Below are 139,071 nucleotides of genomic sequence, written 5' to 3'. Positions count from 1 at the left end.
TTTGGATTTGCTCCAAAATAATTCAATTGGGAGGGGGGAATGGTTGGGAGTATAAACAAAACAAGATTGTGCATAAGTTGACCATGGCTGAAGTTGGGTGATGGATACGTGGGGCCTCGTTTCTCTCTACCTTTGTATATATCTGAATTTTTCCATTTAAAAAATGTTTTAAAAGTGTGAGAGAATATCATTTACATACAACATATGACAGGAAAAGGCTCACGGATACTGCTCTTCCTCATGATTGACAATTAAGCCTTTCTATTGCAAGAAGTGCCTCTCCTTTGCAGACGCTTGTTTCTCTGGGGACCCCCAATGACATTATTAATGCAAAGATTCCCCCCTGGCTAGAGACTGGCTGCAACCAACTTAAGAAAGAAATGAAGGCAAGGTAGAAACATGTATCTTCCTTGTGTGCCTGTAGACTGTATTTTAGTGTATACACACTGAATGACTACCTTTGTTAATTAACCGGTTTTTAAATTATTAAAACAAAATCAAGTTCATGACAAAAAATCCAAATAGCATAGAAGATAGGGAAAAGGTGAAAAGTAAAAGTCTTTCTCTCAACACCCAATCTCACTCCCAGAGGTGTGGAACCACCTAACTACACATTCTTGAACGTCCTTTTAGAAATATTCAATGCATAGTCAAGTGTGTGCATGTGTGTGCGTGTGGGTGTGTGTATGTGCATGCATGCGTATGTGTTTGGAAGAGTTATTTTTAAGGACTATTTGATTAAGGACAAGAATAATCTGGCTTTTGGTTAATTTTATTATAAAAAATTATTAGTGAGTGTATAATACGTCTTTATTTTGCAGCAACACTTTAATACTCACAGAGCTGTATATTCATACAACTTAATCATGGCCCTCTTGTCACAAATGATTTTCTGTATCATTCTAATATAGTTATTTATATTTTTATTGATCATTTGAAAATGTAGCTGAATTTTTCACCCTAATATAAAACAAGATACATTAAAATGAAAACAAATTAATGGCTTATTTATCATTGTTTCTTTAAATCCTTCAAGTTGAAAATGTTTAGATGGATTTTCCTTTGGGGCTATTATGGCGCTGACTCTCATCAACAAAGTTATACAAAATTTGAGTGCATGAAAAGAACAAGACTGTTTATTCTTAAGTCATCTCCCTGAATTAGGAGTAAAAATGGTTATGTTAGAGATATATGCAACAAATTTTTCAAAATATATTAAAATTGTGAGTAGTTTTTTAATACGACCGCTCTGTAATTTTTAAACTTTAGTTCTTAAAAGTTGTAAGGTTTGCAACAATAAGCAAAAATGTTTAATTCTTTTTTTTTTTAAGTATATTAAGACTCAATTTTTATTTTTTAAAAAAATTTATTTATTTATTTATGGCTGTGTTGGGTCTTCGTTTCTGTGCGAGGGCTTTCTCTAGTTGTGGCAAGCGGGGGCTACTCTTCATCGCAGTGCGCGGGCCTCTCACTATCGCGGCCTCTCTTGTTGCAGAGCACAGGCTCCAGACGCACAGGCTCAGTAATTGTGGCTCACGGGCCCAGCTGCTCTGCGGCATGCGGGATCTTCCCAGACCAGGGCTCGAACCCGTGTCCCCTGCATTAGCAGGCAGATTCTCAACCACTGTGCCACCAGGGAAGCCCCAAAAATGTTTAATTCTTTAAAAATTTTTAATCCACTAATTTTCCACACAACTATGTAATTATTGCACTTCAGATGTCTCTCAATTGAACTTTGCCTTCAGATTCTTTTTTTCCTATTAACTCTTTTAAATATTTCAAGATTCACCTCATGCTTGAGTTACCCATTACAGTACTATTTTTTAATATTGCCCCTATTGGCATGTGCTCATTTTGTTTGTGCTCTTCATATAATTACACATTTTTCAAATTATTGAAAAAGAAAGAGTAACTCTTACTTTGGTTACTTTCAGGGCTGGCTTCATGGATGTGTGACCTGGGCAGTCACACAGCCCCACATTCAGAAGGGCCTCATACTTGGTTTAATATGCTACTGTCACTGTGTTGAAATTCATAATAATTTTATCTTTGAACTTGTGTTTTGTAAGTGAAGTCCAAAGGCACAACATAGCGCAGCATAAGCAGATATGCACAATATATGTGTGTCCATAGTTCCTTGCCAGCCCATTTGCATGTAGCATTCCTGGTGCTGCATGAGCATAGAATTCCAGTGGACTCAGCATGGGAGTTCAGCAGGACTCAAAGCAAGTACAAGGTAAGCATTTTATGGAAGACATTGGCTTCTGTGGGGTGTTGGTAGAATGTGCATGTATCGAGAAGTGAAATAAAAAAACAGTTGAGGTCGTTTTTTGCAGCATTTCCAGTGTTCTAGTAAGAACAAAATACATATGCAGGTAACAGCTACAAAATACAAATTGTGTAATTTCGCTGATCCTGCATGCAAGTTAAATGTTCTCATATTTATATTTAAAACTGGAATTCCAAGATAAAAAGATGAATGGTAAAACTCATGCCAGTAATTTAAACTGTCTAATTCTTCTTTACTTAGAGCAAAACTAAGTAATAATAAAAAGCAATGTGACAAGTCAAGAGAGAGGCAGTGGAAGAAAGGAAAAAGCTTTATATTTTAGTAACTTTAATGGCACTTTTTTCCTGACTTTTGAACAAAGGGCCCCAACGTTTTCGTTTTGCCCTGAGCCTCACAAACTCTGTAACCGGTCCTACTTGCATGTTCTTTGTCTTCCTGGGGAATCCTCCTGCAGGAAGCATCTGTCTTCCATTCTGAAGTCATTAGTTCACTCTCACAGCTGAGGTTTGGCTGGAGAAAGAACGTCTTTATTTTGGCAAATGGGCAGAACTGGCAAACAGAAGTAGCAAAAGGAATAATCGTGTATCCTGACATGTAGTATGGAAAAATGCTTAAACTCTTATAGATTAGGTTTTCTTTGCTTCATTGTGGTTTACAGCTGTGGATTTTTCACACTGAAGAGCAGTTGTCAAATAAATATTTTTCCTTCATCACTTCTTTACAAAACTCAAGACTTCCCAGGGCCGTCTTGCTGTGAATTTTCTTCTCTCTTAGAAGTACTAAAAACAACCCAAGACTAACCAAGAGCTGTGTTGTTAATTTTTATTCTGTGCTTTTCTGTCAATGTCTCTGATGAACCATCTTCAGACTATTTCAACAAATGTTTATGGAGAGCTAGCTTTGTGAGAGCCACTGTGCTAGGCTCTTGGGATACCAAGTGAAATAGAAAGATCCCTAGCCTCAAGAGATTTTGATCTGAAAGTCCTCCAGAGGGAACAAATGAGGCCAAATGTGATGGTAAGTGATCTGGTGGTTCCTAGGGAACATTCTTTTGGGTTTTTTCCCCACACACAAACTAGTGAACTCTATTTTTCAGGGTACATGAATCATTCCCTCATAACAAATTAAGCACATTAAGTTAACTTGGAGTACACTGGGTAAATATATTATTGCTTCAGGAAATGGCAAGAAGGGACTGAAATTGACTCATTTGGGAGGAAAATGCTACTTTGAAAATAACTGGTATCCTTTGGAGTTGAGATTTCAGTTTCTCTGATTTGAAAATCTAAGTACAGAAATGCTGCCCATGAGAACATGACCCAAATAAAGCTCTGCAAGTCCCAAATCTGTGATTCAGAGGTACTCCTCTGACAATGATCAAAATCATTCCTCACGTTGTGACAGGCTGCTGTTACACTTCTGGTGTGCCTTCATCCGAAAATCTCTGAGGTCTTTGTTTTCAACAGTCACTCACTCTTCTTCATTCTCAGCACCTACATTAAGAGTTATAACTTGTCATGTGCTTCTACAGTTATAACTGTCATGTGCTCTTGAGAGTTGTGCTGTAGTTCTATTATAAAAATGTTCCAGAAAATGATTTCACATCTATTTTAAATTATTTGCTTAATGTTAGAAGGCAGAAATTCTTTGGGAGTTGTTTTCATAGAATGCTCATGGATCCTTTTACCCCCAACAGTCCCCAGTTACATCATATTTATCTATTCCCCAACATCTTTCCTTCTTCCTTGCAATAGTACTGATTTTTAGCTAGGCATGTGGCCACCTGGTAAAAGACATTTCCCAGCTTCCCTAGCAGCTAGGTATGGCCATATGACTAAGTTATATCTAATGTGATAAAGTAATATATATATATATATGTGATAGCCTTCTTTCCTGTTGGCTGGAATGCAAATGTGACAGCTGGAGCTTTAGCAGCCACTTTGGGCCAGGAAATGGAACACTAAAGACAGTAAAGCCAAAAGACAGGGGAGCCTGAATCCCTGATGACTTCAAGGACTGCCTACAGAAGTAGAAATCTAGAAATCGAGAAATATTTTTACATGGAGAGAAATAAAGCTCCACTTAGGTAAAGCCACTATTATTTTGGGTTCCTGTTACTTGCTACAAGGTCTAATCCTAACTGATACATTTTCTTATAGATTCCTGGCTTATTCCATCTTAGGTGAATTCAGTCTTAATACTTATACTTTTTTCTCTACCTTGAAAATCATTGCTCCTTCTCCTAGAGATTCCTTGAGAAAAGTTATGTTTTTCACAGTTCCGGTTAATTCATCCTAGTTATAAAAAGGATTTAAACAGCAGAATAGCTGAAAATATTAAAGTAATAGCTGAAAATACCAGTTATTGGCTTTCTGCCATATTCTAATTCTGCTAAAGCATGCTATATTCTAATTCTATCTAAAGCATTCATCCCTAAGCCCACCTCTAGGTTGGTTTCTGATCCAATCCATCCCACCAGTTTCCACAATTCAACATTTAATTAGCAAAAAAAAAAAAAATTTTTTTTTAAGAAACAGGGCATCTGGGTTCCACCTCAAGCCTGGGACAAGTCTGATGGAAGCATCATTTCCCTTCCAATGTGGAGGTTGGGAGAACATTTCCTGTGGTAGCCATTGAAGTTGTTACTGGAATGGGGAAGTTAGGAGATGCCAAAGTTGTAAGCCAGAAGACAACTGGAGCACTTCCAGTCAGAAGGACAAGGTAAGAACTAGATGGATAAATGAACTATATGGAGAAATGAGTTATAGTCACCTGTGGAGAAAGTCTCAGTGGGATCAGGGAGCACCAGATTGGGTCTAGAAGAGTAGTTTAGGATTTAGTCTAGCAGCAGAGTTAACAGCAGAGGAGCCTTTTACCTAGTTCCCTGCAGACAGTAATAGAAGAAGTTCCAATGGCCTCAAAATTACAAATAAGCCTAACCCAGAAGACCAGAATGGGCATTCTTCCAAAGAAGACATACAGATGGCCAGCAGGCACATGAAAAAATGCTCAATATCACTATTCACCAGAGAAATGCAAATCAAAACTATGAGACATCACCTCACACCTGTCAGAATAGCTATCATCTAAAAGACCACAAATAACGAATGTTGACCAGAATGTGGGGAAAAGGGAACCCTCATACACTGTTGATGGGAATGTAAATTGGTGTAGCAACTGTGAAAAACAGTATGAAGTTTCCTCAAAAAACTAAAAATAGAACTGTTATTTGATCCAGCAATTCCACTCCTGGGTATATATCCAAAGAAAACAAAAACACTAATTCAAAAAGATACATGCACCCCAATGTTCATAACAGCATTATTTACAATAGCCAAGATATGTAAGGAACCTAAATGTCCATCAGCAGATAAATGGATAAAGAAGATACGGCATATATGTGTGTGTGTGTGTATACAATGGAATACTATTCAGTTGTAAAAAAAGAATGAAATTTTGCCATTTGCAACAGCACAGATGGATCTTGAAGGCATTTTGCTAAGTGAAATAAGTCAGACAGAGAAAGACAAATACCATGTGATCTCACTTACACGCGAAATCTAAAAAAAAAAGAAAAAACCAAGCTCATAGAAAAGAGATCAGACTTGTGAGGGGAAATTGAAGGAAAGTGGTCAAAAGGTACAAACTTCCAGTTATAAGATAAATAAGTACTAGGGATGTAATGTACACGATGACTATAGCAAACACTGCTGTATGATAGGCAGGGAAGATAAGACAGTAAATGCTAAGAGTTCTCATCACAAGGAGAAAATTTTTTTTCCATTATTCTTTTCTTCTTTCTTTTCTTTTTATTGTGTCTATATGAGAAGATGGATGTTAGCTGAACCTATTCACAATATATGTAAATCAAACCGTTATACAGTGTTATACAGTGTTATACAGTGTTATATGTCAATTATTTCTCAATAAAACTATAAATAAATACATCATACATAATAAAGCCTAAGATCATGAACAAATTACTACAGATATAAGATGGACATGCTGGCAGGTTAAGGTAACAATCTTAAATAAAAATCATAACTGGTTAAGATGAATGAAAATTAAGGTACATAAGTGGGTAACTTCATAAAAATAAAATTTTGAGGAAATTTATGAATGTAATTATAACTATAATTGATTTAACTCTTGAATTTGCATTTAATTTAAGTCTTTAATTTGATCTAGATGGAAGGGCTGGTATTAATACTAAATGATAGTGACCAATATAAGGGCTACTGTCCATTTAAAACCACTCAGTTTAAAAAGAACCTCGCAAAGAACCATTTCCATCATGCAAATCCTGATGCATTTAACAAATTCATCTTAATTAAAAGTCTTAAAATATCAAGAATGTTGGAAATTAAATTAATAATTGAAACTAACCATTCCCAAACAATCTTAGAATATATTAGTTGGAATAACTGGGCTTTAGTTCCTAAAAGAGCAATAATAAAATACATCAAGCAGTGGCAATAAATATCCAGAATTTAGCAAGAAAACCAAAGTAAGAGATAGTGGCTGAACTCCAGTGAGCCTCAGATAGACTCTCCTTTCCCATTCCCTACAATTTGGAGAACAGCTTCTTATCCCTGAGAGATGAAACTGGTTTAGCTACAGAGCTTTCTGTTCTTTCCTCTTTTTTCTTTTCCTTACTGTAAAATAGTTCTTCCCAGTGCGGTGGGCAGACTCATCGGTGAGGGAGCATCTGTACCTCCAGGAAGAAGGCTTAGAATGGGGGAGCTGGCCAGGTCTAGCAGACACTCGAAGCGAGCTAGTCTGCTTTGACCGCTGTCCCGGAGTGTAGAGAGAGGGCTGAGCAAGCATCAGTTTGCAATCTGATTTCCTTCTTTGCCTGGAGGCCAGATCTGATGCCTTTGACACCAAAGAATACACAGAGTAACAAACTTTGAACTATTAACAGGAAATGTATAAAACAAAGTATTTACTGAATGTCACTATGTACTTGGTATTTGATGGATACAAAACAGTAGGTATGAATTCTGCCTCCTGCTTACGATAAAGTTGGCAGAACAAGGAACAAGCATGTGTAATTATCTTTCCATGTATCTGTATCTTCCACTAGACTATAAATTCTAGGACAGCAGAGATTATATTCATCATATTCACAGTTGCCCATTATAGCCCAGTCCCTGCCCACTCAATAAATAATTGAATAAATAAATGAACATACACCATTGAAGTAACAACAAAAGGTAGCCTCTACACAGTCAGGTACCAAAGTGAGGGGTAGAAAATTAAAGCCTGAAGCAGTTAGAGAAGCGAAGATAGCTAAATGACAGTCAAGGGGTTTGGAGGTAAGGTTAGAATTGGGCTTTCCCATTTCGTACAGAATAGAAGAAGCTCTCCCCGTTGGCTAGAGCCTGGCAGCCTATCAAATGTATAAAACATTGCCAAGAGAGGGCATAAAGCAGCAACTCCAACGTCAAAGCTGCTGTCCCCATATGGGACAACAGTGGTCTTGTGGTAGGGCTTCCCAGGACAATCTCTTCTCTGGAGTCTAGAGACCTCCAAACAAATGACTTTATTTGGTCACTAAACTGTTCCTTAAAGTATCCAAAGCCTGAAAGCCTTAGATATAAAGCTGGATTATAATACTGTAATTTAGGGATTCCCTGACAGTCCAGTGGTTAGGACTCCACGCTTCCACTGCAGGGGGCATGGGTTCAATCCCTGGTGAGAGAAATAAGATCCTGCATGCTGCACAGTGCGGCCAAAAAATCACTGTAATTTAGGTGCCAATGATAGTTCTGAAATGTAAGGATTTGGCTGCCTTTTAGCTCTATGACTTTTAAGAATCAGTAGATGCCTGGGCTGCCCAGCCCCAGATTGCCTGGCCACTCTACACAAAAGGCTATACCCAGGGGAGGGGCCTCGTGGCCAACTCTCCAGGCCAGCCCAGGTCTCTCTTCTTGTCCTGGTGAGACCCCATCAATGCAAATGTCATATCCCCTTTGACTGGAAGAGGAAGGATCCAGCTTTCTGGAGGACTCATAGCTATTGGAATAACTCCACTCACATTCTTCTCCCATCAGCATGGGCCAAACCCAGTCTGGAGTGGTAAGCATCTAGATCCCCCTTAGGCTAGGTCACCTCCTCTTTCTTCCCCAAAAGTTCTGGTTAGCAGCAATAAAGCTTGTGTATCAGTTGGAGTCTCAGCAGAAAACTGATAATATGGGGACTGTTTGAGGAGATTTTGGTAAAAGGACTATTTACAAGGTATGATCAGCGTATAAGGAATGAACAAGGAACAATACGGTAGTGCACTGGGGCTGTTTTCACCCTGGACTAACAAGAGTGTAGAGAAGTTACCGGAACCTGAAGACTGAGGGGTTGTGCCCAGAGGGCTGCCAGACAGAAGCCAGGACACAGCCAGCCTGACCCAAGCCCGCAGGGAGGAGACCAGAAGGATAATACTCTCCTCCCTCCAGTCTCCTTGGCCAAAACCAGCAGAAAGTTGGAGGGCAAAAGAGCCCTATAGAACCTAGGGGCAGGACAGGAATAAAGAGAATGGACTTGAGGACACGGGGAGGGGGAAGGGTAAGCTGGGATGAAGTGAGAGAGTAGCATGGACATATATACACTATCAAATGTAAAATAGATAGCTAGTGGGAAGCAGCCGCATAGCACAGGGAGAGGAGCTGGTGCTTTGTGTCCACCTAGAGGGGTGGGATAGGGAGGGTGGGAGGGAGGGAGATGCAAGAGGGAGGGGATATAGGGATATATGTATGCATATAGCTGATTCACTTTGTTATACAGCAGAAACTAACACACCATTGTAAAGCAATTATACTCCAATAAAGATGTTTAAAAAAAAAAAAAGAGAGCCCTTTAGTGCAACTTCTGCCCCCCAATTCTGATGCAGGGAGCAAGGTGGAGAAGGGTAGGCAGGGATCTCAGAGGACAAATGTCAGCTCTGCTGCTCAGCTGTGCTCTGTCTATTCTCCATGAGTCTGTGTCTGTGTAAAGACCCACTTATTCCAAGTAAAAAGGACCTCCTTCTAAAATCAGTCCTTAATCAGTGAGCCACAAGCAAATGGAATCGTGGGATTAGGAACCTAAATTCTAATCAGCCGATGAATGGCTGTGTGATGCTGGGAATAGTAAGCTTTCCTGTATTTAGGCTTAGGCACTCTTCACTGTTTCATGAGTATATTGCGAGGATATTTGCAGGACTTGATTGTACATTGATTCCCTTTTTCTCTACAATTGCTTTCCTTAATGGATTAATAACTAGGAGCTTCCCTGGTTCTCTCTCTATTCATTTTTTCAAAATCAATCTATTTCCCTCTCTCTCTGTCTCTCTCTTTCATTGTTTTATATTCTTTTCCACTGCACTTCATCTGATATTGAAATCTGCCTTGTGGTGTGCTGTGAATACTGCTGTGGTTTAATTCCATGTTCTGTAAAAAGGTGATCCTTCAAGTCTAACAAGAATCACCCCAATGGCACCTTATATAATCCTGATACTATCACAACTTGTTCAAAATGCAAATATTGTTTAAAATATCCTTACAATATGGCGGTAAAATGCCAGAAGTTACAGTATTCAAAGAATAATTGATTCTATATGATTGTGAATATGATGATAATAATGATAAATAATAGATTTACATACTACATATGTTTACATATTATTAAATAAATAATGGGTGTTTACTATGTGCCAGGCACCATACTATGTACTTTATATATATAATTTCAGACAGATTATTATTAGGTATTATTAGGTGCCATTATTACCACCACTTTGGAGAAGAGGAAAATGAGATTTAGTGAGGTTAGATAACTTCCCCAATGTTGTAAAATATTACTCAAGACTCAAATCTAGGTTTGTCTAACTCTATAATCCATGCGCTTGACACTACAACATTATTGAATTTCAAAGCAGGCAGGTGATTCAAACCCTCTAACCCCGTAATCACACCTACAATAAATTCCTAATCCAGAAGGAAGATAATACCAATTGGAGATAGATAGTAGTGATGGTTGCACAACAATGTAAATGTACTAATGCCACTAAACTGTACGCTTAAAAATTGTTAAAATGGTAAATTTTATGTTATGTATATTCTACCACAACAAAAATATTAAAGAATTCAACAAGAAAAAAGAAAGCAGTATTTCAAACAAAAAAAATAGTGATTTTTAAAATATGTTTCTTTAAATCTTGTGCTATGAAATTAAAGTTAAATATTATAAATATATATTACCTATTTTGTTTGCATGTATAAAATTGTATATTCAATTTTAGCTGATAACTTTTAAATTATCTTCTTATTGGGGAGATGGAATTTTTCTTGTTTGATATTGCCATATATTTGCGTGTGGCAATTTTCAACCCAAAATCAGTAGCCATCTAAATTAATATTTAATGAAGAGAAAAACAAAGATAGCTTTGGACATGAAGTGACTCCGAAATTTTGCCATCCACTGACCACTGAGGATTATCTGAGGAGTTACTACAACAAATGGAGAACTATACCAAGGAAGAGAATGGCATGGGAAAAACCAAAGTGGTGAAAGAAAAAAAGAAGACAACACCAGATACACAAGACGATAATTGCTGTTACTTTCAATTGCAAATTGAAATAACAAAATAGGAAGTAACCAACATGCCCAAAGAGAATGAGGAAATCAGGTAAGTTATTGTACTTCCACTTACGAGACTATTATGCAGCCATTAAAAGTTGTAAGTACAAAGATTTTTTATAGCAATATGGAAATACTTTGAATCTTTTGACTTGGGAAAGATCCTTTATATCACATTTTTTAAACGGTCAGAGGAAGAATGAGAAGACAATAGAGAAAAACCAAGCCCAGTCTGGTGATTTGCCTCAGTTACATAGGATTCTGCTGTAAAAACTTCACATATTTCACAGAATAACTTATACCCTTCCATTTGCGAGGCACTGGGTAAAGACACAAGCAGGCAGAAATGAGGGGAGGGAGGAAGAAGAGGAAATAAAGATGACTCCCTACCCCCAAATTATCAGAAAGAGACAGAAAAAGATGCATCAATTATGGAATGATAGTAAGTATCTAATTATGCGCCAGCTGCCAATCAAAGCCATTCTCTACAAAATTGCCCATCTTGGATTGCCAGTAAGAGTCAGGGTCTTCACACCTAGAACAGGAACTTGTAATGTAAGCTTTTAGGAAAGGGGAGACATCTAGCTCTCTCAGTCCAGTTCAGATTAGAATGATACATATTTAAACTGTTTCCTCCAGACACCTGTAAGAAAGTAATTGTTTATTCCAGTTTACCGTTTGAAACAGGCGGTGAACCCCCAGAGGACTCAGAACTTTATTTTAGCTGCGACTGTCACTAGTCTGGGAACTCCTCCAGCTCGACAAGGCTCACTCGGAGTGTGTGATTCAAACGTTGTTACTCCCAAGGCTCCAACCAAATGACAAATGTCTTCATCTGAGAAGGGTTTTTATTCTACTCTTCTGAAAAAGGGAAATGTATTGCCTTTTTTGTTGTTGCTTGTTTTTATTTGTTTTGGGAGGAGGTTTTATTCAACCCATGGCAGGCAAAGGTCTGTGTCCTAATCCCCGGAAACTGTGGATATATGTTCCAGAGCAAAGAAGAATTCAGGTTACAGATGGAGTTAAGGTTGCTAGTCAGCTGACCTTAAAATAAAAAGATTATCCTGGGTTATCCAGTATTCACAAGGGTCTTTAAAAGTGGAAGCAGGAAGCAGAAGAAGAATCAATGTTGAGTGATGTGATATGACAAAAAGACTCACCCTGCTATTGCTTGCTTTGAGGATTCTGAACCAAGGAATACAGAGCTTCTGGAGCCTGGATGGGCCAGGAAACAGGTTCTCCCCTAAGGCCCCTAGAAAGGAATATAGCATTGCCAACACCTTGACTTTAGGCCAGTGAGACCCACATCAGATTTCTGACCTCCAGAATTGTAAGATAATCCATCTGGATTGGTTTAAACCACTAAGTTTGTGCTACTCTGCTAAGGCAGTTACAGAAAACTAATACCAGCCACAAGCCAAACAACAAATTGCTAAAGGGTACCTTTTTCAGTCTCATTTAGATGGAATGGTTGTTTTACTAGGAAGGATTGCACAGAGATATAAGGATTCTTTGGGTCCTGGCTTATAGGACTACTGTGTAGGCAGTCTAAGCCTGCTGTCGTAATCATTAGAAGTGGTGGCAGAAACAGCAGTCTTAAATTTCTCATTGATTTTTCACACTCAGTTGTGATAGTAACTTTCATCCACCGCAGAAATTGATTCCAGTTAGTGAAGAAATTGGAAAATATAGGCATGTTTATTTCAAGGGAAATGAATGGAAAAATAAAGACATTTAACTTCTCCTGATACTCTGAGAGCATAAAGCCTGTTTTCAGCTTTAAGTCTAAGAATTCAGAGACATTTTGACCAAGGCCAAAAAAAAAAAAGTGCTTTACTGTCCATCTAAATCAGAGGGGCCTGGCTTTTTAAACCTTGTCCTTCATGTGGGTAAGTGAGATGAAACTCATTAATCTATTCTAGAAAGGTAAAGGGCCAAGTCCATCCTCCAGAGATGAGAACACGTGACTCTAAACAGTTCAGCCATTTTAAAGCTAAGGCTATGTTGTGATGAACTGGTAAGTGCAAAGAGATGGACTCCTCTTACTTGAAAATTCCATGGGATTTTCTTTCCTTTTTCACCCCCCTTCAGGAGTCTGTGAATGGAGCTTGAGCGATGAACAGGGATGTTAAGAGGTAGATACTCTTCCGAGGATGCACTTGCTGAGCTTCCATTTACACTTCGGGGAATTATGTGGGAGAATATATCCCTAATACTCTATGTTTAATTTTTTTTTCAATTAACAGTTATGTTTAGTCAATCCCCAGCAGGATTGTTGGTGAGATTGCTGGCTTCCTAATGCAAGTTTCTTTTCAGTTAGCTGAGCTAATGTTGATGACCTGTTTTCACTTGGTGATGCACTGTTAGATATATCCACTGTCTACCTAAATGCATTTGAGAATTAAATCTCTTCTGGGAAGGTTTTCTCATTCAACCTAGGGATTAGAAATTATATTGACCCAAGGAGCAAGATGTGCTATATTTAGTCTGGGACCAGTGCCAAGCATGCACAGCCAGACCAAGAAATTAGGGGTCCCCAACATCATTTTTACTCCAGTAACTTATAAAACATCAAGGTTAGCAGTTAAGCTACATCGTTTGAAAGTTATAATTCCCAGGTTTCAAATTATTTTAATTTATTTTGTTTGGAGCCTTGTTTTCAGATCAGTGATATTCAGTGCTTGAAGGGAAAGGAAGGGACTAGAAGGGGAAAGAATTGGCTTTTAGCAAGGACCAACCTATATTTCTATTCCCATTCTGCAATGAGGAAAGCAATCTATGAGGAGGTTAGTTAAGTAAATTACAGAAAGGCACGATCCAACTGGTAGCAGGATTAGTATTCCAGCTCATACCTTCCTGACTCCAGAACCCATGCCCTTTTCTTGTTACTATTCATCCTGCCTTTGTACGAGGGAAAAGGAGTGTGTAGGTTTCATTTCAGTTGGAGAACTGAGACCATTCTAATAATGGAATGAGTTCAGGCTTCTGACTCAAGCTTCCATTCCTTTTTTAGACAATCATTTTCCTCCTCTTCTGCCTTTCCTTCCTAATAAAAGCACAAAAGAAATTAAACATTAAAACTCCAAGAGGAAAAAAATCTCTAAGAGGGCACAGATTGTCATTTATCTTTGTATCTCTAGTGCCTTGTACATTACCTGGCCCAGATTAGGTGCTCGTCACTGGCTTGTCTTAGGAAAGAATGAATTAATAAACCAATGAAGATCATTCTATTTATAATGCCTATTGGAACTGCTGTTTCACTTTCAAATGTAGAAAAGCATTTTGTTATTATTTTAAGCCAGCTGTTTTGATTATGTTAAATATTCCAAATTTATGAAGTGTGTTACTAAAGACTGATTCTGGACATGGAACTATTTTTCTCTCTCACTATACACAGACACACATATGCATATATATTTAGTACTATATTTTTATTGTGCTTCCTAAAATGACTTGAAACAGTTTATATTCAGAGGTGTAAGCACTCTGAGCTCCCAAGTAACATTCTCTGAAAGGGTCTTTTTAAATTTCATTAATTAAAAATTAGCTCTCTAAAAATGAGAGCATTCATAAGTCTCTCTAAAATGTAGGTATCTCTTGGGCAGGATTTATAAATCGTCCACCTATAATGTAAAACAGTTTCAAAAACTTGGGTAGATGTGGATGATGAACCATTAACAAGGAATTAAGAAAAAAACCAGTAGTTCATATTTAAAATCTGGCTGCATTTGAAGCAGTGGTTATAGCTATATCTATGCAAACCCAGACAGCAGTCAAACTTTCCAAAAGTAATATGTAATGATTCTCTGAGAATTATTCTCAAAATGTACACCTAATGTTTCCCACATTATACTTTTCTTTAGAATAAAGTATGGCATCTTAAGTGTCTTTCCAGCAAAAAGCAAATACATTTTGGAATTTTTCTTACATAGCATTCCATGAAATGCTTTATTTCCAAGTAAAAAAAATCCTATTTGTAATTAATTAAACGTAAGTTTTGCTTCAGGAAAAAACATTTCCAGAACTTGAAATAAAGTGGGACATTTTCTATGAAAGACTTTAGTTCATATCCTTAAGAAGAGATTTTTTTTTCGTAATACCACCTTTGCAGGATGTTTTGGTATAATGAAATTGTCAATACACGTATAGGTCATACATGAGGTGTGTTTGGATTGATTATGTGTTCTAATAGCCTGAAATCTAAATGAGAGATTTTCTAATAAGAAGGTAATAGGACTATAGAGATCCTTGTATAGCATAAAAATACATGGGGAGGAGTGTTAAAATGTGAATGAGACTAATTGATCATCTTACTGGAGAAACGCTTATCTCAAGATGAAAAATGGCCACATTGTTGTTTGACATTTGGATTGTCGATGGCTTGACCAGAAGAAACCTTAGTCAGACACTCCAGAGACATGAGCAGTTCAAGAGAGCAGGTGCCTGGCAAAGGTCACCGATAGAATAATAGGGTTTTTTCTTCACAATCTTAAGAAAGTTATCTGATGCTGCTTATAGCTCAGTGAAAGGGGAATAAGATGATGGCCAAAAGTCATGCTTTTATTAAAAATAATACCATTCATATAACAACCAGTATGAAAACTCCAAAATTTCTTCATAATAGAATCCCTAAATAGCATACCGAGATATGATATTCTATTCTTTGCTCATCTGATGTACATCAAAAGCAAAATATTGAACCTTTTTTTCAGAAAACATAAGCTAAGAAAATATCCAAGTTGCATCACTAGTTATCTAGCTTGAAAATCATCCAAGTGAATAGAATTCTCAAGATAAGTTTAGACTCCATATTTGTTTTTAAATTTCCATAATAAAAAGAGGCTTTAGGTAAGCTTAAAAGTACTTTTAAAAAGAAATAAAAACAGGGCTTCCCTGGTGGCACAGTGGTTAAGAATCTGTCTGCCAATGCAGGGGACATGGGTTCGAGCCCTGGTCCGGGAAGATCCCACATGCTGCGGAGCAGCTAAGCCTGTGCACCACAACTACTGAGTCCGCGTGCCTAGGGCCCATGAGTCACAACTACTGAGCCTGCGCTCTAGAGCCTGTGAGCCACAACTACTGAGCCCACGTGCCACAGCTACTGAAGCCCGCACACCTAGACCCTGTGCTCCACAACAATAGAAGACACCACAATGAGAAGCCTGCGCACCGCAACAAAGAGTAACCCCCACTCGTTGCAACTAGAGAAAGCCTGCGTGCAGCAACAAAGACCCAACACAGCCAAAAATAAATAAATAAATAATAAAATTTTTTAAAAAAAAGAGAAATGAAAACAAAGATCCAAGAGGCCTCTCTACTCTGGAGTTAAGATTTTCAGGTAGAAGGGTTGGTGGATCTTCTTAGTCATTCCATGCCCCTCTGCTAATTTCAGCATTTTCTGTCCCCTAAAGCTGCTCACGTTAAAAGCTTTAATTTTTTTAAATTGTTTGGGATTTTAATAGCCACATTAGCAAATACCACACAACCGAGTTATTTAACAACGTGTTGGTAACAATGCTAAGGCTACTGGTGGACATGAGGCACTTCTAAACTTTGGACTCCTCACTCTTCAACAGGGAACAGATTTCACAAAACTGCAAATTTTAACCAAAGTAGTGCCACCCTGAGGGAGATACAAAAGCTAGCACCATGTTTGGGAAAGTTAAAATTTCCTCACTACCTCCCGCACCCCAGAATTTTTGCACAGTGGACTTCAAGTTAAAATACACAGTATGGGCAGACTTGAAAGCAAACAAAACGTCAAAACAATGCAATATGAATATATATGAATAATATGAGTCATACTATATATAAATGCAATATGAATAATATGAAGCCTGAAATGTGTGTGACAGTTCCATTCCCTTTTACCTTGATAAGAGTTGGCTGTACCTGAGCTTCAGCCATCCTACCTCGACCCTCCTCCCACACAACAAATGTACACTCCATCCTTGCCTGTCTTGGTCACTCTAGTAACAAAGGGCTCTCTCTAAGCATTATTGCTCCAATTCATGCTAACCCCATGGACTGTTCTGAAAATTATCTGATGGTGCTTGTGAGTAACTAAACTAGCCACTGACCTTTTTTCTGCCCATAGCCATGTGAAACAAATTTTGAGTTTTTTAGGTATGAACAGTCTGTCTCATCTTTTTAACTAATGGCGTTATTTATCCATAGGCTCTGACAAGTACAGCACAGTTTGGGTAGAATCAAAGGTTGACCTAATAACCAAATCACTGTGAGATTAAAATTCTCACTAGCACTGCATCCATGGTGCCTAGGCCACCCCCACATAGCTCGAAGAGTATGGAAGAAGCTCAGAAACTACATCTTACCTGTCCTCTTCAATCAGGAATCCACACTTTGAAGTCCCAGAGGAAAATATACAAATCTCTGAAATACCCGTTTCCAGGTGGCTACCAGTTCCATGAATTCAGTAAAATTAGCTTTTTGCCAACACTATTTTTGCAAAATTCTCTGCAGATCAAGGTATCACTTGCAGCCAAAGATTGCCCAAACCTCACAGCTTCTTATGACCTATACACGGGAGATAGCTCCAGGATCCTCTGTGCTCCAGAAACAGCCCTGAGTCTGGAGCTCCAACTACCTTTGGAAAGCTGACAGATTACTTGCAACCAAAGTGTCATGAAGGACCAAGCTGAATTGTCATCTACAGAAAGATGGTAGCATCCAGTCTTCTATCTGATTTTGAGGGTGGGTTGCAGCCTAATCAAACCGTTCAAGTACTTGAAGAGTTTTATCACTGTCACCTCTGAATCATAAACCTTAAGCTAAGAATGGTGAACAAGGACTCCCAGAAGACACCCTGTCCACCACCATGGACTTTGTCATTAACCACTGTGATGTTTTCCACTACTCCTTAGGAAGACGTCCATGTAAGTAATTCCAAAACTCTCTTTCTCTTTCTCTTGTCCCCTACTTTTTAAGGATGATAATAGTCACATTATTTAATATTGAAGTCCTCTGAAACATTTTGTTTCAGATTATCGTGCAGCAGAGTCTGGTGAAAATTCTGAATCTACCATTTCCTAGGTGTGTGATCCTGGGAGAATTATTTACCCTCTCCTGGCTTGTTTTTTTCAAAATGGAGCTAATAATACCTGCCTCACTGGGTACGTTTTAAGGATTATAAAGTAACTAGAATGTCATATGCACATAAGAGATGTTAGATTCTTTTTAACAAAAATTCAAATTTATTTACATAGAAACTTGTAAATGGATGTGTTTTTCTTTTGTCAGTAATGTCTTTAGTGTTAAATTATCTAAAAAAGGGGAAAAACCAAGCTTGTTTAAAATTTGCACATTAAGGACTGACTTTGAATGTTTATATACATACAATATTATACATTCTGTTTCTATTGTTTAGTTAACTTTATATTTTAAATAAAATTTCATATAATTCCAGTCTTTATAATATTCGTTTTCTGCATGCAAAATTTCCATAGAGGGATGTATGATAATTATTTAATTCTATTATTGGATATATAGTTTATTTCCAGTTCTTCAATATTATCATCAATAATGTTGTATGGGAGAGGAAACTTTGTGCACAAGAGCTTTCTCTCATTTGTTAATTTTTCATTTCTTAGGATACAGTTCTAGAAATGGTATTACTGGATCAAAGAGTATGAACACATTTTTATGGTTTTGATCTGTTTTGTTAATTTTAAGTACAGGATAAGAAGAAAGTACTGTGAGGCGGGGTTATCAGAGGTCTGAATATGGAGAACTGAAAGATGGGAAAAGGAATATTTCAGGAAGAAAAAATGCCTGAAAAAATAAACAGAAGCAAGTAAAATCTTAATATGACTAAAAGAGAAAAGGAAATTAACCTGACTGAAGTGAAGGTTTTTTGGCAGTAATGGAAAACCAGGCTGGATGAGTTAAGCAAATTCTCATTAGAGGTGGCCCTTGAGAGTGAGGTAAACTAGTTAAGCTTGGTGCAGTTTGCCTAGAGGCCAGGGGAGCAGCACAATGGAGAGAGAGAGAGAGAGAGAGGACACAGGAGTCATGGCAAATAGCTAGAATCAAAGCTTCCCATGCAGTGTCAAATGAGAAGAACATGGAAAGTGAATCCAAACACTTGAAGAGAAAAATGAGACAAGGGACTTAGACATTAGTGTAAGACAATGAAGAAAAGTGTACTTTCCAAGCGTTCTCATCTGGCTGACTGGAAGTGAAGAGAAGTAGGTGTCACCACAGGGACAGCAGTCAGGTAACTGGGAGAGGGAACCTCCAGTTCTGGGGAGTAAATTGGGCAGAGGGTATTGATTCTGAGTTGAGAGTAGGATATTCAGGTGGAAAAGTCAAGTATAGGCAGCCCTTACATGCTTCAGGACTTCAGTGGCTTAAGTAGGGTACACAGAAAACTAGGAGTTCAAGTGCAGTAGATGACATCCTACCAGGAGACGGAGGAGGGACTGTAGAGCTTCTGAGGTGGTCAGATGAGCCAAGGCCTTGGATCAAGGCAGCAGAAATCCTGACTTATCAGCATGTGGCTTCCCAGGACCGCGCCGTGAACATCAGAATTTTATCAGAAATCCTATCCCATTCTCTGGTTCCATGATCAAATGCATGGTAAAACACCATTGTGGTGAAACATCAGGACAAACAATAAAATAAAATGTAGAATTATTTCATTTAAGGTAGGTGCAAAACTGGCAATGCTATTATAGGCTCAATCCATTTTATTTGGGGGCCAATAACATTGTTCGTGAATTATTAATTTTTACTTTAGAAAGTACCTGTGTACTTTCTAAAGTAAAAATTTAGACTCCTCTAAAATACATGGTAGAGACCCTGAAACTCAGAAAATCTCTGAAGAGCCACAGGAATAGCTTTCAAGAAACTACACAATAGTGAAAATGTGGCAGGCCTCACACCTGACAAAGCCTACAGATGAGCTCCAACACACAGTCAGAATTCCGGATTCCTCTTTTAACTACAGAAAATTCCACACGAAGAATCTAATAATCCCCTGGGTCATCCAGAACCACTGAACACATACCCCATATTCTAAATATAACCCTTGGCGTTTCTCCTTGGAGGAATACTAATCACATGTGTGGGCCATATGTTGCATCTAATATCTCCCCAATCAGCAAGGAATTTCCTTGGATTTTTCACAGGATCCCTGAGGAACAAGAAATAGACAGCAGGCGAATCCAGTTCAAAGTAATCATCTTCGATGGAATTAAATATAATTGTATATGTAATGGTACCAGGATCTGCTGGAAAAATTTGGGTATATTAAGTATACCTGAACTTGTGTGTTTTATCTATTGATATTTTTAATTATCAGTTTTAAATTTATGGGGGAAATCTTCCCTTAAAATATTTTATAATTCAAGAATCATAAATAAGATTGTTGGTGTAAGGCCATGGTTAGTCACCTCCAAAAAATGCTCAGACTATCTGTGAGGTGAGCGAGGAAAGCGCCAGAATAACTCACAACGAGTGGGACTGCTTGTGGCTGCTGCGCCCACCCTCTCCCCACCCCCCCCCACCGGCTCCTGCCCCCCACCAGTCCCTGGAAGATCTATCTGCTGAGCATTCTCAGACTGCAGAGGAGGAAGGCTCTGGAAAATTGCTGGTGGGGAGTCACCCTAAAGCCCTGTATCAGAATCAAACCAGGAGGCTGTTAGATACATCCACCTCCCAAGAGTTCTGAGCCACGGGTCTCGGGCCTTCTGAGTGTAGAAGATGCTCTGGCCCAAGGTCTCCTGCTTTCTCAAGGTCAGTGGAGCTAAGGTGAATGAGCAGAGAAGGGAGCGAGAGGGAGAGTGAGAACATGAGGAAGCGTTCTCTTACCCCTTTCCAGGGGTTGTTTTGATTCCTTTAAATTGATAGAAGTTCACAGAATTATATATTTTTTCTTTTCCGTAACTCCAGTAAATATGTTCGTTGCAATTAAATAACATTTTGCAGTCCATTACCCTGTAATGGATGTAGCCTTTGGGCATTTTTGAAAACTAAAATTAAAAGAAAAATGAGGAAGTAAATGTGTTGATTAATGCATCTATGAGAATCTTTGTACTATCTTTTAAACACACTAATGAATTTTTTAAAGCAAAATGATAACATGAAAATAAGTATATTATGTATTGGTAATGATAAACCTGTTCTTCAAAACAACCACCAGGGAATTAATATTGCCAAACCCCTTCTAGGGATGGAGACAGTAAGACATGAAGAGACTGACTTGATGTCACACACATTAGACTGGCAGAAGCAACAGCAGCTATCTCAAACTGCTGTCCAGCCAGGTGACAGTGAGTACCAGGACATTTGTCAAAAGCTTCAAAGTTCTCACTGCTTTGCTTCAAAGAGGAATCATTTTATCGGTATTTTTCAGTGGTGACAGTGCTTCTGAGGTCTGTCACCTCCTCAGGGGCTATGCCTTCGTGATTCAAGCTGCCTCTCGGGCCCTCTGGTAGGGCGGAGAAAGGTGGATGAGGCTTGCTTTCCTGTCTTCCTGCCTTCCCCCTCGGGGCCAATTTAAGGCCTCCCCCCAGACGCCACACCACCTCCATGTTTCTCCTATTCCTGGGTTAATTCACGACTGGGATTGGAGCTGAAGATGGGCGTGGTAGCCAGCCTCTGAGATCCTCACCTCCTGGTCTTCGTACCTTGCTGTCCCCTCCCACCCCGAGTGGAGTTGTGTGACTGACAGAACATTCTGAAGTGATAGTGTGTCAGTTCAGAGGCTTGTTCAGAAAGACCTTGGCTTCTTGGACCGCTTGGGGGTTTTTTTGGGTTTTTTTAATTTTTATTTATTTATTTATGGCTGTGTTGGGTCTTCGTTTCTGTGCGAGGGCTTTCTCTAGTTGTGGCAAGCGGGGGCCACTCTTCATCGCGGTGCGCGGGCCTCTCACTATCGCGGCCTCTCTTGTTGCGGAGCACAGGCTCCAGAGGCGCAGGCTCAGTAATTGTGGCTCACGGGCCCAGCTGCTCCGCGGCATGTGGGATCTTCCCAGACCAGGGCTCGAACCCGTGTCCCCTGCATTGGCAGGTGGATTCTTAACCACTGTGCCACGAGGGAGGCCCAGACTTCTTGTTTTGGAGGGAGCCAGTAGCCATGTCAGGAGGCCACACAAGCAGCCCCACAGAGAGGCCCACATGAGAGGACCGAGTTGCCAGCCACGTGAGCGAGCCGGGTTGGGACTGAATCCTCAGACTCAGTCAGGCCCTCAGGCTGATGCAGCCCAGCTGACGTCTGGCCATAACCTGGTGAGAGACCCTGAGCCAGAGCCGTCCGGCCACACCACTCCAGAATTCCTGACCGCCAGAAACTGGGGGGTCTAATGAATGATTATTGTTGTTTTAAGCCACTAAGTCTGGGAGTGATTTGTTACACCACAATGGATAACTAATGCAGGAGGTTAATATATAACCCCTCTTGAGGGGCATTTATACTTTAACCAGAATCACTTAAAAAAAAAAAATGCCGAAATAACAGGTAGGGGTGTGTGTGTGTGTGTGTGTGTGTGAGTGTGTACGCGCGTGCACGCGCGTAAAGGAGTCTCACTGGCAGTCAGCCTCTGCGTCACCAGGCTCCCCCCCTCTGCCTTCTTTCTATCGTGGGAAAATAAAATGCAGTGCTTTGGGCAGTAGGTCACCTTCTCCCTCAGACTTGGACAGAAACATTCTTGATTATGACCTGCTATTCTCCCTCTCCTGGCTTTAAGAAACCCAGAGATGTAAAAACAGTAAATCACTACGCTGTACACCTGAAACTAATATAACACTGTAAATCAACTATATTTCAATTGAAAAAAAAAAAAGAAACCCAGAGAGCTAATGGGCACAAAAAGCTTCCTATTACTGTAGCTTCAATCCTGGCTCTACACTGAGCCGTCAGGGCAATACCTCTGGGCCTCAGTCTTTTCCAAGAGTAAAGTGAAGGATGGCTAACATAGATGTAGTGCTTACTATATATCAAAAACCATTCTTAAATACTCTTTAATAGATTGTCTTTATTTAATCCTTACAGCAGTCTTATGAGGTAGATACCATTTGTTCATTTCCCCACAAGGCAACTTGTGGGGAAAGCACAGAAGAGGTCAAATGACGTGCCCAAGGTCATACAGTAAGGCATGAAACCAAAATTCAAACTCAGGCCCTCTAATTTCCAAGCCCATATTCTGGAACTGGACTAGGCAATCACTAATGCTCTTGCCAGCCCAAACAGTTAGGATTCTGTGCCGTGAGGGGCTCCTCCTCCACCCTACCTCGTGGCACCTAAAGCACCTCCACCTTTTGGTGTGTGCCGGGGCCATGCAGCCATCCTGGGTGCTCATCTGCACGGGAGGTTTGGGAGAGCCCCACACCTGCCCTGGCCACATGAGTCTCACCTTCTCCTCCATCAGCTTGCCGCTCTCCTGACATTTCCATTTCCACATTGTCTCCAGGATTCATTAGGGTCTATTAAAAATACTCCTGGTTAAAGTGTAAATATTTAACCTGGGAAATGCACACCAACCTGTTGTTACCCTCCTTGACCTATTAGCAGAGAACAGAGCCCAAAGGGAATAGGAGACTGACCAGATACATTTGAATCTGGGGTGAGTCCAAGGAAGATCTGAAAATGTAGCGTCTCCAGGTGTTGGAAGGCCTCCTGAGCAGTGGAGGAGCACCTAGTAGGTGAGTAGAGAGTACCCCCTACACACACACACACCCCACTCACACCCCAGACACACATAGAGAGAAAAGTTTGGCTTCAATTATCCAGAAGTTTGCAATCAGAAAACCCAGAAATAGGCTTTTTAAATTTAAGCATATACATAATGGATGTCATTTTGAAAAATACAACTTTATCTTTAAGTGACTTGTAATGGAGGTGAGGCACAGCAAACTCATTTGTTTTGAAAACTCTATGCTAATTTAAATAAGCCAGACACAAATGGACAGATATTATGTTTCACTTATGTGAGGTGCCTAGAATAGGCAAATTCACAGAGACAGAAAGTAGGGTAGAGGTTACCAGGGGCTGAGGGGAAGAGTAATGGGGAGTTAGTTAGTTTTTAATGGGTACAGAGTTTCAATTTGGGAAGATGAAAACGTTCTGGTGATGGATGGGGTGATGATTGCACAACAGTATGAATGTACTTCACACCACTGAATTGTACATTTAAAAATGGGTAAAATGGTTACTTTTAATTTATGTATATTACCATGATAAAAAAAATTGTTTTAGTCATTTCTGTTTCTAGAGCTCTAAGGTCTGTATCTGGTCTTATCGCTCCTCTTTTACATCAGTCACGAACGCCTTCCCATTTTTCCTCCAAAGTGCCTGTTTTATGTTTTTGTCTTCTTTGCCTCAAGCCTTCAACATCTCTCATCAAGGATATGGAAATGAACCCTGAAATGGCCTGGCTGACTTCCATCTCTTCCCATCTAATCCATCTTACAACACTGCTTTCCATGTCAACTCAGAGCTCACTACTCTCAGTGTCTCGTTCTTGCCTCTAGAAGCAGCTTAAAATGTATTAAAGTCTTCTCTCTCACACAGAGGGAAACCCAGTATATGTAGTGGTAGATACATGTCCTTTTTTTTTTAATTCAAATTTAACTGGGCATCCCATCTTTTTTGTTTGTTTGTTTGTGTATTTATTTATTTATTTACTTATTTATTTTTGGCTGCATTGGGTCTTCGTTGCTGCGCACGGGCTTTCTCTAGTTGCGGCGAGCGGAAGCTTCTCTTCCTTGCGGTGCACGGGCTTCTCATTGCGGTGGCTTCTCTTGTTGCAGAGCATGGGCTCTAGGTGCGTGGGCTTCAGTAGTTGTGGCACATGGGCTCCGTATTTGTGGCTCACGGGCTCTAGAGCGCAGGCTCTGTAGTTGCGGCGCATGGCCTTAGTTGCCCCGCGGCATGTGGGATCTTCCCGGACCAGGGATCGAACCCGTGTCCCCTGCATTGGCAGGCAGATTCTTAACCACTGCGCCATCAGGGAAGTCCCAAGATACATGTTCTTAATGTGCATTATTTCACTTATTTTGATTGCAGAAGGGCGCGTTGATCTTTTGGGTACAGTTTAAAAAACAATAAAAGAGACCACTCATGTAACCAGGTTAGGACAGAACATTGTCAGTGAGTGCTTTAGAGCTGACTTAATCCAGGACTGACTGGAAGGTGTGGGTAGACCCACAGGGGAGTTACGACGGAAGGAGCCTCAGAAAAAGAAGATACAAAGACACACTTGTCTTACTTTATCATTCTAACCCAAGCATGGGAGGAAGCACCTTCTAAAAGGATCAGAGTGGAGCACATGGACAACTCTTTAAAAAAAAAAAAAAATCTCTTCAGTAATTATGGTACATAAAATCAGCATAACACCAAACATAGCAAAAATGGGTGTGGTAGAGAATCCAGAGTTAGGAAGATGAGCATATTACAGCTCCTGCCCTAGAGGAGAGAGACGTGGATGCAGATCATTGCAATAACCAGCAATCCGAATACAATAAAGATGTGTATGAAGTACAGAGTGGAGCACAGAAGGGTGTGGAAACAGAAGGAATTAAAATTAATCAAACTATGAAACCAAGCAAGAAGCAATTGGTAGTGAGAGCTTTGTTATCATTTAGTCCAAAATTCCCACTTTGAGCTGAGAAAGTTCTTCGGAACCAAAAGAGACGAAGGAAAAAACCCCACTCTTCTTCTCCATTGCCAGAGTCTGTGAAGCAACTCCCAGCAAGCTCCCAGTGGAAGTTGTAGGATCCCCTTCTCCAGAGATCTCATGATCCACTCTGCAGCCTTATGTATTCAATGGGCTGCCAAAATTATTAAAGCAACTGGATGCATGCCCAACTGCCACTTCATTTTGTGCTGTGTAGACACCGTCCGCAGCATGTGAAGCTCCCCTAAAGCACTTAATGTTATTTTTGGACTCGTCTGATCTCCCTTACTCCTGAGTTTATAAGTTCCTTGAGGGCAGTGCATCACACACGGTTCTGAGAGACAAATATTGCACCCATTCAAGCCAGTTTAAACAGAAAACAAAAAAGATTAATTTTAGTTATCTCCTGGAGGGCCAGGGAACTAGGCTTGGAGGTGGCTCTACAGGTGGCTGAGAACACCCTGAAAGTAAGTCAGGCTCAGGCCCCAGAGCCGGCATCACCACCGTGGCCACGAGAATCAACCGTTCCTTTCCCCTAAGGAAAAGTGAAGGGCTGTTAGGGGAAGGAAGAGTGGATACTGGGCAACCCAGAACAACCAAACAACAGCAGCCATTGTAGAGCAGATGCTCCACAGAATTTTCACAATTTCAGGCAAATGGAGATATCCAATACAGTTAGAAAAAAATAGGCATCTATTTTAAGTTTTCTCACGCATACTTAGAGGTACCAAGTTGCTAATGAAATAAGCCAACTTCGAAATAAAACAGTGAAAGGACTCGCATTTTCTCATCATGGTTATCTAATTCCTAACTACCCTCTTAGAGGCTTAACTAGACTTGTTCTTTTGTGTGTTTATCTCACAGACCACTATGAAATTTTGTCTTTCTGCAACAGAAATGCAAGAAAGAAATTAAAGAATATTTTGGTGTTGCTCTCCAGGAAAATGCAAAGCTCATTAAAAATGTGCATTCATAGGGACTTCCCTGGTGGCGCAGTGGTTAAGAATCCACCTGCCAGTGCAGGGGACACAGGTTCGAGCCCTGGTCTGGGAAGATCCCACATGCCGCGGAGCAACTAAGTCCGTGTGGAGCAACTAAGCCCGTGCTCTAGAGCCCACAAGCCACAACTACTAAGCCTGAGTGCTGCAACTACTGAAGCCCGCACGCCTAGAGCACGTGCTCCACAACAAGAGAAGCCACCGCAATGAGAAGCCCGTGCACCGCAAAGAAGAGCAGCCCTCGCTCTCTGCAACTAGAGAAAGTCCGCACGCAGCAACGAAGACCCAACGCAGCCAAAAAAAAAAGAATATGCATTCTTATAGAAAGTTTGTTTGTATCTTTATAAACTTGCTTTTAAAATAAAAGGCAGCATTTCTTTAGTTTTGCTTTATAAGTACGGAAAAAATGATACTTTGAAGTGTAGTTTTCCATATTTCTTGGTTCTCCATTTTCCTTAGGCTAAAGGTATTCTTATTCTTTTGCTAGTCATGAATTCTGCTTTTATCAGCACAATTCAGAGCTGGTTTCCAACTGGTAGGATGAAAATTGAACATATGTGACACCCAAGTACTGAATTCCCTATTGAAGAAATGAATGATAGACCTTATCTATCATTTATTTGACTCGTGTGTACACCCATGTATATTACAGACATTTTTATTTAATTATTCAGGAATTGGCACATGAGATGCATTATCTAATTCCTCTGGGGTCTTCCACCGGCAAAAACAAATGCAAAGAATGTGGCTACCAAATGCATTTTTCCCTTTTTCATATATTTTAAAGTAACGACTTTATTATCTCTACATTTAATGATTCATTATTTGAAAATTTTAAGCAATATACAAATGTACTACAGAGAAAACAAATCAACAAAATTCTACTATGTAGAAATAATCATCATTAATATTAACATCTCTCTATATACATAGATGTGAGGAATGATAGACGAACACATAGAGAGATAGTTTGGTACACAGAAATAATTTTATAAAACTGGCTACATACCATGAATATTATTTTTGAAATAAAAATATTAAATTTAACAAAAGAGAGAAACAGATAAAACTAACAGTTAGATAACTGTTTCTTCTTCACTAAGAGAGTAGCCTCTAATAGAGCCTTCTGACATTAAGGGAAGAAAATATTTAAAAGTTTGGATTTTTTAGTAACCCAAATGTGTTTTTGAATTTTATTAAAGTGTCCCTAATACCACATAACCTTAATTGAGAAAGCTTTAAGTTAATTCTATCTCTCCTGAGTTCAAATGATAATTATGTTGTATAACTAAAATTGAAAGAGGACAGAATTGGAAAATATGAAACTGTTACTTACGAATAAGCCGGGGCTAGCTTGCCTTTGTCCTTGTGATGCACACTGAGTTAGGGACAGGTATAAAACAATACATTTATTATCTTTGATCATTCAGAATGAAGATTATTCAGTTCATTGGTATAATAAAATATGTAACTTACAATAGCCTGTGTTTATATGGGATGAGTTAAGAAACCTGTAACATTTTCTTATAAAATATATACATTTTTAAAATCGAGGGGTAAGGCAAAAATCACAAACCTTCGGTAACAGTGGACTTAGTTCTTGGATAGCGTAAACATGTGACAAATTCCAAAGCATCTTCAGAGGTACAAACACAGCTGCTTTTGAAGTTTGCAAAGGAACCATATGCTGCTAGAAAAATAGATTATTCTGGTTGCATGTGGGATTTTATTTGCAGTCAAAACAGAAGAATAAATTGGGCTTTTTGTCAGGTTAACTGAAGAAAATGTAAATTGCTTTTAAAGTCAATTGAAGATTTTAGGGACAAATAGTATTCTATCTTCATCTGAATGAGAAATATTATAGTTTAATTTGTCCTTTGGAGCTCATTTTATTTATTTACATTGAATCTATCTTTTCTACAATTCTTTCATAAGCTGATAATTTCTTTCTTGCCCCCTATAGTGAAGCCAACACAATTCATGAATTTGAAATGTAGCTCAGGTTTCAAATGGAAGAGAAGATATAAACATTTATATATGGTAGAGTAATAACTCATACAAGCAATTGAATACTAACACTATTTTGACAATTAGGTCCTAGGCATTTAGGAAAAATAAAATACTTTCTATTTATATAGGACTTTATATAAGACCTCAAAGTGTCCTTTCACAGCAAGTTGTTTTGTTTTGTTTTGTTGTTGTTGTTTTAGGTGAAGAGCAGGCTTTCTTAAACCCACAATGGAAATAGTTATAGGTTTATGCACAGTTGAGAAATTCACAATTCCCCACTGGCAGAGTAGGTAAAGAGAGGAATTTCTTCTTTCTGCAGCAACAAAGTAAAAAATGTGGTTGATCCTATTTTAACTTTGAAGTCAACAGAACACAGCAACCAGAGTGTCTATTTTTAAGGATGATCCATTCAACACAGGGAGGTGTCCCAATGTAGGAAAGTCATGTAAATCAGCACTTGGTTCTAATTTATGACACCTGACCCTTAAAATACAATGCATGTCAATTCACATGTCCTTTGGATAGAGAAAAATTGAGCAGAAGTGTGATGGATTTAAGTTTTCTGTGTCGCCTGGAATGATCCAGTAAATTGAAAGCAGTGTTTAATGGTCTAATGCCCCTATTGTTTTTTTATTTCCCCCAGGCTTCTTCTAAGGTCCTGGGCTCTTACTTAATTCAGAGTACTCAGCCATTGCTCTCATCAGGTATCCATTAACTGCCACTTTACCTTAGTCTGTTATCATGTACCACCAAATTTTGCTAATTTTATCAATAACCCTAGGACTTATTCTCTCCAAACTGATTCTCTGCAATTCTTGTTTTCTTCTCAATATCTCTTCAATTCTGGTTGTTAATATTCTGTGCCTGGCACCCAGGAGTTCAATAAATATTCGTTGTATATCTAAATTATTTCTCTCCCTTAGCCTGCATCTTTTCGTTCTGGCTGCCTATTACAACTCTCATAATCCATTCTGTATTAGTAATTAGTGATTGTTTATTAAGCATCAGACATTGTGCTAAGCAGTCTGCATGTATTATCCCTGTTCATCACCAAAAGTCAATGAAGTAAGGATGTTATCATTCCCATTCTTTTTTTTTTTTTTCATTTTGTTCATTGTTCCTTTTACTGTGCAGAAGCTTTTTATTTTATTTATTCTTATTTTATTTTTATGGTTACTTTGGGGCTTTTTTAGGCCGTGCTGCGCGGCATTCGCGATCTTAGTTCCCCCACCAGGGATCGAACGCGTGCCCCCTACAGTGGAAGCCTGGAGTTTTAACCACTGGACTTCCAGGGAAGTCCCGTTATTATTGCCATTCTTAAGGGAGGAATGTAGAAACTAAGCGTTACTGAGTCATCTGTCCCAGCATTTGCTCCCAAGCCTATCTGCCTCCACTCTTGTAACCACTACATTTAATTGTTTCCAGACCTTTCTTAATAAACTCCACACTAGACCTTGTTTGGTTTCAACAATCCTCCTCTAAAGGTTCTGTTCCCATAAGGTCCTCAAGTGACTGTAGCAAGTAATTAACGCAATATATTAGAAAGCCTCAAACAACAACCAAAGTGCATTATAAATTATAGTCTGAAAGGATAAAAGGGATCATTTTAGACAACATTCACACTCTTTGTTAGTTTACAATGTATTCAATCAAAAGAATGTGTCTCGAGGCACAATGAAAGAAGTCTATAGTTCTCCCTCCTTCACCTGCTAGCCTGCTATTGGTATTTTATCCTGTGGTCAAGAATAGCTTGTCTTCTACAGTAAATAATAAAATATAAAGAGTACTTAGCAAATAAGTGGTTATAGTGTTCTTCACCTGGTAGAAGAGGCACTTAACAAGTAGCACTGTACACTTCATCTACTAAAACTGCATTCAACTTTCAGCAAATAGTATAGAGAGAGAACTAATGAGGGAGGGGGAAGAGGGAGACAGTGGCAGGGAGGAAGAGGGAGAAGGAAAGAGAAAGTGAACAAGAGAGAGGTCTCATAAAATGCAGGAGATTGTAAGTGCTGAACAAGTAATACAAACAATAAATGCTACAGAAGCTCAGAGGAGCTCACTTTAAACTTGGATGATGCAAAAAGATTTTACAGAGGTGATAGGATTTGAGCTGTGCCGTAAAGGATGACGTAGGATAGGCAAAGAGAAGGTGGGAGAAAATTACAAGAGAGGAATATCACGAGAAGTGGTTCAGAGGCAGAAAAGCATAAATTGCCTTGGGGAAAGAATGAACAGATCACACTACCTGGGGTTAAGTTTTTATGTCAGGCAATGGTATGAGATTAACATGGATGAATACAGATGTAAGGGGACTTGAGTCTCAGGCTAAAGACATTTGAGTTTCTCCCACTGACAACAAACCAGGAGCTACCAAGAATTTAAAAGTGGAACAACAGGATGGTCCAGTGGGTAAGACTCCATGCTTCCAATCCAGGGGGCCCGAGTTTGACCCCTGGTCAGGGAAGTAGATCCCGTACGCATGCCACAACTAAGAGTCCGCATGCCGCAACTGAGACCCAGTGCAGCCTAAATAAATAAATAAATATTTTTAAAAAACAACAGTGGAGGGCTTCCCTGGTGGCGCAGTGGTTGAGAATCTGCCTGCCAATGCAGGGGACACGGGTTCGAGCCCTGGTCTGGGAAGATCCCACATGCCACGGAGTGACTGGGCCCGTGAGCCGCAACTACTGAGCCTGCGCGGCTGGAGCCTGTGCTCCGCAACAAGAGAGGCCGCGACAGTGAGAGGCCCACGCACTGCGATGAAGAGTGGCCCCCGCTCGCCGCAACTAGAGAAAGCCCTCGCACAGAAGCAAAGACACAACACAGCCAAAAATAAATAAATAAATTTATAAATTTTTAAAAAAGGGGGGGAAATAATTACTTAACCTTAGCCAAAAGGATGTTCTCCTTAAAAAACAAAAAAACAAAAAAAAACAGTGGAACAACATGGTGAAGAAGTGGCTTTAAAATGGATTGGCCAAGGAGACTGAAGGCAAGGAGACAAGGAAGGCATCCATTGCACAGATGAATGAAGGATGATGGAGCCCATGAAGGAAAAATAGGCAGAACTTGGTGACTAATGGAAAGCAGGAATGAGTTGGTTATACATATCTCTTGTCTTCAACAGAACAAAGCATTTACTTTGGAGTCCCACATATCTTCAAAGAAGACAAATTCAAAATTACTTCTTTATTCTGAAAGCTTGAAATACGGACTTAAGAACAAGGAGATTGAGAATCTGAATGTAAAGCACTGACACCCATTTGAAGTTTCTTAGTAGACCCTAATTTATCTGTTCAGAGCAAAGTGGTAACTTCAGGGGAGGGGGCTATCACCATTGTTCATTGTTAACTTTTTTGTGCATCAAGACCCATGAGAAACATTACCCAGTTCACACATACCACACACACATTCTAAAGCTCCATAGGTTAACTTATCAAAGACTCAGATATTACTTCAATAAGCGCCTCTTGTTGATGCTAATCTTACAGAGCTACATTATAGTTAAATAAACTTTTCAGTAATAACCAGCAGAGTAAAGGATTATGGAAGGATACTAAGATGATGAGGAAATGTAATGATCATCCAGACCAACCCCCTTCGTTTTATAGGAGAAACCGAGACCAGGGAAGTTATTTTCCCATTTAATCTGAAAATACAACTACTGCTAAAATCCAGGTCCCCTCCCTTAAGAACAGTGTTCTTATTTTCCCAGCCCTTTTCCTCAGCCTCAGTGATGCCACCCTTCCAGGAAATGCTTAGAAGTCAGCAGTGCAGCTGTGTCATCTTTAGCTCTACAATTCTCTTCTCTTTGTATCATTGAGAAGGAAACACACCAGAAAAGGACCTCCAGGATGAGACACAGCTCCCACTCCAAGGCAGTGAAGTAATTCATCCAGCCGGCAGTCCAGAAGAACAGAGTGGGGTTGAGATGCTCAGAGAGCAGAACAGAACCCCAGTCCGCCATTGTTCACATTACCTACTATTTGATACACTTGAAGAGGAGCAAACAGTAATTCTGGCTCCAAGATGTCGGAGAAAAGCAATTATTGATATCATCTTACAGGTAATGGCTGGGTAGTGGGAATAGAGCAACCATTTCAGGAAGGGACAGAGATGAACCCAGAGAAACTTAAACTTCACTAACTTGAGCCCTACCAGGTCTAGGGAGGTGCCCTAGCAATTTTGTATTTATGATTTTCAGGTTTGTTTTTTTTTTTCTTAAAGAGTTTCCCTCAAATTGTAGTTTAGGCTGCACAAAACCCCTAAGAATGGGATGTGCTAAATAGTCTAGAGCCCTCTAGAAATGCCTCAAAGATGTCAGTGACCTGCCTTATTAGCTATTACCAGTCCAAATGACCACTCTTTGGCTGTTCTTCATAGTTATTAAATATACCAATAAGACTATTAGAAATAGAAGACATAGTGTTTAAAACTTTACAATCTAAATAATAGACCTTACTTTCATACCAATATTTAGGATTTCTTTCCATTTGGCTTGAATTAGTTAAACAGTTTCTATTGAAATTATATCTCTGCATAACAAGTATAACTTCAGAAGCAATTACAAGTGAAATGTTAAATAGAACTATTTTGTGTATTTGTTGCATGTTCATGCCCCGGAAATATGCTATAGAATTCAAAGCCATGAAAACCTTGATTTCTATTTAGATGGAGATTTATCATTATTTGTGAGATATGTCCAGTATGGTTTCACTTTAAAACCACAATAAAGTTTTTTTTTAAATATTTATTTATTTATTTATTTATTTATTTATGGCTGTGTTGGGTCCTCGTTTCTGTGCGAGGGCTTTCTCTAGTTGTGGCAAGCGGGGGCCACTCTTCATCGCGGTGCGCGGGCCTCTCACTATCGTGGCCTCTCTTGTTGCGGAGCACAGGCTCCAGATGCGCAGGCTCAGTAATTGTGGCTCACGGGCCTAGTTGCTCCGTGGCATGTGGGATCCTCCCAGACCAGGGCTCGAACCCGTGTCCCCTGCATTGGCAGGCGGATTCTCAACCACTGCGCCACCAGGGAAGCCCCACAATAAAGTTTTAACAATGGGTATTTTTCTCGTTGAGAGGTCTGTGGTCAAACTGAACATCTCTTAGAACCTGATTAGGTCCTGATGTTTTCAAATTCAATATTCAGCAAATACAGAGCATTTGTTTGGCCGTAAGAAATAATTAAGAACTTCGGAGTTAATGCAACTCTCCGGAGCCTGCTCCTCTTTGCTGATGACATGATAATCAGACATAACCTCTTCCGGTCTTGGGCCTCACATTATATAAGATTGAGGCAGAATAAATCACATATAATTAATCTTTTGAGGATCTAGGTGACATTGCTTTTGGTTTTTACATCAGCAAGTCCTTTGTTTGCCAGTAGTCAGGAACAGTAATGAAAATTTTTTATGTTATTAAATGCTTTATTTCTTCTTCCTCACTCCCAGCTATCCTGAATCCAGAAAAATAGACACATGGTCATTCTGTGAAGACAAAGGAACATTGAATAGTTAATTATATAACAGATAGAGCTGTCCACTGTGTATTCATTCTTGTAGAGAGTTGCTAGAGGGTAAATTAGCATATTTAGTTCGAAATCTTGTAAAATAGAAATGGGATGGATTGTTTTAGCAATTTCACAATTTGTGTAGTAACCATCATACTTCATCGAAGATCTGACTCAAAATAACACAAGGCTCTGAATAATGGGAAGGGGAATGTTCTACAAACATCCACATGGGACAGGTTATCTCCAATGATGAGATATATTTAATAATGTCAAAAATCCACTTTACCTGTATAAATACAGTATCACTGTAATCCTAGGGGCTGCATTTGCTTTCTCAGAACTGAACTCTTTCTTCCAATGATAGGCCTAAAATAAAATTGGCAGAAGTCATTGAGTTGTTTCTGTAACATTTTCATTGCTGGAAGGGACCTCCAGAGGTCACCTAGTTCGTCCCAATCTCCAGCCAGGACTCTCCCTAATACTGAATATAGCTGTAGAGCGATCTGCATTAAGAAAGCTTTTAAAGATCCCTGGGGTTGGTCAAAAAATAGCTAATATTGGTCTGATTCATAGAACAGCATTATACATATGACAAAATAGCCACCTTCATCAGGGAAGACATCCATCAGGGCTAAGTGCTAGTAGTAGCTTCAAAAGGAAAAGCTTTATTTTCTCAGAGAAAAGGGTGGTAGATTAAGGAAATGACCAAGCGTGTTGGTATTTTTTTGTTTAGGTGTACTTTTGAATGCTTATCAAAAAAGAAACATTGTCTTGTCAAAGACCACTGCAGGGTAAGCCCAGAGATAGCTGTGAGCAAGCAGATCACAACTCTTTAACAAGTCCTTTCAAATGGCTACAGAGCTCAGAGGGGGAGCTGTTGTCTCAAACAAGATCCGATTAGCATCAAGTTAGTGAAGGGCAGATGGTGAAACATAAGAATAATATTGACAGACCTGCTTTTTAAATGGTATCTTTCCCCCTAATCAGCTGAGTTTGTTAGAGCTGATAATTTTATTTCTTCAAACCCATTCAACTGTGGGTGCAATGGACAGGAGTTTAAGTGTAATTTCAATCTCCTAAAACAATCACGACTGTTTTATAGGTAAAGTATTCCTCCACAATTATTAAACTTCTGAATTATTGGGTTGAAGTACTACACTAGAATCTAGAAATTCTGCTAACAGGAGAGCTGAAGCTCTTAGCTGGATTATTTTGGGCCTTTAAGCCTTTCAGTTGAACTATACAGAGAATTTAAAGATAGAGCTATAGTTATCTATAAAGTGAGGGAAATGACCTGCCCTCTCCCCCAACAATTGTCCCAAGTATCCACATGATTTTGCGTATTAACACCACAGTTTTTCAAATCATATTTGTGTAAGGTTACATAAAAGCCTGCTCAACCACAGGTGCCTTCAGGGATGGGAACTAGGGGGCTGGATGGAAATAAGAAGTGTTTTATTTATCACATACCTTCTTGCCAACTTTCAAATTTTCTGCCTGTACTTCTTCCAAAGAATTCATTTGAAAATATATCATTTTTTTAAAAACAGAAAGGCACCCCTGTGCTCTTACAAGGCTAGACACTCAGTTCGGGTTACAGGAAGTGGAAAGCTGCGACTACTGGCCTCTCCCATCCTCCTTTGTAATTCTTGACTTTGGAAATGGGAATTCAGACATTGAGATTTTTTGATGTGCATCTGCCTTTCTCAGAACACTAACCAACTAACAAAGTCTTCAAGTTGTCTTTCCTCTTCCTTTTGTGAGAGCAAGAGAGAAAAGGACAAGGAGATCTCTCTGCAGTGTCTCCTTGGCTATACAACATTCCCACAGTGGACATCTAAACTTAAGGTGCAGTCTACATATTCACCATAAAACTAGGGCACTTACGGAAATACTTCCATAATTACTTGGATATTGGGCAGAGTAGGTTTTTTTCTCCCTTAAACGGCTCAGATAATCGTCCCTAACTAGTTCACATACACAGCCTTTAAGAAGTGTTGTTTTTTAAAGTTATCAGCCTAACAAATTCCCATAGCTGAATCAAGAAATTCCAAACAGAAGAAACTGAATCAGCTTTAAGGAAAGATAATCAAAACATAAGAGTGTAAGGAAAAGCAGAAGGTAGCACATTCTGTTATTTTTATTACAAAAAAAAAGTTCAAACCCTTTACATGCTATGACATTAAATGTCATATATGAGTTCACTGCAAGCAAACCTCTTTAAAAATATACATACTGTATATATTTACATTCAAGTTTGAGTAACTGGTGTCAAGGTATAGTTCAGGATCTTTACCCACCCTGTGGATTTGTTCAGCTACAAACTAAACAGCGATTGTATCTTCACTCAGGCACATGGAGAGGTAGAAACTGCTTTTTAAAGAAAACAAACAAAACCTGTAGTGCAAACGTGAAGATCATTGCTGAAGCAGCTTATACATCAAGGAGGCCCTAACTATAACTAGCTTTGGTCATCTCTAGAAGCTGAATACATGTAGTCTTGTCTTTTAAATTAAAACCAGATAAAACTTTGGGTAGATGCTCTTCTGAGCACATCAAGGTGTTGGTAGAGCTCAGCAAGGAATACTCTGCCACTCTGCACCGAGAATTGCACATGACTAAGTTAGGCGACATAGCAGCAGGGCTGGGCGGGCAGCTGGGCTCCTTTTCCCTGATAAGACACAATTAATACACAGATCAGTGGCTTTAGAGACTTCAAATTAACATCTGTACACCCACCGCTCCGAACTCAGAAGCCACCAAGATACTTCCTCTCCCAAGTGAAACCTCTATTATTTCTGCCCTGCCCACCTCCATCCCAAACTGAGCTAATAAGTCCAGATAAGGGTGGGGTGGCCTATAAGTTCTACAGGCCACGGTTCCTCAGCCTCGTGACTAAACCTCATGAAGGTTCTTGGGCCTGAGAAGGGCTCCCCAGGTTCTTGCCAGAGTTGGTGGGGCTCGTTCCTGAGAGGGGAAGTTGGAGGGAAGTCAGGGTGGTGGCCAAGGGCAGAAGCCCTTCTCGTTCCCTTTTCTTCTGTTTCATCCTGCGGTTCTGGAACCAGATTTTGACTTGGGTGTCATTCAGCTGCAGTGAGTTGGCTATCTCGATTCGTCGGGCCCGAGTTAAGTACTTATTGAAATGAAACTCCTTCTCTAGTTCTGTTAGTTGCTTAGTGCTGAAATTCGTGCGGATCGCGCTGGACGAGTTGGCGGCTCCATACTTGGCGAATTTGCCTGCAACGTAAAGACAGGGAATCAGCGGGGCGAGAGGAGGCGGAGACGAGGCTCCGGAGAGCTTTGGGTCCACATTAGAATCAAAGTCACTGAGCGGCCCTCTTGGGTCTCCGAACACAGTTGTGCCAGGAGAAAAGCTTCACCGAGTGCTCCTTCCCGCAATTTTCTCAATGCCTGGCACTCGGGGCACGCTCAATGGAATTCGCCTGCTTTAATGATGCCTCGGACCGCGTTTCCCCCATAAAACCCAAACCGCCGTCCAGAGCGACAGCTACAGCACGCCCCCGGCGCAATTCCGCGAGGCAGGCTCCGTCCCCAACCCCAGTGGCGTCCGTCCGTCCAAGGCCCAAGCACTTACTTTTCTTCGGGGCGTTCCTCTTCACTTTCATCCACTCGAACGTGCTGAAGGCGGCGGGGAGGCCGGACGAAGGGGACGCAGGCTTGGGGTAGAGGCCGGGGGAGGGGGACGCGGTCTGGAAGGCCCCGGAGTGGCCGTCGGCCGGCTCTTTGAGACTCGCCGGGAAGGGGGCGGGCTCGCCGAAGGCCGCGTAGTCCACCTGGCTGCTGAGGAGGAAGGAGCCGCCGCCCGAGAAGACGGCCGAGGTGGCGTAGTGGACGTGCGCCCCGCCGTCGTCGGCCGGCCGCCCGAGCGTGCACGGGAAGTCGTACGGGGGCCCGGGCCCCGGGAGACCGTAGTCCGCGCCCCCAGCCGCGGCAGGTGCCGTGCCCGGCTCGTAGGTCCCCTCCAGGGGGCACGGCGCGTACGCGGGCGCGGCCGGGGGCGGCGCGGGAGGCTGCTCCGGAGCGGCCGGGGGCGAGGGCGCCGCTCGGGCCGCGGCCAGGGGCAGGCAGCTCACGAAGGCGCCGTCGCCTCTGCCTATGGGGAAGGCGGGCTGCAGGACCACTGGCCGAGCGTCGGCGCGGCAGAACTTGGGCGCGAAGCTCAGCACGTCGCCGCCGCCCCTGCCGCTGCCGCACGACACGTAGTCCAGGTAGGAACTCATGGTTCCGGTCCACCCCACCTGAGCTCGCAGGACCGCCGCGGTCGGCGCCGCTCCGCCTTCCCTCTCTAGCCGAGCTGCCCTCGCCGAGCCATGGCAAGCCAGGCGGGGGTAAATAGAGGCCTAATATAGGGGCGGGGTGGCCACGTGGCGCCGGCCGGCCAATGGGCGCCGTCCCAGCACGGCCTGGGTCCCGACTGGCGCGCCGCTCCACGCGCCTGCCCCGCCGCCAACTTTGCCAACCGGCAGGTGGCCTCCGCCCAGCGCCCTACCCCGGCCCGGCGGAGAGGCGCCCTGTCCTGGGGCTACCTGGGGAAGGGCGGGGCGAGAGCGCGGGACGCCTGCTTCCCGGACAGGTATTGGACCAGGTGGGGGCAGAAAGGCAGGACTGGCCGCTCGGGTAAGGACGAGAGGATGGAGAGGGTGAGAGCTCGGTCTTCTGCATCGTGGGTGGCTAGTCTCTCGGGTGTGAAGGGTGGGCGCCGCGGTGTGGAAGGTGTTAAAAGGCCCTCGGGGGCCGCTCCAAGCCTCCTCCAGGGAAGGTAAAGTTATTCCTCTTCCCTTTTTCTCTGAGCCCTTAAGCGCTTTCAGTGTTCTCGGCACTCCTCCTAATCTCTCTCCTAAACCTGGAGTAGACGTTTAATTTTCCCTCTTTTCCCTCTCCCCCCGACTCTAGGGACTAAATTTTACGCTGTAGGTGCTGTGTAGCTGGGGCGGCACAAACTCTTCACTTTTAAGCTAGATTTTTCATGTTACTTCGCAGCTTCTTCGATTGCTTCCATTTGTGGCGGCATGATAAGGGCGAGTATTGGAGTCCAGGGGTTTGATTTGGACAGAAGAAAGTTTCTGCCTTGTGGGACGTTTAGCAGATTCCCCCACCTCTGACTAGGTTGTAAAATAAAGAATCTGCCCTTGGAGTGGAACGCTCGTTGTGCTGCTCTCTGGGAGGTTGGCACACGCACCGTTGCTGCGCACGGTTTCTCTGAGGCGCTTTGGCTCCAGGGCGCAAAGGCTTCCCAGGGACCGGTCAGATCTCAGAGGTCTGGAGAGCGTTGTACCTCGAAGCAATTAAAGCTTCTGTTCTATCAGATAAGTGCTGCGTCGTCTCTTGCGAGTGAAATCTGAGGTCTCACAATGTTAATGGGCTCACGTCTTTCCCTTGATAATATGGTTTTGTTTACTGAGTGTAGAGAGACGGGAAATAAAAGTGCAATTGGCACGGGAAATGAAAAGTAGAAGGGTTACAAAGACAAGCTTTACATTGATAAACCTTCTAACTTCCTTGAACATTTTTTTAAATGTTTCCCTCTTTTGGGCTCTAGGACAAATAACAAATTAAATAAATAAATGTTATTTACACACAGCGGTAATGAAAGAGGGTGGTTTCCTAAAACTCTGTGTGAATAAAGAGTCTACTTTTGGCTTATTTGAGTGCCCTTGAAGACTTGATCTATTACAGCCTCTGAGTTATGGTGACCGAGGTTTTATTATTGTTTTACTGATCCACTTGTCATGAAAGAGCGATTGAGCCCTTGCCTAAAATTCCACTCTGTGGAAGTCTGGAAAATAGGAGCTTTTACAGTCCAGGGAGCCAGTTCCTTACAGGGATGTGAACTTGTGAATAAACAGAGCCACACCAGAAGTGTTACCAGTGTTGAGGCTGAAGTTGAGCCAGGATGGGGGAGGGTTGAGCCTGGAGGAGAGGGGGTAGGTAGAGGGTAGACACCTAGGAATGAGCACAAAGCTAAGGAGGTCTAGGATTCCTGCACTGCTGAAGTTCTTGGATTTAATTGGGAAATAAAATCCTGGGCTGGAAAATAGCCCTTCAAACTTGATATTGCTACTTCAGTTATCTCCTGTAGCCAGTCACACAACAAAGGTCCTAAATAGTTTTTATTTTTAATAGTTTTTAAAAAGAGAAAAAGGCTCTTCTCTAGCACCTTGGTTGGGAAATGATATAGCTCTTCAGAGCTAGCTCAGGCGTCAAATATAGATGCATTTCTTCACTGTCCTCCTTCTGTGCCCTTAATGCAAAAGTATCAGCAGGTCAGATGCTGCTGAGTTCACAATGCCCCCTCATCCCCCGACTGGCTAGACTTTAATTTTTACCAGTTTTACCAGTTTTTCTCTCATAATATCTCAGCTCTCACACTCTTGTCTCAAAACTATAAGACCCACTCTCAAATGGTACTCATCTGATCACAGCTCCTAGGTCCAGAGGCCCCAAGGGGTCAAGAAGGAAGGGTGGCCTTGTAAACGTGTCTCCGGAGAAAGACACCAGCTGGCTGCAACCCAGATGTAGGACAGGAAACCCAGCCTGATTGTTTGGCAAATCTGACCAAAACCTAGCAAATTAAGGGCCTTTTCTCTAAGGTTTCAGGAAAAACAGGCAGCTAGGTGCCTTGGCAACCTTCATTGCAACAAAGACCAGGTTTTTAATGCTAAGCATTTGGAACAAAGGTTGGGTCCTTCATGTCACAGTTGAGCATTGACTTTGGTGCACCCGTGAGCTGTACACACTATTTCCCCAAAGAGAAATTTTGGAGATTGAGCTTTTGCTGAGAGAAGACAATGTCCTGAAAGGGACATCTAAAATTAATAATCTAAAAATTAGATTATTAAAATTGTGCTATTTTAACAACTGTGGGTGAGGGAGGGTGGGTGGGGTGTTCAGTATGTGTTCAGACCCAGTAACAGTTCCCTGATAACTGCAGGCAGAGAGCTACATTCTGTTCCTCCTTCTCTCTACTCCCTTTCATCTCCCAGCCTTTGGCATATGCTACACCTTGGGGCTCAGAGTGGCCATCTCCACTCCTGGGCTGGTTCTTGACTTGCTCAGGATGAAAGTCAAGACTCTGATCATCTCAGACTCAGATTTAATAAACATTTGCCAAGGACCTACTGTGTAAGAACTTTTTTGTTAGGGGAAGTTTAGGCTGGGAAAAAAGATATTCTCAAACCAAAGGAACAAGGGATTCATTTCTGGCACATGTTAGCTATACTATAAATCTACTCTAGGAAAATCTGAATCTATAATTTTCGAAGGAGATGTTGGAAGATATTATTGGGGCAATTGTGTGTATAAAGATACAAATATAGGATATTTTTGGTAACTTTAAAGTTTGTCTCCTAGAAGTTCACAGAGTATGGAAGAAATGTCTTACTGATTTTATTGCTTGTTCAAGTCATGGATTCTTGAGGGTCACTTACCCTGCTGCGTCTTGGTGCTGTGAGTTCTCAGCAGGAGGGGACAGCCTAGGGGCCTGATTGCCAGGTTGTGTTTGATGTAGGAATGCTTTGAAATCTGTCCCATCGTACTCACCACAGCAGTCACCCCCTAACCACCCCCCAGGACTACCTTTCTCTCCCACTCAAACAACAGTCTTCTTTTCTGCAGACAGAAGTGATGGAGGGTGGCAGTCTGGTCTTCTGTGTGTTTACAGTTGTTCCTAAGAAGCCTCTTACAATCCCTCTCCACAAGCCCCACTGTGTTATCCCTTGGAGATGCTTGAGCACATGCAAGCTCTTGGCTCCACAGCCCCAAAGGACAGAAAGACTCTTGCTTGTTGGGATAAAAAGGAGGGTTCTTTTCTCTTAAGCAAGATTTGCAGCTCTCTGCAGCATCCTTCTATCCTAAGGTAGAGGTAGGGATGAACGGGATCCTAAAGACAGGAATTCAAAACCTGTCCGAAGTCTGATAACGTGACCCTCCCTGAAGAAAACAGTTTAGTCTGCTGTGCCTTTCCCTAGAGTTTTGTGAAAGACTTGTGGGTCAAGCCCGTGCCTGGCACACAGGAGGCATTCAAGAAACATTTGTTGGCGTATGGACACCAAGAGGGGAAAGCCGGGGGGGGCGGGAGTGGGGGAGCGGCGGAGGGGGATGAATTGGGAGACTGGGATTGACATGTATACACTAATATGTATAAAATAGATAACTAATAAGAACCTGCTGTATAAAATAAATAAATAAATTTCAAATCAAAGGGAAAAAAAAAAGAAACGTTTGTTAGGCAGAAATAAAAATGGACAGAATGGTGTGTCTTCACCATGACCAATATTGGCTAAAGGATATCCTTAGATTATTGGCTCCCGGCACCACTCCTGGTGGGTAGGAATCACCAGAGAAGCTTGTTTAAATGTGCAGGTTCCTCAGCCTCCCCTGCATCCCCACTGAGCTTCTAATCTAATAGGTCTGACTCAGGAGTTTTTCTTTTTAATAAGCCTGTTGGGTGATTCTAAAGCAGTGTTCTTCAGAACCACACTTTGAAAATTTCTGCTTTAGGAGCAGGGGTGGGGGTGGGGGGCAGTGTGGGGAGAGAGGGGTGATTCTTGACCAGCAAGGTGAGAGTTCATGGCTAAATGGAGCAGGATTATACCTGAAAAGTGTCCAGAAGTCTGTTGGGTAGTAGGGGCAGAGAGGTCAATGTCAAGGTCAAACTTAAGTCTAGCTGGACTGAAGTTCCAGAAAATATCCTTAAAAGGTAGTCAGTAGGAATGTCTCAAGTTTTGCTGACAAAATAGTGCTTTGAAGAGACCCAGCTTACTTCTTGCCACTTCCCTAACTTGGCTTTGAGAATGCCAGTGGGGTAGGAAGTGAAAGAAAGGGATTTGTCTCTCCCAATCCCTTCAGAGAAAGCTGAGTGGTTCTGAGGCAATGGGAAGAAGGAAGGAGTAGGAATGGGAGTCTCAAGAGAGAGGAACCAACTCTCATTTCCTTCCATGTCTCCCAGATTGCCTGGAATGAGCATTTGAGCCCTCAGGATCCAGAGGGGCCAACCGTCCCTTGGCCTGAGATGTAACTCTTACTCTGGCTAGAGATTGACCTTTAACAGCATAAGATGTCAATGCTAGAAGACCCCTTAGAGGTAAGCGCCATCAAACCCCTCATTTTAGTGGGGAAGTTACTTTATTTACTCAGACTTAAAAGGCAAAGCCATCCTGCAAAAGATGAGGGAACGAACTTGGGTCTCCTGAATCCCCACAGTGTGCAAAGAGGGCGGAGTCAGGCAGCCTGTCCTGTGCACAGTGGTGGCCTCCATGCTGAACAACAGAGCAGTGTTCAAGGACACCACACAGCCAGTGGGGCTGACTGGGAGGCCTGCAGCCCTCCCTTTGCCATTTGTTTGCTAAACCTGTGCCCCAGACTTCTGAGGCCCCACCCTGAGCTGCTCCTGGGAGAAAGGGCAGAATTGAGCCGGGGTCCTCACACCCTCCACCAAGCAAAGGTAAAGGATCCCCTCATTTCCTGTTCAGCTTGATCAGCACCAGGGCCCTGGAGACAGAACAAGAGGTGTCCCTAGATTAATGTAGCTGGATAGGCAAGTACAAATAAGGACATGTGTGAACACACATAGGTACACCCAGGTCAATTATGCTGATCTTTTTTTTTTTTTTGCTCCTTTATCTTTATAATGGGTATTAAGTTTAAATTTACATGGTTCAAGATTCAAAGGGTACAAAAGGGTATGCAGTGAAAGCCTTTCTCCCACCCCTGTCCCCAGCCACCTAGTTCCCCTTCACATGGACAACAATTTTAAGAGTTTCTTCACCACTTTTATGAGTATATCTTTCCAGAAATACTTTATATCTTTACAATTATAGACATATTTGGTTATAGATACATCTCCCCACATTTTTCCATAAATGATAACATATTACAAGACTCTTCTGCACCATGCTTTTCCCATTATATATTGAAGATCATTTCATACAGAACTTTCTACTTTATTTTTACAATTTTATGCTGTTCTACTGTATGCATCTACCACAATTTATTTAGCCAGTCCCTTATTAATGGGTATTTATTTATTTTCATTTTGGTATTAGAAACACATGTTCAAATTTTTGCCTATTAGAAAAATTCCTAGACATGAAATTACTTAGTCTAATGTATGTGCACTGGCAATTTTGATATATATTGCTAAAGTGATCTCTTTAGAAGTGAATCAATCTATACTTCTACCAGCAACATATGAGAATTCATGTTTCCTCACACCTTTGACAAGTCAGTGGGATTTTAAAGTTTTTTTTTATTTTTGCCAATCTGATCAGTGAAAAATAATACCTTTTACTTACCCTTATAGCATCTCCAAAAATGTCATTCTTCCTTATCGTATTTGATCCTATTATAATTTTATTTTACAAATGCTAATACTGACACAGAAAAAAGATAAACAATTTACTGTAGTCACATCCAATGTAAATGGCCAAGGTCAGATGTTCAGCACTCTTTCCTATACTACACTGTGCCACAAGGAAGCCTAAGGAGGTTCAAAGAGAATGGGTGGCTTCAAGCATTCCCTGAAAGACACATGTTATAAAAAAAGCACAGAAGCTTTCAGACATCTGCTAAGAGGCCTCTCCTTTAGTGGTCTGATACCAAGACCACATTTCTGCATGTTCCCCTGGAGAGTACCTTCTGGAAGCTGAGGGACTCTGATTAGCAATCTGATCTGACCTAGCCCTAAGCATTAGTTTGGATTCAATATCTGGGAAGCAGTAGGGTGTTGTTTTTAATTTCCCTGAGACTTAGATTTCTCACTGGCCACCCAGGATCTAAGTATTGATCATCATGGTGTGGGTAAGAGGACGTTTTCCCTAGGTTTTAGCATTATATAGGACACTCACTTGGACCTGGTAAAGATAATACCTAAGTGTGGGAGTGCACACACACATGCACACACACACACACTGCTCTAATGGTAAACTTACGAGGTAGATATCTTTATTGACTGTTTCATTGATGATGAAACTGAAGGCCAGAAAGATTCAGTGAATTTCTTAGGGTCACACAGTGTATCAGGTAGCAAAGCAGAAACAAATGTACAGAGACCTAAACCTGAACTCATTCATTTCCCCCACGGAGTCTTCTCTCCCCCTCCACTGTTCATTTTGGTGGATGACCTGACTACTCCCTCAGGCCATCAAAATCGAAACCTAGGAATTAATATCCACAACTCTTTCACTGATCCGATTGATCACCAAGTCCTGTGAATTCTTCCTCCTAAATGCTCTCCTCTTCATCTGTATTAAGTTTCTTCCTCTCTAGGCTTGTTGATGGCAGCAGCCTCCTCCTTTGTTCTTCTTGCTATCTCTCCTTTGTCCCCTCAGACACAGTACCCCCAAGAGTCAGCTTTCCAAATATAGATAATAGGTAACCACGTGTCCCAGCTTAAAACCTTCAGTGGCTCTCCCTTGCCTACACATTAAGTCCAGATGCCTTTCCATGGCCCTTACACAACCTCTCTGTCCAGCCAGATGCCCCACTCCAGCTCCTCTCCTTGTTCCACGTCCACACCTTGCTCTTTCTTCCCTCCCTGCTTTTGTATGTGCTGCTCTCTCCACCTGGTATGTCCCTCCTTCCTGGGCCTAAAAAAATTCCTGTATTTCAGGGACCCAAATTCACCTCTTCTGAGAAGCCTTTTTTGACACTACGATACTGTTAGTGGCTTCTTTATTCCAGGAACATTTTGGCCACACCTATGTTACAGCATCTGTCACACTGTTTTAGGATTAATTCTTTTTCTCCCCCCAGTAGATCGAAGGGTATACACATCAATTTTGTATCCTAGAGCCCAGCACAGTGCACGTAGGAGCTGTTCAGTAGCTATTGGTGAAGGGAGAGAGGACTCTGAACCAAGGACAAGAGGTCCAGTATTTTAATTGCTTGAGAAGTTCAGGACCCTGTGCAAGGCTTAATGCTTCAGTTTATATCTTTCTGAGGAAAATGGCAGTAGACCATTTCTCCAGAGCAAGTTTTTTCCACCCAAGAGGATGGTGAGAGAGAAGAGGGCTGAGGGGAGGGGGAGAAATCTGGGACTTTCTGTCCTTCAGGGGCTCTTTCCTATGGGCTGAGGCAACACATTAACTTGAGAAACTTCTCATCTGTTGTCACTTAGAACAAAGGTTAAAGAGAGGGTAGCCCAGAACTCTCTTAGAATTTATTACAGAGAGGACAACAGGTACCGCTCAAGAGGGGGTACAAGGCCCGGGCTACCCGCTCATCCAGGCCTTCCTGCTGCGAACAGCTGTAAGACTTGAAGCCTGCCCCCGCCCCCGCCCCCGCCCCCACCGCTTGTAGTCTCCTCCTTTACAGTGTTTCGAAAATCAACCCAAAAGAGCCAAAGTAGAAATACTCCAATCCTTCCCTCACACCATAAAAGAGAGAAGAGGCATATCATGTGGTCAGTGTTCTAAGTGTATTTTTATGGTTATTTTAAATGGCATTCAAGTTTAGTTCCAAGTTCAATAGGGGTCTCATCCTGCATCCTCCCACACAAATAGTCCTGCAGGTGAATGAGAGAAAGAAACTAGTTCAGCGTCTCCCCTGAATTCTGATCCCTCGGGACATCTTGTATAAAACTCTTAAATAAAAGTGTATGCAAGAACCTTCCGACCCATTGAGATTTTTCTTGTCCTGCCCTCAGAGATGGATTTGTCCCTTTCTGGGAGGACAGCAGCGTTGAAGGGGGTCAGTGGGGTGGGCGGGAGGTGCGTGGGGGGCGGGGCGGGGCGGCGTTGGGGCCAGGCAGGTGGGGGGCCTGGGGGGCCCTGCGTGCTCCGCGGGCTGGGCTGGCGGGTGGCCGCGCGGCCGCGGTGCGAGGAGGGGACCGGCCGGCGCTGCCCTCGGGCCTTGCGCGGCAGAGCGCGAGGCGGCAGGTCGCGCCCTCCGTTAGCGCTCAGCCTGCGTCTCCTCCACTTGCGGTTTCTGGTCGGATCCCAGCTGGCCCGGACTTGCTCCGAAGTAGGAGGGACCGCTGTCGAGCGAAAAGTGCACACCAGTGATTGATGAACTCTTAATAGGACTAACCTCTCCCGCCCCCACCCTAGACACACACGCAGAGCAGGCCTTCACCCCCGCCCCTCCCCCGGCCTCCCCGCGGACCAGGGGGACGCGGTCGCCAGCCGGTTGGGTGATTAACTCACCGTTTGTCTCTTGGAAAGTGTTCCAGGTGGATCAGGAACACCCACCCGCCCGCCGCTCCGCGCCGCGCCGCCTCCGGGAGACCGGATCGAGCGTCACATGGCGCGCGGGCCGAGCCGGCCTTTGTGCAGCGCGGCCGCCCCGCCGCCCCGGGGAGGCGGCGGCTATTGTTTCCCGCGGGGGTGGGAGGTGCTCGGACTCGGGGTCCACGCCAGCCCCCTACCCAGTGTGTCCCCAGGTTCGAGGATGGGTGGGGGCCTCCTTTGTGTGTTTTCTGCCGGCGGCGGAGATGGCATCGTTGCTGCCCCAAGAGGTTAGGAGACGCGGGTGAGGGAGGTCAGTCCTGGCTCTGCCACTGCCTGGAGCTCAGCCCAACCGACCCAGTTTCCCGCTCCCTCGGCCCTTGGACCCTTGTGGAGGTTGGGAGGGATGTGGTATTTGTAAGGCAGCGCTCTGAACAATAGAGCCATCAAAAGACCTTCTTCCTGTCTCCTCATAAGTCAGGGACACTCTTCTCCCCTCCTTCAAAAAGGCCCTGGTCCAACAAGTCCTCCTGGCCCGGTTTTAGCCCCACTTCCCCAGCAAAAACACTGCATTTTTATCGGGGTTCTCCATGCATCCTCATTTAAATTAAGATCTCCTCCTTGGACTCTTACTAATGTTAAAATCCTATTCTAATGGTTTTCCAGTTATTCTTCTTCCATGAAAATGACCCAGACTGGATATAGGAACCAGTCAAGATATTTTGCCACAAGACCTGGGACAAGAAGACTTCCATTATATCTCCCACCATGCTGATCTCCTGGGGACCCTTCACCTGTTTCTGCTACTGCAAATGACTGGACATGCATTTATTTACCTTGGTTCTTCCTGCATGTGTGGAAACCTTTTGTTCACTGTGCTTCAGGCTGGACCGGGCCTGAAAGTGGGTCTTTGAATTGTCTTTGTACTTTCCTAACTTGCCAAGGTGAGTATGAGACCTGAGCGAAGTGTTTAGGCATGGGCTTTGGGCCAGGTATAAAAATCCATTGGGCACCAAGTTTGGGCCCCGAAAATAAGGGCATTTGTAGCTGGAGTACAATACAAGGGAGCAATGATAACTAAGATTTCCTCCTCTGTGATGATCCTCTCCACCACCAGTATCACCAGTGCAGTAAGTGCAGAGAATTCATCTACCCTATCTTTTTTCTCTCCATCCAGGCCTTCTGCAAGAAGAGGTCTAAGTGAGCCAGTCGTCAGAGGTGATGAGGGTGCGGCTGGCAACTCAGTCTCAGCTCCCTGTGCCCAAAGTGTCTAGGGATAGGTCCGCTCACCCAGGCCATAGCTAAGCCCCTCTCTGGGAAGTTGCAGTGCCCTGAAGTAATCAGGCTATAGGCCTGTGGGGACTGGAGACTTCTGTCTCTCTTTTTATTTAATATAAACTTCTGTTCATCGTATTCTTTTCTTACAGTTCTGAAAGAAGGAACAGAGTAAGGCCAAGAGTTGCCAGATGAAGAGGACCTTCCTGGATCTAACTGGGATTAACCCATTCTTGACTTCAGGAGGAAGTTTCAACTAATTCTCAGGATAAAGTCAAAACAGGCCTGTGACTGTCCCTTGAATATTCATGGTGTAAACAAGCTTCTGGCTCCCCCAGGTCAAGCAGAGAAACACTTTTTATTAGAATGTTGGGTTTCTTCTTTGTTATTCAAACATACACCCACACACATCCTCTTCACCCTCCCTAATGAAAAACCTCAACAGATGGGGAGCCTAGGCTCCCAAGCCTGCTGGCTGAGAAGATCACTTCACTCAGGGTCAGTTGGCTGGTACAGAATGGGGGGAGGGAGAAGGGACGAGTAGCTAGTATAGTTAATCACTATTTTTTAATACTCCTTACAGATAGAAATTCAAAAATTCCTTTTCAGCAAGGTTAGCAGCCTCCGGGGCCTGGGAAACTAATTTGGCTGATGTGTCTCTGATAGGGACTAGGCTTGGGTTGCTCCAAGGGGAAAGCACTTGCTCTATATTCTCTCCCCCTCTTATCTGAACGCCTGTACAAAGAAATGGTACAAATGGATGGTTAACTTAATGATTCCATCAGAGGCGGATTCTTCTCTGTCAGGTCGCTGGGTAAGGCTGAGGTCTGAAAGCCAGGAGGTAGAATGTGTAGTCGCCCTTTCTTGCCACCTTTCCAGGGGCCAGGACTACTCTTCAGGCCTTTCCTCGGCCACTTCCCCACCCCCCTGGCTAGCGCAGTTGGGTCTTCTGACTCCACTCCATGCTGGGTCCTGAGTTTCTCCTCGTAGCCAGGGCAGGCTCTCCCTCGGCCGAAATCTTTTCCCACCCCACCTCCCATTTTGCAGCTGGCCATTCCAGCTACCTCACCTCAGCGCTGCTTTAATTCACGTTTGACTGTCTCGACGGAACAACCAGGGGCTCCCGAATGACCGCCACCCCCCATCCGTGGGCCTGGGCTTGAGGCCCCGAGCCCTTTCTTCAGGTCCCAGGAGATTCCCCCACAAACTCCCTGATCCCACCTCCCTCAAAGCGGTCTGTGTAGGAAAAAGGCAGAGCTGGCCACGGCCACAGCCAGAGAGCCATTTCCTCCCCTTGCGCAGGCGAGGTAAAGCCTCCTCGAGCCCAAAGCCCGGAGAGAGGCCGGCCCCTCACCACCTGCCGGTGTCGGCCCCCGCGCCGCCTTTGTGCGGCCTCCCCGCCGCGGGGCCCGTGGGAAGCCGCGCGCACAATGGCGCCGCCGCTCCCGGAAGACCCGCTGCTCCGGGCGCCCTGGACCCAGCGCCCGGTAGCGAGGGGCCAGCAGCCTCGAGGCCGTGGTGAGCTCCCCACGGCCCCCCGCGCGCCGCTCCCGGGAAGAAGCCTCGGTCTGGGATGGCGGTTTCCTTCCGCTGCAAATTTCCCTCTTCCCGCTGCAGTCCTCTCCGGGAGAAGGAGAGGCCTGGACCCGGAGCGCCAGGCCGGGCCCAGGGCTCCCCTCCCCCACTCTTCTTTCTCTGCTGTTCCGAGACCCGGGAGGGAGGAGGCGGGCGCCTTCGCCGATAGAGCAGCTATTGTGACCTTCCCTCGCAGAGCGGGAAGCCAGCCGGGTGTGTACCGCCGGCGGTGGCGGGGGAGGAGGCGACTGTGTGCAAACTTCGGGGTGCGGAGGGGGTGGCACTGGGAAATAAAGGTTTGCAACCTCGGGCATTGGAGCCCTTCAGAGGGCGTTTGGTTGTGTTTAGACTCCGGTGCTTCCTAACACTAATTGCAGGCTCAAAAGCAGCAGAATTTATGGCGAAGGCCAAGGCGGCTTGTTTATAATTTATGAAGTTTTAAATGGCCGTGCGCGGGCCCCCGCTCTCGCCCTGGCCGGCGGCCGCGCGGGAAGCGCCCTCCCCAGACTCGCCGCCGCCCGCACTCGCGCCGGGAGCCACCGAGTGTGGCCATCCCATGACGCTCACGCCAGTGGCAGGAACGGATCCATCCGAGCCGCCCTCAGAAGCCTCGGGAACCTTTCTCCAGAGGTGAGAGAGGACCGCAGGTTTGTCCCAAGAGAACTCCCACCCCTCTAGCGAGGGGTGCTTCGGGGCGGCTGCGGCTGCCTGGAGAGGGAGCGCTTCTTTGAGCCCGAGTGTGAGAGGAGGCTGATGTCAGCCGGGCTACACAGCGTTTAAAATCTAATCCATGAAACGCTAAGCCGCAGATGACACTTGGGGCCTAGCAGACACCCGCAGACTCAGCAGATATTCCTGCGGTAACACACCGCGCTGGAAAACGCCTGGAGCCATGATGCATTATGTATTTTTATTATTATTTATGGTGGGAAGAGGAGATGAGGGAAAACCGGGCTGAATCTAAACAGCCTGACAATTCATCTGTTTAATATTTAGCCAGTTAAGAAGGGTTGTTGTAATCCCTGCAAGGCAGCAAGCTCTTCTTTGATTTCCCTAATAGCTTTAAAAAATTTCTTACAAGACAATTAGAAATTCTGCCTATGGATGCAAATTTCACAGAAAAACAATTTTAAGCCTTGAAAGTGGGTAAAATATCCCTTCGGTTGAAGTCATTTATTCTGTTGATACACTTCTACAACATGTATACTTTAAACCTGCTCGGATGAAGTGAAATTTAGCATAAAGGATAATCCCCTCCCACACCCAATCTAACATGCCATTTTAAAAACAGCACAGAGGAACAAGGAAACTAAATATTATTTTCAGCCATCACTATTTAGCGAAACACAAACATCCAAATAGAAACGATTGTTGTTCCACCAGAAGATTAGAAGTTAAATTATTTCCACACAATAGGAATTTCACCTCGTGTCACCGGCGATGTAGTAGGAGTTGTATTATTTGTCAAACCAAATAGAGATGCGTGGGCCCACTTTGCTGAAATACAAAAGAACTGAACCTTATCTGAAGGCGCTCTCTGAGTGCCTCCTTCTAGAGAAGCGGGTGTAAGTAGTGCGCCCCAGCTAAAGCCACACTAATATTTACAAAATGGTTATACATCCTCGAAGACATTTTGCCCATTTTGTACAAAGAAGCAGGAGTAAACAAAGTGTTTATACTTGTTATGTTCCATTAATAAAACTTTTATTACTTTACATCACAGGGAACGTTTGTCTTCTTGAGAAATGAACCACTGACTTCTATAAGGAAAAAATCGTGACAGAATTTCCTAGAGAAAAAGCTTAGGTGCATGGCTTCAAATGATTATTTCTTTTTCTGCATCTTGGCTTTTTCATAGCTCAGTTCTTCTTCTGACTTCTCCTGTGTCTTTTCTTTGATTGTCAGTTTTCTTTCAAAGTTTATTTTTTACTACTTAGCGCAGAAAAGTGAGCTCTGGCCTCCCCAATGTAAGTGCAATCTAAAGTGGATTTGTGTCTAGAAAGAGGGCGATAGAAACAGCAAAACAGGCAGCAGTGAAACACCCTACCCAGATCATCCCACACAGAACATTTCTAGGTTTGCATCCTCAAATATTGCCCCCCCCACACAACACAACCTAAAGTCAATAACTGGAAGGTAATCAAGTATCCCCAGAACCAATTTGTGTACTGGATTCCAAATAAGTGGAAAAAATATTTCAAAGGGTCAGCCTATTCGGGGGCCTTCCCGGGATTGTGCCCAAAATAAAGGTAGAGTAATCTACTTGCAAGTGTGCGTGATTAACACAGATACACTTCAGACTGAGAAAATTTTTTATTCTAAATATTTGTTCAAATAGTACCAGACAATTTGAAATCAATAAACTGTGTCGAGTGGCGAGGGCTGTGGCTATTGGGAAAAGAATAACGGGTGTCGTGCTACGCCATGGGGCCGCCTGACTCTACCCGTGAAGGACAATTTGCGGTCTTAATCCTTTACATCAACTACACACACCAGCCACGGTTACAACTGTTCAAAACTACTCTCTCAACTAGTTCAGACCAAGGGGACTAAAGAGGTGAAACGTGGCCCCCGCGGCCTGGGAGCGCGTTCCTAAGCTCGGCTGGAGAATTCTACAGATATACACATAAATACATTAAGACGAGGATAAATAATCAGGAAAACGATATGACTCGCTTCAAATAATAAATACAGATCGTTGAGTCCGATGCAATCCTTACGGGACGGGAAGAAGCATATAAATTAAGGTCTCCGCAACTAAACTAGACGCGGGCCATGCCCGTACTCTCTGGGTTCTGGACCCTCTGCAGGGCGCGCCGCCGATGGATCTCAGACTTACCTTAGGACACCATTACCAGATTAGAGTCCCTCGGTCCGCAGTTATGTGGCACTGTCAGGCTTACAGAGGAGAATCCTTGCGGCTGATGTATGGCGAGTCACCCAAAGCAGGGCGAGCCTGGAGAGGAGGCCCAGACGCCTGCGCCTCGGCCGCTGTTGGCCCGAGACCGGAAGGCAGCGACCGGGCCAGAGCGAGGGAGGGGGCCACCGAGCTGCCCCGCGGGCCCCACCCGCCACCCCCGCCACCCAAGCAAAAGAGGTAATCGCGCCGCGAGTTCGGGCCGGTGGCCGCCGCTACAGATGCGTCAGTTTGGGGGCCTCGGGCAGGCGTCCCTGAGACGAGTGGTGGGCCGAGAGATCTGTGTAGGTGGGATGAGGGTCACACGGTCCGTGGTGGTGATTGCCGGGAATCTGCGCGGCGCAACTGTAGTCCACGCTGGCTGAAGATGGGTGCGAGAGGTGGCCCAGGTTGAAGACGGGCCCGGATGCGGGCGCCATGGAGTCGACGAAGTTGCCGCCCACGTACACCGGGCTGCCCTGCAGGTTGGCGCTGGCGAAGCCGCCGCCGTTGCTCGCCATGGAGTGGGGCTCGAATTCGGGCGCCGCGTAGCGCTTCTGCTGCGGCAGGCAGCTGCTGAGCGGCGCCGTGTAGGCAGCCAGGCCGTACATGTTGGGCTGAGATTTGGCGAAGGCGGGCGGCGAAGGCGCGTCGTAGGCCAAGCCGGGCACTGGTGGCAGCTGGCCCGAGTAGGCCACGTGGGCCGCGGCGCCGCCGAGCGGCGGGCTGCGCTCCGGGGACTGACCGGCCGGCGAGTGCAGGATACCCTTGGCCTTCTGGTCCTTCTTGTACTTCATGCGCCGGTTCTGGAACCAGATCTTGATCTGCCGCTCGGTGAGGTTCAGCAGGTTGGCCATCTCCACGCGGCGTGGCCGGCACAAGTAGCGGTTGAAGTGGAATTCCTTCTCCAGCTCCACCAGCTGTGCACTTGTGTACGCCGTGCGCACCCGCTTGGACGCTGGGCCCGGTGGGCTCTTGTCCTCGCAGCTCTCTCCTGGGCAAGGAGGGAGAGAGAGGGGACGCTGAGCGGGAGAGGTGGGGACACCCTGGGCTGGAGAGAGGCGCTTCCCAGGCTCCTTCCTTTTCCTCCCCCCCTCCCCCCACCTTAATCACGGCTGGAGCGAGGGAGGGGCGTTTGAGAGGTGAGATTCCAAGAGATTCCAAGAACTCAAAGGCCCCAGGCCTACCTATCAGTGGCACCTGAAACTCCCATCTGCCTTCTGAAGTCCAACTCATTCTGCCCACCCCCTCCCCTTCAGCCTAGCCCATCATCTCGTCCCAAAGGCTGAAGAGTTTAATGAGAGACTAGTAGCAGCTGGTAAGGCCTTCCCCCCTGTCAAAGAAGGGCCAGACTCTTTGAACAGTCCTTCCAGCCTCTGCAGCTGGGAAGGGGGTTGGGGGGTGCGGTTGGAGGCAGCCCCAAACTGCCTTGCTCAGAGTCTGGCTCCTGGGCAAAGCACCCCAAGCACCGAATGAGGGTGGAGATCCTGGCACCTCACTCCAGCTCAGCTGCACCCATGAGCTCAGTACCCAAATGCAGGGAGGTGGCAAACCATAAAAATACAGCCCCAGAGTTTTAGAGGATCCAAGACCAGGCTGGGCATATTTTGAGTATTGCAATGCTAGGAGCAGCAGCCTCAGCACTGGTTTCCACCACCCCTGCCACCTCTCAGCAGCTTGTCCACTCCCTCCCTGGGAAGACAAATGGATTTCTCCTGGGAGGGAGGGCCTGGGTGTGCAGCTGAGAAGGAGGGGCAGAAGGAGAAGGAGCTTAAAGACTTGAAGACACTTTCCCCCTAGGAGCAGCAGCCCCAGAGAGCAGCAGGCAAACCAGAGAGCTGATAACAAGCTAACTACATCCCAGGCCTCAAGCTAGCCCTGGATCTGGGAGCAAGTTCATCTACCTGAACATAAAGTACATCAGAGAACACAAGGCCAGAAAAGTTCAGGAACCAAACAGGCTGAGCACAGAGAGGCAGAAGGCCTCAGAGCTCCTGGCCCTACCTGTCTTCTTCCACACCCCCTAAATGGACCTACGGGAAATATTCTCAACTCCAGGGTCTCCTTTTCCAGGGAGAAAAACCCAAGGCTGCTCCTGTTTCAGAGTACATCCTCTTCCCTTAGGATATGTTCCTCCACATTAGGGATTTAATGGGATGGGGAGAACTGAGCTGGGGTGGGCTAAGTAGAGTCCCATGGTTATTCTTTGCAGACCCTGGTTAGATTCCGGTGTGTCATTTGGGGTTTTTTTGTTTGTTTTTTGTTGTTTTTGTTTTTTTTGTTTGGGCGGGGGCGGGGGGTGTTGGCCAGGCCTCACAGCTTGCGGGATCTTAGTTCCCCAACCAGGGATTGAACCTGTGCCCTCAGCAGTGAAAGTGAGGAGTCCTAACCACTGAACTGCCAGAGAATTCCCCAGGCGTGCCATTTTGTAGTTTTGTTATCTTGGGCAGGTGACTTATCATCTCTAACAGTTTCCTGATGGGTGTTTTATCATCTACCTACCTCAAAGGGTTCTTTGGAAAATTAAATTAGACAATGTTTGTAAAGCACTTAACATGGTTCTTAACACAGCATTCCATAGACTTTAGTTCTTATTAATTTAAGCGAGTGGGAATCATGTGATATGGGCTACATAACCACCTGGATTTGGGGATCATAGTATCTGTCTTCAAGTTTTGAAGAGCTGTTGGCTGGAAGAAGGAGTTGAGTTATGACCAGCAGCCCAGGAGAGCAGATATTAGGGCAGTATAAGGAAGAGCTGTCTATGAGTAACTATGAGACACGTCCAGCAGTGATGCCAGCAGCCTGCAATGGACGTGAGCACCCTGTCACTGTAAGGATATGACCACAATCAGAGACACTAAAAAGAAAGAACAGGGAGTTCCCTGGTGGTATAGTGGTTAGGATTCGGCACTTTCACTGCCGTGGCCTGGGTTCAATCCCTGCAATCCCTGGTCAGGAAACTGAGATCCCTCAAACTGCACAGCCAAAAAAAAAACGTTTTTTCTGCATGAGGAGTTTACACATACAGCCTCCAAAGTTGCACTTCCAGCCCTGAGCCTCTTAATTCCTAGGTGAGCTAGTTTCTTGGAGTCAGTCTGGGGGACTTAGCCCAGGCATGAGCCCCCTCAGAGAGCTACCTGCAGTGGCACAGCTGTTCTTCTGCTTGGAGTTCTGTCGGGACTCTTTCATCCAGGGAAAGATCTGCTTGCTGATGGTGGCTGAGGAACCAGAAGCAGTGGGCCCGCCCTTGGCCTTCTTGGCAGGTACTCCACCTCCAGGGTTGGTGGGCGAGGATGGGGGCAGGGCTGGTGGTGGAGGAGGGGGTGGTGGTGGCTGCTGCTCTGAATTCAGACCAGGAGGCTGGCTGCCACCCCCCCCTCCCTGACTGTTCCCAGTGCCAGGTCTCATGCAGCTTCCATTGAGTTCAGCCCCCTTGTGGGCTGGGGCTCGCAGAGGTGCAGAGCTCTGGATGGAGCAGGCAGAGCCCGGGTAATCAGTGTCCAGGGAGTTGGCAGCAGCAGGGGGTGGATAAGGCTGATGGGGGGCACTATAGCCATAAGTGTCAGCAGCTTTGCTGTAGCCATAGCCTCCGAAGAGTCCTGGGCTTTCATAGTAAGCAGCCTTCTGCATCGTGTACTCAGGAAGCTCCGGGGCCTGCTGACCCTGCTCAAATAACATTGACCACCACTGTCTCCTTCACCACCACCTCCAGTGTCTGCCAAATCCTGAGAGAGCTGGGGCAGCTCCAGGCTCCAGACAACCTGCAAAGAAGAAAAACGAGAGGCCCCAGAGGGACTGTCATTGGCAAGACCAGTCAGTATAGAAGGACTAGCCCAGGCTCTCTGCTTCCCACCAACTTAATAGTAGGAGGACCTGAGATTTTATAAAGTTCAACTTATTTGAACCCTTGGAAAAATCAGAAGGAATTTCTCATAAACACAAAAAAAGAGTTTCCTTTATCCAAGGGAAGGGGCTTTTTTTTTTTTCCAGATACAATTTTCTTTCTCCAAGGTTGTCAATTTAGCCTTTGAAACTACATAGAAGAGCATTTATGGCCTGATGCATTTTAATGACTGATTCTCCCACTAGACTTTGAGCTTTTTGCAGGAAGGGACTGTGTCTTATTCACCTGTGTATTCCTAACATCCAGCCCAGTGCACCACATGTAGTAAGTGCAGTAAATGCTTGTTGAATGAGTGAATGAATGAATGGATCAGTCAATCATTAGGTCATCCCAGGGTTTTGATGGGCAAAAGAAAGTCCTATAACACTCAGAAAAGCCAGAGCTCTCAAAAAAAGTATCTCCCCCACCTGGTTTCAAAATCACAGCATCTTTCACGGAGACGCAGATAGTCCACTCTCCGGTGACTGGGTGAGAATTGGCCGGTTAGCTCATGGGTCAGCACTGTGAAATCTACTAGGAGATAAAAGCCAAGAAGAGGACTTAAAGACTCCCAGACTTATTTTGAGGCTAGAAAAGTTTCTTCTCTTTGGTCTACATTTTTCTAGATGCTTAACTTTGTCCTCCACTACTTTTAAATGGATACCACTGGAAATGAGTGAAGAGATTTAGAATTTGAAATGCATGGAGCATGGGCGAATGAAAAATGCTTTACGTTATAACTCTATCATTTTAATCCTGCATCCATTGTATAGATACTACTATTGACCTCTGCTCCGGATCATCCATTCCACCCCACCTCCCACCCAATCTACAACCAATGAGAGAACCTCTCGTGGCATGATGAATGGACCCAGAATTAGAAGAAGAAAAAAAAAAACTAAGAAAAATTCTACCGCTTTTGTGTCCTCTGACTCTTGATGGGGGGCTTACCTTCTCACCCACCCCCCTCTTCTCCTGAAAGCCCCTACTGAGTTAAAGTATAACTAATACCATTCAACCACTTTCCTCTGCTTGATAAAGAAAACTCACAGGTCAGCTCCCAGGTCTGAATTCTTGATCTCATCTTTCAGGCAGCTTTCCTTCCCCCAAACTCCCTGGTTTCCATCAGGGACATCATGATGGACCACATTATCTAGACAACTTATGTAGCCTAATGGATTTGACCACTAGTACTAAAACCACTCCTCCATTTACTCATTTCCCCTACACTTTCACCAAACAGCCTAACTCAATTTTTAAAATTCTTCATATTAGCCTTTATTTGGTAGTATAGTTGCTCACTTTGTTTTCAAATAAAAGTGAATATGCCATTAATCTTGATAAGAGAAAGACCCTTCTCAATGGAATAACAGAATACTAGGATGTAATGTTTTAGGAATAGTTTCTATTGTTGTTCTTAAACTTATGTAATTAGGATATCTACCAAACAAAGCTGGTCTTAATCTTTCTTTCATTCATCTTCTGTATCATTCTCTGACTATTAAAGTTACTGAATATTAAATGGACAGCTACATCCTCATCCTGTGACTAATATTTGTATGTATTTGCCCACAGGCCAAAGGACTACATGTACTCCGAGTTTGGTTAAATCTCTGGACTTTTCTGGGATCCTGCTTCCAGTCTTAAACCTTGGGCCCTCTGGATGTCAAAATGGTCACATTTGACACTCAGACCACCAGAACTCGCTGCTGCTTCTGTCACTCCATTTACAGCAGTGCAAGCAAAACATCACCCCTCTTGCCTCCCAGGATGACCAAGTTTATCTTGATAGATAGACCAGTCACATTAAAATAGCTTCTTTAGGAACTGACCAAGTCTTTGAAACAGATAGCTTTACATATATATTTGTTCCTATGGCATATTCCTAGACAAAGCTCTGTGCATGTACCTCAAAGGTGCAAATACTGGGCAGCTCCATGAATAAGCACAGAGTCTGTTCTCCCACTTCTGTTTTCATTGTCTTAAGGCATTTCAAGGGTCACTCAGTGATGATCCACCACCCAAATGTCCATCTTCCCAGAGGCAAGGGCAGTAGCGCTCTCCTCACTGAAAAGGGCTTTGCAGCCTCTCCCACACCCCAAAATGTAGAGCCCCAAAGAAGTCACCTTTCCCAAAACAGAACCTGAGGATATTGTTACAAAACTGGTTTTTAAAAAAAAAAGCTTATTTCTTTCCAGAAATCGCTACTCCTTGTGAACTCTGCTTGAACCTAAGAAGCAGGAACGGGTCATAAATCACTTGGACAATGGTCAACTGTTCAGTGGCTCATCTTTTCGATCCCCCCCCCCACCTTTTAAGGCTTTCTTTTCTCGCCCTTTGGTACCTCTGCTCATTTGGGCCCCCGGACCCAAATGCCTTGGGGTGAAGACTGACTCGCGTAGGGGGAGGGGCGGTTTTCGAAGTCCTCAGCCGCCCTTTCCTCTCCTCCTCCCCTCTGCGTCCCAATCCTGCTCCCACCCTACAACCAGCCCCCCCCCACGGCCCCCGGCTCCCCAGCCCCCCAACCCCCCGGCCCGGAACACCGGCCGAGGCAGCCTCCCCAGAACCCCGCCGGCGCCATCCCCGGCTCCTCCTGGGGAAGGGGCACCAAACAGGGTTTGGCTGGTTCTTTCTCGTGGTCCCGGGAAGTTGCCCAGCTCAGCTCCGAGGCCCAACCGCAGGCCGGGAATGCAAGGCCAAATGGTCCCCAGCCGGAAGGAAGGCGGCCTCGGAGCGACCACCGCCCGTTCCCCGGGCCGTGGTGGCCCGCCGCGCCTCCGAATCAGCCGAACCTTGATGCTTGCTCACTGCACTTAATTCTGCCCGGGATCAATACCTAAATATGATACCGAATAAATAAAAGGCGCTCAGAGCGGCCGGGGGACGGAGTTATTAAGCAGCTGGAGCTCTCACGGTGCATATCAATGCACCTGTCATTGTGGTTTGTAGCAAAATTTATGACTACGAGCACGGCTGCAGTAAACGCTTCAGTAAAGAATGAAAAGAAAAACACTTCCCAAGGCCCGGCACTTTTCAGAAGTGGAAAACAAGCTCCGCGTAGGAGGAAGCGCAGCAAAAGAATTCCCTGCTCCGCACTTTTCCCGGTCCCGCGCCCGGCGAGCCGGGGGATTATATAAAGTGGCCGGTACCGGCCTCTCGGAGCAGCTCTGCTCGGCGGCCGGACGCGGGACGGGACGCGCGTAGCCTGGCCGGGGGCCGAAGACCTGCCGCCCTCCGCGGCCTCGAGAGGCCGGGAGGCTCGCCGGACGCGCGGAAGCCGGCCCCGCGCTGTTCGCCCGCCGCCCGCGGTGGCGGCGGAAAGGCCGAGGGGACTGGGGAGAGAGACGGCTGCAGTCGTTGGGCTGTGACTAGCGCCGCGATCGTCGTAAATCCCGGACTGGTAGAGTTAGTCCGTGCGACTTGAAAGAGAAGGGGGAAGCGTTGGAGTGCCGGTTGCTTCTGTTCCTCTCAGTTTTTTCTAAGGTTCGAGCTGGCCTCGGTTCCTCTCTCTGTTTTGCCTAAATCAGGGCCTTGGAAACCCGCAGATCTCTTTCTGGCGGACACCAATATTGCTGGGCATCCCCATTAATTCACTGGAACCTAGCAACGATTCTTCCCTCCCTGTGGGCTTTACTACCTCGGGATTTCATTTCGAAACTACTACTTTTCGGGTTTGCTCAGAATGGGATGTATTTACCGCAGAGCTGGGGCAGCTTTCTGCCCACGTTCTCCCGATCTCTCAGCCAGAGCTCTTCTGCCCTATGGGAAGCCCTGGACGCGCCTTCTAAATCACTCTTATTTAGCCCAGATAACTTAATACGTAATACGCCCTGCATTTAAGGCACTGGGCTCACCCCATTAAAGCGCCATAAATTTGAAGGCCGATGATCGGTTATCATGTAACCGGCGGCAGTTCACACTGAGGTGATCCACTTCAAAGCCGCCCTTTGTTTTATGTCTTGATGTATGAATCCTGAGATGGCTACCTTGAGTTGCAGGACAAATAGAAATGTAGTGGAAATTATTTTTAAAAATCACACCACTCACCACAATGTGTGTGTGTGTGTGTGAGAGAGAGAGAGAGGTTTTTTGAATTTTGTTTCTAACTCTTTGAAGGCTCTTCGGGTTCCTTTTGATAGTCTATTCTGTTGAGGTGATCTGGAACAAAATGGAAAACTCTCAGTGGCAGCCAGTTCTTTCTTACAAGCACATGCAGAGACGCGTTACTCCCTTTAAGGGTGTCATAATCAATGTCACTATTTTACATGGTGTCCGCAGCCACTCCAGGCACCTTCTTACTGGCAGAAAAGGAGACTCAGTTGGCTCCTGGGGAGCAGGTGGCTTTTAACACCAAAATCCTTGACTGGGTGGGAGAAGGGGGAGGCAGGACAGTAGGGAAGGGCCAGAGCCTCCGCAGGGGGCGAGCCAAGTGGGTCAGAGGCACAGGGAAGCCATTTCCTCTCCTCCTACTCCAAACAAGCCCTAAATGCCCCAGGTTCCCCAGTCCCCCAGGCCAAGCCCACCCCTCTTAGGAGCAAAAGGGAGGGACTGTGCAGGATTGGGATGGGAGGGAGGCTACAGCACAGGGCACCAGAAAAGGAGGGTGGATATGTAGATGGGCCTGGGTGGGTCCTAGTCAAGGCTCCCGCAGGCAGCCACAGTGAAGAGGGAGCTGGGTGTTATTTCTTGGTTTGTACATTATATCTCCGATGATTTCCCTCAGTTTATTTTATTCCAGTAGGTACCCACCACATTCCTGCCCTGGGCTGCCCACAACCCAGCCCAGTCGAGTTTGGGCTGCAAACTGCCTAAGAAGCAAACATCCCTTCCACCTCACCCCAAAACAGACCAAGCTGCCCACCACTGCCTGTGCTCAGCAGGTGCCCGCCCCGGTCAGGTGAAAGGAGAGACGCAATCCCTCCTCTTACATCTGCCCTGTGCCAATTAGTCGACTCAGTAGTTTGCAAACACCAAACTGCGCCCGGGAAAGCCCCACACAAAGCGTTCAGGGCCCTTCTAAAGACCAGAGCGCGCAGCCATAAGCCTTTGAGGTGACCTTTGGCTCAGGCGGCAATAACTCACCCCTTAATGAACACCCAACGGAAGCGCCTCGGAGAGATCCCGTACCGGTAGGGCTCCTAACATCGCGCCCCGGCTTCAGCTCCCCAGCCAGCCCCAGACCCAGGGGCCCCACTCCACTGAGCCTGCCCGGAGGGCTGCTCGGTGGAAGCACGATGCACCCAGGCCCTCGGACCGGATCAGCGGGTCCCGAAGCCACTTTATATGATACATTCACGTGAGCGGACGTCAACTTTCGCTGCTTGGTTATTTATTTATTTATTTATTTGGAAAAAAAGCGTTCTTTAAAATTAGGAGCTTCCCCTCAGAAGAAGGGCTAAATTGGGAGGCCACCCGGTGCCGTGAATCCCCCGTGGCTGAGGCTAGATTTTTTTTTCCCAGCCGTGGAGAAGCAGGGTAAGTTTGCCCCCCGGGGGTTCTGGGGTGCTCGGTGCACTCTGGACGCAGGAGGCTTGGGAAGGGGAAAGTAAAGAGGACCCCAAGGTGGCCAAAGTTGGGCTACCCAGAGCCCCCACCATTTTCTCCCGCGCTCTTTCCCCAGCCCACCCAGCACCCAGCACCCAGCAGGGTCCCAACCAACTTCAGCCTTCTGCTTGCCCAGAATCGCAGGCTTTATCCGTCTGGCTCTGGGCCACCAGCCTCAAGTACCCTTTCCACAGCCAGGAACTGGGCGAGCGAGCGGGAGGGCGCCCCGTCTGAGAGCTGTCAAGGAAGAGCTGGTCCCCAGCAGACCTGGCCCTAGACCCCATCCCCCACCGGGAAAAGTCTTTTGAATAGGGAGCCTTGGTGCGGATTATTGAAATTTTCGGGGAAGTTATAAGTGAGTGCTCCATGGGGCCAAATGAAATGCTGCTTGCAGTAATTGGATTCAGCTGACTAAGTTGGCAGGCGCGCAGCTCCAAGGCAGGGAGAGAAGAAAAATGTCCAGCGACTTTAAGTTCTGATGGAGCCAAGCGCTGGCGACTGACAAAACAACTTTACTGCTCTCCTTTGATGGCAACACCCCTGGAAGTCGGTCCCTCTCCGGCTGGGGCCCGTCCCAACCTAGGCTAAGGGAGTGCGCCTTGCTTTCTGGGCCCCTTCCCCACAGAGGCCCAGTCTGGCCTTGCCCCGCGGCGTTCCCAGGAGCATGGGGCCACTCACTCCAACTCATGGAGCGGCTTTCTCAGGCTTTGGCCCCGGGGAAAGACCCAGGATGAACTGTCCTGTCCTCCCACATCCAGGAGCCACAGGACACAATAAACAAAAGGATGGGATGCAGGAACCAAAATATGATTTAGTTTTCATTTTGGGTTCTTTGAGGCGAAGGACCCAGAAGCCCTAAACCTTTTCTCTGCCACTATCTCAGTCAAAAACCAGATTAGTGAGGGGGAGGAGCCTCCGAAACTCTTTTGGGTAGTTTGGGGGTTCTACTGAATTTGGGGGAGAAGCTCGAATAGCACTTTAACCTCGCAAGAAAAAAATATTAAGCCAACAGCAAGAGATAAAGGCATACGTATGTGGAGCTAGCTCCCAGAACAATGCAGGGAGCTGGCTGGCCACAGAGTTTATTTTAAATACGTATAAATCAACCTGCCTGCACCCAGCCAGGCGGCTCAAGACACGGAATTAATATGATGCTCCATCTTACTTTGGCAGTGACAGTGTAAAAAAAAGTTTCTTTTTATTCATTTCATTTTCAACCCGTTCTCATAACTGTATATTTACCCCCAAAATACCTCATCCAGCCCCCAGCCTCCTCACCGACCCTCTCCTCAAACTGCCACCTCCCCCCACAATGCCACCGGCCACCCTCCCAGCCTGGCAAGGTAGTGTGTCCTTCTAACCTTTGGGTAGGTGGGGAGCATCCCCACAAAGCGCACCTCCTTACGATTAATCACCATCCTGGATGTATATGTAGAAGTGTATTTAGGTCTACGAGTGCTGCCTCACCAATTGGCAATCATGAAAATCACAGATTACAGAAAATAAATCGTATTTAGCATCCCACTCAGGGCAGCAAGCAGCCCCGTGCCCAAAGATTTCATTTTGTCATGCAATTGCTTACCTGGATCCCAATTTATCATAAACCTGGTGTCCTCGGCCTCAGAGTGGGCGCCAGTGGGGGGCAGAGCTAGCCTTCCCCCTTTGTCTGCAGACAACACTGTCCCAACCCTGGTCTTGCGCGCTCGAAGACGCGGCCATATACCCGAGCACACGGAATTCCCGGTAGAACGGAACCAGGCTGAGGTTCAGCTACCAATAAACGCAGGAAGAACGAGTTCGTAGTCCCCGCGCCGGCTTTGCCTGCGCTGCACGACCGTCGGTCCACCCGCCCGCCTGTCCGCTCCCAGGCCCAGAGCGGCTGCCACCCGCGCCCCCACCCACTCCTGGGTTCCTGCCCAGTCCTCCCAGGCCCCCCAGAGCTCGGGGTTTGTTTTCCTTTCGGAATGTGGCCCTTTCTGGATTTGAAGAGAGCCCCGGAAACCCCCTCATAGTCGGCAAATACAGACGCTGCCTTCAAATGCGAGCATATTTGTTCACGTGACCCCGAGGGAAGATTGTACTGATTGAGGCTGAAACTTTCACGCCATCCAGCCCCGGAGCGCAGCCAGGCCTGGGGGCTGGGAGGAGGGGCAGGAGACGTGGGATCTCTCGGTCCCTTCCCTTGGGCAGACAAGGGTGGGTATGGGGCGGAAGGAAAGCCCCCATCCCGCGGCTCGGGAGTGACCTAGCTCCAGCCTGGCCGCCGGCAGTGGGATGCGAGCGCTGAGAGTCTATTCCCCCACGACCTCTGACCCTGGCCCAGCCTTCCATCAGGCTGGTCCGGGGATTGGAAATTTTAGAGGCTGCCTCTCTTACGGGCGTCTCCGGAGGCAGCTGTGGAGTATCAGAGGCCCAGGGTTCGCCTAGCTCCCCGGCCGCGCCCGGTACTCCGCATCCTCAAGCACCCGGGCAAGGCGCAGCCTAGTCGGAAGCGCCGCTCTTCCCCTCCCCGGGGAGGCAATTACGTTGTGGCACAGCGCAGGCTCCGGCCCTAAGGTGAGAGGCTCCAGCTCACAGACCAGGCTGGTCACCCCGAGGAACACCCCTCTTCACCACCACCACAGTCTGGGGCCTTGGCTCATTCCGCGGATGCGGCCGATGAGCCTACACTTCCAGAGCCAGAAAAGGCGCAGAAGCACGGGCCGAGACCCGGAGCGTTCTCCCCTCTCTGCGTCTGGCGAACTCCACCCAGGTTCTGCGCGGCCTGGAGCCGCCGAGGCGCGGAGTCGCTGTTTGCCGCGACCTGTGCGCCTCCAGATCCAGGCAGGGCCCACGGATCCTGCAGGCCCAGCGACCGCCAGGCCGCGGCTTCCCGCTTCCTGCGGCGCCTCCAAGAACGCGAGGGGGGCTGCGAATCAGTCCTGGCTGGGCTTATCTGGGAGAAGAGGGAGCTTCTATTTTAGAAATATTAAATCAGGATAGGTTTCCAGCACTCTCCGAGTGGTCGGGTGGAATTTACGGTAACAATTCTGCATGCGGGAAGAAGAGTTAAAAGCTCCCAGCCAGGGCGAGCAGCCAGCCTCCAGCTCCCGGCTTGCGGTGAGCCCCACGGCACTACCCCAGCCCAGCCCGCACCCCGGAATCCCGCACCATCTGGGGGTGCCCATTCCATCCCCGAAGTCTCGCTTTTATAGCCAGCTCTGCTTCTTAGCGGCATCGGGCACGGAGCAGATGCTCTGTCGCCACTTGCAAGGTCTCGGACAGGCGAAGACGAATGTGCCCGGCAGCCGCGGAAGAGCCAGGGAGAAGGGGGTAAGATCCTCCGCATTCCCACTCCAGAAGCACGGGAAACTCCCGGAGAACTGGTCACAGGCTCGAGCCCCCAGACCTGTCAACGAGCCCCTCCTTTGTTCACCCGGCCGGGCCTGGCTGGAGGCCCACTCGGGGCGCCTCTTGGAGTCGGACCGTGGGTGCCCCCAGTCCACCCTCACCCGGAGGACCCCGCCCCCTAGCCTCCCGCCAGGGGCCGAGCAGCCGGCCCGCAGTAAGTGTTAATCTCCAGCCAAAGAGGGGGGCCGCTTTGCGGGAATTTGTCTCCAGGAAAGGATCTGAGCCTTCTTCAATCGGAGCATATGTTCATAGAGCAATAAACCGGAAAGATTTACAGTCCTCGCCCGGCCCCCAACAGCCTCGCACCCTTTCAGGAATTACTTACGATGATTTATCACACCAACCCGGGCAATTGTCACACTGATAAAATAGCCCGGGCCGGTGCCCGCCAAGCCCGGGCCTTGGGAGGCTGTTGGCTGCCGGGCTGGCGGCGGGGCTGAGGAGGTTTTTTGTGGGTTCCTCTCTGGGCCTACCAAGGGATGTTGGGGTGGGTGGGTGGGTTGGTTGGGTGGGTGGGGTTCGGGGGTGGGAGGGCAGCCAATTTTCATTGAGAAAAAAACGCAAGCAGCTCAGAGAAAGCGCCCAGAATCTGCGCCAGAGTCACTTGCAAAGCACATAAACATTTGTCATCTTTGAATAATTGAATTAATGTGTTATTGTTTGAATGTATAATTCACAACGGAGGAAACTTTGTCTCTGTCCTGACGGGGAAATATACACACACCAAAAAAGAAATCAAAACACACAATCCCAAAACAACCACCACACGCAGACAGCCCCCAGCTCGCCGATGTCATCCTCAAAGCCAACTAGAGGGAAGGAGGCAAAAAAAGGAGGCCCTCCTCCCCGGCATCAGGGCCGGAGTTGCGAGCTGGAGGAGAATGCCCGCTGCTGCCCCCAGCACAGATCTCTGGCAAGCTGGGGGTGGGGTAAGGTGGGGTGGGAGCGGAGTGGTCCGTGGGACCTCGCAGCTCCTTGGAGTGCAGGAGAAAAAAGGCTGAAACTGGAGCCAGCGGGAGAGAGAGCTCCTGCCTCTCACCCTGGCCTCTTCCCCCCCAACCCCGTTTCCCTTCCCCCGAGGCTTCTTCCCCTCACCCCAGGGTCTCCCATGCCTCGGGCGGCGGGGACTTCTCCCTGCCTTTATTTTAGATCTCCCCAAATTAAAGATACAAAAATCGAGGGGAAGAGGGGCAAACTCCTTGCTGGGGTGAAAGAAGCAGCAGAGCGTGGGTGCGTGGGTGGGTAGTGGGAGAAGCAACTCGGAAATCATTATCTGTTGGTTGAAACCTGCCTGGGGTAAAATTTCAACTCGATTTTATAGCCTTCCATTATGACGCAAAGAAAAATTTACGACCCTCGCTTGAAAAGAGGGCCGAGGCCTTTTCTCACCGGTTTAAGAATAGGCAGCAGATGCCGTGACAGCGACCATTGTTCCCGGTAGACACAGGCGACCGGGCAACCTCGGCCCGCGTGCGCCAGGCGCGTCCCCCAGCCCGGCAGGTTTTTACTACTCCTGTCGCCTCTGATCAGCCCGCGCGCACCCTCGCCCCTCGCCCCCCGCACACCCTCACACACCCTCTCTCTCTCTCTCACACACACACACACACACTCGGCGGCTCTCAGTAATTTTTCATAAGTGCAAAGCTTTGCTGAACCAAAGGTCACCATCCAAGCCACTAACAACTTCTCGCCGGCGCACGGTTCCAAATCAGGAAGCAAAGGGAACTATTTGTCAGTGGCCTGACAGCTAAGTTCATTAAGGATTTAAATCAGAATAAATAAAAGTCGCGAAAATATTTACCTGCCGGCCGCGCTCCCGCGCCCGCCGCCTGGGGCCGAGGGTGGAGGGCTGGGGGCGCCACACGGCCCCCCTCGGCGGGTGATATTCTTGGGATCCCTGCACTTTCCAAGTCGGAGAGAGCCCTTTGCGTGGCAGATTAATGACGACTCCGTGTTTCTTAAGGGACGTGCTGAATTAATTATTTCACCAATCACGTGGTCGGGACTTGTAGAAATCTATTCTTATCATCTTCCTCGCACTTTGAAAATTCTCCGGGTTATGAAAGGCCCTCCCCCGGCTGGCGGCGAGCCCCGGCCGCCCAGCCCGGCGCGGGGGGCAGGGAGGGCTCCCCAACATGGCGGGCGCGCGGGAAGCGCAGTCTGCCGAGGGTCCCGATTTACTGTACTGTATTCCGGCGGGCTCGGCTGTGCACTCGCTTCCTCCTCATCCCTGCCCGCGATTCAATACACACAACCGTCCTGATGTATTGGTGGGCACAGGAGGAGCCATTAACCAGAAGACGGGCAGAGGACAATCATAAAATGTGTCTGAATATTTAAACTTCTGTCTGCGCACTTATAAATACACATGCCCACGCGTCTGAGGCGAGCCCTTCCATATATTAAGGACACATGTCTGATTTTATGCATTCTGCTCATTTCCTGTCGCGAGTAAGGCCCCCTCCCATCTATTTTGGGACTCCTGTCTTGGCCCCCTCTTCAAGGCGAGGCCAAGACGTGAAAAGCCCTCGTGAAAAAAACAGCGCACGCCACTTTTTATAGTGGGGAGTGTTTATTGTGGTCTGGAGGGCGGAGGGGGCGCTCGGGGGAGGAGGGGCAGGTGCTGGAGGCCCCAGTGGGGCTGAACAGCACAGGAGAAGTAGAAGGAGCCCAAGATTGGAGGCCAGAGGGGTGAGATCCGAGCAGCCACCCGCCAGCCCCAGGTTGGCCCAGAACCCAGCACCAGACACGCCCTCAGAATTGGGGGTCCAGGAGATCTCTCTCACCCACCATGTCACAAAGAGAGACCGAGGGGGCCTGGGGCTGATCCCGGCTATGCAGAGAGCCAAACTGGAGCCTCCTTTTAGCCCGGGAAGTTACTTATTTTCCTTTTAAAAAATAATGTCCACCCCCCTGCAGCCTGAATCCAGCCTTAGGCTTCCCAATTCTCACAAAATATGATGGCCAAATTGGGAGTGTGTAGGTATGGGGGAGGGGGGAAATGGTAGAACTGCTAAGCCTTACACAGTTTAACCTTCACACATCAGGCACATTACAGAAAATAATAAATTGTTTATATTGGATGTTAGCTTTTAGAAGACCTAATGAAGAATGCTTCTGTGGAGGCACCAAACAGGAGGGAGATTTCGCTACACCTTTTATTATTTCAAATATAGATCAATGAATTACATCAAAACTACAGGCGACAATCAGTATAAATAATACTTTAATCAGTGGCAGCAGAACATTGGTCAATTCTATTAAAAAAGCATCTTGTGTGAACAGACACCATGGGGCTGACAATGTCATCTCCCAACAAAAGGCTGCAATGGACAAAGTGAAATGGGAGTCTGAGGAGCAATGTCCTCACCAAACACTTCACTCCCTCCCAGTCACAACCCCAACATACCACTGAAAAAACTCAAAACAAACACTTCTGGCTCATATTTGGGGGAACAAACTGGAAACAAATACAAGCAAATGGGCACTGAGGCTTTCTACATCTAGGTTTCTCCAGGGTACGTTCCCAGATGGAAACTCATTTCCTTCCCTGCCCTAGGTGACTGGGGGGCCCTGCTTCTTCCCTGCCCCACTCCTGTGGGCCCAAATGGACGCTGTGGTCCGACTGGGACCTCAGGGTTGAGGGCCGCCCTCTGGGCCATCCAGGCTCCATTAACATTTCAAAAGACAATCCCTAGAAGAGGAGAAAGAGAAGTGAGACTTATAAACAAACAAGTTGTTTCTCTGATTAAGTTACTTTCCAAAGTAGTGGGGCTATTTTTAAGAAGGACCTTGGGTTTTCTTCATCAAAACATGCCTCTTGGCTTTCCTCTGGGGCAGGGGTGAAGGCAGTTAAGTAGTTTGGCATTTGGTCTGAAGCTGGGGTGAGTAACCTGAACTTCTGGGAAGGGGGAAATCTATGTAATAATCTTTGCAATACGTACGTAGTTGGATGTTGTGAAAATATATATTACCCCCTCCCAAGGAGAAGGTTCAATGTATTCACAGATTCGGGTTTTAGGAAAGAATCTGAGCAACTTTCCAACTTGCCTAAGGATAGCGGCCCTTTTCAAATCCTACATCCAAAGACTGCTCTCCATGTTCGAGGGGGAAAAAAAGAAGAGAAGGGTAGTTAGAGTCCAAAAGGTTAAGGGTTTAGAGGTCAGTCCTCCTGGCTGAAATACAGCTAATCGAATAGAAAATTTGTCCTCTGGATGAACCTGATTCTGTAATTTAGCCGAACTTCAGTAAAATACCTTTTCAGCTTCTCAACGTGAGGGCATCAGAAAAAAGACGTCTTGACAATGTATGAACTCTGTGCTTTTTGTCATAGAAACAATGATGCGAATAATGCAGGAATATCCATCTTTAATATCCCGACGTGGCGATATTCAAGTATTGCCATGTGCAAGTCTGAGAGCCAGGCTCACCCCAAGGAGGAACAAAGAGCTGTCCCTGGGGTCTAATACAAAAGAGCAAGGCTTGGAAGACACTTTAGAGAAGTGGAATTTCAGCCTAGGGACTCCAGTGAATACCTGCCCTCAGCTCTCAGGAGACACAGAACCAAAGAACATGCCTGTAGAGGAAGTCTTTTTTCCCCCCCTACACTTAAATATATTTTTTAAAGTACCTCTGAAAGCTTCTAAAGTGTTCTCAAGCACTGAAAAAATAGCCCCAATTCTGAATCTCCCTTTCAAGCTCACCCCCTCTCCCTCCTCACTTTTGTGACTTTTCGGTAGCTACAACCAGGGGTTTCTTTTTGGAGCCCGAGGCTTTGCGGTTTAAATTTCTGAAGCCTTGTTTCATTTGAGTCTATGAACTCTGGCCATTACCTTTGACTCTTTCCCTTATCCTTAAGGGTCAACATTTTAGAAAAGTGAGCTTTGAACCCTTCCCAGGCAAGGCATAAGAAAAATGACTAAAGAGCATCTCTCCTGTTGTTTGAGAGTGATTGTTTTTAAACCACTATTCTCAAGGCAAGGGAGAGGAGAGGGCCTGAAAACTTTCATACTTTCACAAATTCTGCTCGTAATTAATGGGTTGAGGAAAACTTCCATAGATTTGTTTTTTTAAAAAATTAAAACTTAGGGAAAAAACCCTAAGACCAACTTTTGTGGACTTCTAGATTCAATTCATTTTTCTTTCATTTTTTTACAGCAAGACTTCTTCACCTTCCCACTTTCTCTCCAATGCACATTCCCTCTCCCATATAGGCCATACACCAATGCCTATAAAATACTGCTATATGGGCTATTTGGGGACATTTGGAATCCAGTTGGAACAGAAAATTCAGTCATTATCTAATGACCCAGAACACAGAGGTTTTGTTTTCTTTCCCCAGAAGGAAAATGTTGGACCATTTGTTTCTTTCTTTTTTCCCTTTCCTTTAATCACCCAGAACTGGTTGTAAGCACAGTGCTGAAATAAGCACATGTGGAAATATATTTTCAGGAACTCAACTTTGAGTGGATCCTTTGCTTCCCTCTAGAAGGGTTAAGGGCCCCCTACACACATTTCCGGGGAGTGAGGAGGGGGTGGAGTTCAAAATGCCGGTTACAGCCAGAAGTCAGTCCACGCATCTCTTGATTCTGCTCCCTGAAACCCAGCCCCTTTCACCATGGTAAGTTATTTGGCAATAAAATGTCAGTTATTTCTGCAGCCCAATTCCCCAACAAATAAATATTTAAGCAAATATAATCTAAACATAAAACAACCCATTTGCACTTCCTTCTTAGACTCATTTCTTTGGGTATTGGGCCACTGGGAGCAAAAAAAAATTTTTTTCACACTGGAAATTATACAGACAACCCAGAAAGTTCAGAAATCCTGGCCCAACCCTCCTGCTTCCACTGAAAGCACCTAGCGCAAGGGTGGCCAACCTTCTGCCTCAACACGCCCACATTATGAAACCACAAAGATCCCTGGAGGGGCGGAGTGGGGGGGAGGATGTCCAAATTCACACTGGGATAAAGCATCCAACCTTCATTTGCAAATTCAAAATCCAACAGCGGAGATTTTCAGGAGTTTAATGACTCGCCAAGGTTTTATGTTCTCAGTAGCTCCTGCCATTTGATAATATACTTAGAGAGAGAATCCCGCCCCCCCGACCCCCATCCCCGCTCCAGGGAGGGGGCTACCCTCGGGCAGGGTGCTAACCTAGTCCGAGGGCGGCCTGCCTGTCCCAGGTCCACCCTACAGTACCTTAGAGCCCAGGGAAGTGACAGCAGGCCCGGCCTGCCCCCGCAGCTTCGGCTCAGCCGGGAGCTCAGGGAGGGATGGGCCCAGGGCCCCCACTTCTATAAGGTCGTCAGGTCCGTGTGGTGGTCCTTGGCCAGCGGTTGCAAATGCTGGCCAGGGGCAGCTGAGGAGGAGCAAGAGGAGGAGGAGGATGAAGACGAGGACGACGAGGACCTGCCTTTCGTGTTGGGCAGCTTGTGATCTTTTTTCCACTTCATCCTCCGGTTCTGGAACCAGATCTTGATCTGGCGCTCGGAAAGACACAGGGTGTGAGCGATTTCAATCCGACGGCGCCGCGTCAGATACCTGTTAAAATGAAATTCCTTTTCCAGTTCTAGGACTTGCTGCCGGGTGTAGGCCGTCCGGGACCTCTTGGGCTCCCCGCCGGTGTAGTTGGGGTTCACTGCGAGACAAACAGACCGCACAGTCAGGTCAGCGCCCGGCCTCGGGTTAGGCCACTGCCGCTCACTTCCTGGCGCGCCCCGCGGCCCGGGCCCTCCCCGCGCGCTCCTGGCCCACTCCCTGCCGCCCGCCCTCCCAGGCGCACACGCTCACTCCCACCCACGCCCTCGAACCCACCTGCTCCCCCGGGCTCTCGGGGGGGATCCCCAAACGTGCCCCCATCTCCCCAGCCCACCGCCAGCTCCAGAATTCCCAGGCATTTTGGAAGTCCCCTCTTCCACCGCGTTCCCTCCGCTCTGAAAATGGAGTCCTCCCCCACCCCACCCCCATCTCCACCCCCTTTTGCGCCCAGAGCCAAGCAGCCAGCCACATGGTCCCGGCCTGCTCCCTCGGCTATAAAAATTTATGGAGAGAGTAATTGCGGCGCCCATTGAAGCCACACACGCCCCCACCCACTCGCACCCCCTCACGGGGCCCAGGCCGCCGGGCTGGGGTGGAGACTGAGAGGTCCTGGGCCCGTCCGTGCCTTACCGGAATTCACGTGCACCTTCTTCATCCACGGGTAGACCACGGCCGGCTGCTTGAGGGCCGTCCCAGGGGGCGGCTGCTTGGGGCCGCCCGGCTGGCTGCAGGCCCGGGCGCCGGGCAGGGGCGGAGGCGCGGGGCACGGCTCTCCTGGGGCACCGTAGTGGCCGCTGGGGCCGCCGGGTTCTTGCCCGTGACCCCGCGTGGGCAGTGCCGAGCCGGGCCCGGGGCCGCCGCCTCCAAAGGTCTGCTCACCGAAGTCGGGCCGTGGGTAGAGCCCCGGGGGCTGGAAGTCGGCCCCCTGCGCGCCGCCGCCGTAGTAGTCTGCGCCCTGCTCGCCTAGGTAGCCACCCTGCAAATATTCCTCGCACGGAGGAAACTTGGGGTCCACATACTTGGAGTTCACCATATACGAACTCATGGCCATTAATTTCAGAAGGTAGAAAATACTAATTTTTCTCGTGTTGTCTTTTTTTCTCCTTCCATAGGGCCCTCCTACTTGCTGTCAACTGAATAAAGTTGGCGGCCATGTGACCAGGCCAGCCAATAGCGAGGGAGTGAGTTTATCACCGGGTTGGTGAGCATCTCATAATTTTCACAAATTTAACTAAATAACATACGTGTAATCAAGTGACTTGCCGTGGCACATTTGAGGGCCCCCGCCAGATGTTAAAGTAGTTCTAATCCCAGCACCCTCATTCCCCACAGGTAACCCCAGCTTTTGTCTGCCACTGACTTTGCTAACCTCCAGTGCCCTCGCCACTCACCCCGCCTGAAATCAGCCCCCCAAAATGGGCACGGTTCAAGGGGGAATGAATCCTCATATCTGTCGGGGCGCATGGCATCAAAAAGTGGGTGGAAGAGGTGGCTTCTGAGTTGGGCAGAGAACCCCAGGCAGGCAGGACTCCCGCCCGCCCAGCCTGCGGGAGCGGGGACTCTGCCATACAAAGGCCGAATCCCGGCTTTGTCTTCATCAGGGTCACCCAAAAGTTACTACAATCTGGCTGGCCTGAATCAAATTAGGCAATGAGTAACTGCCAAGCTTTCTTCGAGGCCGGGGTGTTTCCAGCCAAATCTTGGCCTTGCTGGTATGGCAAGAAGCCCCCGTGATGCTCTAGCCAGGGCAGCTGAAGGGTAGCCAAGGAAGGTGGTGAGGGCACCCCCAGCTCACCCAAATGCACCCCAAAGGACCCTAAACTCCTCCTTCCCAGCTCACCTTCTTCTCACATGGCAGTAACGGCCAATGAGCCCCTTCGCTGGGCACCCTCCAACTTTATGCCCCTGGAGGGCAGGCCTGGGGCTGGGGCGACCTGGACTTCCACCTTGCTCCCCAGTGCCCCCAAACCTAACCCTTTGGCCCTGCATTCAGGCAACCAATTAGGGGTTTACACAGGGGGCCCTGTTTAAAGGTGAGGAGCTTCTCGAGGAAAAGGCTGCTCTATGTCACCAGGCTCAGACGATCTTCCTGGAGTCCAAGGTAGTAAAACAGAAAGAGGCGACTGACCCGCCGGCTGCCTCTGGCCTCCACTTCTAATTCTGGCTATTGCGGAGAAATGTGAAGTTTTTGCATCGACCATATATTCCCCTAGAATCGAATCTGTGACTATGTGGATACCACACAAATTCGGTTCTACAGGGTATATATAGACAACGTTACTACCTCCGGGTTCCACCCAGAGCGAGTACCCAGACCGTTGCCAGCCCCCGCCTCTTCCTCGGAGCCGCCACCAGCCCAGCGCAGCCACCCTGCCTTTCAGAGGTGGTTCAGGTAGCCTGAAGCGCTTGGTGGCAATTTGCAGCAACGAGTGCCCCATCCTTGTACCAGGGCCGGGGTTACCAAGCAGCCAGGGAGTCAGGACAGTCTTCTTGAGAAAGAAAGAAAAGAAGAAAAATAATCCATCCCAGAAATGGCGGCTTTATTACCCCCTCTCCGGATCCACATAACCCCCACTCCCTTAGCAAGTGGTATTTTCCAGAAAGGAGCAAATGCCCTCAATGGCAGAAGAAAAAGAGGCAAGAGGGAATATCCTCTGCTCATTCTTCTGCCCACTGTCAGGGCAAGCCAGGTTGGCTGACAAAGCTAGTTCTCCAAGAAGTCGCGCATTTACCTTCCAGGGCCCTGAGCCCGGCTGGCCTCTCCGTCCGGCTGCTGCTGCAGACCCCGAGGCAGGCGCTGCTTGCAGGCACCGAGCTGCCCTGGGCTGGGGCCAGCGCACTAATGGTGAAGGGCAGGGCAAGGGGTCATTCGAAATCATTTACAAACATATCACAAAGTTTCATTATTTTTGCTTTGCCGACAGCAGCACACAAGAGTACAAAAGTTCACGAGTAGTGCCCGCCCCAGCGCAGTCCAGGGCTCACCCCTCAGTTCAGGGCACCAAGAGCACTCAGGGCCCGGATGGATTTCAGGGGCAGAGGGATGCCCGGGCTCGGGTGGGGCTTTTGGATCCCTGACTGTAGGCTAGAGGTGTTTAAATTTTTTTTGATTGTTTTGATTTTATCCTCATGATTCAAAAATTATTTTCAAGCCTCAACCTGGGCCTGGTGCGGTGGAGCCCCCCTCTGCCTGGCAAAGTTGGCTGGCTTCTCCTACTCTGCACTGTGCACGCTCCCCGCACACTCCCCCACCGCCATCCTCTGGTTCCAGTGCTTTGGCTATTTTGTAGGGATATCCTGGGTGCCAATTCTAACAAGAGCTCTGAGGCTGCCCCACACCCAGCTCCCTTGTCCCAGGGGGGCTCCCCCCAACTTCCTCTAATGCCAAGAGCTCCCACACACCTGCCTTCCTGGGGACCTTGGGCCTAGGCTTTATCCAGACAAATTGGGGGAGCCTGCTGGGACGGGTGGGGAGCCGGGTGAGGGTACACATTTTCATATTTGTTAGACGCTGTGACCTGCATTTCACCTTATTGCTCAACTTGTTCAGACAGGTCAAAGCCAATGAGTTATTGATGAACAAAAGCGTTAAATATTCACCTCCCGCTCAACTGCCCATACAAATGCTTTTGATGTCTCCGGCTTTTTGTGCTGTGTTCAGCTACAGGGTGCTGATCGTGGGTTTGCAGGCAAGGAGCATCCACAGAGATAAGCACCCAGAGCCAGGGCAGCCTCAGGAAGAGGGCAAGACCAGGAGTTCCTGGGGACACCGGATTTTCCAGCCTGGAGCCCTGAGCCCTGTTTCACTTGAGACAGCCTGATTCCTACAGGTGAACTATGTACTGGGCGGAATCTCCACTCCTGGGGGGGTGGACACAGCCCCCCAGGGAGTCGATTAGGCTGCCCAGCCTGGAGGGCAGAAACCTGGCCCAGAGCCAAGCCTTAGCTTCCCGGACCCTAGAGAGAGGATGTCTCACCAGGGAGGGAGGGTCCCTGGTTCCTAACATCTTCGCACATTCCATCTCCTATGAAAATAAAATCATCTCCGTTTTGCATGAGGGAGGGGCCACTGGTCTTTCCTTGATTCTCTCCCCACTACCATCATCTTAATGAGAGAGCCTTCCTGGAGATTTCACAGGCTTCCTCAGAAATGTACCTGTCTTCGGCGGCATATGCAACTCAGAAAGATCCAAACTTCCAAGCCCAAGACCCCAAGAATCTCTGCCCCGCCCCCGCACCCCTCACCCGGCCACGTCTGCCTGCAACGCTAGCGGCTCTGGCACAGAAATCCTCAAATTGCAGTTACAGAGAAGCAGAGGTGAACTAGAAGGGCCGTATCCCTCCCTCCTCGCTCGGCCGGAGTTCCCCAACCCAGGGCCCAAACCGCCGCGGCTGGGGCTGGGGCCTAGGGAGGGGGGAGGAGGGACTTCCACGTAAAACTCAGAATTCGCAGCCCTTCCCGGAACCCGGCCAACCCCACACACCCGCAGCCACAGAGGGTTGCGGTTTTTTGTTTGTTTGTTTGTTTTCTTTCTTCTTTTTATAAAAAACTAGAGAAGGTTGGGCCAGGCTGGACCGGGTTGAGCTGGGCTGGGCGGCAAAGGGGGATCGCGTTGCTTGGGTGTTCAGCAGGTTGATTCGAGCAGAAAGCGATTCTCGCTGCGACTTGTTAATAGGGCGGGCTGCTAATTAGCTGCAAGCTCTTCACAGACGCGTTCGCTGCGGCGGAGCTGCACCTGTGCGAGCTGGGGAGGCCTGGGAAGGCCGGGAAGGTCCAGGGAGGCCCAAGGAGACAAGGGCCTCAGCCCAAGAGGCCGCAGCCCGTTCCCTTACTTAGGTGACTGTAAACCAGGCCCCAGAAAATCTTTCCAGGAGTCCAACTTAGATCCTCCACCTCCAACTCGAGCTCCCCTCTCACAGCCAGGCCTGGGGAGGCAGGGCTGCTCTTCCACCCGCCCACTCCCCTGGCGCGGCCCTTCGCCCCTACCACCCCAGTTATCAATACCGCCCCTTCGCGATTCGGAAGAAACGGGAAGGTACTTACAGCGGCGGTTTCTCACGGTCCCGAACCTGTTGCAATGAAAACGGGGGTCACTTAAATTCCACAGGGTAATAAAGATAGATGATACACAGAAAAATGACAAGGCCCAGACACCCCGCCAATACCCAGACCTCCCTCCTGCTTCGGGTGCCCGCCCCCAGGAACTGCGCCAAGTTCTCCGCGCGCGGAGCGGGAGACTGCAGTGCTCAAGGGCAGACCCACGAGGTAGGAGAGTATGGCCCCCATCACCTCCCTCACTCTATGCACCCCTTGAGCAAAACCTTACTTTTTGCTTGGCCCGACTCAGGCTGTCTGTAACAGGGTTTCCCCGGTGGGAAAATGGGAAGCGAGGAGAAAACGGGCCTTTGTGTGTTTTCTTCTGCACAATCGGCGGGGTGGGCGCAGGTCCACTGGGGAGGGGGTTAGCCGCTGCATCTGTCCCCCGCCCCAGCTCCCCGTCTGTCTCGCGCTAGGAGCAATTCAGACCCCTTTTCCAATTTCAGATTGGTTTCAAATTCCCCAGCCCCAACCAGCGCTCCCCTAAAACTGTCTTTTCCTTCCCAAAGAAGGACCAGGCAAGGCTGGGTCTTGCCTTCCTACTTCTGCTCTAATTCAAAACAAAGAGCAATTTCCAAGGGAAATGAGGACCCAAATGATAACCAAGGAAGAGGAAAACCGATGGGTTTAAAGGTAAATGGCAATGCTTTAGACTGTTATCCAGCTCTATGGATATGACATCATTTCCTCAGCATTTTTGCTGGAGGACCCACAAAGCAATCTTACAAAGCAGTGATCCTCACAGGGGCTGGTGTCCAGCTTTAAGTTTTCAGTCTCCTCTAGTTTTATTCTGGGATGGCAGTCTTCTCTGAGAAATCACAAAGGGAGAGCCATCTCCATCCTTATCCTTTCTCTCTGTCCACCTAGACTACCCGTTTTATTCCACTTCAGAAGCAGATGCCCCATTATGAGGAGGAGAGAGACAGAAAGTACCTCTTGTGAGGTGGGAGCCCTCAATTCCTAACTTTCTATGTCTAGGAGGGAGAGGAGAAAACCAGGATTCCCATTCTATTTCTTGATTTAGGTTTAAGCTAAAATTAAAATTAACTTCCAGGGGACTTCTCCCCACACCAGGTGGAAAAGATGGGGCAGAGAAATCCCCCACCCCTGGAGTTGTCCTGGAAAAAGTAATAAGTGACTTACTGGTTTTCTCTCCTAGTGGGCAGGGGAGCTGGGAGCAGACCTGTCTCCTGAGCCGGGCGCTAGCTGGAGCCTCTCACTTTTCTATTGCTGCTTCAGGAACCAAGCATCTGCACTTGTATGCTCTTAACCTAATTTATGGTGGGAATTATATTTTGGCTTGTCAACTCTCAAGCCATAAAACAAAGTTTATTGGGATCACGTGTTCGTAAATAGCCACTCAGGTTCCACCTCTGGCAGAACCATAAATAACCTTCCGCTTTAAACTTTTATTCACTAAATAAAGGTTCACTGCAACCTGTTCCCTCACATTTAAATAGTTCCAAATATCTAGGATGCAAGGGGGGAGTCATATTCATATCAATACCCCAGGCTTTTCAAATAGCATCTTTTCAGGGATGTCTATTGAGACTGGGAGATAGTGCTATTTGGAAAAGGCTGGTTGATGGGCATGTCTTATGATTCTTTGGCTGCATCCGCTGTGAGTACCATCAACTCCTTTATTTCAATCATTTTTTAGCTTTGGATGTGGTAAATAAAGAGGAAAGCCAAAGGCCGCTTCTTACTTGCTTACACCAGAAGTTATTTGAGATTTTGTTTTAGCTTCAATAAGTAAAGGGTGGTTGGGGAGACGCTGGGTGGGCTTGGGGGTGGGGGGGTAGCTGGAGTTAACACTTGGCTCTGTATTGTTGCGAATGAGCTCAGCAAAAGTTGAAGGTAGCCACATGCCTAGAGGTTTCTATAATTTGCTTAGATCTGGAAGGGAAGCCTTTGCAAGTGACCAAACTGCTTAAAACAGCAAGACTTGGGGTTTGGTAAAGTGAGAAAGTGGAGAATAGCCCCATCGGCATCTTTGGCGACTGAAGCTCTAAAGAAGGTTATAAAACAATAAAACAGCCCTGGTGTGAAGGGGACAGGGTGTGAGGAAGTACGTGAGGCTCTCAAGGAACCCAAATCCAGGAAGTCAGATGTCCCCAGTCCCATAGTGTCCCAACCACAGGGCTTGGGGGTCCAAATCTGGGTGGGATCCTCTCTCCCCGCCCCCTTACCCTTCCACCACCACCAGAGGGAGAGCCTAAGAGAGGGGGAGGCAGCGGGCTCTCCTGCTGCGAAAGTCAAGAGAAGGAGCTTGGGCCCGAGTGCTGATCCATGGAGTAGAATGTGCCACTCTATGCCTGGGGTAGGTGGGGGTGGGGAAGACGCCCCCAGCTCCCACCAAGGGGAGTGAGTGAAAAGAGAATTGACACCCAACATCCTTCCATAGCCTGCCAGAGTTGCTACCAAACAGTGTGAAAACGTATGATTTTGACTATTCCGATTAAAAGAATGGGTGTTCTGTGTAGCTTTGTAGAGCACATATACATATATGATTTCTAAATCAAATTCAGTGGTAAAAGTTCTCATCAGCAAACCCATCAAGCCCACGAAAGAGACTCCTTTCCACAAAAATCTCTTTGCATCCTAATTTCCACCCATTCTCCGTGCATTTCTAAAGCCATTTCTTGATTTCACTTTCACTGGCTAGAAGGCAGGGGGCTATTAGATGTATGGCATCTATTTCTTCCCTCCCCCCCCCCATTAGCCACTTAGGAGTACCTTTCTCTTTTACAGTTGGTAGAATCTGTTTTTAAAATATGAGTAAAGATCAATCCTTTAAAAAAGTGTTTTCTGACTCTATTAGCACTAAGTGAGCAGCTTCAAAACAAGCCTCTGTTAATCCACTGTAAAAAATAACAAAAGTTTGAGGGGTTGGGAAAAGCCTTCTTTATTTTTCCTTAAGTTAATAAAAGAGAATGAATCAAAGGACCTATGACATTCTAGGCAATTGTTATGAGCTTTTTATGGGGGAGGGGCCATGTAAAGAGAAAACCAGGCTGAGGAGATGGTGTTTGAAACAATGTTTGACACCTACTCAGGGCTCAGTAGATATTTTTTGAATGAATGGTGATAAAGAATGGTAACTGGGACTTGCCTGCAGTATTCACTATGGCTTTCATAAGAAGAATAAAATTATATAGCCTACTCTGTACATTTAGATAATAACAGCAAAGTAACTAGCTATGGTAGGGGAAAAGGAGAAAAGAAAGGAAGACACTGAGGCAGACAACTTCAATTACTTTCTAGTCTTAGGACAGCCAGGCGACATGATTAAAGGAGAGAGTGTCTACCTTCCTCCAATCTTCCTTGGCCCCTGCCCTCAATGCTGGGCTTCTGTAGATGAATGACAGAGTGCAGATGGGGAAGAGCAAACTCTGTCTAGTAAGAAGGCTAAGCACCAGGGAGAACAGCAGACTACTTTGGGCCAATTTGTTGGGGTTTTTCCAAGGACTTTCAATGGTGGTGGTAACAGTCCTGAAGAAGAGGTCGGGGAGAAGAGGTGGGGTGGGGGCCTTCTTAAAAACCTATAAGGAATTTGGTTTCTGGGTAAATTGAGACTCTGGACACTGTCCTTCCCCACTGGGCTGGAAAAAGCCAGTCCTGGGAATTCCTGCTCAGACACCTTCCATGAGCTAGGGTTCCCTGAAGGAACTCAGATGCCAGAGCTGCTCCCAGGAAGGAGGAGAGACTGAAGGGGCCCCAAGAGGCATCAGCTGCACTCCAAATGTATTGAGGTCCACTCTCTGCCCACCCTAAGGGCCCTTGCTATGTGGCCCAGGAAAGAATATCCTGACCTTGATTTTCACGAGGCCTCTTGCCCAGAAGTGGTACTGAACTCTTCCCTTAAACTGTCTGCACAACCAGGATAGGTGGGGATGGGACTTTGGATGAACCCCCTAGGCTGGGGGCAGATAAAGAAAGACTGCCAGGCCTGGCACTTAGGGACACAGGCTGGCGGTAGAGCCAGAAAAGGGCTGAACAGGGAGTCCCAAGCAGGAGAGAAATATAAATCCATATTCCTGGCATTATATCCCATCACTGAAAGAGGACCACTTCTCCTGCTACTCCCACCCCTCCCCCCTAAATGGAGTCTGCTCATTGGAGCTCTGCCTTGGTGTCCTCTGGGAAGGAGAGGTGACCCCAGAGGGAACGACTCTAACATTGAGATGTGGCATCCAAAAGAACAGCCTCTGCAAAGGTAATTTATTTTAGATAGACTGGTCAGGAAAGCTCCTCGGGGGAGGTGTACTACAGCAGGGATTGAATGAAGTGAGAAAAGGTCTGAGGGAAGAGTGGCCCATGCAAAAGGAACAACGAGTCGACATCCTGAGCAGAACATACCCTGTAGGTCAAGTAATAGGCAAGCATGGCTCTTCGTAGAAGAAAGTTCAAGGATGTCATCAGAGGACGCATGAAATAAGGGCTGGTAGAGTGGGCACAGAGTTTAGATTTTATCCCAAGTATGATAAGAAGTCACCAGAGGGCTTCAGGAAAAAATAACATGATCTGGTTTTTTGGTTTTTCATTGTTGTTGTTTTAAATCTCTCTTAATGGAGAAAATTGTGTGAGTGAAGGTAGGTGATGGGGGAAAGGGGCTGTTTATGATTCGGTGAATGTGAAATGAAAAAACTGTGTCTGCTATTTGACTAATCCAAAAGGAGACCACAATGAAAACAACATTAAACATAAGCAATTTAAGGTAAAAATAAAACTACCTTTATTTTAGATTGCAACTGAACATTGCAAATCCTTTGAATACAATATTATTTTAACTCAAAAACACCTACTCCTAGAGTATTATGTATTTCAAATAAAATGACAGAATTTTTAAACTTCAAAAAAAAACAAAAAACAAAAAAAAAACAAAAGAACAGCCTCTGGGGCAGGCTCTCTGATGGCAGGGCCAGAGGTTGGAAAAGGCTCCAGCAGTCCCAAGAAAAGCAGGATCTGGGGGGTCACCTAAGTCCTTTGAGAACCAAGAATAGAGGTTAGATGGCACAGGAGATGGGGGTGGCTGGGTGGCTACAGCACTGCCCGGTTTCATGGGCCAAACTCTGCCCGACATGGTTGATAGCAGAAGAGACTAGGTGGGTTTGGACAGAAAATCTGACCCAGGTGGACTCCTGGTTAAGCCAAGAGAAGCAGCTTGACCAAGGGCTGCGGAGGCCCTCTTAGGAAAAGTCTATATTCAGAAGTCATGGAGGCCAGGGCTAAGGCATAGAACCTGGTTGCGGGGTGTGTGTGTGTGTGTGTGTGTGTGTGCGTGCGCGCATATGTGTGGGTTATAGCCTGAAATAGTATACATATAATTCTTTTTAAAAGATATAAATCTAAAAAATGGGAAGGGCTGATGGAGATTTGGGGGGCATAGGCCTCTTTAAGACACACCTTGACATCACTGTGGCCCAAGTTTGGAGCTGTGGCTCAGCCACGGTCCTGGAGCCCAGATCTTGGAACACAGGCAGATTAAGGGGGAGTCGGGCACTCCTTGCCTCCTTTGCTGTTGCTCACTGGCCTTTTACTTTCCCACCATGTCCCAGCTTTCAAGAGACTGAAAAGAGGGTACTTGCCCTGGGGCTGTAAAAGAGGATGCTTGGCCTAGTGGGTGCGACTGATGGGTGGTGGTGGAGAAGGTGACTCCAGAAGGTGGAAAGTAGGGCCTGCTCTGTGGTAAGGCCTGAGCCTTCTGTAGGAGTCACAGATGTGCCTGTGTGGGTGTGAAGCCTCCCCTACCTGACACCTGCCCACTGAGGAGCTAGGGGCACTTTCCTCCTAGGTTTGGCCCTGAAGTCTACCTGTAGGCAGGGGCCAGACACTGAGACCCAAGGGAGCGGGGCCTATGAGGCCCACTACAGCAAAAGGAAAAGTCCCAGATCCATGTTCTCCTGTGACCAAACCTCGTCCTGTCTTCTCTGTACAATTCAAGGATTAGGTGAGTGAACCAGTCTCTTTCAGCTCTAAAAGTCTAGGCCTGATTACTGAACAGAAAAAGGATACTGATGATAAGGAACTCCTATTGAATGCTTGTTATTCAATATGTGGTCGAAACAGGTATTGAATGTTTGGCTTGTGCCAAAAAAAAACTGTTTTAAGTGCTTAATCAGTGAGTTAATGTATATAAAGTAGTTAGAGTAGTGCTGGGCATATAGTAGTGCTACATAAGTAAAAATCCTCATAACAACATTTGAAGGTACTCTTATTATCCCCACTTTCTAAATGAGGAAACAAGCCCAGAGAGTTTGCCCTACTTGCCTAAAGTCACACAGCAGGTAAGTGATAAGTATGTGAAAGAAGGCAGGTCTGTACCCAGAACCTAGTCGCCTCTTTGAAAAAATCTCCAAGTTAGCAAGGGACCAATGTCTCCTTCCCTATATGGGAGCAACTAGTCAGCTTATGGGGTAGTGACATTAGAAAACCTAATTAAGGAGGGAGCCCCCAAACCTAGGGGAATGGCTATTGCTGAATGGTAGAGAGAACTTGGCCTCTGGAGACCAAAGAACCATAGAAGAAGCAGGAGAGACCCTTGACCAGTACTCAAACATAAGCGTACATCCTAACTGCCATGGTGGAGAGTGTTTACAAACTGCAGGTTCTGGACATTCTGATTCAGTAAGTATGGCATGAAACACAGGAACCTGCATTATAAACAAGAGGTTTGAATGCAGGCCTTCATTAAGAATCACTGCCCTAAAGTAGGGAAAAGAGGGAGGCAAAAGACTGTGCTGCCAGGAGGCAACGAGGGACAGTGGGGTTGGATCCTAGCCAGTCGTTGAAGTTGGGTGTCACAGCTCATGCAATATGCCATGGAGCCCACCAAAGGCCTGAAATGGGCGCAATAGGGAAAGAAGAGTGTATGGGTGGTGTGGAAAAGGGGAGACAAGAGCATCTGCGTTGTTCTCAAGCCGCACAGTCAGTGGGATTCACCCTGGATCTCAGAGCCTCGAGGGAGGCCCGAGGGAGTCCCAGGACGCAGGCCTTGTTCTAGGTGAGCCAGGGCGAGGCCTGTCAGCTTGAGGGAGGAGGGGCTGAACGCTCGGCTTTTCAAGGCTGCCGGTTCTAGGTACCAGGAATTACGGGAAAGGAAAGTGGCAAGAACAGCAGCCCAAATTAGGGTGCTGGTTGGGATTGGGCGCAGCTTGCCCCACCACCGGACCCTAACTCTTCCTGCTCTTAGGAGCCCAGCGCGCGAAATCGCGCCCCCTCCGGGAAGGCAGAGGAACTGAGGTGGCCCGCCACCCCCGAACCTGCCTTCTGGCTCCCGGGACTCTGGGCTGCCTCTGCTCGGGAAGCCGCCCCTGGGTGTAGGCGCAGCACAGCCAACTCTCCTCGCAGGCGCAAAACACTTGGCGGAGGCGGGGGCGGGGGCGGAGGGGCGGGGTCACGTGTCCTCTCCTCCCCAAGCCCGCTGGCGCCCGGGACCTCTCCCGCGCCTCCGTAGCCCACAGGACGCTTGTCCTACAGCGCCTCCTCCTGGACAAGGCCCCAGACAGCAGAGCAGGGGGACTGCGCCAGCCCCGGAAACCCGAGGCCCGGGCTTCTTCGCGCGGGCGGAGGTCTTCCCGCGCCAGAGGCTGCGAGCTGGTCCTCCGGTCCCGTGGGGCGGTCAGAAGGAGTTGAGAGGGCTCTGAGGCCGCCTCCCTCCGCAGCACTGACAACAAGCTCGCGGCCCAGGAGCGTGCATCCTCCATTAATTAGGCGAGCCCAGGCGGAAAAGCCCTCCAGTTCGTCCGTTTATTTATTTATTGTTTGACCGCTCTCTGCTGAGCCAGTGGTCCCCACAGAGCCCTCGAACGTGCTGTGCTGGCGTAACAAGATCTGGGAATGGTCCGGCTGAAGGATTGGCCTGAAGTTTGGCGGTTTGAACAGGCGCCAAGAGGAAAGGCCTTTTCCCAAAGCAGAAGCACCAGGCTGAAGAAAATCTATACACTTACCCAAGGATCAGATATATATACACACACACACACATATATTATATCTTCTTTTAAGGTGTTAAAAAATGTATGTGTGTGTGCTTATTTTAACACCTTGAAAGAAGATTTGGTTTCCTTTTGGCCACTAGCTCGCATTTGCAGACTGTTTCTAAAGTACAGATTTAAATTGGGGTGGGGTGGTGAGTCAAGATGATTGAAAATAACGTAGTCAAGGGCAAGATGTTTGACTATATTTAGAATGAAGGCTGGAATAAAGGAAAGATGAGTGGCGAATCCTGAGGGAGGAGTTGGAGAGATCGGGTTATATCTTCCTGCTCTGAGTCCACTCGCCCCCTCCCCCCTTCCGTGCTTTGCTGGTTGGATCCCCAGGCTGGGCTATTTCATTGCACATGCGCCGGACGCTAGGCAAGCGGGCAAGGCAGGCGCTTCGGGGCACTGAGCTGTGCGGTAGCTGTGCGCAGTGCTGGGCGGTGTGAGGCACCGCGCACTGCTTCTGCGCCTACCTGCAGAAGCGCTTGGACGCCCCATCTTAGAGAGGCAGGAAGCATACTTTTTCAGGAAAACCTGTGTTAAAAACCTCAAACGTCCTTTCTGATCTGCAAGCCCTGTTGCGCCAAACCAACAAAATCGCCATGTTGCCGGTGAACCCTCTCAAGGTTTTTGTTTGGATCAGCAGTTTCACATCTAGTGCACGCCTTCTCCCAAGTCGTTAATCAAGGCGGGGTGGGGGGAAACCACCTTACGTTCAGCGAGCACAACTTCTCCCTCAGTCTGCACAACTATTAAGTCTAAGGGACCAGTTCCTGGAAAGAGGGTATCTATTCACACCAATTCCGGAAAAGTGGCCCTAAATCGTACTTAAATCGGAATTCCGAGTTCTTGGTGGCTTCTCCCCAGCTTCCGGTGCCCCCGCGTGCCCTGCCCGGCGGCCGCACTGCGGCAAGGCCGTAAATACCTCTAACAGCTGCCTGCCAGTCCAGAGTGAAATACTGTCTTTGTTCCTTCCCCTGCTTCTCGAGCTCGGAAAACAGAATTCTGGCGAAATATATTTATTTGGAGGAGCATCTGACAGGAAAATACGTTTGGTTTTCAGCCCTGGTGCTTGACCACATTTATAACAACGAGCATTTTTCTGGTCCTCCCGGAGAGCGCAAGCCCAGCTCACTGCCTGACCTTAGACACTAAGGCCCGGACGTGCCACCGGCTCCCTGATCTACAAAGGGATAGAGGTTCGGCCCAAGAACGCTAACAGTTACTCCCCCACTTGTGAGGTCCTAGGGTCCAAGTGTTTTTTTTAAATTTCGTTTAATTTTTTAAAAATTGGGTTAACCGGGACAGTGGGGGCATTTCTGGCAGTGGCAAAAGCGTTAACTAGTCTCCTCTTGGACTAAATGGCCTGCGTTCAAATGTGATTTGCAGATTATTTATTCCCTTAGATGCAATTGACCACTTAAGCTCTTAATGCTACTACGGGACTTACAAAGAGCCCCCTAGTTCTCCATACATGCCCATGACGTCACCCTCTGCTGCGTAATCGGACCTGCAGCCCGCCCAGGTTCTCAGTCACTTGGGCGCGCTCAGCCATCGAACCCAGGGAAAGGCGACTGAAGCTCTGAACACAAGGGCTTGGCCATCATGGCCACAACTCATCCCCACCCCCACCGAGCTTTCAGGCAACCTAGGTGCTCCTTAGGCTCTGGAGTTGCCAGAGGAGGGCCTTGTGAGCCCCTGACCAGGGCCCTGCTTTTCAGTAGGTAATGCTCTAAACCAATATGAAAGAATGATCTCAGTAGTACCGTAATAGAGAAATATTTACAAAATACAGACGTTCCAGATTTAAAAATCACTCAGAGTTTCTAATTTGTTAGTGATCATAGTGATCCACGACAATTCTGCTAGACGTCAACTGGCCACTAATCGTGGCCCTCCATTTTGAAACTCTCATGATTCCGTCGTTAATTACTAAAAATACCTTTCTACAAAGATGTCATTTATTGTTCAGAAATGCTTTTACGGCCAACACGGTTACACTGGAATATTTGGGAGAACATTAAAATGTTAGGGTTTTCCTCTGGGTGCTTGAAAAAACGATACTCCGCCGCGCGCAGGTCAACCTCATGCGCAATGCGGCAGATTGTCCCAAAGGTTTTAATATTTCACAACGTGTCCACGAGAGAATAGGCAATAGGATTTGAGAACTGCATCCTCAAGTGCCGTTCAAAATCCGTGGGAGAAAATAGCATTTTTTTCTGCAAATAATTTTCTTTCGACTCATAGATATTTTGGTCCAGTAATTTTGAAGTAGAGTTGGAAATGTTGCTATATAATATTCATTCGTAGGCAACACACACACACACACACCACGACAGTACACTTAGAGAGCAAAATATCTACTCTTTTCCCACTCCAGCAAATAAGAAACACACGCGATGTCTGAACTTAGACATGCTTCGAATTTCTGAAATGTCTCTTGGTTTTTCCCCAAGACCTGCACCAGATTTTGTGATTCTACTACCTCTCAAAACATGCATCCATTTTGTGGCATAGAATAATCCAAATTCACTTGACAGATTATTAGATGTGTGAGGAACCTTTCTTGAATTGTTACAAAAATTATCTAAGAACTAGAGAAGCAGTTAACATTTAAAATTCCATCTCATATACAAGGCCCAATAAACCATAAACCCTAGAAATTAGCATCACTCATCAAAGCCTAGATTAACAAACCAAGCACATCCTGGATACACAGAATCCACCCCACCCCCAAGCTCCAACCCTCAAAACACACCTGTTAGCCTCCCAGGTACCTCTGACCACAGACAAACCGCAAAACACTGCTCTGTGCTACAGAGTGCCTTTAGTGACCCCCAGCAAAGCTGACACATCCAGGAACCATCTGCACACTCTTCCCAGGGTGGGGATCGAGGGGCTCTCCATCTATGCCGCTATCCACCTCCCATAATCTCCAGAGGAAATAGGGCTTCCCTTCGACTTCTGAGCTCAGCCGGACCCCACCCGGGGCCCCAGGGGACGCCCGCTCCGAGATGGAGTGATCTGGGGCAGGGGGGCGCAGACAGCCACTCCCAGGTCCCGGGGAAGGGGAGGGGGTCGGGCAGGGATCTCCGAGCTGCCCAAACGGGTGGGCGCCTCGAGCTTCTCGGTGGCAGCGCTGGGGGCGCGGGGAGGGGACGGCTCTTACCGGAGGTGCCGAGTTGGAGGCGGCGGTCGGCCGGGGCGGCTGCTGTAATCCACTAGGCGCTGCCGGGCTACGCGCGCTCTGCGCGGCAGGGACCCGCTCATGTTAGAGAAGGAGCCGCGTCGGAACCGCGCGGCTCGGTCACCCAGAGCAGGCCGGCTGCTCCCGGCGGGCGGTGTCGGCGCCGGCCGGGGCCTCGGCGCCCCGGATTCCTTCCGGGCTCTCCCGCCCGCCGGGTTCCCCACCGGCTCCGGGGGCGGCAGCGGCGCGGCCGGGGCGAAGGGGCGGCGGGGCCAAGTTGGGCGCCGGGCGGGAGCCGAGACCGCCGCGGACCCCGCAATCCCGCAGCCGGCGACTGGAGCCCACCTCTGCGGAGACAAAGGTTAGAAAAAGAGGGGGTGAGGCTCTAGGAAGGCAGAATGCGGGGGGAAATTCGCCTGGGAAATCAGGAAAAAGGCCGTGAAGGCGAGCGGAGCCTGCACATGACCAGCCGCAGCCAATGACGACCGCAAATAGGTCATAAAAAGGTCTATTACCAAGTTGTAAATTTTCTTCAAACAAAAAGGAATTTACTGCAATTCCTTGCGGATTTTGCACATACAGCTCGCAAGCGCCATGTTTTTTCCTCTCTTTCTCTCTCCTCTTCCCTCTTCTCTGTTTTTCTCCTCTTCTTCCTCCCCCTCCTCCTCCTCCTCCTCTTCCTTCCTCCCTCCCTCCCTCCTCTCCTCTTTCTTCCTCTATGTCCCTCTCCACTGCTCTCTCTGCCTTTCTTGCCTTCACGATTCCTTTTTCTAGGTATTCTTTTCCTTTTATTTTTTCTTTTGGTGGTTTGGCTTGAAACTTCTCATTGGGCGCTGTGCTACAGGGAGAATGAGTGCGGTGTACTGCCCCCCGCGCTCGCCTGGGGAGGTGATCCTGGCAGCCACCCCTCCAACTCTCCCCTCACTTGGCATCCCCTCCCCTTACCTCACCAAAAGGCCGCTCTGAAAGAGCAGACAAGCACTTTCGGTTTTTGCCCCTCTCATCTCCAGGCAAGCCAGCCCGTCTGACCTTGCGCAGAAAACGTGGGCTCTGCAGGCCAAGAAAATGTGCTCTCCCCCCACCAACCCTCTCCTACATAAGTTGGGGTCCCTCCCATTTCTTCCAGTTTCTGCGGTAGGAGAATTGCCAACCAGCTCAAAGGCTGGAAATGGTTTTATGTACTTGTCAACTTCTCCACAATAATAGTTTGAACTCCCAATGCCTATCCTTTTCCTCAGCAGAAACATCCTCCTGAACAGTCCTGGGTTAGAGGAGAGGCAATCTTTTTGGATTCCCTCTGAAACCCCTTGTTTAAGTCTCCCCTAAGTGCAATTCTCATTCCTATGGAATTAATTGTAGCCCCTCTTCCCTTGCCCCCCAAATGTTTGTCCACTGAAATGCCTGGTCAATGCAACATTGAAGAGGAGAGGGGCTCCATTTGTTTAGGAAAACAGCAACTCCCCAGTTTCAGGCTTGAAAAAAATATAGTCCTTCTTCTTCAAAGGCAGGAGTCACATTCCCTTTGCACTTCTCATGGAAGCTGCCCCAATGAACCCCAGCTGAAAGTAAATGTCCTTGGCAGGCTCCCCTCATCATTAATGCATGGGCATGGCCATCAGGCTTTAGAACCTGCCTGTTAAGAGGTAACCTCTCACCCCCCATCCTTTCAAGGACACTGTCTTTGGATTTCTAGTAATACGTTTATAAATATTTGCATTGGATGTCTATTTGAAAGTTCTCTATTAACATCCTCACACCCGGTAAGTACCTAAGTAGACATGGACTTAAGCAGGAAGCACGCAGCACCCTCTGGAGCAGGCCATTTGTATCCCTTGAAAAAGCTCCGATGACCTTGGATGTTTTTGATTAAAGTACTTCTGTTGCCACGTGTCAGCAAAAGTCATATTCTTTCTAGAAAAAGTCAGTGGGCTCCAGCTTTGCTGGAGGTGACCATAGCAGCAGCCAGGGTCCATTAAAATGTTCTCTCTCTTCCCCTGTTCACCACCAGATGCTCGAGGATTCAGCAAACACTGGGGAAGCAGAGGACAGAGGTTTGGTCGTGAAATAGCAACACCTTCTGCACTGAAGAATAATTAAACAATATTTTTAATTATACAGGAAAATCAAGCACGTTGTTGGACCCTCCCAAGCTAGAGCACTTTACACTGGTCTGTACGTGTGGAACTGAACAGAGCTTGTTCAATTCTGAAATATTCTGAGAAATTACTTCAATTGTCAATTTTCCTCTACCCAGATAAAGGCAGAGCTTTATGACCCTCCTTTTCAGCTGGGGGAAGGAGGGCTGGGAAAAGACTCTGCATTTTTGAAAAAGCAGCCATATTTGCACTTCTCCCCCCTGTGCAGCCTGTAAGCCATGTGCTGGGCTTTGTGGAATCTCACAAAATGGGAGCCCCTGAACTGACTTTTCTCTAGGAACCATTGAGACCCACACCCTCTTTTGTGTGTTTCTGGTCCACGCAAACAGAGAACCTAAATCACTTCGGACTCTTGGTTTTTTCATCCAGTGTTAACATTGGAGGGTCCGATTTTTCTGTAAATGGTTTACAAACCTCTCTAAGCAGACTCTCTAAGCAGTCCAGAGCACCAGAGTGTTGGCTGTTTGCAAAGGGTTCTCTGAAGGTTTATGCAAATTGCTGCAGCAAAAATGTTGGTTTGCTTATTGCCGCAAACCCTCGGATGTTTACAGATTTGAGCCAATTAGAAGGGCATCTCCTGCACTCGTCATTGTGAGTTGTCTGCATGAAACACTGTGATGGGGGTTTCTAGCCACTGTAAGAAAGAAGGTGGTGAATGTGTGTGATTTGTAATTCCACAGGCTCTTTATTTGGAGACAAATCTATGCTTTTCCTAGCTATAAAAGGAAGCATATATAGCTACATTTATTACCAACACTTTCTACACCTGAGTAATCTACGTATATGTACAAATACACCAAATATATACCAAAAATACCAAATTTGTAAATGTACAAATACTCTCAAATGTACTAATTATTGCAACAGCCTTTTTCTGTACATGAGCTACGAGTTTACCATGGGTTAGGGGGCTGATGGGGCCAGAAGGTACAACACTTTCAGAGTAGCACAAAATGGAGAGGAAATAAGAACATTTTTACCTCCCTTCCTTCACTGATTTCCACATATATCCATGCACCAGGTCCCACACCATAGAGAGAGTCTTGCCCAAATCAATGGCTCTAAAAATGATTTTGGGGGAGCACTGTTGTGTAGGAGAGACCGAATTTTGCTAATAGAGGAGTCCCTTAAATGGAGGGCAGCTGGAGCTCAGCTAGCACCAGTCTCTAGCCAGCTTACTCCCACCCTCTCCCCAGCCAGGCTGTTCCCTAGGCATGCTTTCAGGCACTTGGTATACTTGCTCTAAACCAGTCAACAGCAGAGTCTCAGGCAACACACAGAGCAAAATGTTTCCAAATGCAGCACGCACGTTTGCAGCTGTCTCCTCTCGTGCACCACCCTTGATTTAAAATTGTCTCTCCTGGCTCAGGTCAGCGAATGCCACAGCCATGGCCTCTTCCCTGGATAGAAAGCCAGGTGGTGCTTCGCCTCTTGCTGAACCAGTGCCAACATCTCCCTAGTCCTTGAAACAGCAGGCAAACAGCTCACCAACGCCTGAGGGGGTGATACAGGCCTAAAACTACAGGATTCCAGTTTCTTACCTGTGCAATAAAAGCCACTCTAGAAATTAAAATGTACCTCTTTAAAAATATACAGGCATCTAGAAAAAGAAGAGAATTCTTCAATGCCTACCTGATAAAGGTGCTTTCCCTTTTTGGGGGGAGAAATGTTAGTTTACTTGAATTTCTCTTCTTCCCTCCCACCCCTCTTCCCCCTCCTCTTCCCTCATAAAATGGCAGCTGTAGGAGCAGCCTCAAATAGATAATGGGTATCTTGTTAATAACAGATCCCAAACCCCAGCATCAGCGCCAGCTCAGTGGAATAAGCTGTGGTGTAACCTGGATTCTGGGTTGTTCCCCACTGGACCTATGACTCCAGTCCTTTGCGAAGTTCAAAGCTTTCCAAGTAACTTATCAAGGTTATTTAGAGCAAGATGAAGCTGGGATAGCCTAGCCAGCCCTCTCTGGAATGAAAGAGAGGCCCCCCTCCTTGTACCGATTTATTTATTTTTACAGCAAGGGTGCACATAACTCCCCCCCTTTTAAAAAATCCAATAGACGCTTTAGCAGGATGTTGCCTTCACATGAGCCCAGGCAATTGTTCCTGACTCAGGAAAAGGGTTATTGACGGCGCTCAAAGACACTACCTCTAGAAAAAGATTCATTCTTTTATTAAGGAGCTAGCTATGTTCTGCAGCGGTTGTTTACACTCGGATTTTTCTGCATTTGCTCTCAAGGATTGTTTCAAATAGGTAAGGCCAACCTGGAGAACAGTAGAGGACGTACCAACCGACATCTGAGACGTGCACAGCAAGTTGGCTCACAAATGGGCGTGCAAACAGAGCGAAGGGAATACAAATAAATACGGCACCTCCTCAAAAAAACGGAATCACAGCGGCGGCCACAGCACAGAGACCTAGCAATTTCAGGCAATACCAAGCACAGTTCAAAACGAAAGCAAGTTCAGAAACGAGAGGCGTTCCACAAGGCGACTTGCCAAAGTAAAAAGTATATGAGTGAAAATGTTATAATTGGCTTTTCAAGTATTCATTCACTCTAGATGATTAAATTGCCATAATTTGTATAAACTATAGAAAAATTATTAAATGTCAACTTTGACATTGTCCTGAAACTTCTGTCACTGGCCCAACATTTTCCCCAAGTTTAAGGAAGCTTCAGAGCCAGGACTACACATTACACTCTTCAGCTAACATGTGCTTTTTGAATATTTGGCCCAGACTTTTTCCCAGAGATATTACATTTACAAAATACTCAAAGAAACCTTTTAGGAGTAAACAAAAGGCACCCGAACCATTCATTATAAAAGTAGAAAGAAAAAATATAAATAATACATTTTAATCAAATAATATAAAGTAAATATTCTGCGGGCATAATTTTTTTTAAAAAATTAATAGACTTCTTTTAATTTACTCACCATAAAGAAAAGATTTAAAATGTTCAAGTGCACTTGATTAATAAAGCATTTTATATTCAATTATTTAGTGCTAATCATTAGGAAGTTTACGTTGTTGAGGCAAAATCACCAGCTCAGCCATTAAAAACTACCATTATAAAAATATAGCTACAAGGTCAGTATCAAATTACTCTTACATAGGACAGCTCAAGGGCTGTTTCTATACGACACTAGAAACTTTTTTTTTAAACACCCAAATCCCTCTCAAAGCGCAGAAACCTCAAGAGCAGTGACATGAAGGTAGCTTGAAATACAAGTAAAGTCCTTTCCAACAAAGAAAATAGGTGGTGTTCACCAGCATATGCTGATCATTAGTTTCAATAATCTGCGGTAAAATTTTTAAGGTGGAAGTTAATTTGTCGGGCCTTCGGCTCGGTCTTCCTCCAGCTCTTGGGCTTCCTTTTTGGTTTCCCCATCCTTCACCTCCTGTCGGGAAACCGGGAATTTGTCCTTGTTGTTCTCCTTTTTCCATTTCATTCTCCTGTTCTGGAACCAGATTTTTACCTGTCTCTCGGTGAGGGCTAAGGCGTGGGAAACCTCGATTCTTCTCTTCCTGGTCAGATAAGGGTTAAAAAGGAATTCCTTTTCCAGCTCTAGGGTTTGGAATCGACTGTAGGTTTGTCTTCCTCTTCGTCTACCAGGAGCTGCTGATTAAAACAAACAGAAAAAAAAAAAGGAAAAGAAATGTTTTAAAAATGTAATGGTGCATCTGCAGGTTGCTGAAGGTTTATGGAACGGGTCTAAAGGGTGAAATATACACAACTCTCCTTACGTCTGATATACATATAGGATGGGCAGTCAAGAGGGGCAGAGAAAACGTCTTTGCAATTATTCTGTCCCCATCATCTTTACATGGTTTCCACTTAAAAAAAAAAGTTTACCTTACTTTATAAGAGTCACTGTAAGCTACACAAAAAGGAAAAGGAGAGGGAGAGGAAAAGGGAGTTTTAAAGCTAGAACGTGAGATGAAAGCAGATTTCTCCCCCTCTCCCCGCTTTAAAAAAAAAAAAAAAAAGCATCCCAACCTTGTGGTCTCATCCAGGGAAACATTTGAGAAGGAGACGAGCTCTGATTTAAGTGGTCTGGGTCCTCGCCAATATTACCACTGGACGATTTACAGTCAGGATATTGTACCAGCTCGGCCTCTTGCTGGGTCGTAAAAATCGGCTGTCTCTGTAAGTTATCGTATCCGTAAAACTTCGCGGGCTCCCGGTGACAGGCAATCCCGCCGCAGGGGGGAGGCGGCGGCGGCGGAGGGGGGGCGGCCTGGTAGGCTGCGGCCGGGCTGCCCCCTCCGGGGTGGAAGTATTCCTGGCCGGGACCGGGGCCGCCCCCACCACCGCAAGCCGGCCCGGCAGGCGGCGGCGACGGGTGCGGGTGCGGGTGCGCGTGCGCCTGCGGGGGCGCGTGCGGGAAGCCGGCGGCGCTGTTGCCATAGAGCTGCAAGGCGGCGGCGGCGGCGGCGTGGCGGCCGCCGACCTCGGGCGCGAAGTGACAGTCGTAGTAAGTGGGATTGATGGCCTCGCCCGCCGCCTTGTACTTGGAGTACAGCGGGTTCACGAAGTACGAGCTCATCGGGGCGGCGGCGGCCAGGGGCCGAGGAAGGGCGGCCCCGGGCGGGCGGGCGGCGCGGAGCAGGCAGGGAACGCGCCTCAGCACGACCGCACTGCCGCGGGGGCCTCTGGGGCGGCTGCTGGCGCCGCTGGGGCCGCCGGGCTACGTTGCTGCTGCCGCCCGCCCGCCCTCGCGTCGCCTCTGAGGCCGGGTAGCCGCGGGCACTCGGCTACTGGGCGCTCATTCTCCGCTCTCGCGCCCGCCGCCTCTACCTCGCGCCGCCTCCCTGGCGGGTCGCGGGGCCTCACCCAGCCCCCGCGTTCCACCGCCCGCCCGGCCTCTCCCGGCGCGCGCCGGCTCGGCCTCAATAAAATCGCCGACGCCCCGGGTGACCTGCCCCGCTGCCTCCACTGTTTCCTCTCAGGCACCAGGCGGCCCTGAGCGCACCGGACAAGAAAAAAAGTACGCCCGGCCCACGGGGACACTCTTTGGCTTCGGTTTACAAACCCCCGCTCTGGAGGGAAAAGGAAAAAAACACCCTCTGCCCGCCGCCACCTCTCACCTCGCCCCCGCCCGCAGCCCCCTCCCACCGCTCTCGCCGCCGCTGCCGAGGCTGCCACCCCGGTGCGCCCCAGCGAGGCATTTTCGCACCAAACCACTGCGCAGAGAGGGAGCGAGATGAACGCGAGATAACCGCGCGGAGGGATCCGCGCGGAGGCGACACTGCGCACACGATGGACGCCTCACAGTGGCTGGGAGATGCCTCCGCCGGCCTTAAAGGGGGCCCATAAAGCCGCACTGCCAAGGGCTCGCCGTGCCCCCGGGGCCGAGGGAAAGCGGGCCACGGCTGGCGGGGCGGGGGCGCAGCAGAGCCTTACACTTGGCGGGGAGGGAGGCAGGGAGGCCACTCCCAGGAGGCTGTGGAGCAAATGACTCCCTCCCCGGGCCCCTGGAGCAGCCCCTCAGAGGCTGGCTGTGGCTTTTGCGCCTTTGGACACGCGGGCGCAGCCCAGGGAACGAGGGCAAGCCGTGTAGAAGATCCGGACCGAACATTTGCGTTAGGTCCTATCCAAGTAATTTGATTAAAGGCCACAAGGGTGACCCCAATACCTTGCATTATCAAAGCGAATCTAAGCCCTTCTTTTCCAGCCGAGCGGGCCTTGTGGAAATGAGATGTACATTTACCCTTGAAGCACTGCACGCCTGGCTGAGGCTCCCAGGTTAATTGATATTTAATGGAAATCATGCCCATGAATATAGTTTCCATCATTTCACCCTCGATAGACGTCAGTACCAGGCGCAGGGGGGAGGCTGAAGAATGTGGCGGGGCGGGGGGGGGAACATTAGCATTGCTGAGGGAGTAAATAGAAAAGCGGACAGAAATGTTCCAAGGCGGGAAGGGAGGACTCACGCTGGGGTGGGTGGTATTTCCTCGGGCAAGACGCGCGACTCCCGGGTCTCAGCCCCTGCGCGGAGCGGACCAGGGCAGGCGGTGGCCCCGGGCGGAGCACGGGGGACCGACGCCCGCGAGTCCCCCCAAGGAGCCTCCGGGCCGGCGTTCGGATCGCGCCGGTTCCAAGCAGCTGCAGGCGGCGCGCGTCTTCTAACGATTCTAGTTCATCCAACAAGCCGGTGAAGTTACCGCCGAGAGCGGGTGCCGGGCTCAGCTTTAAAAGTTACCGATTTTTCCAAAAGAAAAAAAAAGAGAAGGCTCGTTCTAGCTTATGAGCGATGAGGAAGAGGAACGTCCCGTGTCATGAGGGGAAATCGAGTGTGAATCGGCAAAATATTCCTGATTTTAGAAACTCGCTTTGAAGCCGCTTGGCGTTACACCACCGTTCGCCTTCTCTTCCCCACATCTCCCACTCCCCCCTCCCGTTTTCATGTCCAATAAATGTAATAGGTCTCTACATTTGAGTGCGTTTTCCTTTGCCTATTCTGCCTTTTTCGTGGGTTCTTTGGGTGACCCTTTTCCTTGGGATGATCCATTGTTGTTGAGGACGCCAGGCCCACCGGCCTTGGGAACCGACCTCAAAAACACTCCCGAGCCCACCGAGGAAGCTCCAGCTAAAGCTAAAACACACCTCCCCGGCTTTTCACGCCAAATGCGAACGTCTAAAACCCCCAGACGGCTCCCAAAGGTGCAGCAGGCGAGTGATTTCAACTACCCCCCCATCCTTGTGGGTTGGCCCAGCTTGTGAGTGAGCTCCTGAGGTCAGTCCGAGTGGACTGAGTATCATGTTTTGCAAATGGAGAAAATAAGGTCGAGATGGAAAGGCATAACAAGATAAAGTTTAAGACTCAATTGTTTCTACAGAGAATAGCTGAAAATGGTTAAGGTAAACGGATTTCTAATGAATCTCCAAATGATAAAGGCATGCTTTGTTTAACTTTTAAATTAGCAGGGAGTGCAAGGAGGCTTTTGTTGTCGGCGTGGTGACGGGTAAGGGTTTTTTGTTGTTGTTTTCTGCCAGTTATCGCCAGGTAAAGTTTCCTTTAAATCCGAAGGCGAACGAACTGATTCTGACAGTTAACGATTTGTACTCCAATCTTGCAAATACCCAGTTAAAAGAGTATTATTTTCAATAAAGCCTTGGAATGTAATTGTGCCTTTTTATTTCACTGTTTGGCGTGTGTGCGTGTGCGTGTTTAAACCCTCGATAGTCAGTTTTGGGATGGAATGGGGGAAAAAGAAGAACGAGCCTAGATCTCAATAATACAAGGCACCTTCTAGAACTTTGTGATTCCTGGGGCGGGGGGGCGGGGAGCGAAAAAGAAACACTACAGAATTCATTTCTACGCATTCTGGCCTAATTAAGAAAACATTATAACACAACATTTCCTCTTGGGACAAAACACTTAGTTTTTTGTTTTTTGTTTTTCCCTTCAAGCATTCTGTTTATAATCTGAATGGGAACAGAGTGCGATTAACTTCGTAAATAAAGATGTATGCTTTTACACATTTCTGTTTTGATACAATGCATTGATTTACCATAAGGTTTTATAGTTTCAGCTGTGCCGTAGTCCAAATTTTCTGAAATCCTAAGCCAAAATTTTATAACTAACAAACCCTTCTGGAGAATTTAACAGTGCACATTGCTTCTTTTTGCTTAAATTTATCGTAATTTGGAATTTAAAATAAGATTGTAAGTGTCTTTAATCAAAACCTTCTTCCGCCGCAACTCCCGCTTTACTATCACAAAGTGGAGCAACGGCGCTCTCTAGTGGCTAAATGCCACCTCTAGCCGACGGAGCTTACCTTCTCTTTATTCGACTCAAACCATTTCCAATCTTATTCTTTAGTTTGACTGGGGCTTGGATCACTGACACTAATAATGCTTCATCCCTTTGTCGACGAGTCAAGTGCAGCAAACAGGGGCTCCTGAATGCCAAAGCTATTTGGGCTCCCAAGAGCTTCCAGTAGTGTCTTTTTCAAAAGCTTCCAGCCCTTCTTTTGCCAGACACAGTAAGTCCCCATTCTGTAATCGCCCACAATTACAGGATGGGCTAGATTTTAAAAAATCACAACTTTCTAAATATCAACTGCAACAGGCCTGTTTTTTTCCCCAATGGAGCCAGGGACTTCAAAAACTAAGAAATTATAGAAGTTACATTTGTTAATTTTTTTCTTTTAAAGCCGTTACACTTGGTATTAAATCGTGAATATTTGCTACTTTAACTTTGTAATTTTAATGCTTCAGGCCCATTTCACTGGACAATGGAGGGAGGATAGAAGTCAAATTAAAAGCTTAAGCTGTATCTCTGAATGGCTGTCTGAAAAGGCCCTGTTCACTGGAACTTCTATGCACAATAAATGAGACATTAAATTTATATCAAAAGTCACATAGTGAAGTGAATTGACTAAGCATTCCACTTGATTTTTTTTTCAAAGCCAAGACTTTAATCAGTTTAGGTGTTTCCTGAGAGGTTAATCTTTTTTCTCATTTTCAAAAATTCTTTCCTCCAATTCAGCTGTAACGATTAATTTTTCTATAAGCAAATAGATATAATTTCCAACAATGTTTCTGCTACGAGGTTTGCAGTGGAGAGCCAGATATTTTTGTGAAAGGTCATTTAAGTAACTGCATCTTTTCCCGCCGACCATGCGGCTGGGAGACGCTCGGCCTAAGTAAATGACCCAAGATCACTAACTCTCCCACCCCCAAATAACAGGCCTATTTTTCTCTTTTTCAAAGTACAAGCTAGAAGGCGGCCATAGTCAAATATTATTGAGAGCCACCCACCGGCTACTTCTAATACCCAGCCCATTTTAAAAATCAGAAATATATCGTCTCCTCCTTCCTACCGCCCTCCATTTTTATTCCCTAGGTGCTCACACCTCATCCGGGGGTCCCAAGCCCCTGCCTTCTTAGTCCAACAGAGTCCTGTTTACATTTTATTGTCCAGATTTTAAGACCCAGTTTTGTCTGCATTTTTCCTTTCCTCCCACAAACACAAACATCAAAATGAGATGGTTTCAAAGAGAAGCGCCGGGCTTGTCGTAAACTCATTACCTCCAGACGTCTCGCCGGCTCGATGGCTTTATGACACCTTGTCTCTTCCTGTTTTCAAAGAGCCCAAGGTATCGGGTTGGCCGCAGGGGCGGGGGTACGCAGCACCTTCTGCCGGATCTGGGCCTTGGGTTTCCCTCCCAGCCCCCCTCTGCTTTTCCTTCAAGTCCCCTCTTTCAGCCGGATCCCCCAAAACTCTGCCATCGCCCCCGCCTTCCGCCCAGCCCTGGCCGCCCGGCGCCGCAGCTTGCCTCTCCGACCTGCAAAGGCTGGGCTGGGCCCGATCCTTCACTTACAATGACCTTCATTTTAGCCTCTGAACGCGGCCCTCAGAGGGCCGAGCTGGGGGCTAAACACACAGAAACAGGGTGGGGGGAGGGGGCAGCGGGGTGGGGATAGCTGCGGACGAGAGCCTTGACCATTTTGATCTGCTAAGGTCACTTTGGGGCTCCTGTGGGGAGGAGCGGAAGCTCACAGTCTAACCGGCTCAGCCCTCCCGGAGCCAGCCAGCCAGCCCCGCGGACCTGGAGGAGTTGCCCCAGAGTGCAGAATTGGCCTCTCCCTGGTTTGGAGACGGGGTGTCGATGGCTGCGACTCCATGAGTAGAGGGAGATGTGGGGTACGGTACGTCAAAGCCCCAGCGAGAGGGTGCCTGGCTTCTGGAGCCCGTGGGGCCGCTGGCACTGCTGCAAGGCTGACACTGGGCCCAGGGCACAGAGTTCGCAGAGGCACTGGAAGCAGGCTGGGCGGCGGGGGCGCAGGGGGAGGACGGCCAAGTGCCCCCAGGGGCTGTGCTCAAGGCTGGGTCTGCCCACCCAAAGGGAGACTCAGAGGCACATCAGAGAGACCTCTCAGGTGGAAGGGCCCCGGATTTTTAGCAGCGTCTCCTTCCCAGGGATGGGGGAGAAGTCCCATGAGGGTGACATTTTGCAGAGAGCCGGAGAAAGCAAGCACACAATGTTCAGGGCCAGCGTCTGGGCTCCATTTGATCAGGTCAGCATTTATTGGTAGGAAGCGGTAACATTTACAACTGGTCCTCAGGCAGGAACCGGGAGGGCCTACACCCGCGGCCGCCCACGGGAGCCAAGCCCTCCCGGGGAGAGAGCGGCTCCTCCAGTGCACTGAGAAGAAACCCCCGACCCACCGGAGGCCCTGGGCTCCTCTCTCGGCCTCATTCCAGGTCTCAGTGGAGGGCCCGCGGGCTCCCTGAGGAAAGTGGGCTTTCGTAACCGGTGGGCAACACGGCCGGGCTCAGCCTAGGCCGGCCTCCTCATTGTCGTCGCTCTGCCTTCGCTCTCGGAAGTGGGGTGCGCTTGGCCCCTGCTTGAGCAGCGCTGGGGGCTAAACTACAGCACTTTTCAGAAACATAGGGGACATTTACACAGGAGAGGGCTCCTCAAGCCGGCGTGCACTCACAAAATATAGCATTTCCTAAGGAACCAAAGGGACAGGAAACGGGGGAGCGGGATAGGGCAACACCCCAGAAGCCACTTGGTTTCTCCAACACATAAGCGAGCAAATACAGTCCCCCAAATACCTCACAGAAACCAACCACACAGTCACTTCTACATAAAAAAAAAAAAAGGCCGGGGTGGGTGGGTGGGGAAATGTCCGAATCGCTGGAGAACTTCTGGAAATCAAGCACCCACACACACACAAAAACCCTCTGCCACTGCAAAGCCGAGCGGTCCCACCAGCGCCGCGCCGGGTCAGTCTCCTTTGGGGCATTTCTCCTTGCTCATCTTTTTCATTTTCATCCTACGATTCTGGAACCAGATTTTGACCTGTCTCTCTGTGAGGTTCAGAATCCTTGCCACCTCATAGCGCCGGTCCCGGGTGAGGTACATGTTGAAGAGGAATTCCTTCTCTAGCTCAAGCGTCTGGTATTTGGTGTAGGGACAGCGCTTTTTCCGGGTGGAGCGAGCGTGGATCCAGTTTGCTGCGGGGTTGTCTATGAAGAGGGGTGTTTGGAGAAGGGGAGTGAGGGGCGGAGGGGAGGCAGGGAGAGACGACAGGGTGGGGGAGAGAGGTCGTTAAATTAATTTCACCAAGGATGGCTGCTTTTCACAACTTGGGGGGAATTATCATAAAAAGCCTTAATGCCCGCTCTCTGTTTACCGTACAAACCGCGCGCCCAGGGTAGGTGGTTATGGGAAGCTTTTTTATGGATGTGTGTTGCTCGCCTAGGCTAGGGTAGGCGTCTAGACGTTTTTATAGGTTAGTAAAACTATCAGTTTTGCACATTCGAGCCTTACAGGTTTCAGCAATAAATCAGGGGGCAATTTCTTTTGCACTTACTTGGGTCAAGTTGCTGCTGCGGCGGCTGCGGATGCTGCTTCTCCTCCTCCTTCAGCGGGCAGCCCGGGCTCGGGTGGTCGCTGCAAGCCGAGGGCTCCGATGAGCCGCCTGCCCCGGACCCAGACCCGATCCCCGCCCCGGGCCCGGTTCCCCCAGCCACTGCTGCCGCCTTGTCCCGTAGGAACGAGTTGCACGAGAACTCGGGGCCGCCGCTCCCCTGGGACTCCCGGGCCGCGGAGCACTCAGTCCGTTTGGAGGAGGAAGACGAGGAAGTGGAGGAGGAGGTGGAGGTGGAGGTGGTGGTGGCGGCGGTGGCGGCGGCCGGTGCCGCTCCATTTTCAGGCTTAATCCCGTAGTGGCGCCCGTTGGGTGGACCGCTGGGGCCAGGGCTGGGACCGGGCCCCGGGCCACCGTCGCCTCCGCCACCGCCCGCACCGCCCGGGAAGCCGGACAGCGGCTCCATCCAGGAGCGCATGTAGCGGCCGGGCTCGGAGGCGGCGGCGGCCAGGGGCGGCGGGGGCACGTATGGGTGGTAGAGGCCGCTCATCGCCGCCGCCGCTGGGGGCTGGGCGGGCACCGCGGACCACGAGGCGGAGAACACGGCCGATTTGGGGGCGAAACTACACGAGGCAAACTCGGCGGCTGCGGCGGCCGGGCTGTCGGCCACACCTGCGGGCCTGCCCTGCGCGCCAGGCCCTGGAGGTCCGAAGCGCGCAGCGAACACTTCGTCGCCCTCATGGCCTATGAGCGAGTCCACGTAGTAGTTGCTCAGGGTGCCACTGGAGGACATTTTCAGGCGCCGTGCGCTCCCACCCAAGGTTACACTGCCCGCCGCCGCGCCGCTCCCCGCCGGCGCCCGAGCCGCCGACTAGTTCGCAGGCTGCAGCCTCCACCATTGGTCGCGCGGCCCACGTGATCATATTTACCAATACCGGGAGTAAATCAGTCCGCTAAACTGGGGGCTGCTGTGATTAAAAAAAAAAAAATCATCAACATAAGCGCGGCAATTAGAGCCCGCGGGTCCCGACCCGTGCGCCGGGCTCAACCCGGCCTGACTCGGCCAGCCCGGCGGCGGCTGGGACCACACGCCTGATCGCGGCCGGAGGAGGCGCTGGGGACTATTTGTTCCCCACTTCTGGCCGCACTCGGTCTTGCAGTCCGGAGCTGGTGCTGCCTCCCCAGTGCCTGGGCTCGGAGCTACCGGCCGTGCGTCGTGGGCGCACCCAGCACTTGGCAGAGCCCAGAGTAGCCCGTGGGGGAGCGCGGAGCCGGTGCGGCCCGAGACAGGACGGCCTCCAGAGGCGGCCCCCCTGGCGCCCGAGGGGAGTTCTTCTCCCCGTGCCTCTCTCCCGACCCAAACCCACCCCTCCCTACGCATACCCACACACAGACACACGCTCTCTCACAGCTTGTCGTGTTGTTTAAAACAGGTGGAAGACCTCTGTAATGATATTATGCCTTTCAATAAAAATTTTATGAGGTGTATTTGATTATAGATTAATGCGTCTCTAATAAAACGGACGGATGGAGCAGCTCAGAGGGCCCCCTCCCCCTACCACACTCACACGCGCGCGCAGCCACACACACCCCCGACGTGAGGCTGAGCACACGCCGAGGCCCGAGGGGTGAGCTGGGGCGGCCTGGCCCGTGGGCTGGGCGTGGCGGCGGCCACCGCCCGGGCTCTGTCTGCCCTCGGAAGTGTCCGCAAGCTGGCAGTGGGCACCGCGCGGACAGTGGCGGCCAGGGTGCCTTGTCTTCTTCGGGACTTCTGGAAAGGTCCTGGAAGAGAACACGCCAAAGGGCAGAACCCAGATTGTAGTGCAGGCCCGCTCCCACCCGCTGCCCCCCCGCCCCCGACTCGCCTCAAAGAGGCCAGCATCTCCCTGGGCCAGGCCGCTTCCCATGGTTCCCACTTAAAGGCCGCTGAGTGGATTCCGGATATGTCTTTTAAATGGCTTGGTCCTTGGGCTACTCTCTTAGGAATTCTGTTCTTTCTTTCTTTCTTTCTTTCTTTTTTTTAAGCCTCCAAAGGTAAGGCTGTGCAGCCTTGAATCTGAGGGAAATGCCCATTGTCACTCCCAAATCCATGGTACAGAGCCTCGGAAGCCCGGCTGGGAGCCGAGACAAAAGCAGCCGGGGCGCCGGCGGTGGAGGATATATTCCTCGCTCTACAAGTTGCCCAGCGCACCCTTGGAGGGCTCCCAGCCCACCTCGAGCCCCGGAAAGGAAGGGGGAAATGGCTACTTCTGGCCTAATCGATTGCCTTTGCCAGTGGCTTTCTGATTTTATTCCAGAGGAGCTGCCTTTGCCTGTAGCACGGGTTTTCCTCCGAGACACGGCCCCCTGTCAACAATGAATGGTGCTCCCCACATCGCAGGCGGTAAACTGAGAAGCTAAAATTGCCCTCCTCTTCTGCCCAACCAATGGAGGTCTGGGCAAATCTATTCCAGTGTTCTCAACCTGGCACTGATGCGCAGCCGTCCCTCTTCCACCCTAGGAAATGGCTCCCCTAAGGTGTTCTGTCTTGGAACTGGGAAAGACTCTTCGTTTTCGGGAGGAAGTTTAAAACTCTGAATAAATACTGAGTCTCCCAAAGACTCCTTGGATGACGGTTTTAAGGCTCAGACCCCCTAAAAAAGGGGACAAATGAAAAGGACGTGTTTTGTGAAGCTGCTTGAATCTATTGGAGACCCTCTGAAACCACAGTACAACATGGGGTAACGAATTCTCTGTCAGCTCATCCCCCCAAGGCCTCTCCTCTCTTCTCCCTGGCCAGACTAAGGTCTGGACCCTCTTGGGCTGAGGATCCTGCAATCTATCTATCTATCTATCTATCTATCTATACACACACACACGTGAAAGCTGGCTGGAGTTTTCTGAGTCATGGTGGTAGCTGGAACATTCGACTTCATGGGAAGTCATGTTCATCTGTAAATTCTCTTTCGGTCACCCTTCGTATATTTTCCTGCCTCCCAGATACAATGGCTCCAATCAGCATTTTGTAATTAAATAGAGGGAGGATTAACTGGGGAAAACCTTTTCTTCCTTTAAAAAATTTTTTCATGTAGGTCACTCAAAGGTAATGACTGAGCATAAAATCCTTCCACAAGGAAACCAGGGCAACGTGGGATGGGAAAACTCACCCATCCTCGACTTCACTTTGGCCTGGCTGTCTTGCGCTTGGGATGGGGATGGGGAATGGGGATGGGGGTGGGGGAGAGGAAAATGGGGGCCGAATCGGATCCGATGCAATGCTAAGTTGCTGCTTGTCCTTGCTCCTGTAATGGAGGCCTGGCGGCTTCCGGGTGGGCAAGACTGATTTCAACCCAGCCCCTGATGATGGCACACCAGCCAGAAATCTCCAAGACTCCACTGAAAGCATTAAAAATAACACAACCAAAACCAAAGAGAGGAAGACACACAAGTGGGGAGCTGGGAGGAAAATGCGGTTTGGGCACAGGCTTACTTACCAGGCTGAGACTAGAGGGGAAGCTCACACCCACTAACAAATCAATTATGTTACTATCATGGGGGGAGGGGGAGAGAGGACCCTCCTTCTTCCCAACTAGGAAAACAGCACATACAGTTAGGATTATCACTCCCCTGCCCACTGCCAAATTTCAGCACCAAAGACCCCCTTCAGCTTTTCTCTCCCATTTCCCCTCCCCTGCTCTCTACCACCCCGACAACTGCCCCAAACAAGCAGTTTAACAGGAAGACAATCTCACCAAAGTCTTTCATTTCCACCATAACATATTTCCATTTCAGAAAGCAGAGGGAGTACACTTGTTTCCAGAGTTTATTGCATTATACATGCGACCAGAACATGCACAGAAAGGACAGGTTGCTGTTGTACTTCTACCAAACCATAGATGCACCACAAGGGAAAGGCTACAAGGCAAAGTCTCAATATTCCATCTCACCAAGGACAATTGCTAAACTCATTTGCAAAAAGATACATTGTAATGTGCTTTTTAAGTCCCTCCCCACAAAGCTTGTGGGTTTTCTTAATCTTTTTAAAATATATATGTAAAAGTACTTTTAAGTACTGGATGTACTCAAAACGCCATGAGCTCATGGACTAACCACACACACAGACCTTTTGTGTTAGGAAAAACATGAAAAAGTCACATTGCTGGATGGACGAGTGGATTGATGGATGCTCTACAGTTCCAATAAGTTAAGACCCAAATGAAAATTCGCAGTAATAGTTACCCTGCATTACGATGAAAAAAATAATAAATTACATGTGCTAGTTTTTTAATATATATATATATACTCATAGGGATTACAGATCACTTGCAGCATGAACAGAATGACCCCAAAGTCACATTCTAGCAGGAAAAAAACAAAAACAAAAAACAAATAAAAAAACAGAGAGCAATGAAGGTTTTGTTTCCGCCTTCCCAATCCTCCAGCACTCGGCCCTGGAAGTCGGTGCCCCCTTTCCGATCCTGGCCTCTGACGGGCCTCGGACGGGCCTCGGACCTAAGAGAAGGTGAGGTTGGCGGTCAGTTCTCGGATCCGGTTCTCTCGGCTCATCTTCTTGAGTTTCATTCGGCGGTTTTGAAACCAAATCTTGACCTGCCTGTCGGTGAGGTTAACGCTCTTACTGATCTCTAGGCGGCGCTCGCGGGTGAGGTACATATTGAACAAGAACTCTTTTTCTAATTCCAGCGTTTGGTGCTTAGTGTAAGGGCACCTCTTCTTTCTGCCACTCTTTGCAGTGAGCCAATTGCTGGTTGGAGTATCAGACTTGATTTCCTCTAACAAAATTAAAGGGAGAAAGAAAAAAAATCAAGAATTTTTTTTTTCTCTCAGTCTGTTCAAATGTACCCTTGGCCATGACCCCTCTGGCAGCCAGGCCCTTTGGGAAATGCTGGTATTACACATTACTCACACGAGGTGGGCCCTGGAAGGGATTTGTAAATGATGCCAGATTAGTTAAAATACCCCAAATGACACGATGGGTGGGTACTCTCGCCCTCTGTGTCAGCGTTCTCTCTCTCTCTCTCTACTTTCTGACCCGCACAAAATATTAGTACAATAGTAAACTTTCAGGATCTCACCAGCAACATTTAAGTGATCATCTTACAACAGGGCTAGAGTGGAAGAAGCAAGCCACAGCCTGACAAGCCTACAAACCCCACTGCTTCCTCAGATCCCCAAGTCTGCCACTTCGTTCCCACTTCCCCTAGGCAGGCAGGGAGCCCCACACAGCCAGGTTTATAGGTGCCAATTCTCTTTCAAAAGATAACCGAGTACAACTTCTCCTCCCTGCTTGGGCATCGTTGTGTGCCCAAGAATTTCCTGAATTCTTATGCCTTCTTGCCCCCACACAAAAACATTCTCCCAGAAATGTAGCTCCTTGCTGTGGCCCAACTCTGAGCACTGGGGGAGAGGATCAGGGGCAGAAAAGCCAGAGCCCCTGGCTCTTTGCCCTGCCCAGCCCTAAGGCTGGCCCTGCTGGGTGGGCCACACACATTCCATTCTCTCCCCCTTCTGCCTTTGCCCCCTTTGCAAATGGATTGCAAAGCTTTCGGCACTTTCCCCAGACAAAGCCAAGGTTACCTAGCTCCGCAGAGGCAAGGAGCCCTGTTCTTCGGCCCAAGCACCAACCGGCCCAGCCACCTCATTCCCCTTGCCGCCCCCAAGCTCGCAGGATGCGGGGTGCATACACTTGAACACGAACACGGTGCCTTGGACCACCTTAAAATCATCATTGGGTGAAAGGCAGGGCTGGGACTACAAATCTGAGCTGGAGAAAGGAGGTTCTGGGGCCGTGTTTACCAGCCGCAGGTCTCATTTGCGCTCTTTTGTTGCATTTCAGGTCTAGCGCAGGAAAAATAAACCCAGCAAGCCCTTCCTCTGCCGGGGCGCCATCAGCGCGGGGCCAGGAGTAGCCAGGAGGGCGAGGGCAGCGCGGGAAAAGCAGAAACCATCTCGGGACTAAGATTGCCCCTCCAAGAGCGGGGAGGAGTGGCACTTGCCAGTCGGGGCCCCAGGCTGCCGGGTTCGGCACTGGGCACCCAGGCGTTCCCTCTCTCTGCCGGGTTCCCGGGCTGCGCGCCCCGCTGGGGTGGCAACTCTGCTCATACCGACCTTTGCTTTCCTTCTCCTGTACTTCGGGACTGGACACGGAGACCTCAGCCAGGCAGCTCCTCTCTTCTGGAAGGCCGCCCTTGGCCTCGGGGCTCTCCACCTGGGAGACTTTGGCGGGCTCCTGGCCACTTGCGGGCTCGTTCATCTTCTTTTCCATCTGCAGCTGGGCGGCCGAGAGCTGCGGCTTGGCCGCGCCGCGAGGGTTGAGCTGGAGCATGACTGTGGAGCTGCCTTCGGGGCTGTTATTGTACTCTTGGGTTTTCCTGGTGGCGTAGGTCTGACTCAGTCTAAAATATCCAGGGACAGGAACCTCAGGGTTCTCAACGGGACAGGACTCAGGGACCAGCCTCTGGAACGAAGGGACCTCAGCAGGAATGAGTTTGTTGCGCTTATCAGAATACATGCAGCAATTGGATTCTTCCTTAATGTTGGTGGTGAAGGAGCAAGTAGGGACTTGCTGTGTAACAGGTTGCTCTATTCGACAAGATCTGTTCGGGTCTGTCCAACTGTCTACTTGAGGTATATAAGGATGCACATTCATACCCATATTTTGGTGGTTCACTTCTCTTTTGGCCAGAGACGGGAGTAGTCCACAGGTTTGCATTCCATAGGTCCCCATGTCTGCACTAGGTGGTGGCATGTACATGCTGGCGCTGCTCGAATAAAAACTGTCACTCCTGCAGGCACTGATCAAGGAATCTACTAAAAAAGTATTAGCAGCAGGAGAGCTGTTGGGAAAGGACATTTTGGGGAGGAATTTGAAGAAGAGAGATTGTGTCCTTTGTAGGCTGACATCTCTAGGAAAACATTCCCCGTGTAATTGTGGATGCCTCTGCCGACCACATGACAACCAAGCCAATGAGATTTGAAAATGGCCTTGAGCCGCAGCCTCCTCGCAGGTCACGTGCTCCAGAGCCCGGCCAGCCGGCCGCGTAAGCACGGACAACAGCGACATCTACTACGCGCCCGCGATAGTGCGCGCTGGAGACAACCGGCCCAGCACTCTCCGCCGTCCGCCAGCTTCCCGGGGCTCGCTCGGCCCGCCCGCCCCACTCGCGTCCCCCACTCCAGCCGCTGGGCCCCGCAGGCGGAAGGAAAGTCTCGGCCCGAGGGGTCTCCGGGAGGACACACGCGGGGAGGGAAGCCGGGGCGCCGTGGCGCCAGCACACAGAAGCATTCTCCGCACACGCCCAGGCAGAAGGCGCCCAAGAGGGCCGGGGCGAGGGCGGGGTTGGGGGCCCAGCCTGGTTCATTTTGTCCCTGGCAGCCTGGGAAGGTGAGTTGGATTCCCCAGGCTCTGAGACATACCACCCCAAGGGTCCACAGGAAAGAGCTCTGGTGCGGAGACGCGGCCAAGATATCCTGGGGAGCGGAGGCGAGAAGGGCCGCGAGGGCCGAGAGGCCACGCAGCTGGCCGGCCCCGCGGAGCCCCGAGGACCGGCCCGGCCCCGGCGCTGTCCTCTGACTCGGCCCGCCCGCCCCAGCTCCCAGCGCCTCCGCGCCCCGGTGGGCTACCCGAGCCTTCGGCTCTCCGTGGAACCACACCCCAATCTCCGCGGGTCGGGCCGCTGGGAGCTTTCAGCCCGGAGACAATCCCTCGCCAGCAGTTCGCTATCCGCGAAAGCATCCCCCGGGTTCCCAGCGGAAGAACTAAACCAACTAAACCAAGGATTCCCTCCCCACACGCCCTGATAGTAGAGGGCAAAGAGGATGGAAGAGAGAAAAGACTTTTCTAGGAAAGGAGGAAACTCTCGCCCTCAGACTCCGGAAGTTTTAGAAAACTGGGCCAAGCAGGAGAGAGAGAGATGTAAAGGTGTCATTTGGTTCTTCTGCACAGAAAATATGTTTTCCTTTTATGGATTTTGTAAAAGCGCTGGTTTCTGACAAGTGCAAGGTACAAAAGGTTGTGGAATTTATTAATACATATTAAGAAGAATCAGGGTGATCAATAAAATTCTCATCTACATTCTTGGGCTACTTGGTAATTTTCTGGCTTCTGAAGGTTTTTAAAGAGTTATACCCGCTGTTGCCACACACGGGAAGATATTTTATTAACAAATCAACTGAGACTTTGTAAAGGATAAGATTAATAGTTAAGATTTAGCATAATGGCGTTTGCTTTATGAATTATTGAAAATTATACTATTGATTTTTCCCCTTCGCTGCTAACCAAGAAGGTCAATTTTTGTTTTAACACAAATTGTCAAATATTAAAAGCTACACTTTTGTCAGAAGTTGAGTTTTATAGTTTGGGACAATTCCTAAAAGTATTTGACATGATTCGATTCTGCTTGGGTAAGGGAAGGGAGGGAAAAAAGAGGTGGGGGAACCTCAGTCCTCTGTTTCCTTTGGTGAGGGAAAGTTCTATAAAGAGGATTTAGTCTGGGGTTGTGGTCAACCTCATTAAAAGAACAACCACCAGCACCACCATGGAAACTCAGAGTTTTATGAGAAACTTCTTCAACAACTTCCTCCCTTGTTCTCTGGTTGCAGGCGGTGAGCAGTCCTTCGGAAGCCGTGGCCTCCGGGCAGCAGCAGGGAGCTTTAACCTTGATTTCCAAGGTTTGCCCTGGACGAGGGACCCCAGCTAGGGCGCTGGAGCCGATCCGGCTTCCCGGATCCCCTTTCCTGCATCCGAGAGAAGAAAAGGGCCCCGAAAATTCTGATCGTAAACCAGTTCTCTGCCCAGGAAGGCATCCGTGTTTTCTTCTCCCCACACTAGTCCTGTCATGGGCTGGCCTTGGATTTCAGGCCCAGAGACTGAACCTGTGCGCAAATTGGGTTTCTGCCTCAGCAGAACTTTTTTTTTTTTTTTTTTTGGAGCCTGATGCTCAGCCTATGGGGGACATAATAGCCCGCTCGCTCCTTCACAAAAACCTTTTCCAACAAACCCTTTGTCCACCCCTCCCCAAAAGGAATCTCCCCTGACCTGGTGGAAACAGTCGTTGGACATTATTTTCATCCTTGGGACCGCTTCGGCTGTCGCCTCACAGTGCCCTCGCCCAAACAATAACCCCTTTTAAAAAACTCCGCAGTGGCAGTGAGACAGACCTTTTAAACCTTTACGCAGCTGTTCAAATACAACATCATTGTCAGGTTAAAAGCCTGGCGCCTCTAACTGCTCTGGCTGCGGGATGCCGCCGAAGAAGTGGAGGTTTAAACATTACCTTCGGCAGGGGTGGCTGTTTTTAAGCTTGGGGGTGGGGGAGTGAGGAAGGCAGGGAAAAAACCCAACTTTTGACTCTAGTCTGCTAAGGTCCTATTCAAAGCTAACAGCCACTGACCAGCACCCTGAAATTTGCTTTCTCTCAAGACGGAGATCATGATCTCAGCCACAGCTAAGCATGCCCAGGGCTGGACAAAGTGCCCACTCCACACGCTCGTGGCAGGCGCCCTGACGCCAGCCTGGCGCTCCAGCACTGTCCTCCCTTTGCTTGTCGGCCAAGGGAGCTGCTGGGAATCCGTTGTCCAATTCTCTCTATCCCACAAGGGAGGCAAGAGTGTTCAATCTAATCGAGAATTTTATGCCCATCAAATGCCCTTTCATAATCTTTATTTATACATAAATAAAACATCCAAGCTAAAAACCAGCGATTCCTCACCGAACGGGTAGGTCTGCCATGAGCCAGGACAGGCAGGATCTGCCTTCCGAATTTGGGGGGACTTTGTTTCAGCTCCCTGTGCCTTCAAGCTCAAAAGTCACTCCCACATTGGATTTGGTTTTAAATAGGTATTCTTCACTCACAGGGGAAAAAATGTGTATCAGATATAATTTTGGATCTATTATTACAAAATTCTCTTTTATTCTTTTTCAAATTTCTGTCTTCAGACCAGCTCCTTGAGGCCAGAGACTGCCAATATTTCAGAGAGATTTTATTATAAAAATCAAGCAAAATAGAAATAATACAAGATAATGATCTGAGCCTGGGAGGATGGAAAGTTTGCCTAAGACTCTAAGGCTAAGATAAAGCAAATGGAATGAAAAAGCAAGGCTTTCAAGGCCAGGCTTTATTTTGCTTACAAGTATTTAATGCAGCTGCATAGCTGCTGTTTTCGATCATCTTTAGATCAGTTAGAGCAGTTACCATTAATAATAAATCAATATTGCACAATAAAGGAGATGAATATCCACAATTGTACCAAGACATTCTTCTCCCTGGCACAGTTCTTTCCAGAGAAAAATTAAAAGGGTCGGTTTAGCAAGAAATTAGCATTTGCAATCAAGAAATGGCTTGTATCTCTGCTCTCCTGTCACTGGGAAGAAGAGCAGCGGCCCTGGGCCTGAGTGGACCTGGGGCTAGGTTCACCCTGAATTTGGGCCCTGAGTGGCCTCTCAGGGCTGTGCCACTTTTGGGGGGCAGAGTGAATGGGCAGAAATTTTAAAAGCTGCTTCCTCAGAGCACCCTTCCGGATTGCACCGTGCATCTCCCAGCCAATGTGAAAAGAAGTCAAGGGGGCAACTGGGGAGGCTAGAGAAGCCACCACCAATGCAAAGAGGGGTCTAAGGAGACATGCAAAAGGACCGGCAGTCTAGGAACCTCTTCCCTTTGCAGACACAAAAGACTACTTCTCCCAATTTCCCTCCACTTCAGGATCTGAGACCTCAGCGACTCAAGACATGTGGCCATGCTCTATGAGCCCCACACACTGCGAATGATCAAGAGAGGTCAGGTCTGCAGCCCCCAGAAGTCCTGATCCAATTCCCTGACCTTTTTCAGGCTCAATTTGGGCGCTGCTGAGAGGAAAGGAACTGCAGATTGCTAAGCATCCGTGATCTGGGGGAGGCTGCCAGTTAAAGCCAAGGGTCCCTGAAAGGCCACAAGCGCCCCCACTAGAGCTGCCTAAAGAGGAACGCAATGACATTTGGGGAGGGGGGCTCTCACCCCACTTGGACTGAGGCCCGGGTTAGGCTCCTGGAAATGTCGATTCACAATAGCTAAGCTGGGCCCACGGTCAGACAGGCAGGAGCCAGGGTATGCGTGGGGAACATCAATGCCTCTGGCTGGCGCCTCCCATAGGGTGGGGAGACTCATGGCCCCCAGCCTCCACTGAAGCAGATGCCAACTCCCAGGGGTGGACCCAGAGTCTTCGGTCCAGGGCCTGGAGGGAGGGAGTAGAGACAGCGGGGCTGAGGAGGTCCTCACTAATTCCGAGGTTGCATGTACTTACAATGAACTTCGGGAAAGAAAGAACTGCCACCCTTCATTTTGGAACTTCCCTTTTGGACGGCGGATGGTGGCACAGGCCCTCTGCAATGTCAGGGGCTTTTCAGGGTGGGAGTGGGGTCGAGGAGGGCACGCAGTGAGAAAACTGCTTCCAAGAGCTTGTGCCAAAATCAAACTCGGCGCTCAAGGCCAGCAGACGGCTTGGAAGGCTGGCCAGGGTTCTGTCAAAAGCAAAGCCCGTTTGCTTCAAATGCATTCCCCATTCCACGACGCCTTGAAGTTTAAACATTTCCCGGACTGCCTGACGCTCCGCGCAACCACATTAGCCCAATCTGGCCCGGGCGCCCCAACTCAGTCCTGCCTGCGCCTCCCGGTGCTACCGGTAGCCCCGAGCGCCAGGCACGACCGGGGGTGGGGAGATCCCTCGCGCAGAACAACCCGCTAGGTCCCCACGCGTCTCATTTTTCTGAGACCACACTCAGCTAAGTTGCCGGCTCCCTGATCTGTCTTAAACAAAAGCCTTTTAATCACCCCAGGCGGTCGGAGAGCGTGCAAGGCGGACGCGGTTTTGGGCAGGGGTGGTTCTACCTTCCTATGGCTCTCCACATTCAAACCACCAAGAAAACTGATTTCCGTAATTTAATTAACTCGCAGTGGCATGACCTATTTTGAAATGCACATATTTGTCTTTTAAAAACCTCTCCTCGACACCACCAGGTTATACCGAGGTATTCTTTGCAACAGCTTTATCTTTAAGAAGACAACGATTAGGTGATCTCTTGTTTCAGGAATCTGCTCCCGTTCCTCTGTCTTTATACAACTTCCCAACCTCATGGCTGCTTAGAATAAACAAACATCAAACACCTCAGCGATTTCTAACCGCTATTAGAATCCAGTATTAGAATCCAGTATTGGAAAGATATGGTACCGCTGCCTCTCCGACAAATGCGGCTTCTGGAACGTGAGCACGCCCCCGTGTGGCTCTCCAAGGCCAGGCAAACGCGAAATGGTATCTCTAGGTTCGGCTCTCCTACGGTGGTGGACATACAAGCTTGCTACATTTAGACGCAGTTTAAAAGAGAGAGAGAGAGCGAGAGCGAGAGATAGATGGAGAGAGACAGAAATAAACCAGTTTAAATCTCCTGGAACGATCACATTACTAGGGCACTGACACTGTAACGGATGCCTAGAATTCCAAACAAAGGAATCCCCTTCTGAACGAAGTTATTCCACTGTAGGCTTTGTTTCTATTGTATCTTTAACCAAAGGTTGAGGGACATTTTTGGAAACAGTATAAATATATTTTCTTTTGTTCCATATCATAGGAAGTGCAATAATTTATTTGATAGGGTGACAAATTTTTTCAAATATAACGAAGTTAAGTCTGTAATACCTTCCTTTTTCAAATACCTGTTTTTAAAACCTCGGTTCTTCATTAGAGCTAAAGGACTGCTATATATGACTCCCCCACCCCCACAAAAAAAAAACAACCCCAGCATTTCCTAGCTGTATTAAAAGCATGCTGGTAGACATTTTAATATAACCAGTATTTTTAAAAGCAGTCAATTGCTATTGAATTACACAAATGTTTGAAGGGAAATTAAGGTTATTGATCCTGAAATCAGGAATTGGCTTAGATTTATGGTGAGCCCCCGATATGATTCTGTGTGGTCATAAACGTGTGTGTGGGTCTGGATGTGTGTGAGCATGTGTGCATGAGAGTGGGTGGCAGTTGAATATCACAGAAGAACCTTAAGGCACCTAATTATTCAGAAAGGTTAAAGGTGATGACCTTGACATTTTGGAAGTTCAAAGGCATACACTTATGCACTTATGTTTTTCCTTCCCCTCAAAAGCTTTGGTAATCAAAAAAATTTTGCATTTGGAAATGCATGCCCCCTTGGAAGATGCATGGGGTGCTGTGCCTCTTATGGATTTATTTTTTGACTTTGGGCTTACAAGAGGTTACGAGTCATAAGATTCACTTTATTCTTTTCAGAGAAAGAGAAGCTCTTCTCACTCTTCCCGTTTATTGCACATTGCGGAAATCTCCTTTGGGCCCACCAGAAGGTGTATAATATAACTCAATTAAGCTGTTTAGAACTTTAGCTTTTATGGTGTTGTCTAGACAGTTCAAGGTTTTGTAAACAGCCTGGCCTGGCCCTGCAACATAAAGTGCAGTGCGGCCCCTACCACATTCTTTACCTTGAAGCAGTAAATGTAGTGAGAAGTGGGTCTGCAGCCCTGGGCCCTATTTCCAGGGAGGAGGGGTTACCTTCTCTGCTCCAAGCCCCTGTGACACCAACAAGGACCCAGGCCCTCTCCACCCACTGATACCTTCCCTTTAGCAAACTAGTTTCTTTTTTTCCAATGAGAGGTTCTAGTTTTAATTTCTTCTTTTAAGGGACCCTGCCTCCTTGACAGCTTGTTAAGAGTGAATTTGGTCTCCTAAGCAGTTTTTTTTTTTTAAGTTTCTTTTGTTTTTTCAGGAATTCCAAGTTTACTACACTGGGGGTGGGGTGGGCAAGGAGATTTGTTTCTTAGGTTCCTGCTGCCCCAACCTCATGGCCTGGAGAAGGCAGCACCAGTATGGCTGGCTCACATCTTCAATTCAGAGATTCATCCTTAAAGTGATTTTTAATGCCAGTGCAGCCTAGAAAGGATGGGAGGGAACGACTCTTATTTTAGCGGGATTAAAAAGCATTTCACTTGATTTTCAGTTGCTTGGAAGAGAAGGTTCTGGCCACTAAAATATCCTAATCAGACACTAAACTTCTTCAAAGAGGAAAATTCATACAGTGTATTGAAGCTGTAACCTCCATTTTACTAGAAACCATTTATTCACACAAAAGACAGTGACCCATGCCTTGATACGACAGACCAAAGGTACATTCCCCAGAGTTTAAATAATCTGCATTCACCAAGGGGAAGGGATGCGGTCCCTTAAACTCAGAACAAAAACAAGCGCCTTCCAGCCCCTCGGCCTAACTCTCTACAGATCCCACAGCGTGCCCACGGGAGCTCAGAGAGAGGGAGGGAGAACAACAGCGCATTGGCGGTAAAATTGTAAAGGGACGTTTGCATTTACCATTTTCCCCTTATTAGGATCCGTTCGGCCAAGTCCCCGACCTCGTCCGCAGGCTGCAGTGGTCGCTGGGAGGTCCCGAGTTGACCGTGGGAAGGAATCGTGGAGTTCCACAGAGAAGAGGCGTCATTAAACCCAAGGACATTGGGCCTGCCCAGGGCAGGCTGGTGGGGAGGAGAGTGGGTGAGTGGGGCTCAGGGGAGAGGGGTGCTTCCTGGAGCTCTCAAAATAAGGGGTTTCCAGTGAAATACTGCAGACGGTCTCTGTTCAGTTTCTTTTCTTTCATTCTGCGATTCTGGAACCAGATTTTGACTTGCCGGTCAGTGAGGTTGAGCATCCGAGAAAGTTGGAGTCTTTTCTCTTTGTTTATGTACACGTTAAAGAAAAACTCCCGTTCCAGTTCGCGGATCTGATACTTGGTGTAGGGACAGCGCTTTTTTCGGGATCGCTGGGGGGCCACTGCAAGGCAAAAAGACCAAGAGGTGAGAGAGGCCACTGCCTGCCCACCCCCCGGCTGCCCGCCCAGGCCCCGCGCGAGGGCCAGGCCTCGGCCCGTTGGGGACGTCTCCTGCTGCCGCTGAAAGGCCCTGCCTGCGTCGTGGGGGATGATATATGGGCGTTCACAGGAGAGTGCGGGCGTGGACGTGTGTTCACGCCCAGACACACACACGTGCGCACACACACACACACACACGACCTGGCATCGAGGTGGGGAAGCAGAGGGCGAGGCAGGCTCTGAGAGGGACTCGGAAGGGAGAGAAACACGAGCGCGCCGGGCAGCCAGCGGCTTGGATAAAGTCCAGTTCAAGCATCAAACTCTCCCCAACCCAACGCCCCCCCACCCCTTTAAAAGCAGGAGGCTCGAGTGTCCACACTCACAAATTGGCTTGAAATCTCTCCTCCCTCCCTCCATGGTCTCTACGACCAACCCCCCTCACCGCACGCACAAAACTGGGGGAAAGCTCTCTGCAGCGATTAATGTCCTCATCGAAGTCTACCTTAAGCCCACCTAAATTGGTTTCCTATCGTAAACACGCTTTACAACGGCCCGGGAAATCTTATAGGATGTATAAACCCCTTCGAACGCTTATAAAGTAGCACATAAAACTGCGCAAGCAGAGGGAGGCCCCTCCGCCCCCCCGCGCCCGCGGCCCCCGCGCCCAGCCGCCCACCCCACGTCCGGTGCCTACCTGCGCCGCCGCTCTTCTCAGCCCCCGCCTCCCCCGGGGGCACCTCGCCGTCGCCGCCCTCTGCCGCCCCCTTGGGCTCCGAGCCGGGGGTCGTCTTGGCGCAGGGACTTCCCCCACCGCCACTGGCCGCCGTCTTGTGGTTGCTCTTGTCGGCGGCGCCCTCGGGCTGCGGCGGCGCGGGCGGCGGAGGGGGCTGCGGTCCGGCGAACGGGGGCCCGGGTGCAGCCTCGTAGAACTGGTCGAAGCCCTGCGGCAGGATGCCGTTGCGGCCCACGGCGCTGTAGAAATTGGAGGCGGCGCCCGCGGGGCCGTGCGGCGGCCCGGGCGCAGCGCACACCGGCTCCGGCGCCTTAAAGAGCACATCCGGACGGCGGCCCGCGGGCGGGAGCAGCTCGCGCTGCATGGCCGCCTCCTCGGCCGCCGCCGCCGCCGCCGCCGCCGCCGCCGCTGCAGCGTAGTAGGGAGCGTAGCTACCGGCGCCGCCGCTGCCGCCCCCGCCGGGGCCGCCGCCGCCGCCGCCCCCTGCACCGCCTCCGCCGCCGCCGCGGTATGGCCACTTGGCGCGCTCCAGGCCGTAGTCGCGGAAGGCCACTTCGCGCACGGGCTGGACGTGCGGCGCCAGGTTGGAAGAGTAGGGGAAAGTCATCTGGCAGGACGACGGTTGTGACAGGAACGACGGCTTGCTGGCGAAGTCCGACGGGGCCACATAGTAGGCGCAGCCGGGCAAGTACATGCTGGCTGCGCTCGGGCCGCACTCGTCAAAGTCGTTCATGGCTCCGCGGCGTGCGCGCCGGCGAGCCCCGGGCCGCTCCCCGCGCCGCCAACCTGAGCCATCGATTGCACAAGAGGCTTGGGCCAGGATCAACTAAGCAAAAATCCCCACCGGGAGCTGACGTGCTATTCATCTTGATTGATTCTGGTGGTAATTATGTCACGTGACGCCATGGAGAGAAATGTCCTTATATCTATATCAGTGCTCGCAACACACTCCGGGACGGTTCCTGGCGCCGAGACGCGCGCGCGCTGGGGGCGGATCGGCCTCCCTCTCCAGCCAGCTCTCCCCGGGCACCCCCTGATCAGGCTGTGCCTCAGGCCGGTCACCTGTGCGCCGCCCGCGGCTGCCACTGCTGGGTGCATCTGCCACCGCCCAGCTGGGCCGCCCGCCCGCGCCCGCCCGCGCCTTTAAGTACGCGGACCGAGGCCGGCAGGGAGGAGGAGGGAGGGGGAGGAAGGCGGAGGAAGGGGGAAGGGAAAGAAGCGGAGAGCTGAGGGGGGAGACCCAGCTCCGGGCACAGGGGACTAGGTGTGAGGGTGTGAGTTTCCCACACCCCTTCCTGCAGCCGCTCCCTCCCCCGCGACGCCGCCACCCTCTTCAGTTTGCCCGCCGGGAGCTTGTTGCTTCTTGTTCAAGGGGCGTAATTGCGCCTCTCTCGGGGCGCAAGGAGCCCTGATTTACATATTTCTCTGCCCAGCGCCTACGCCGCGGAGTAACTTGGCTCTCTCCATGGACGACCGGGAACACGAATGCCAGCCTCAAAAAACTCACGCCAAAACCCTACCAGGAGCTCACCCGGCCCAGGGCCTCGGTGCCCCCTCGGCCCTGTCGCCCTCTCTCCTTTCTGTCTCTCTTTCTCCTTCCTTGTCTCCCTTCATTCTTCTCACTTTTCTCTCCTGTCCTCTCTTCTCTCACTTCCCCGTTTCCTTTTTTCTTCTTCCTTCCTCTTATTACTCCCCACCTTTCCTGTCTCAGTCTGTCCCCTGATCCTCTCCTCCTTTCCCCTAGCTATGTGTCACCACCTCTATCTCTCTCCCTGTCACCTCTCTGCCTTTTCTCTCCCAGTGCTAAAGCAAGAAGGGAGTTCAGCCAGCGAAGATACCCCGTGGCCCTCTAGAAGCTGGGGGGTCTGGTGAACAAAAGGATCTGGAGTCCTACTCTCAGGGTGCCTGGCTTCCCGCTTTCCCGCAAGCGGAGCCAAAACGCCGGTGCCTCCGCCCTCCTCACCCTCTCTGCCTTCTGGCCTGGACTGGGACCAACTAGCCTCACATCCAGCCCCTTCTCGGCGTCGGAGCCCCGCCAAGGCCTACGCATCCGTGCCGTGTCTTTCCAAGGCTCCTGCGGCACCCTAGGGCCTGCACGGTCACTGTGGACCCCCCGGAGGTCCGTTAGCTCTGGGGGGGTGGGGGGCGGGCTCTCAGAAGTTCTTGCCTCCTTGTTCAAGCCCCTCTTCTCCACTTGGCTCTGAGGGCCCCCCATCCACTCGCCCCAAGGCCTCACTCTCCTCGGCGGTGGCTGCGTCCCTCTTTTTTAGCCTGGGGGGTCCAGGCGAGGCCTGGGCTCCTGCCTCGGGAAAGCCAGCGTTTTCCAAAAGTAAAATCAGTCTCTCAGAAAGAAGCTCCCCAAACCCAAATCCCAGAACCGAGGGCAGGAATTTGCCCCTCTCCCCAGGATTCCTCTGCCAGGCAATCGCAGCATGGGTCCTGGGCCTCAGCCCTACGCCCAGGACAGGCAGTGCAGGTTGTGAAGCTGGTTCCCACCCTGGCCCCGGCCGCCGCAGTGCCCGTGCCGTGAGCTCTGCCCACCATGCCGACAGAGAAAAGGCGGGTGATCAGAGATCATGTCTATTTTCTGGCCAATGTTCCCCCCTTCCTCTTTTTCCTCCTCCCTCCCATTCTCCCTCCCACTCTCTCTTCTCCGCCCCCCTCCCATCTCAGCTTCCCTCAGAACACTGCGCAAACAGGTCGGTGGGACTGGAGGGCAAGAAGCCCCCACCCCCAAGAACTGCCCATCCTGTGTGCACCTTCCACGCAGCTGGCACTCTCGCCCAGATCCCAGCTCGCCCCCTTCTCCTTAGCCCAGACCACCGGCACACTTATCTGCCTGCCCATCTCCATCCGCGGCCCCAGCCTCTCCCTTTCGGGCTCGTAGTCGACGCCCCTGGATCTGTCTCCTAAAATGGCTCCCCGGACACTGCACACTAGCCAAGGGGCTGCTCAGGACCCAGGGCAGGGACCGCAGGGGCCCCCGGCTGGGTCTTTACGTGTCTGCAAGTGCGCAAGGTTCTGGTACCTTCTCTCTGCACGGGTGGGGCGCAGGCAGCCCGCTGCCCCCAAAGTAGAGCCTGCTGACCGCTAAAGAGGGAAATGGGGGAGGACGAACCATTCAAGTTCAACGACATGGCGACTGCACTCGGGCTGGAGCCGTGCTTTGGCGGGGGAGGGTGCGCCATCTGCAGCGGCGCGCGGGTGCACAGGGGTAAGGGGCGACTGGCCCCTCTCTGCGCGTTAGCACGGACCCCCACCCCCACCCCCAAGCCAAGGCTTTCGTTCTGGCCCCAGCCCGCTTCGCCCTTTGGCCCCACCTTTTTCCTCCATCCTTTCCCCAAAACCCAAGGAAAACCGCAGCCTCCCGACCCGCGCGTCCCGCTCGAGAACCTACCGTGAAGATCCCAGAGCTGTGGCCTTGTCTTTGCCTGCGCGGCCCCACTCGAAGCGCAGGGAGCGCACTGGCCCCTCCGGGCACAGCCAGCAGCTCCGCGAGCGGTAGCTTTCCGCGCAGCGCCCGGACGCGATGCGGTAATTTCTAGCCACCCAAGATAAGACACTAACTTGACCTTAACTTTGTCAGGGCGCCCCTGGTATCTGGAGAACGTGAACAGACACTGTCTGGCAGCTCTCGTAAAAGCTGACTGGGGAAGGGATTCTGAGTCATTTCATTTATTGCCACTACAGTTCTGCAAGAAAGCTTTTCCTCCCTGCCAAACTTTAATTATTTATGCTCTTTTAGGAAACGAAAGAAGAGGAGAAACGCGGGGAAAGCACCCAGAGCCAGTCCCTTCCCTGCAGAGCCTTCGGAATGGGCTCCTTAAGTCAAGTGACTGAAGAACAAAAATGTGGGGAGATTACCTTTGTCCAAGGACGGTCGGACAGGCACCGAGCCCCCCCTCCCCACTAACGGGGGGGTGGATGCAGCTGGGAGAGGCGGGATGAAGGGGCACACCCTCCCTCCACCTCCACAGACATGAATATTTACAACGGTTCTGGATTTCTCCTCCGCCTGCCCGCCTCCCGGAAGCCTCCCCAGCCCGCCTCCCGTGGGGAGAGCCCCCAGGCCTTAAAAGCGTCTCCTGGTCGGCCCTCTGAGCTCGCAGACGATTGAATGCCAGACCAAGCCGTTTTTTCTCATTTAAAAACCTTTTCCTTGGTCAAGAGGCCTGCCTGGACTGCATCATTTCGGAGGACGCATTTGTCTTTGTGCGAGGGAATGTTAAACACTTAGATTTCAGCATTTCTCTCGGGTATTTATTTCTTTCAAATTTCATCGTGGTTCCAAATCCCTGCCAGGACTTTGGTTAGGAAGGGAGAGAGGACACCACCGCCTTTGTATTCATATGGATCAGTAAAAAGGATGGATTTGAAAAACACTGCTGAAGCTCCAATTGACAGACAAGATTTTACACTTAGAATAATTTTAATCTCTTTGGGGAGTGGTCTCCATGAATATCTCCTCCCACCCTACATCCCAGGCTACAGAAAAAAGAACACAATGATTTAATGGTATATATTGCAAATAAATGGTCTCCCTGTGTTGTCTTAGGCCTGGGTCTAAGTCTGGTTCCCTGGCCCTTTACCCAGCCCTCCAGACCTGAGGTCTGAGTGTGGCCTCTGCCTTTGTTCAGTTATCTTGAAGGGGGCAAACCTTCTGGGACTCAGAGAGATTCAGTTCTGGTACCGTCACCTCCCTGAGCCCCACCAGGTGGGGAAACATTTCTAACAATAGGGCCTCCCTCAGCAGCTTCTTGCTTCCTTTATTCCTGTTTTTTTTTTTAAGGAGCTGTTTAAAATATATTTCATCAAATTAGCTTCAGGGAAGGGGAGTTGGAACCACTGAATGCTCAGAATTAGAGACTTAACGGTTTTGCTAATTCTCCCACTTCCTAAAAGCTAGCAATTCTCTAGTTTCCATCTCTGAGCTAGCTGGGAGCTGGGATCTGCAAGAGCTCGGTGAATACCAAGCAGCCCCTAGCTTTCCTGGCCTGAGATAGAGGCTCTGAAGGCCTAGGGGGTGCAGAGGTCATGTTTCCCAAGGGAGTCTGCTGGGTTTCAGGCAGAGGTGCCAGTGTGGAGGATTTCCACAGGGCATAGCCTACTCACAAGAAGCCTGACCCAAAAACATGGCAGGGAGAGATGTTTTGTATTGAAACCCGAGGAACATATCTCGGCAGCCCCCTGAACAGCAAGCTTCAAAGTTTGAGAATTTAGGCAAAACGTGGAAGCCCCAGCCAGCAACAAGCCGAGGGTTCGCTTAGTGTTTGAGACACGCTGAAATTTGCTCACGGTTCCCCCACCTTGGATGTTTTATACACATTTTGTTTATAGGCTTTTATACACCATTTCCTGACTGACTTGGAAGCCATTTTCTCATTTAATGAACAGTCAGCACCCATAGTGAAACCGCAACCAGGAAAGAAAAATGAATTTGGTGGCCTGAAAAACATTAGAAAGGAATCGGAAACGTTTTGAAAAATCGACATCAGTCCCATGACAGCATGACTGGGACTTGGATATTTATTTCCACTCAAAACATTTCTGTATGTCTGATATATACACGCTATTGTTTTTGACAAAATCAAAACAAAACAAAACATGCATGGAAACTATTAGATAGCAGAAAAAATGCAATTCATCTAAACATCAACTGAGGTCAGTTGTGATGAGGCTTAGGGCTCCCCGTGAGGTGCCCGTTCCAGATCTCGGGCCTGGTCCTCCACTGAAAATAAATCATCATTATACTTTGGTAAGGAATCTTCAACTCTTTGGCTGTTGTGCATCTTGCTAGAAGTTGGGGCGGGGTGCTACTTCTCTGAAGGAGACAGAAAAGGGGCAGAGATGGTAGAAGGAGCTTGGGGGGCCCTTGGGTTCCCTGAAAGCTAAGGCAGGACACTCCAGCATACCCAGGACATCTCTATCTGGCATTCAGCAACCGCAGCCTCCACAAAGGAATCCAGGCAGGACCCGGAGTCTCTCAGGCTCTGCTGGAGCCGGTCAGACATGGCCTCAGAAGGAGCACAGTGGCAGGGCCCCTGGTGGAACTGGTGGGCGGTGGAGAGAGTGAGGAGAGGGGAACTTCTGCTTCTCTCTACTTGGTCTAGAGCAGAGAAGGGGCTGAGGATCTGAAGGGCCTCCTTCCTAGCCCTCCTGACTGTTGACTGGTGGGGGAGACTTCACCTCTCCCTATGGTGGTCCATTACCATAATTCAAGAAAGACAGACAAGTCGACACCTTTGCCTACCTCGACAGGAAAGCCATATTTACAGTCAGAAGGTAGGACACCCCCCCTTCCTGGCTCACTCCCTTATCCTCCCCCCAGATATTTCCCCCTCCTCCTAGTGCAGCCCAGCCTGAAAGCCAACTAGCAGCTTTCCTCACCAAAGTTCAGCTCCGGGGGTCCAGTTGCAGAGTGAAGGGCTCTGCAGTGGGCATGTGTGAGGAGGTGGAAGAAGGAGGGGGATTTTACCAGTCTGGTCTGGAAGCTGCAGTTTGCTGTGGAGCCCCAGCCTCCCTCGTCCCATCCATGGGAAGGATGCATCCAATCCATTCAGCCCAGCTGGAGGGGTCAGTTCAGCCAGACTCGGAGGTGTCTCTGGAGTTTGGCCACCATGCCCCTTACTCCCTTTTCCTCCTGAAGTCTGAAGGTCTAGGGCGGCTATTGTCCTCCCAAAACAGCCAGGGCATACAGGAGGGGGATGGCGCCTTTTCCTTCCTCCAAAGTCGAGATTATGGCTTTGCCACAAGAGACTTTGGCTGCAAAGAGACAAAATTGTGCCCTCATCCCTTTCTAATCTGCCCGGGAGTTCTTCCTAAATTCAGTTCCACTCTGAGCTCTAGTTAGGTACCTGCTAGATGCAGAAAGGGCTGGGGAGGAGGGGAAAAGAAGACTGATCAGGTGGAAGCAGAAATCCAAGTACAAGGACACTAGAGTGAGCCCTGGGTATAATAATGCCCCAGCTAAGAGTTAGGACAGATGACTCCAGACCCCCACTCTGGAAGCCTCAAGGCCAAGGTTGTGCTGCAACTTCTGCAGGCTTCTCTGAGAAAGGGGAAAGAGTGGATGCTCAACCGGCCAGGCCTCCAAACAAACCTCCTGCAGGCTTCTGGGGCTGCCGTCTGAGCGGGAGGGTACCTGGAACCAGCAGAGAAGGAGCAGAAGGAAAAGCCCTATCCCCTCTCTTCCTTCACGCCAGGCCTCGGTGAAAAAAGGCAGGCCCAGCCCGGCCCGGCCGGGGCCACACCGGGAGCTAGTATAGCGCCAGCGCCTGCTCACGCAGCACCACGCGCTTCTTCTTCATACGCCGGTTCTGGAACCAGATTTTGACTTGCTGGTCGCTGAGGTTCAGCCTGTTGGACAATTCCTTGCGCTTCTGCCGGTTGATGAATTCGTTGAGAAGGAATTCGTTCTCCAGCTCCGCAATCTGCTGCTTAGTGTAGGGTTTCCGCTTCTTGCGGGCCCTCCCCGGGGCCGCCCCCCACGGCAGGCCTGCAACACAGCCCCAACCCCGGTCAGCCCGGCCCGCTCCCGGTTGCCTGCCCGCCCCTGGCGGCTCCCTCCCTCTACACACTCTCCCCTGCACCCCACCTCCCACCCCGGCCCGGGGTGTGTCGCTCGCGGAGCGTGGCCACCCTTTACCGTCGGGCAGCGAAGGTTGCAGGCAGGAGGCGACGCCCGCCGCCTGCACTGTCATGTTCAAGTTGAGCGGGCCCTTGGTCTCGTCCTTGAAGCCGGAGGAGCAGGGTGTCCCCTCGAGAAGGGCCGAAGAGCCCGGCGCGACGCGGCCCACACCCGCGTAGTCGTACTTGGCCGCTTTGAGAGTAGCGGCCGCGGGGGCCAGGCTAGACTCCGGGATGAAGGGAGGCCGCGCACGGCCACGCTCCTCCGGCCCGGCGGCCGCGTCGGGAGTATAAAACTTGGCCTGTTCTTCGGATCCGTCCTTGGCGCCCAGGGGCTGCAGGCCAAGAGGCCCAGAGCCAGCCAGGTAGGGCTGGGAAAAGCTGCCGAAGTTGGTGGCACTGGCAGGCTGCGCTGGGGCGCAGGAGGCGGGCGTGGTGGCCCAGGGCAGCGCGCCGCGCGGGTATGAGATGGAGGGAAGCGCGGCCAACTGGCCGCCATTCGGCCGCAGGTTGGAAAAGTAGAAGGAGTCGGGCGACTGTAGATTCAGAAGCGAGCCCACATAGCCCGCTCTGTAGAGACTGCGCTCACACATCTCCAACAAAGGGCTTGGGCTGCGCTTGCAGCAGTATTTAGTTACAACCGGGAATAAGAGGACAGGCTCAAACGATTGGACGAAACTTTGCCTGCAGGTTCTTCAAAGCCGGTCATTTCAGCACCGCCTACATCCCCCGACCCGTTTCTCCCCTCCCCACCCCCATTCAGGGTATTATGATAACACCCGCAGTATTCGATGGAGAATGACGAGGCTGCCAAGCAGAGTTAAGGCATGTTGAGCAAAGGTGAAGCCTCTTCGAGTTTCCAGGCTGAATTCAGCAGCTGGGGGCATTGGGCATCGGGTGCGTTTGCCTCAATGTCCCTTGGGGCCCTTCTTGGTCTTGACCGGCTTTGCACTCCCATTTTCCGCTGGCTACATGGGCCAGGCTTGCTTCTACCAGCTTTAACTCGCAGCTGAGGCCTTTTCCAGTACGGTGCACTTCTTGGCTTGTCCAGAGAGCCCTTGGTCTGGTGGAGCCATTAACTCTGTCGCTAGGCCTGAGTAAAGCTACTCCTACCCCGTCCCTCCCCACCTCATCCCTCTGGACTGGACTCTGCACGCATGATCTGGCAGTGAAGACCCAGCGCTGCCTGAGCCCTGGGTCCCCGGCCGCAGGCATAGTTTGCTGATAGAAGAGGAATGCATCACAAATTCTGCCTAAGTTTGGCGCCCAGGAAGGAGGATTCACATCACTCCTGGTGTGCTTCTCCATGGTCCAGCCCTCGACTCCTAAGAAAGTCACCATCCAGGTCCATGGAGAATGCTGGCCTGGGGACCCGGACAGCTTGATTGGCCAATCGTGGCCAAAGGCTACATTCTTTTAATCTCCAGCAGTCACCTTGGAGACTGCAGCCCTTCAAACCAGAACTCCAAGGTGTTAATCCACTCCGTGGCGTGCAGGACGAGCTCCCCTGATCTGATGTGGAAGAACAGAAGAGCCAGAGCCACCGGCCGGGAACAGCAGGGCACACCGAGGCAGCGGACTAGCAGCGTTCCTCTGCTCAGCGCCTCCAGGGGCGCGCGGGCCGCTGGCGGGTTCGGAGGTCTGGCGAACAGGGTGGCAGGCGGCAGCGCTCCCTCGCTGGGAGCAATGTGGCAGTCCCCGCCGCTGTTCCTCCAGTCTAGTGTGGCCGGAGGGTTAAGGATCCTCCTTTCCTGCCTCCGGTCCCAAGACCCCCAGCTACCCCGTGACTGGCGCCCGCCCCAGCCTGCAGCCCGCCTCGCGGTCCCCGAGCCAAGCTGGAATTGGTTAGACCGCCAGCTCCGGCACGGAGACCACACAGGCGCCGCCGGAGGGCAAGGCTGACCAGCGCGCTGCGACTTTATTGTGTGAGTTATGGCGACCAATTGGGCGGCTCTGGGGAACGCAATCGGCCTCTTCTTCTTGCTCTAGGGCGGGGGTAGGGGGTGCGGGTGGGGGTAGGGGTAGGGGTTGGGCAAGTCTGGGCTCCTCAGGGCTCTGTCGGAGTTTCCTTAGGAGCTCAGAAACAGAGACGTATTCCATTCCCTGTCCTTTCATGGGGGGGGGAGGGGCGCGGGGTGTAGGCGCAAGCTGCAACCTCAGTTCCTAGGGACTTAGGGAACCTAGGCTCTCATTTTGGGAAACTTGCCCTGTTTTCCAGGAGCTACAGCCTCCCTAGGTCTGAAAGCTCCAGCTCCAACGGGTCCCTGCAGTCTTCTCTCTTCCTACCTCAGTACTATACAACGATTCTCCGGTATTTCCAGGTCCAGGTGTGTCTTCTTCGGACGCTTTGGCAGCCGCATAGCTGCGGTTTGCCCTATAGGACTAGAGGTGTAAAGGAATTAAAAGAGAAATAGAAAAGACTAGAACAACTAGACTCCATTTCTCTTTGGCTCAGATGATGCCCAGCCGCCCCACCTCATCTCCTGGGTTTATAATTTCCTAGGTCCAGCAGACAAAGTTGTACCGTGGAGCTGGCAGCTGGGGACGGGACAGGGAGGGAGGGAGGGTGGGAGGGAGGGAGGGAGGGAGGCTTTGCTGGTGAGCTGGAGAATGGGAAAAGAGGATTTGGTTGCGGAGCTAAACGGCGAGCTCTGCCAATGCCGCGGACTGCCCAGGAGATGGCGAGCGAGCTCCACGCCTGGTGAGGCGCCGCCGCACGGTCAAGATCAACAGTGAAGGGCGGCGCAGCCGGCCTGGGGTCGCCAGCTCGTGCGGTCAATGAGGCCCGCTGTCAGGCGCGGCCGAGCGTCTCGGAAAGCCGGAGATCGTAGCAGCAAAGCTGGCCGGGACAGTGGAGTCAGAGGGACACAGCGGGCTGCCAGAGACTGGAAAGCGTCGCGGCCGCCCCTTTGTGTGGCAGTACGTCCCAGATCCGAAGCCTCCTTCGCCTCTTGAATCACGCGCAGACGCACCAGCCTTGATTCTCCACCGGCGGCGCTCCTAACCTTCCAGGTTTTGGAGGCGCTCTCCCTGCGGCCTTTCAGTCTCCACCAGAAGCAAAGGCCTCTCCCTGAAGCTCCCTTCGCCTCGCGGGCCTCCCTATCAGCCCTCCGACCACCGACCGGCTCCGCTCCTCCCTCCTCAATTCAGAATATAAAAGGAATGCATATAAATAACAAAGTCTTCATCTGTTATTGATTTAGCCGTCAATTCAAATTCCACTGGAGAGCGTTTGAGCGCAGTTTTAATCTTCAGCAAACCTCCCATTTCTCTTAGGCGGGGAAAACTGACCGGCAGACTACAGATGAAAGGAAAACCTCGAGGCAATCCTCCCTATCCACGTCAGGAAACCTGAGAAATGGACCTGGGAAATAGGATGCGGCCCTGGAGTCTGGAATTTACAAAAAAGAAGGCGGGGGGTGGGGGGGACGATGGAGAAGAAGGGGAAACAGGCCCGTTTCAAATGAAAACACGTCTTGTGAGAAAAAGAGAGAAAATGTTAGTAACTCCGAAGTGGAAGGTCGGGACGGTGTGGCCCCACTTTCAGGGGTTATTTCTTCTTGAAAGATTGAATCGTGGTCACTTTTCCTTTTCTGTCTCTCTGTCTCTGTCTCTCTCTCTCTCTCTGCCTGTCTCAATTAAAACGAAATTGCCTGCTCGAAGTCGGTTGCAAGATACGAAAGAAATCAAGCCGAGGAGGAGAAAACGAAAGTAGCTCCGAACCTTGGGTCTCTGCGCCTTCTCTGGCAGATCCACAGGGGAATCCTCCCGCCAGAAGAGTTTACATATCGTGTGAGGTTTTACACAACTGTATTTAACTCACATACCAAAAGTTAGCAGCCATTGAATTCATCGCGCCCGGGTGCTAACAACGACGAGGCATCCAGCTCCTCAGCGGCCATTTCCCTGAGTGGCAAAAAGCCCTCAGAAAGAAAGTTCGTAGTGCCTAAAAATTGCGTCTAGAGGTTTAGGGTGTATAATTATGGTTTCAGTCTTCAACTGCTGTGTGCAGGCTGCTGGGAGAAGGCGATAAGGGATAAGCCTGAAATGTTTCATTTTCAGAAGTAGAATTTAATTGGGAATTTTTTTTGAGCTGGTCTGGTAAAAAATATAATTTTAGACACCACAAATTATATCCTAATTTAAAGTTATCACTATTTATCTTAAAGGCACAGGAAAAGGAGAGGGAAGGGGTGATGGAAGTGGAGAGCCTGGAGGTTTTACAGACCAGAACTGGTGTTGCGTTTCCTTCACCTATAGGGAATCCCATAGCATTCAGGATAACAAGATTTTATAATAAATAAGACCAGTTTCTAGAGGCAACACAAGCTTGGAAAAAGAAAACAAATGTATAGACTCAGAAGAAACAAGAGAGTTCTGTTTATTTGCATCTCCCTAGGAGTAAAAAGTGATTTTTAAATGCCTGAAGCACTGCCCATGTATCTCAGCTCACAGACATTGCATCTACAAAAATAATCTCTCAGTTGTATAAATATGCAGCACTTTAAAAGTAGTTATTTATCATCACTTTCAGAAACATCTTTTTTTTTCTTCCTGGACTTCAGAGCTCCACATTTGTTAGATGTTTTAAAGCTCCACGAGAGCCCAATACATTTGTTCAGACAGTCAAGTTCTTCGCTGGGTTCTGGATAAAAGTTCCCACCCATGGCCACACTGATTCAAGCCTCTTTCAGGGAACTGAGGAGATGGTCTCAATTCTAGCCCCACAGACTGGAGGCCAAGGAGAGGGGATGCGTTTATACCATCCGTGGGTCACTCTGCCAATTGCAGCCATTTAAATATCTGCATCTAGAGAAATGAAGGCGTCCATGTGGACACATTATTTCCAAATTAAAGATTATAAAAGCACAAATCTACAAGGTGTATTAAACACAATTACAACAGCAAGTGAAAGACCCAAAGTCAGAAAGATTGTCTTCACTCCAATATTGATACAAACCCTATTTAATAAGGTAGCTGCTTTTAAAGCCATCACAGTCCCTCCAGCCTCCTATTTTTAGACTTTCCCAGTGACCCTAGAACACTGCTTGCCCAGAGCTGTTTCCATTTGCCTCAGGGAGACTCCTGAGAGCTAATGATTCAATTACCCAATCACAGGATATGAATGACTGCAAATCATTCTGCCCTAATGGATTATGAAGATAAGAAGTGCTGGAAACAGGCATAAAAAGTGATTTAAAAAAATAAAACCCTAAAATCAAAATGGCACTTCTGAAATTCATTTGGGGGGATTATTTTAAAATACTTCAAGTCCTTTATACTGGCCTGGAGGGAGAAACAGAACATTAAAAAGTCATAAAAAATAAACCTAGACAAGAGCAAAATCAAAAATAAACAAGTAAGAAACAGGACTACGAAGTCAGGTTGGGCAGCAAGAGGTTTTAGAGCCAGATTAGGGGAAGAGAGAAAAACAATTCACAAAATTTGCCATTACTGGCAGGGGAATGGGGGAATTAAATACATATTCAAGTCTTTCCAAAGGTCTTTTGGAGGCAAGTGGAAGCATTTAAACTCTCTGTGGCCAATCTGGCCCACATCAGGAGACAGTATCTTTGAGCTTGGAGACGATTTTCTTGTCTTTCACTCTTCGGTTCTGAAACCAAATGGTCACTTGTCTCTCGGATAGGTTCGTGGCAGCCGAGATCCGCCGCCGCTTGTCCTTGTTAATGAACTTGTTAATGGCATACTCGTTCTCCAGTTCTTTGAGCTGCAGTTTGGTGTAGGGCACCCTCTTCTTCCTCCCCCGACGGTAGACACACATGTCTGGCTGATTTAGAGCCACATCCCCTGGTATAAAAAAACAGCACAGGAGAAATTAGACCAGGATATCTGGAGCACCCAGCTGGGGACTGTGTGTGTAGACTTGGAGGGGGTACAGAGAATGAAGAAAGACAGGCTGTTTACACTTTATTATTATTTACACAGACATATTATTTACATGTTATTAAAGAAAGATTATTTACACTTCAAAGTGAAGGCCAGTATGATGGATCATCATGGTTTCTCAAACCGGCATCTTAACAAGCCTGAGATTTTATGGTGTAGTTGCTGGGGACTCTCATAAGGACAGTTTCTGCAAATGCTGGTTGCAAACACACAAACATACACAGACTTAAAAAGAAATACCTAGGCTGCTTGTTCAGACTTTGACTTTTCGTGTTCCTGTGTTTGGAGCTTGTGAGCTCTTGGAAGCTTTAGTGGTCACTCTGGGGTATTCATATCCTTCAAAAGTGGGGCTCAACTCCGTGACACCTCTTTGGGGAGGAGGGGCCAAGGCCTGAGCAAAGGGCAGCAAAGACCTTCAACTTTAGGAGAAAAATAGGCCTGTGTCCGCACACAGGAAGAAAAGGGTTGTGAGAGAGGCAATTTAAATCAAAAGGATGAATTTACAGATTTCACACAAACTGGACCGACTGTTCCACTGGGTTAACCATGGTTGGGGAGAGGAGGATAGGTGCCCAACTCCCAAGCAGGGGCGTAGACTCCCAATCCATTCTTTTCCTTCTTTCTCTCTTCCTCTTCCTCCCTCCCTGCATCTCTCCCTCTTGTCCTTCCCCTTTTCCCAACGTCCCTACCTGGGAAGGATGATTTCCAAAAGTGGGAGCCCTGTGGCTGGTCCTTGGCGCAGTACACCTGGCTGTTCCACCCGTTGGCCAGCGTCCAGGACTGGTAGCCCTCCATGGAGATGTACGCCTCGTGCCGAGGCTCCCCGGAGCCGAAGGTAGACACCATGTCGATGTAGCCGGGCACATGCTGGTAGGGGCTCGTGTAGCCCTGGTAGAAGGACACCTCCTTGGCTCGCGCGGGCACCTCGTTGGCCGGTACGCTGCTGCTTGCCAGGCCCGACACGTCCATGTACTTCTCCACCGGGAAGCCTCCCAGCGAGGCGTGCGGCGACGACTTGAGAGCATTCTGCTGTAAGCCCACGCCGTGCGACATGCGGCAGCTATAGTAACCGTTACCGAAGTGGTAGCCGTAGCCCAGGGCCGGGGCGCCCGGGGGCGCTGCAGCGGCCGCGCCGGGCGCCGGGCACTCTTTGGAGGAGGAAGCCTCCGGGCGCGCCGCGACCACAGCCGAAGATGACGACGACGAGGCGGAACCCGCGCGCTCAGAGGTCCCCGGGTACGCGAAGCCCGAGGCCGCCGCCGCCGCCGCCGCTGCCGCTGCCGCCGCCGCCGCCGCCGCTGCCGCTCGTCCGGAGTGTGTCCCGGCGAACACTGGCGCCGAGAGGAAGCCGCGACACTGGCCCGGCGCCGCTGCCGCCACGGAGGAGGAGGAGGAGGAGGAGGCCGGGGCCGCCCCGGCGGCCCCGCCGTCCGCCCGCAGCCCGTCCATGTCCCAGCTCCCGGCGCGGCTCATGGCCCGGCCTGGCCCGGCCCCGGCCCCGGCCCCGGCCCCGTGCACGACCCCATGGCGCGGCGCGCCTCCTCCCTCCTCTCCTTTCTCGTTCTCTCGCTCCCGCCCTCTTCCTCTCGCCCTCTCTCCCTCTGCGAGCCTCCCGCCCGCCCGCCAGCCCGCCCTCCAACAGGTTAGCTCATCGCGGGACGTTTATAAAAACGAAGTTCAGGTTGGGAGGGGGCCTGAGCCGGTCGGGGGGCCGCCTCCCTCCCCGAGGGCTCCCGCTCGGGGCCGTGCCATTGGCTGCGCAGGGCCACGTGGGGTGGGGGCGCGGGACAGCCTGGCTCCGGGCCCCGGCCCCTTGGACCCACCCACCCCGGCCCCTACCCCTCCCCAGCCCTCGCGCAGCCCACCGCCCCTTCCCGCCCTCCCCCGGACCCAGGCTTTTGCGCCGCAGCCACCCCCACGAGCTGATTGCGCGACCGCCCATCCTAGGCCCCGTCTGCGACTGAGGCGGGCGCCGAGGCCTGCGCCTTGTCTCGGCCACGGCAGTTTTTGCCACCTCTCCTTGGCTCCCTGAGCTGCACAGCTAAATGAAGGAGAAGGACAGGGATGATCAGAATGATGTGAAAACAGACCGATTTTTGATCCTGTTGTTTAATTCCTCGGATTAGCTGACCTAGACCCCAAACCCGAGGAAGCTAATTTTCTCTACCTTGCGTATTGCTACGGGGCAAAGGCATTTAACGCGTGCTCTCTCGGGCGATCCTCCGAATTAAGACCAATTGGAGCAGACCCCTCCTCCCCCAATACGCACACGCCGTCCACCCGGAAAATGCCCACGAAGCCGCCCTTGGGGCCGGGGACAGAGACTTACAAATAAATCAAGCGGACGAAAAGACCCGTCCTCGGCGCGGCGAACCAGAGGATCTGCCCCAGCGAAAAAAGTCCGAACGCCTGGTCCACGCTATTCGCCTCTACACTCAGGCCAGCCGGGAGTTGCCTCCCGAGCTGGGCTCCCCAGCCCTGGCGCAGCCTCCCCGGGTCCGCAGAAAGACCCTCTGAAGGGCGCCGGGAGAAAGCCACTCTGCCGCCCTCCAGGAAATTTCTGCGCCTCGCCCAGCAGCCGAACTGCCTCTTGCATTTTGCAGACACCACCCACCCCCGCCCGTTACTCACACCAATTAATTGAAAACTTCACTTTCCCAGGAACTTTTGTTTCGTGTTCTTTTCCAAGCTGCCAACTGCACAGAAGTGAGAGGGGCAAATTAAGAGGGTGTTTTTCCCAAGCAAATTTGGGGCTCGTGATGGGAGCAGCCCGGAGCAACAGGGTCTGACTTCGAGGGGGTAGGGTGGGCTCCGGGCAGCCCCGCCAGGGTGTGGGGATCACAACCCTGAGCCCTCTCTTCATCCCTTCCTTCCATTCCTCAGCCACAGAACCCCGGTCCATCATCCTCCATCTTAGACATTAGCGGGGAGCCTATGGGAGTCCTGCGGCAACTCTAAGGCTCCACTTTAAGGGCAACATTAGATCTGATGGGCCGACAGTACTGGGGTGGGTAGGAGAGCCCTCAGAGTGAGCCCATTTCGTTCTGTAGCAGCAACACCCCAGTCCAGCCCACCTCCAAGAAAATCACTCCCCTGAGCCTGTGATTGGTGAAGCCAGCTTGTCACCTAGCCCCACTGTTCTGGACCAAGACAGGACCTGGATGGGGCAACTAAAAGAGCCAGGGAGGCCCTCTTGGACCTGGCCCGTCATCGCAGGGTGGGCTGCTGGTGTTGGGAGTGTTGACACGCAAAACGCAGTAACCATAAAAGGCTCAAATAAAGGGGAAAGTTATGAGAGGGGTGCTGGAAAGGAAAAGCAGGCGAATTTGTTTGACCTTTTTGAAGTCCTAGACATGTTCATGATCAATTCAAGACGGGAGGGGCCTAAGCCTCTGCAGAAAATTGTAGAGGATGGAAGTTTGCTGGTAAGAACAATTTCGGTTTCTTGAGAGAAAGCAGAAGTTAGCAAGAGAAGCTGGATTTGTTTTTTTTGTTTTTTTAAAATGCCAGCCAGAGCCAGGTGACAGGGTTGCTGACTTTTTGGAAGAGTTTGGCTGGGTTCTCTTTACCCAACAATTTCAGTACCAAACCAGTCATGGGATGCTGCCCCCTGAAATGCTCTTATTTTTCCTTTGTATCCCCTTCTTTTTCTCAGAGAGGGAAAGCACGGAGATACTTAAAAAATTTTTTTTCTGTTACCTCAAATAAATTTGTTGAAATATTTCTAAGACATAACTGGAACCAACAAACTTTCAGTCTCTCGAAACTAAATATCTCTGTGATTTTTGTGCCCTGGAATTTCTGCTCCATTTTCTATCTGATAAATACATTTTAATGACTGATTATATGCTAAAAAAGTGAAGAAAGTGAAATTAAGATAGGAAGGAAGAACTTGTCAAGGTTTGCTGATTTCGGACAGCCCTTCACTTTTGGCTTAATTTTCCATGCAGCAAATTAAGTTGTGCAGGACTGGAAGCAAAGTGTGAATTAATGCTCTGGTTGAAAGACACTTCTCAATGGTGGCCTTGCCTCCAGTTTCCTTGTGGAACTCTGGCAAGACTTGGAGTTTCTCTACCCATCCTAGCAGGTATTCAGAGACCAGGGAAGTTTTGAACAGTAAGGAGCATAGCCTCTTGCTATTCTGCAGCTGAACCTTCTTCCAGTACAGCCTTCTAGGTCCTGGCCCTGGGGGAGGGGATTCCCCTTAGGAAAGAGGCTCTGACTGGACCCTATGAAGGTCCCCTAAACCTAGCATCCCAGGGCAGCTGCTCCTATTGGATCATAGGGCAGTGGTTGAGTACCAGGCAAAGTCAGGGCTGCTCTGTTTATGAACTAAGACGACACATAGTTTACAAGCTGGGGGTGGTAGGTAGTGGAGGAATTTTGAGGCTGAATTTGCAGGAATATTCATTTAGCTTGTATACCCTGTATCCAAGGTGATTTTAGGTTTAAACTTAACGGGAATAATTTTCTTTAGCTGGCCAGGAGCACAGACTGAACGCTGTGTGTGGGTGGGTAGGTGTATTATGTTGGGGCTTTAACAACAGAAATAGTCTCTGTTAAACGAAAGTCTTTGCAAACAAAAATGTCTCCAAAAACTGATGTGTTGTTATTCAGTGATTTTTGCCATCTTTCCTGATTTTGGTGAGAAACTCAAGGTGGCCCTTCATTGCCCAAAGTCCTACTCTACCAGAGAAAATCAGGTCACCTCTGCTCTCCCCTCCCATCACTTGCTCCTTTCCCTCCTTTGTCTGCCCAAGCACCCTTTTTTGGGAACTGATGATATCCTGGAAGTCACATCCTCTCTTTTCCTCCTTGTAGCTGATCTTTCAAATCATGTCCCTGTCCTGGGTTGGGGAAGGGGTAGATGCAGACTGCGATTTAGATTTATTGAAGAACACAAGTTCCTCTGCTTGCCAAGACAGAAATGAGCTCAATTAACGACCTAATCGGTGGCCATTAGGGCCAGGACAACAATAGCCGGGTCCTAACAGAATGGGGTCCTGGGGACTCCTTTGAAAGTGTGTTCCTTGATGGCCACAGCAGAAAATGCAGGACACCACTCTAATTAACTTGTAAGAAGCCAAAACTTCAGTGTAGAAATAAAGTCTTAATTCCAAAGTAAAGTCCAGCAGAACTGGCTGGACAGTGCTCTTAACCAAGTCTGTGCTCTGCCAGCTTTGGCGCTAATTTTCCCTCTGCAGGCAATACCCAGTTTCACTCAGGCTGGAGATATCAAAAGGATTAAAAAAAACAGCAAACCCGGGGTGAAGAAAGGGGTCTCTAGCAAGAGCCAGACAGTGGCATCCTGAGTTTAGGCACTTTCTGTGTCTGAGATGTATTCCGTTTGGATTTAATAACACAATTAGGCTCTATTAAATGTAAATTGTTTGCAACAACAAAAAACCTCTTCAAACCGAAGCGTTATTTGGTGAAACCAGGTTTACCTCCCGCAGGGCGGTGGGCCCTTGTTTGGGATGGAGAGAACTCCTACCGTCCTGGCGGGAATTAAACACAGCGAGAGTCTTCCCTCTCAAAGAAGCACTAATCTCACTGCGAAGGGGGAGCCGGAGGGTGGGTGCAGAGCCCGAGGACCCGGGTAACTTGCTGCTTTTTTCGCAAAACAAAAGATGGGACCGAAAACCATCTTCCGCTGTTTTGTCCGACAACTCAAGGTGTGGGGTTATCCTCGGAATACTTCTCTAGCAGTATCATTGTTAACTGAAGTCCAGTAAGTGCTCACTCTGTCGGCCCTTTGAGATGAAAGAAAATAAATGTCTCTCTCTCTCTCTATCTGTCTCACCCCCACCCACATTCCGCAGAGCCCCACCGTCTCGGTGGGAAATCCAGTTGTGGTCACCGGCAGCAGGAAGGGATGAAGGTTAGGGAAATGCCTAACCACGAAGGGGCGGGGCGGGGCGGGGCGGGGCGCGGTGGGCGGAGGAGGCCAAGAGAAGGAAGCGGAGGAGTAAGTGGTCCGGCTTAGCTTCCCGGCTGGGCGGCGCGCAGTTCCCCAGGCTCGGCGCTAGATGTCCCTGCAAGTTTTCCTGTCGCGTCGAGGGCGCACGAGCTTCAGGCAGGCTTCAGTCGGGGTAGCCCCGGAGTCCAGGGACAAAGTACTCTCCCAGCCCCCACCCAAGGCGGTCCTGGTGGGCGCGGGATTGTAGGGGAAAGGAGGAGGAGAAATAGAAGGAGCCAGAGAGGCCCGGAGGAGACGGCGCGAGGCCGGCCTGCCGAGGGATGGCAGCAAAAAGTTGCCAGTACAGAGTCCGTCCTGCAGTCGCCAGACCCGCATCTTCCCTTATAAACCGAAACCTCCGAGCCGTGGGGACCGCACTCAGCCTAAAGAAAACGTACCCCATGTTCTCAGCCCGGGTTCTAGCCGTCCTGCTGTCCCGCCGCACTCGGCGGCCCCAGTCCTCGAGCGAGCTTGCGTCCGGCTGCGGGCCTGCGGGTTTCGGGCCCCGTTGGCCCGGAGCCTTCCTCGCCGAAGGCAGGAGCCAGGCCCCGGAGCTTGCGGGACTCAGCGACAGCTCCGGCTCTACCGGCGCTCCTCCCCTCGGGCAGCCTGGACAAATTTTTACAACCTTCAGTCGAAGGCCAAAAGTGTTTACCACTTCACCTCGGAGGACCCGCCGCTGCTCAAGAAACAAATATTTAGTCTGGAGGCCTAACAACAAAAACAAATTTAGGCCTCTTTCATGTAATTCCTCCTTTGGAGTAAAAAGTGCTTTTCAGCCCTCCTGGAGAAAGCCCTTTCCGAACCCTCAACCCCAACGCATCTTAAAAATTCCTGCCAAACCACGCGGGCATGGGTTGATTTTTTTTTTTTTTTTTTTTGAGTGAGTCTTGTGCCTTGGTAGTGAGTAGGAGGTTTTGATGGCCTGGAGGCTGCGTCTGATAACCAGGGACTTTTGACAGGTGGTTCCCAGTCTCAGCCTAGACATTTCGGGAGAGCTGCAAGGTTTGGGTATTTCAATAATGAACCCCAACAGAACTGTGTCAGTCTTCTCACTACCTCTATGCAGATTCAATGTTTTTGAGTATTTAAAGAAGACATATGCAAAATAAAAGCACCAACAATAAATGCTGCCCAAAGCTTTAAAATACCGTATAGTTTGGATATTATCAGAGATAACTTAAATCACAAGCAAGTTCTCTAATCTCTGTGTGGAAGCTTTCTTATCTCTGAAAAAGGGATAATAATAGAATGATTTCTAGAGTTGCTCTGAGCATTAGAGAAGCTAATGTATGTAAAAAGCACTTGTAATTTCAGAGTTAAAGCTCTATATAGGTGGGCCAATATTACTACTACTGGTAAATGTGGAATCTACATAAATTAAGGGACATTAAATATTGTAATGGAATGTTCACCATCTCCCATGAAACATTGTCTGCTAAGCGCAGTTCAGTGAAAAATTCTGGGTGTCTTTTAGTGTGAGTAGTTTTCCTGACATGGTCTCGAACATACTTTTCATGATAAATGTGCTAGAATACGCAATGTTAGTGTTATTTAAAAGGTGCAAAATAGTTTTGGAAACCACTAATGAATGAAGGTGTCGCCGAGAAATGGTGTTTTCCCTTTTCAACAGACTGAGGTCCGGTTTGCTACAGGTTTTGGCACGAGGGCCGAGGAGTCCCCGAGGAAGGGAGGAAGCTGGAGACCCACCCGCGGGGTGAAGGAGGAAGGGGCTGCCGTCAGTACCCCGCCCCCAGCGGCGGCTCCTGCGATTGAAAGCAGCTCACAGCCGCCGAAACCGCGAAGAAAACAGACGGGGGCGCCAAACGACAGCAATAAAGGCATCTGCGACTTCCGCTTAAGTCGCGCCTCCGCCCGATCCCACCCCCT

At 48.8% G+C, this 139,071-nt stretch overlaps 9 protein-coding genes and 1 long non-coding RNA gene across 14 annotated transcripts; 1 reads left to right on the top strand and 9 right to left on the bottom strand.

Moving 5' to 3' along the window:
• Positions 1-36,233: 36,233 nt before the first annotated feature.
• HOXD1 (homeobox D1) lies at positions 36,234-38,303 on the bottom strand. The gene is made up of 2 exons (XM_007190438.2): positions 37,658-38,303; positions 36,234-37,299 (listed from the first exon to the last, which is right to left on the bottom strand). The coding sequence occupies exons 1-2, from the start codon at positions 38,301-38,303 to the stop codon at positions 36,965-36,967; spliced, it is 981 nt and encodes a 326-aa protein (XP_007190500.2). The 3' UTR covers positions 36,234-36,964.
• Positions 38,304-46,483: 8,180 nt separating this feature from the next.
• HOXD3 (homeobox D3) lies at positions 46,484-56,721 on the bottom strand. 3 transcript variants are annotated; one of them, XR_009008977.1, is made up of 3 exons: positions 56,133-56,721; positions 52,936-53,986; positions 46,484-47,056 (listed from the first exon to the last, which is right to left on the bottom strand). XR_009008977.1 is itself a non-coding variant. In XM_028168598.2 (2 exons), exons 1-2 carry the CDS (start codon positions 56,671-56,673, stop codon positions 53,229-53,231), a joined length of 1,299 nt encoding a protein of 432 aa, XP_028024399.2. In that variant the 5' UTR covers positions 56,674-56,721; the 3' UTR covers positions 51,338-53,228. The 3 variants fall into 3 exon arrangements, 1 of the variants encoding a protein (XP_028024399.2); XR_009008976.1 differs by lacking the exon at positions 46,484-47,056 and adding an exon at positions 51,338-52,091; XM_028168598.2 differs by lacking the exon at positions 46,484-47,056 and having other exon boundaries at positions 51,338-53,986.
• Positions 47,168-50,422, top strand: LOC102997168 (uncharacterized). The gene is made up of 3 exons (XR_451771.2): positions 47,168-47,536; positions 47,913-48,190; positions 48,674-50,422. It is a non-coding gene; the product is annotated as an uncharacterized LOC102997168 (long non-coding RNA).
• A 15,379-nt stretch (positions 56,722-72,100) lies between the features above and the next one.
• Positions 72,101-89,066, bottom strand: HOXD4 (homeobox D4). The gene is made up of 4 exons (XM_057550908.1): positions 88,599-89,066; positions 77,397-77,422; positions 72,983-75,191; positions 72,101-72,452 (listed from the first exon to the last, which is right to left on the bottom strand). Exons 3-4 carry the CDS (start codon positions 73,401-73,403, stop codon positions 72,109-72,111), a joined length of 765 nt encoding a protein of 254 aa, XP_057406891.1. The 5' UTR covers positions 73,404-75,191; positions 77,397-77,422; positions 88,599-89,066; the 3' UTR covers positions 72,101-72,108.
• A 3,860-nt stretch (positions 89,067-92,926) lies between these two features.
• On the bottom strand, positions 92,927-96,117 carry HOXD8 (homeobox D8). 2 transcript variants are annotated; one of them, XM_057550906.1, is made up of 2 exons: positions 94,771-96,117; positions 92,927-94,392 (listed from the first exon to the last, which is right to left on the bottom strand). In XM_057550906.1, the coding sequence occupies exons 1-2, from the start codon at positions 95,318-95,320 to the stop codon at positions 94,097-94,099; spliced, it is 846 nt and encodes a 281-aa protein (XP_057406889.1). In that variant the 5' UTR covers positions 95,321-96,117; the 3' UTR covers positions 92,927-94,096. The 2 variants fall into 2 exon arrangements, with proteins under 2 accessions (XP_057406889.1, XP_057406890.1); XM_057550907.1 differs by having other exon boundaries at positions 92,927-94,389.
• Positions 96,118-100,790: 4,673 nt separating this feature from the next.
• HOXD9 (homeobox D9) lies at positions 100,791-103,272 on the bottom strand. The gene is made up of 2 exons (XM_057550904.1): positions 102,109-103,272; positions 100,791-101,761 (listed from the first exon to the last, which is right to left on the bottom strand). Exons 1-2 carry the CDS (start codon positions 102,896-102,898, stop codon positions 101,520-101,522), a joined length of 1,032 nt encoding a protein of 343 aa, XP_057406887.1. The 5' UTR covers positions 102,899-103,272; the 3' UTR covers positions 100,791-101,519.
• Positions 103,273-103,801: 529 nt separating this feature from the next.
• On the bottom strand, positions 103,802-118,422 carry HOXD11 (homeobox D11). Of its 2 annotated transcripts, XR_009008978.1 has the most exons (3): positions 117,651-118,422; positions 116,464-116,919; positions 103,802-103,887 (listed from the first exon to the last, which is right to left on the bottom strand). XR_009008978.1 is itself a non-coding variant. In XM_057550905.1 (2 exons), the coding sequence occupies exons 1-2, from the start codon at positions 118,420-118,422 to the stop codon at positions 116,684-116,686; spliced, it is 1,008 nt and encodes a 335-aa protein (XP_057406888.1). In that variant the 3' UTR covers positions 116,114-116,683. The 2 variants fall into 2 exon arrangements, 1 of the variants encoding a protein (XP_057406888.1); XM_057550905.1 differs by lacking the exon at positions 103,802-103,887 and having other exon boundaries at positions 116,114-116,919.
• HOXD10 (homeobox D10) lies at positions 105,917-108,973 on the bottom strand. The gene is made up of 2 exons (XM_007190424.2): positions 108,211-108,973; positions 105,917-106,874 (listed from the first exon to the last, which is right to left on the bottom strand). Exons 1-2 carry the CDS (start codon positions 108,953-108,955, stop codon positions 106,597-106,599), a joined length of 1,023 nt encoding a protein of 340 aa, XP_007190486.2. The 5' UTR covers positions 108,956-108,973; the 3' UTR covers positions 105,917-106,596.
• Positions 118,423-124,945: 6,523 nt separating the features above from the next.
• Positions 124,946-125,908, bottom strand: HOXD12 (homeobox D12). Its single transcript, XM_007190425.2, has 2 exons — positions 125,335-125,908; positions 124,946-125,184 (listed from the first exon to the last, which is right to left on the bottom strand). Exons 1-2 carry the CDS (start codon positions 125,906-125,908, stop codon positions 124,946-124,948), a joined length of 813 nt encoding a protein of 270 aa, XP_007190487.2.
• A 3,764-nt stretch (positions 125,909-129,672) lies between these two features.
• Positions 129,673-132,826, bottom strand: HOXD13 (homeobox D13). The gene is made up of 2 exons (XM_007190444.2): positions 131,912-132,826; positions 129,673-131,123 (listed from the first exon to the last, which is right to left on the bottom strand). The coding sequence occupies exons 1-2, from the start codon at positions 132,693-132,695 to the stop codon at positions 130,873-130,875; spliced, it is 1,035 nt and encodes a 344-aa protein (XP_007190506.2). The 5' UTR covers positions 132,696-132,826; the 3' UTR covers positions 129,673-130,872.
• Between the last annotated feature and the right edge of the window lie 6,245 nt (positions 132,827-139,071).

The sequence above is a fragment of the Balaenoptera acutorostrata genome, chromosome 8 (genome assembly GCF_949987535.1).
Source record: "Balaenoptera acutorostrata chromosome 8, mBalAcu1.1, whole genome shotgun sequence".
In the NCBI taxonomy this organism is placed as follows: Eukaryota; Metazoa; Chordata; class Mammalia; order Artiodactyla; family Balaenopteridae; genus Balaenoptera; species Balaenoptera acutorostrata.
The sequence above is the reverse complement of the archived record's forward strand: the minus strand, read 5'-3'. Positions and strand labels throughout refer to the sequence as shown.

Excerpts from the sequence above, each read along its gene's own strand:
- HOXD1 (XM_007190438.2), bottom strand. The coding sequence starts at position 38,303 with ATGAGTTCCTACCTGGACTACGTGTCGTGCGGCAGCGGCAGGGGCGGC. Across the intron at positions 37,300-37,657 it reads GAGGAACGCCCCGAAGAAAA|GCAAATTCGCCAAGTATGGA; the intron begins GTAAGTGCTTGG and ends TTTACGTTGCAG.
- HOXD3 (XM_028168598.2), bottom strand. The coding sequence starts at position 56,673 with ATGTTATTTGAGCAGGGTCAGCAGGCCCCGGAGCTTCCTGAGTACACG. Across the intron at positions 53,987-56,132 it reads GAACAGCTGTGCCACTGCAG|GAGAGAGCTGCGAGGACAAG; the intron begins GTAGCTCTCTGA and ends CTCCTTGCCCAG.
- HOXD4 (XM_057550908.1), bottom strand. The coding sequence starts at position 73,403 with ATGGCCATGAGTTCGTATATGGTGAACTCCAAGTATGTGGACCCCAAG. Across the intron at positions 72,453-72,982 it reads GAAGGTGCACGTGAATTCCG|TGAACCCCAACTACACCGGC; the intron begins GTAAGGCACGGA and ends TTTGTCTCGCAG.
- HOXD8 (XM_057550906.1), bottom strand. The coding sequence starts at position 95,320 with ATGAGCTCGTACTTCGTGAACCCGCTGTACTCCAAGTACAAGGCGGCG. Across the intron at positions 94,393-94,770 it reads TCCCTGGATGAGACCACAAG|CAGCTCCTGGTAGACGAAGA; the intron begins GTTGGGATGCTT and ends TGTTTTAATCAG.
- HOXD9 (XM_057550904.1), bottom strand. The coding sequence starts at position 102,898 with ATGTCCTCCAGTGGCACCCTGAGCAACTACTACGTGGACTCGCTCATA. Across the intron at positions 101,762-102,108 it reads GCAGCAGCAACTTGACCCAA|ACAACCCCGCAGCAAACTGG; the intron begins GTAAGTGCAAAA and ends CCCTCTTCATAG.
- HOXD10 (XM_007190424.2), bottom strand. The coding sequence starts at position 108,955 with ATGTCCTTTCCCAACAGCTCTCCTGCTGCTAATACTTTTTTAGTAGAT. Across the intron at positions 106,875-108,210 it reads ACAGGAGAAGGAAAGCAAAG|AGGAAATCAAGTCTGATACT; the intron begins GTCGGTATGAGC and ends TAATTTTGTTAG.
- HOXD11 (XM_057550905.1), bottom strand. The coding sequence starts at position 118,422 with ATGAACGACTTTGACGAGTGCGGCCCGAGCGCAGCCAGCATGTACTTG. Across the intron at positions 116,920-117,650 it reads TGAGAAGAGCGGCGGCGCAG|TGGCCCCCCAGCGATCCCGA; the intron begins GTAGGCACCGGA and ends TTTGCCTTGCAG.
- HOXD12 (XM_007190425.2), bottom strand. The coding sequence starts at position 125,908 with ATGTGTGAGCGCAGTCTCTACAGAGCGGGCTATGTGGGCTCGCTTCTG. Across the intron at positions 125,185-125,334 it reads GCAACCTTCGCTGCCCGACG|GCCTGCCGTGGGGGGCGGCC; the intron begins GTAAAGGGTGGC and ends GCTGTGTTGCAG.
- HOXD13 (XM_007190444.2), bottom strand. The coding sequence starts at position 132,695 with ATGAGCCGCGCCGGGAGCTGGGACATGGACGGGCTGCGGGCGGACGGC. Across the intron at positions 131,124-131,911 it reads TTGGAAATCATCCTTCCCAG|GGGATGTGGCTCTAAATCAG; the intron begins GTAGGGACGTTG and ends TTTTTATACCAG.